The sequence below is a fragment of the Lygodium microphyllum genome, chromosome 15, assembly GCF_053477565.2.
Source record: "Lygodium microphyllum isolate KBCC chromosome 15, Lygodium_microphyllum_v1.1.10, whole genome shotgun sequence".
NCBI lineage: Eukaryota > Viridiplantae > Streptophyta > Polypodiopsida > Schizaeales > Lygodiaceae > Lygodium > Lygodium microphyllum.
This window is the reverse complement of record NC_141149.1, coordinates 3,967,576-4,103,699: the sequence shown is the minus strand read 5'-3', so window position 1 is coordinate 4,103,699 and position 136,124 is coordinate 3,967,576. Positions and strand designations below refer to the sequence as shown.

At 43.2% G+C, this 136,124-nt stretch overlaps 1 protein-coding gene and 1 pseudogene across 1 annotated transcript; one reads left to right on the top strand and one right to left on the bottom strand.

Moving 5' to 3' along the window:
• Positions 1–21,189: 21,189 nt before the first annotated feature.
• On the top strand, positions 21,190–98,338 carry LOC148024211 (PNAS-3-like protein). Its single transcript, XM_087693836.1, has 9 exons — positions 21,190–21,348; positions 21,437–21,511; positions 37,330–37,416; positions 60,721–60,777; positions 60,864–60,960; positions 62,060–62,128; positions 95,520–95,595; positions 97,521–97,611; positions 97,688–98,338. The coding sequence occupies exons 1-9, from the start codon at positions 21,256–21,258 to the stop codon at positions 97,805–97,807; spliced, it is 765 nt and encodes a 254-aa protein (XP_087549962.1). The 5' UTR covers positions 21,190–21,255; the 3' UTR covers positions 97,808–98,338.
• On the bottom strand, positions 30,010–30,838 carry LOC148024212 (uncharacterized; annotated as a pseudogene).
• Positions 98,339–136,124: the final 37,786 nt, after the last annotated feature.

The following is a 136,124-nucleotide window of genomic DNA, read 5'->3' as shown; positions in this document are numbered from 1 at the left end:
TTTATCATTGTCCCTCAACCCTTTCTTATAAACACAATGATGAACCCATACAGGTTGAGGATATCTAAGGTGTAGCATCTTCTTTATTTTCTTGTAGGTACTTTATTGAAGGATATCTATGAGTGACATGTATGCTTTGGGGGATCATATGGTTTGAGATGATTTAGTCCAACCACCCTCCTATCTATCCTTCTTGCTATAATCTTGGGGTTTCTAGTCCTCGATTGGTAATGATGGCATCTCTTGTGTAGGTGTAAGTCCTACCCTCTCTACATGCATCTAACAAGCTAGATGGGACAAACTAACCTCTATGATTGTGCTACATGGAGTGACTCCTTGATGATTGTGATCTTTGGGGTTTTTTTCTTGTCCCTATACCTTGACCTACCATGGATCCCCATGATGGTGTGGTTGTGGATTCAATAGGTGTATGGTAGCGGTTGAATGCCAGAGCCCACTCTTTTCTCTTTTTGAGTTGTACAGATTTTGTGCTCGTGCATGTTAGATGTATCTGCACTATCGTAGAGGTTTGGAAGAGATTGACATCTCTCTTTTGGATCCAAACATTTGGGCATTGTTTGAAGCTACAACTTTCTATCATAGATTCCCCTATGATGTGGGATCACATCCACAGGATGGAGGAAATTCGAGATGAGCTTGCATCCCTTGGTATGGACATTTCTTTGAAGGACCTAGCTATGAAACTTCTCTCACATCTTCAATCACCAACAATGATGTGTTCTATACAAGTATTCTCACTCCTCATAGTGGGGAGACTCTCACTTGGGAGAAGCTTGTCCCATTGCTACGTCTTGGGGTTGATTGTTACAACCTTGTACTTGCCATTGCGGTCACATTGTTTGTTCTCTCTCTTGCATTCTCTCTTTGCTTCTTCTCTCCATGTTCACTTTCTTCTTTATGTTGTGCACTCTCACAAGTCCATCCCATCTAGCTTCTTGGATGTTGGTAGAGAGGGTAGGACTAATACCTTCGCAAGAGATGCCATTAAGGCTAATTGGGGATTGAAAGCCCTAAAATAATATAGTAGGAAAAAGTGATAGGATGGTGGTCGGTTTGAATCGTCGCAAACCAAACAATCCCCTGAAGCATACATGTCTCCCATAGATATCCTTTAACCAAGTAATTGAAAGAAAACAAAGAAGATGCTACCATTGGAGTGAAAGCAACCAATAAGAGGTATCCTTGAAGTAATCAGGGTCTATTGGGCCACAATACAGAAGAAGATTGACTTAGGCAAGGTAGATGGGGAGCATCTGATGTTGAAAGGAACAACAATGCACTAGATAGAGAGATGGAGCAATAAATGTAGAGGAAAACAAGTCTTCAATCTATAAATGTTGCCAACTATAGGAGTTCTCAAAAATGGAGTCCCTATAATAAATGCTGATTTATCATATTTTTAGCTTGACAAAGAGGCCGCCAAATTGCTGAGGTGCTACTTAGGTCTGGAAAGACTAGTCCGATGTGAAACACAACAATAAATATAATCCATTTGCCCAAAAAAATAGACTGCCCACTTGCAAAGTGTGCTGCCTAGAGTGCTAAGGTGCGGACTAGTGAGAAGCCTACTATCCAAGTGCAAAAACACAACGCAAAACATACTAGCTGGAGTGTTGAACCTATTGCTTAGAAGGTAGGGCTATAGAAGAATAACCCTAGGTTTAAAACACAATATAAGAAGATGGATATCTTGCACAAACGTAGGTCTATCCATCTTGGTTTGAGGTCACTTAGGACAATGTAGGTGCCATCCAATGAGTATGAAGGGTCCATTGGATCAAACACTGTACTATAGAACAGTCAACACAAGGTCTTTAGCACCTGGAGATATCACCTAGCTGATTGTAACATGGATAGCATGCTCCTCTTTGTAGACTTTGACTCCCACACTGTCGGGTTGGGGTGGAGGGGGGGGGGGGGGGGGGTAAGTGTATTTAGCCACAAACCACAAGGGGTTCCTAGGAATGAGTAAGGTGGAAGACAAGATAGAAGCAAAATCAACTGATACCAAAATCCTACATTTGGAAACAAAAGCACTACACTAATTCTCTTTATGTATAACAATGAAATCCCAAGTACAATGTCCTATTCAATAAGCTCTCAACTCAAATACAAGAAAAGAAGCCTTTCTGAGGGCCCAAGGCACTTGTAAACTCCGTTTTGAAATTTGTTACTATTGTTATTCCAACAAGAATGATCCACTCAAGATTTGCCTAGCAGTTCAATATTCACTCTAGGGTCTATTTATAGTTGTAGCCATATCAATACAAGTTTGTTCATAAACTCCTTGAGAACTTCCTTTCACATCTTCCTCTTCTTCATATGTGTCAATCTGCTCATCTTTCACCTAGCTCTTCACTGTATTTGCCTCTTTTGTACCAATTTTCTTGCATATCTCGATTCTTGTCCCTATCCTTGGTACCCTCATGTTAGTCTCAAACATATCTGTCAAAGCATATGTCACATGCAATAATTTATACCCATAAGATTTAGTATTATCTTGTCTAGAAAATTGTCCTATAGGACCACCTTGTAGAAAATTGCTCATATCTTTTGAACAATAACTTAGATCACCAAGACATAAAAAGAAAAATTGTAGCCTCACTTATCATCTACAACTTTGTTGAAGACCCTAGGACCAAATTCTGAAGGTATTAGCCCCTAAAACTTTCTACACAGCCTGTAATTATTCATTATAGCATGCAGTCCTAGCCAGATATCGACATTCCTAACGTTGTATCTCTTGCATACGAACTTGGATGTCAACCAAACTTTGTAGGACCCTTTTCCAATATATCAAAGTCCAATCTGGATGTGTCAGTCATCATTAATCCTCTCCCAATGAAAACAATTTTAGACATCTTTAGTTCAGCCCTGCCTATCCACTATAGTCTCCTCCTAGGTCAAGCAACCACAACAAACTTAGCCAACCAATGATGCATACAACTTAGATATTGTCTCTTGGATCAAGCAATAGTCCATAAATCATGTCATGCCTTGCCGATATAGCTTAACCATACTGTTGTATACATACTTTCCCTTGAAAGAAAAGTGGTAGCATCATCCCAGTGTCTTCTTTTTATGCTTCTTTCGATCATTTTCATCCACCTCAATATCGGTTTAGACACGAGTGTCACATAATCCTTTTGCTAACATTTCATCTACATCCTCAAACTTTGTAGCATCCCTATCCACAAACTTTGTGTCTAACATTTCTAAGTCTAGGTCATGCCTAATATTTCTAGGCATTTAAGGCATTTTATTGTGGCCATCATGATGCTTATTTGGGCATTTTATACTGGCTGACCTATTTCCATTTATGGCATATTTTTGTCCTTTATATTCAAGACCCCCGCTCCTCAGTCGATCATTATCACCTATAGGTTCTATTGGAGAGAGGAAGCTAGTGCCATTGCCTATGCAGCCAGTGACTCATTGTTGTATGGGACTATCTCATATTTGGTATATGGATTCCATTTCTCAAACATTCTTTTGAGTTCTCTTCTTTGCAATGTTTTGTTTTTTTTTCTCTTTTGTCATTGTATTCAACAGTTTATTATATCTGTTTATGCTATCATTAATACATCCACTTTTGACATGGTATTAGATTTCAAGATTGTGGTTCATGCTACTATTTTCTACTATTTCACATATGCGTTTTGGCTTTTCTACTATTGATTAGATCCATTCTTGATTGCTGAACCGGTTTTTCAACTTGGGCGACCATCTTCTACTAAATTTTAGCTTGGTTTTTGCTCTTTTTCTTAGCGTTTTGTAGTTTGCCATCATCTGCATTTTGGGGACAATAGGTTAACGGGACCTATTTTTATGCAAGATAACTACATTTATTATAGTTATTGACTATATTTTGACTTTAGGCTTTATTTTTTCATTACTTGTGCTTGTGCAAGGCTGGCGCGAGTGTTTCAGGAATGATTTTTGCTGTGTTTGGTCCATATTTTCAACTTATCCATTGTGTATGAACTTTGTTATACAAGTTGTGCTCTTGGTTTGGCTGTACTCTTTTTCTCCTCCTCTTCTTTCCATTCTTTTCTATTATTGTTGTCTCTAGATGGCTCCTCTCTATTGTTCCACCAATGACATAGTGCGCAGATCAATCGCAGAATGCTCACGTAGTGAATCCCGGAAGGTCTCCAAGAACAATGAACTCTACTTTTTTGCACAAAAAACAATGTAAAAGCATGAACGACAAGAAGCAAGAGACCAATTGGGTTCAATCTCCCCCCATGCCTTGTGTGAGCGCTTCACAAAGCATGTATTTTATGTATATTTCCATCTTCATGCTCAATAATAGCCCAATTTACAAAAATATGACAAGCTTTTAGCTTTTGAGTTTGGTTTCTACAAAAATAGGAAATAAAGCTAATGGACGGTGCCCATAGAGTCTGGCACGCCCAATCTCAATGTCCAAATAGAAATAACATATCCGTGCGCATAGGCGCATACAAAATAATAATCAATAATCAATGTCTCAATAGACATAACAAAATATAGGCGTGGCGCCTATCAAAATATAATCCAAAGGTCGAATATTCGCTAGACTCCAATGCTTTCCTCCGCCACTGCTGCTATCTCTACACATCAACTGAAGCATTCACAATCGTTAGTAAAATAATACAATTAAACCGACAAAAGTGAATACCTAGCAGTCTTCAGCTACATAAATAAATCAACTGGTTAGAAATAAATCCTAACCTTAATTTATTACGAGTGCGCACTCTAAACTCATAAACGTTTATTAATTTAATATGCATTTTGCGGAATCACCCGCTATGGAATCACCCATGTACACACTAAATTAATGAAACGCCCGAAAAGGACAAGCGTCCCCATCAACTTCTCGCACAAAGAATCCTCTTTGTGTATGAGCCCCGGTCATCTAAGTTTACGGAATCCACCGTAAACCCTCACGGAATCCACTGTGGAATATGCCTCCTGGCATCATGACAAATTACATGGCCATGATTATCTCACATGGAGTGTTGTTATGAAAGCTTGGTTTGTGAAGAAGCGGTTATGATATGTTGTATCTGGAGCTTATGAGCATCCTACTCCTCTTCGAGTTGATTTTGACTAGGATAATTATAAGGAAGTTGTGCTTACATGGGATACTGATGATGCTCATGCATATTCTACCTTTCTTTGTTGCATTTCCAAATAAAATTTTTGAGCAATTAGCACATGTAGGACTTCTCTCGCAATTTGGGAAAATATTTAGATATTGTGTGAGACTCCCTTACCTATGCATGCTGTTACTCTTTATGGATAGCTCCAACAGAGAAGTTCGAGCTAAAGGATATGATTCAATCTTTCTTACTTTGTGTCGCATAGGTATAGGACTAGCTTCTACACATGCAGTCTGCCCTTCCAGAGGCTTATCTTGTGGGAAGTGTGCTCTACAAGCTCCCTCCAAAGTTTAATGGAGTGGCCCATGCTTTGCGGGCTTAGACAACATCGACAGTGGGTCAGTTTTCTACATACATCCTTGATACTATTTGAGCATCACATAAATCTTTGTGGTGATAGGGGAGGCTTTCCTCACAATTTGCTGGATCCAATGAGGCCTTTATGGCTTTAGAGAGGGGTGACAAGAAGAAGAAGAAGTCGAAGGCCCAGTGTTATGACTATCGTAAGAAGGGACATTTGCGCAAGGATTGCAAAGAGTTAGTGGCTTCAAGGAAGGTGGGGATGAAGATGAAGTAGGATCCTCACTCCTATGTTGATTCATCCTCTTCCTCAAACTTCGACTTGGATCCTTTGGCCAAGGCCAAGGCATGGACAGGGTCATCTTCTTTAGACCATGGGAAGGGCTTGGTGGCACTCCTACTTTTGAGGATCAGTGATGGAGTTATCCCTCATGGCTCTTTAGTGCCAAAGAGGAAGTGTGAATGGGTGTGGTGATATGCGTAGGTACGCCACATCTATATAGGTATATAGGTGCATAGGTTCCAGAGAGGGATGTCCTTAACACATTGATTGAAGTCTGGTAGGTTTTGAAATCTTGGAGCTGGGATTGACATCCAAGGGCTGTTATTTGACAAAGAGCACTATTGGCTTCTAGTTCGAGCTCATATGAGGAGACACTTGGGTGGTCTTGTCCAAAGGTAGGAAATCCATGGTCATGTATGTTTAGAGGCATTTTTGACAGGATGTTCTTGTATGTTATCGTGAGACATTATTGATAGACATTGAGATCTATTATGATTCTTCTCTACTTTTCAGGTTTTGGTACACTTGACATCAGCACTCAGGTTCTCTCCAAGGCACCTTGGTGGTGGCTTCATCACCCATTGCTTGGGTATCCATGATCCTATTCTGGTGGTCTTTGTTGTATGGACTATGATGAGTCATTATCATTGTATCATTCTATTGTATCAGATCACCCATGACTTGAGAGAGGGTGTTAGCAGTCTGGTCAATCGTGTGAGTCTAGTTCATGCCTAGCATTTCTATGCATTTTAAACATTTTATTGTAACCATTATGATGTTTATTTGGGCATTTTATGCTGAACAATTTGCTACCATTTATGGCAATTTTTTGTCCTTTATATTTAGGCTCCTTCTCCTTATTCAATCATTATCACCTATAGGCCCTGTTGGAGAGAGGGAAATGGTACCATTGCCTATGTAGCCAATGACTTATTGTTGTACATGATTGTCTTGTGTTTGGTGTATGGATTCCATTTTTTGAACATTTTTCTAAGTTCCCTTCCTTGTACTATTTTCTATGGTTTTTTCTAGTTTGTCCTTGTATTCAACAATTTATTACATTATCTATTATGCTTCCATTGCCATATCCACTTCTAATATAAGTTAGCTAGCACAACAATACAAGTTGGTATTTTGCTAGAACTTTATTGCATCTGCTAGATAACCCCTCTCTTGCTCTAAAAACATAGCCTTTGTATTGCATCATATGCTCCTCTTTAGATCTATCTATGCTTAATTAGCCTCAAACTTGCTCTAATACTACATCACAATGTAGTGATGCAAAAGTGTATGCATGTAATGATCGTAGATGTTGAATACAAAGAGAAGAGAGAGAAAAAGAGAAAAGAACATTAGAATGCTAAACATTGAATGTTGAATAAACAAGGTAGAATGAGGACAAGAGGTTGTGCACGTATGACAATCAACAAACCGCCTCGCACATTGTGTAAAGGACATGCTTTGGACATGTGGATCTTGGAGCTTTTTGCATATAGCTCTATGACATAGAGCTATTGTAAAGTGTTCATAATATTATCATGTTCCAAATATTCATCTTAAATCATAGTAAAAATTCCATGGATAAAGTATTGCATCATTATGTTTTAATTTGAACTATATAGAAGGGGCCATTAAAATGCACTCTTTGAACTTTAGATTTATAGAAGGGATATAACTATTAGCTTCAAAATTAACATTAGGGGTATATAAAATGGTACAAAAAATTTAAAAATGGATTTTAAACTATTCTTTGAACACACGTTATATAGAGGGCTTCTATAAGGCAACCCCCTTGAGGCAAGTTCCCATGAAGAAAAACCATTTTCACATCCATCTCGTACAAGTCCAAATCTAAATTCTACACAACCAATCCTAGAGTAGTTATCTTAACCACATGCAAGCATATCTTATCAAAGTCAAGACCCTTCTCCTACTTAAAATCACGAGCAACTAATCTAGACTTATATGCTTACTTGGGACGACCAAGGATACTCTTCAACTTGTATATCCACTGCCATGGTAATGTATGTTTTTAATGGGAAAAGGAATTAAATCCCATGTATGGTTTTTGCATAGTGAATCATACTTAAACTGCATTGCTCTCTCCCAAGAGTGAGTATCACCTCTAAGCATAGCCTACTTATAAGTGATGGCTCACAAGAATTTGTCACCATAATATAACGTATAGAGGGCTTAAAATGATGAAAAGAACATGAGGCTCAAGTAGAGAATCTTAAAACTAGCTATGGGTCCTGTATGGTTTGTCTTGTCTATCCAACATCATGGTCCTACACAACATGTTGATCAGGGCAGGAACAAAGGGCAGCCACTCTTCTTGAGCTCCATAGCTCATATCTTCCCTCCCCTTTGCATTGGGCCTTCATGGCTTGGTATGTGCCTACCTTGGGCCATCATTGAGCCCCCCCACACTCAACATTCAGCCACATGATTAAAGCAGCACTCCAAGCCTCAACACGCTGAATATGGCACCCATTTTCAGACTTTGACCTCCACGTTTTACAGCTGAATGCTTTGTTGCTCATGGAGCACTCATCATTAGCCTATTTGGAGGGCATTTGAGCCATTTTTGGATGTCATTTTGATGCTTTGGCTTGACATTGAGGTTGGGAGCTGATCATTCTCAGTTTTGAAACTATCATTCACTGCATAACAGTGTTGAAAACAGGGTAGCACCCCTGACACTAACATTTGTTGCTTATGCCTCATTCCATTGGAGCTATTTGATGCCCGTATGCGGTCTACTTCCTACCCGGATGTATTGGGGATGTATGCATTTGGTTTGACCATGATTTTGGCTTGAATTCGGGGCTGAAATCTACTGTTTAGAACAGTAAATACATGCTGGAATAACAGTGGGCTGAAGGTACTTTACATGCTTTGGCACTTACCTACCGATACCGGATGTATGCTTTGAGCTTTGGCATGATGTCTCTGACATTTGGGGACGACTTGGAGCGATTTTGGCTTGAATACGGGGCTGAAATCTACTGTTTAGAACAGTAAATACATGCTGGAATAACAGTGGGCTGAAGGTACCTTACATGCTTTGGCACTTACCTACCGATACCGGATGTATGCTTTGAGCTTTGGCATGATGTCTCTGACATTTGGGGACGACTTGGAGCATATGTATGAGATTATGGGATGCTTTTGAGCTTCGCATTAGCTCCGTCTTCACTGGCATTTGGACCGACTTGGCATGCTCGTGGACCGCCTATGCCTCATGTCTCTGCTTGACAGTTAGGCTTTTGCATTACATGCTTTGGTTCGTGACATATGCTATTTGGTTCGTGTATGCCATACCGACATTTGGAGCTTGGATTTGGATGTATTTGAGCATTCCCAGCTTACTTGATCACTGATCTTAGTTGCTATTTGGATGCCATTGAGTTGACCGAGAGCTTATTTGGGCTTATGTATTGCTTCATGGTTAATACGACCGGTGCTTCATGTATGTCATGCTCTCTTGGATGCGCTTGATGCATTGACAGGGTCACTTATCACTGGTGCTTTCTCTTGGGTTGTTTGAGCTTCTGAGCTCGCTTTGTACGCCTTTTGTGCCAGTGGGAGCATTTTACATGCTTGCTTGACCTTTGACAGTTGCATGCTATTGGAGCACTTACATGTATTTGGAGCAATTTATGTCTTGAGTAGCTACATACGCATTGAGACTTTGGGATCATACTCCGATCTTTATGGATATGCATTGATGTACTCTTGGTTCACAGGATGCTTATGAGCTGAGTCTCATATTTGGATCTTTCTCTTTGAGCAGACACCTATTTGTGTCAGGTTTTTGGCAGTTACAGGAACACCTTGCCTAGAGTGTCTGGGGGTGTGCCTTTCACTGGCAGATGTTATTTTGACATGCTTCGGTGTTGAGCTCATGTTCTTTTCACTGCCATTGGCCTTGCTTATGTCCGTTTCATACCGGCTTTGGACCTAGCATTGTTTGCTTGACATTGGATCCTATTTTGGGACAGTTTGCTCTCTAGACTGCATACCTGCAATTTATTACAGCAAGCAGTTATTTGTGGACTGAGGTGTACTTTTCATACTGAAATATCCTGATTTGGTGTACCGCACCTAGTACTAAGTGGGCAGCAACTTTTGGCACACTTTGCTTGCCCTTTGGACCCCGTTTTGGTCATTTTTGAGCAGTTTCTGCAGTAAAACAGCAAGCAGTTTTGGACTGTTTGGGCATTTCCAACCTGCATAATGGTGTCATCTTCGCATGATAGTGCCATCTTTAACATTACAAAGTTGGATGGTACCAACTACTCTTACTAGAAGAGTCAAATATGGCAAGTTTTGGTGCAAAAATCTCAGATTAAGCCACTTCGGTTGAGTGGGGAGCAGCCTGAAACTATGGACAATGACAACTGGCTTGAACTTGATGAGCTATGCAAGTCCACGATTGTATTGTCTCTCACTGAACAGGTACATTGTAATGTATTTGAGGAAGCACAGAGTGCATGGGATCTATGGAATAAGATCAAGAATCTTTATGATAAGAAAAGTCCGGCGAGTCAGATGTACTGGTTGAAGCAGCTTATGGATCTGCGCATGAAGGATAATGCGACTATGTCTGCTCACTTGAGCCAATTCCATGCTATACTGAAGAACCTGACTTCGCAGGATATCACCTTTGGAGAGGAAGTAACTCCTCTTTTCTTGCTTGGGACTCTGAATGAGTCATGGGATGTATTCCGCACTGCTCTTTGTGCCTCTAGTGCTACTCTAAAATTGGCAGATGTTGAGAGTACTCTTCTTCAGGAAGAGGTGAATCGCAAAAACTTGGATGCCTCTCGTGGTAGTCATGCTTTGACAGTTAGAGGCAGGAATGACAGGTATGACCGTGGTAATGGCCGAGGCCGTGACTCGCAGAAGGGTCGGTCTAAATCTCGTGGCAAGTCGCGTGGGCGCAATGCAAATGTCACTTGTCATCATTGTGGGAAAAAGGGCCATATTAGACCACAGTGTCATGAGTTGCGCAATGAGAAGCACAAGGATAAGGGGAAAGATAAAGTGCAGGAGAAGTCCTCTGATCGCAGCATAGTACCTGCGAAGTCCAGCGTCAAGATTGAGGAAACTAATGTCACGCAGACTGAGGAGTCCGATGGTGGTGATGAGTTTATACTTACAGCTAGTTCTTCTGATGCTTCACACTTGACTAAGACATCTAGTATGTATGCACAGTGCTGGTTATTGGATTCAGGTGCGTCCTTCCATGTGACGCCTTACCGTGAGTGGTTTCACTCTTACCGTACTGTATCTGGATCAGTTAGCCTTGGAGATGACAAGTCTCTTGATATTGTGGGCTGTGGAGATATTCAGTTGCAGTTTTCCACTGGCAGTTCCTTTTTGCTTAGGGATGTACGTCATGTACCTGCGCTTATGTGCAGTCTTATGTTTGCAGGACAGTTGGATGATGCAGGGTTTCATGTCTGTTTTGGGGATTCTGCCTGGAAAATTACCAAAGGCAGACTTGTGCTTGCTAGAGGCGCCAAGGCTGACAGCCTCTATCCTCTTGTTGTATCAGGGTCTTCTGTAGACCATGTTTTGGCAGTAAGCTCTATCCCACATGTATCACTTTGGCATGCCCGTTTGGGGCATATGTCTTTGAAGGGAATGAAAATGTTATCTGGTTTGCAGTAGCTTCCGCCTTTGGACTTTGCACGTTTTGACTCGTGTGATCATTGTCTTTATGGTAAGCAGAATAGGTCTACGCATAAGAAATCGGGTAGGCCACGTATGAGTGAGCCCTTGGCATAGGTGCATTCCGATGTTTGTGGGCCTATGCCTTGCATGTCTATGGGTGGCGCGAAGTACTTTGTTACCTTCATTGATGATTTTTCTAGGAAAGTGTGGGCTTATCCCATAAAGCAAAAGTCCGATGTCTTGGCAGTCTTTCAGCGTTGGCTTGCTCTTGTTGAGAACCAGACTGGGTATAGGCTGACAATGGGGGAGAATATGTCTCACGTGCTTTTGAGCAGTTTTGTGATGACAGGGGTATTAAGCGTCAGTTGACCGCCCCTTACACCCCACCCCAGAATGGTTTGGCTGAGCGCATGAACAGGACTATTCAGGAGCGTGTGCGCTCTATGCTTAGCCATGCAGGCCTACCCCAGAGTTTTTGGGCTGAGGCAGTTAGTACGGCAGTGCATGTCATAAACCGATCGTCTTCCAGTGGATTGGATTTCCAGGTTGCAGAGGAAGTTTGGGCTGGTAAGCCACCCTCTTATGCACATCTCCGTGTCTTTGGATGTGAGGCATTCTGCCATGTGCCCAAGGACAAGAGGAGTAAATTGGATCCAAAGAGCATTAAATGCATATTCCTTGGCTATGGTGAGTCAGGAGAGATGGGCTATCGCTTATGGGATCCGCAGGCGCGGAAAATAGTACGCAGCCATGATGTCGTCTTCCATGAAGACAAGATGCACAGGCAGCCTGAGAAGGTGGTTGAGATCCGTAGAGTGATCTTTCAGGAGGAGCCTAGAGCTCCAGCACAGCCAGTAGTACAGCAGACAGACGTCCACGTGACAGATTTCAGCCCTCTATGCATTATGTTTTGGTTACAGATGCAGGAGAGCCTTTCACTTATGATGAGGCTATGCGCAGGGGTGACAGTCACTCCTGGGAGAGGGCTATGCAGTCTGAGATAGACTCCCTGCATAAGAATGAGACTTGGGATTTGGTTGCCTTGCCTAAGGGCAAGAAGGCTTTGCCATGCAAGTGGGTGTACAAGCTGAAAAGTACCCCTGGACACCCCAAGCCAGCATACAAGGCTAGATTGGTAGCAAAGGGTTTTAAGCAGGAACATGGTGTGGACTTTGATGAGGTCTTCTCTCCTGTGGTTAAGATGACCACCCTGCGCTTAGTCTTGGCTTTGGTTGCACAGCTTGACTTAGATCTATATCAGATGGATGTCAAGACGGCTTTTCTACATGGGGACTTGCATGATGAGATCTATATGGATCAGCCTAAGGGCTTTGCAGAACCTAGCAAGGAGCACCTAGTGTGCAAGTTGAAGAAGAGCTTGTATGGCTTGAAGCAAGCACCTAGGGAATGGTATCATAAGTTTGATGCCTTTATGCAGTCACAGGGCTACAGCAGGAGTGCTATGGATCCGTGTCTTTACACGAAGAAAGCCCGTGATGGCAGTTTGCTTATCTTGGTACTCTATGTTGATGATATGCTGATAGTAGGGAAAGCTCATGATGAGCTAGATGCTCTTAAATCTCAGCTGAAGAAGAGCTTTGAGATGAAGGATTTTGGGGGTAAAGGCGCCTCCGCCGTGCCGCCCCGTGTATTACTACACTGACAGTACCCGCCACTGCACACTGCAGGTGGCGAGCGCCCGTCACGTCACTTTATTCTTTATTCTTTTAGTGACAGTTTGAATAAAGGAAGGCCCGGTCACACATTGTGACTGTTGGAGTTCCCATTTCTTGTCTCTCTCTTTCTTGCTCTTGCTCTCCCACCATAGCTCGCGTGCAAGCTTCGATCCTTCTCACCTTTCACCACCTTCTTGGCAATCCATCAAAAATCCTCCCCATATTAACCATAGGCTAATAGTCAAGGAAAAGCAACAAACAAGGCCTTGGTGAATGTGTTTACGAAGACTATCTCAGCTCGCACAGTGATTGGGATAACAAGCTAATCGCACCATTATGGGCATATCAAACGGCATACAAAATGGCTACCAAACAAATAACATTCAAGTTGCAATGGGACAAAAGCAATCTTGCCAATCGAATTCTTCACTCCAAGCCTAAGGATTGATGTACAAGAAAGATGGGAAGCAAAGGAAGCATGGACCAACTACTTGTAAGAGTTGGGACAACTCTTTGAAACGTGACTCGTAGCTACCCATGCATGAGGAAGATCTAGTTTGATAAACATGTCAAACAATGTGACTTTGAGAAAGGCAAACTATTGTTGATATATTCCATGAAAGGCCACAAGCAAAAAATGAAGTTCAGAGGACTTGAATGCTTTTGAGTTTGTCAAATCAATAGAACCAACAATGTGGAGCTTCAAGCCTTGAAGGATGAAGGAATAGGCTTCTATTGAGATGCTCATCATTGAAAAACTTGCCCAAACCTTAGAAGAACCACCAGCATCACCCCTTGCACTTGAAACAGATTGGGAATGGAAAGAACGTGAGCAACCACTATCTCCACAACTAGAAATTGCCATAGAAATGAAGAGGATACCCACCCTCCAAAAAATATTATAGAAGCCATGTAAAGAAGAAGAGAACGTGCAAAAGAGTAGAAGAAAACTCACTACGACTTCTCAACTAGTACTAGATATATCCTTCTTGCAAAGGGGGAAGTACCTATCGATTAGTTGGGATAGGAAATTCACCACATGGGAGCTATAGGAGGCTCAGGAATCACCTATGCAATTTACTTTCAACTTCTCTTGTGGGCTCAAAAATGTGCTGCCTTTAACAGTTATGCAAAAGGTAATTCACGTGTTGTTAAGACTAAGAAAGAAATGGATGAAGCAAAAAGTTTAAAACCTTGGATTATGGCAACGAGAAGCAATAGATTATTGGCATGACAAGGTATTTGAGATGCCAAAGATTGTGAAAGGTTACAAATTTGAGTAATCGGATTCACTACCCTTTGAACGAGGGAATCCCACTTACATGCCTTATCTTGAAGGCCTAGAGTTGACTATGACTCTACAAAGCATGGCATTTATGATTTCCTTTTGATATTCAAGGCCAACGTAGAAAAGCCAAAAGATAGCCTTAGGTTCTGAGAGAATGACTCGATTCCTTCTTTCAAATAGTTCATGGATTTCTCATCCTATCCAAACTTTTATTTCATTACAACATGTAATTATTTAAGGTTTCTTCTCCGACTGCTCAACCAAAAGAAGGCAATAGAAGAGGAGGGTCTCCACCCTTTGTTCTTTGATGTGAATGTGGAAATAGATAGGCATGCCGTGGTGAGATTGCTCTTTCGTACTACATTGCTACCAACATACTACTTTAAACTACTAGAAGATACGAATGTCAGTCAATTCACTAGTTGCAGCCACCCTTTCCTTCTATCAATACCCTAATATAGCAAGGTCCACACTAAAAACCTATATGATGAGTAAAGCATGCTTAGAAAGATCGTTGTGACCACTATCTTGACCACCATCAAGGAATCAAAAAGAGCCCTAATAAAGTCTTCATTATTTTTATTTACAAAAAAAACCAAGAAAAAGAAAAAGAAAAAGAATGAGAGTCCACACACAATCACAATACCTGGGGGGCCTTAACACCTAGCCCTTTCCCACTTCACAAACTTAGGGCACCTCAAGGGCGGACATCTAAGAACATTGGTAGACCGATCACCCTAAGCTTTACACCATACCTTTCATAACACCAATTGGGTCCTCTAGTGTGAGACAACACTCCAAGCTTGCTTAGGGTTCAACATATCTCCCAATTGTACTAGCACATGCTTAAAAGTTAGACATCCCCTTCCAAAATGCACACATTCTTCTATGGTGAGAACCCAACTTGAAGAGAAAAGCGATGAAATCGGTGACATCGATGGCCCACATCATCTTGATCTCTCTCTCTTCTACCTCAACATCGAGCCCACCCTCAAAAACTAAATTGGAGCCAATCCCATTCCCACCAACATTGGCCCAAAGCATAAGGATACTAATGGTTACCCTTTACACCTCCAACCTATACTGAGTGCACATAGATCCCATCAAACCATAGAGTGCCATGGGACTAGCACAACTCTAGGAGGGGGCAATGTTAACCCCTTCTACAAAGGTGTAGCCATGGAGCATGATGAAGAAGGCAAATGAAAAAATAAATACAATTACAAAAGTGCAAGAAAAGCATAAACTAAGCAATAACTTAGTGTATGAAAATTTTTAAACTAGAAAGTTACTTGGAATTATTTTTGTAAAAGAGCACTAGGCTTGCTCCCATGCAAATTGTAATAACTAATCTTGGCCAAGCTAGTTGAATAACAATTTAAAAAATCTAAACGGTGTGTGCAAGTAAGAGAAGGTTAGTCCATGATCCAGGCAAATGCAAAAGGAGTGTACCCAAAATTTGAGGCCATGTATAAAAATTGGAAGTGAATGGATAAGCTCCTTCTTGTGGGGCACAATATTGAGAGATCTCTTATTGCTTCTTGCTTGTGTGAGAGAGGGAGAGATTGAGAGAGAGTGTGTGTGTGGGTGTGAGTAAATGAGTGAGATAGAGTGAGGGACTAGTTGGAGAAGCTCTTTCTTCTTCTTCTTCTTCTTCTTCTTCTTCTTCTTCTTCTTCTTCTTCTTCTTCTTCACAAAGCTTGCATGACGATCAAGGCAAAGGAGGTGGCACTCACTTGAGGCACGTTGCAAGGATCATGGAGCCATCTATGAGCCTTTCATGAATAGAATACAATGAGAAGGTAAATTAGTGAGTCATTACATTTGTTTAGAGAGTTTGCAATGGTTGGATGAGAGGTAGCCATAGTTGCATTATTCAAATTGAAACAATAAGCAGTCCGAGTAAGCTTGGCAATCTAGCTCGCGAGAGCGATGGCACACTCATAGCCACATTAATATTCCATGGCACAAATTCACCACTCAAGGTAGTTTTCCATGTAAATTTCATAGAGCCTTATTTTCATAGGAAGGTGCAAATTCGTCACATAAGGCAGCACTAAGCCACCATTGTAGGTTTCTTTGTTTTATCAATTAGAGATGATTGATTTTTAACCCCATGAATTGTTACGAAATTATGATAATCATAGTATCTTATAAGAACTCATTGTAAAAATAAATTATTTTATTTTATTTATTATATATTTTATTTATTTACTACATGATCCATGGCTTATTGCATGAATGCACACATGTAATACTAGTCACATTATGCCTGGTAGGTAAACAAGAGGATACTAATGTGTTTTGTGTTGTGGTGAGCAGATCATTAGACGAAGTTAAGCAGAATAAATATTTTTGGATATGAATTTTAATGTGAGAAAATATTATTAAAATTTAGATGCTATATAGTGTGAAAATATTATATTTTTGTAGGCTGTCATAAGAGCTGAAGGACTTTGCATATACACGTGCACAATTGATTTATTTTGGATGTATTTGTTATAAAAACTAGCAATGTTAAAATATTATTTTTGGATGTAAATCTATTTAGAATAGATTATGTTAGATTTATTTTTCCCAAATGCAAGTTGTGCAAGAAAAGGAAAAGCAATAATATAAAAATATTCCTTTAATGTATATTGAGCATAAAAGCTTAATACAATCAATAAATACAAGCATGGGTGGAGATTGTACTCGATCTTGTGTTTTGCAATCTTTCTCTCTTGCAATTTGTTTAGCTTCTATTTTCTTTCAATTTTTGCTTATTGTATAATGAAGGCTAGCAACATTGATCTTGAAGAATGAAGGCCTATTGCTACTTCTATGGAGATAGGTTTGAAGTTGAGCCTTCATAATATTAGAGATTGCTTTGATATCTTTCTTGATCAACATGCTATTGGATGCTTGGTTTATGTATATATTAAGAGGCCTAACATTCAATTTGTAGTCTCACAAATGAGCAGGTCTATGCATAGCCCAAGAATTATGCAATTATAGGCAGTGAAGCATTCCTTTTTCTTGAGTGGTACTCGATACCTTGGGTTGTTTTATCCCAAGGGGGGATCACTACTACTAGATTTACATGCTTTATTATATTCAAGCTAGGCTAATTATTATGAGGCTCATGTATCCATAAGTGGTTTTTGCTTCATGTTTGATAGCTTGTGCATATTGTGGTTGAGCAAGACGTAGCCCATTATGGCTGCTTCTAGTTGTGAAGCTGAGTACATGGAAAATTTCACAGTTATGGTTTCTACAGTGACCACTTCTAGTTGTGAAGCTAAGGACATGGTAACTTTCACAACCACGGTTGAGTGTATTTGGCTTAGACACATTTTGGTTGATTTGGGTGTTGGATAGTCATTTACCACCACCATCTTCATTGGGAGTTGGAGTGCATTAGCAACTACATGAAATCTAGTGTTCCATGCATGCACTAAGCACATTGAGGTGCATTATTATTACATTTGGGAGAGACTCTATCAACTTGGATGATGTGCTGACACAGGATAACCTCGCAAATCTTTTCACAAAGGCTTTGCCTCGTGACGAATTTGAAGTTTTCCATAAAGCTTTGGGCTAACTTCCCGTTTTTTGGATTCATTGCAACCCATTTGGTTTGGCGCTTCCCTATACAGGAGTGCCAATTCTTGTCCACTGCATCATTGCTAGGGGAGATTTGTTACCATATTGTAGAAGTAATATGTGTGAACACACTCAGGACCGCCACCGCACTTTTTTCTTCCTTTGGCAGAGCATTGTATATATAACTATTCACTTTAGGGCATACTAAGTCTTGTAAATCTTCTCTATTCATATCTCTCAATACACTTTGAGTTGTGCTCTCTCGAGCTTCTTCTTCTACAAGTTCTTATGTATATGCAATCCTGCAACACTAAATCCCACAAGTAGAAGTCTGCATATAAAATATTTAGTTGAATAACTAGATTACTTTTTATATTGATACACTGTGCGTTATTTTAAAAACGAGTCAGGTTACTCATGTAAAAATTACAATATCTCATGGAGTTACATTTTGTGCATTTTAAAAGCCTAGTTACATAGATCAACAAAACATGTGGATTTGCTAATGAGTCTATCTATCTAAATTGAAAAGCCAAGGGCATGTAAAAGAGATAACTAGACTTGAGAGAGAGAGAGAGAGAGAGAGAGAGAGAGAGAGAGAGAGAGAGAGAGAGAGAGAGAGAGAGAGAGAGAGAGAGAGAGAGAGAGAGAGAGAGAGAGAGAGAGAGAGAGAGAGAGAGAGAGAGAGAGAGAGAGAGAGAGAGAGAGAGAGAGAGAGAGAGAGAGAGAGAGAGAGGGATCAAAATGGAGAAGTCTCTTTTCATCCTTTGTCATCATTCTTATTCTCACTAGCTTAGAGAGGAATGGAACTACGGTGGATTGAGTTGAGCATAAGAGAAGCTGCATACAATTGTGAGACTATCAAGCTCTCTTTCATTGGGAGAGTACAATGACAAATATGAGTTTTGATGAATCTTACTACAAACACTTGGATATCTATTGCATTCTTTCTATCTCAGGGTTAAGTATAGAGGGCGTTAAGAGTTTGAAGCTAGAGTATGAGCCAACTATGTGAGAGACATCCTCAAACTATAGTAGAAGGGAAGCTTTTGAATGCATAAGAGTACATTCAAAGTCCCATTCATTGTGTATAAGCTCGAAATTTTTGGTATCTATCAATTCCAAATAGAGAAGGCTGCAAAGGGATGAAAAGATTTCAAGCCAAAATAAAAAAGTCAAAGTGCTACTCAAAACAATCAAAGTATGACTAAAGGAGCTAATGGAAACTAGTCAAGGGTCTGGAAGAAGAAGCCAAAGCTATTTACAATATAAAATGGTATTGAAAATGGACACTGCATTTATTTTGACAAATATTATAAAAGCATAAGCACCAAAAGTTGACATGTGGTATGTTTTTAATTTAACAACTTGATCTGATTTTTCTCCATTTCAATGAAATATATTAAAAAATGAGAGCCGAGTTCAATTTCTTATGTATGCAAAACAGGTGGATCAGCATCCAAGTCGATCCTTTTGAGATGCCAAGGACATGTAAAAGGGATAACCAAACTTGAGGGAGAGAGGCCAAGGGTTCTAGGGCAGCTAGTTGGGAAACCCTATGTATGTAGTGTGATATTGTGTGCAAGATGAATAGAACATCTCATGCTTGTGTATGTAATTTTTGAGCTCAAGCTTCCATCTTTACCTTCTTGCTTTCACCATAACTATTTTGTGTGTGTGTGTGTGTGGGATTAACTAGAGAAGCTCTTATTGCTTCCATCATCATCATCATCATCATCATCATCATCATCATCATCATGTTCTTCTTCTTCTTCTTCTTCTTCTTCTTGAATACTACGTTGTACACATTTGCCTCTAGTGGTTGTTTGAGTTGAAAAAAATAGTGTGAGGGAGAGAGTGAGGGGCTAAAAGGGAGAAGTCTCTTCTCCTCCTTTGTTATTCTTTTTCTTGGTAGTGGGGGGAGGAGTGGATCAGTGGTGGCTGATTAGAAATTGGAGCTACAGGGAGCCACATATGGATTGCGAGGCCATCAAGCTCTCTTTGGCACTATACTACAATGAGAAAGGCAAGTTTTGGTGAGTCTACAACAAACTCTTGGACCTCTATTGCTTTCTTACTTTCATGGGGTTGAGTTGAGAGGGCATAGATGGTTTAGACCTAAGCACAAGCTAGCAATGTGAGAGATAGCATTAAACCACAAAAAAAGGAAAGCTCTTCAATGAGTAAGAGTTTGTCCAAAGTCCTATTCTTTATGTTGAGCCCAACAACAAACATCATGTTGCACGAGCTCCATGACGACTATGATATTCCAACAAATAAAATGATCACAAGTAGCCATATTACAGGGATTGCCATGTTGCATGTGTGCATACATACATACATACATACATACATACATACATACATACATACATACATATGTGTGTGTGGGGAGGGAGAGAGAGAGAGAGATTACCTCTTATTAGATGCACAAAATAGGATCAACATTTGCAAGTTCAAATATTTAGAGCTTCAAAAAATCAAAGTCATCTTCTCCAAAAAGCAAGCACCATAAAAAGCAATAATTAAACAAAAAAGCACAAAAGGCTCCTCCATGCACAATGCACACCAAACTCTAGCTAAATGGATCTTTAGTGGATGTAAAATTTGCAAGACACATGATTCCACCCCTTCCTAACAACTGCACCAATTACTACTCATGCTAACAAGATCACCTTCAGATTGCTTTGCACCAATTAAGCACTTATATGTGGCCCATATACTAGAATGTGACCACGTAGGTGTTAATGGCTTAAAACTCAAAAGTAAGTTTCAAGAAGAACAACTAAGGTCTCGTGCAATGATTTGTAAATTGATGCATTTAGGTTCCAATGCCTCCAACTCAAAATGCAAAATTCCTAAGAGAAGGGCGATTTAAAAATGGAAAATACATAATGAAAGTCAACCAAGCAAAATGCTATTGGACTTGTGGAAATTGGTGCTATGGATTGTGCCAAGGGTGAGCATATTCTTGTGGGCAACACGTGTCACCCTGTGAATCTATGTTTTCTAGCACACAACCAATTAGCGTTGCTTAGAAGGTCGGCGGTCCTCGTATCCCACTAAATTTGTGTGTTCACTTGGGCCCTGAAGTTGTGTTCTAAAGCACCCTAGTCGTTGGCCTAATTGGTCACCCTCACTAATCCCAAGTGCTTGTTGACATAATTGGTCCCCCTCACTCATCCCAAGTATTAGCTAGTAACTTGGGACACAAATGCTTATTAGATCTTAACCTTGTGGAAGGCAAAATGTAAAATATTCTTAGACAGAACTATGGAAGTGAAGCAGGAGGAGCAGGAGGAGGGGGCGGTGAAGTCGCGAGTGACGGCTTCCCTCGAGGCATCTCCTTTCCTCAATCAGATTGTGGTCAGTCTCTGTGTGCGTGCGTGTGTGTGTGTGTTCCTTCAGTCATTTAAGCTCGCGCATGCTCCTCTCATGTGCTTGTCTTACACAGGCACCCGGAGACGTAGTGCTGGACCTCTCCAAACTCAGCCTTGCCACACTTCGATTGGGAGGGGGCCTCCGTCAGGTACATGTTTTTATTAAATGTGGTACATGGCACACGCATCTTTTCTCATTCATGCAATATACATGCATTCATGAACACACATACATATACCTCCATGTTTTCTTCGTAACGAAACACATATGTACATATATACACCGACGGACATGGGCACATACATACATACTATGCGTATACACATACAGCCACACATTCTATTTTTCTGTCAAACCATTGTATTCAATTATACGACTAAGCAAAACAAACTTTGCTCAATGTGAAGATAACCGAACCATTCAAGTATAGACTCATACCTGCATACGTGCATACATACTTAAGCTAACCATAACTCAAGTATAGACTCATACCCAGATACATACATAACATTGTTCAATGTGAAGATATCCATACTTAAGTATAGACTCATACATACATACATACATACATACATAAAATACATACATACAGATGCACATATGTATGCATGTACATGTAGATATATGGATGCGTTATACACATCTTCGAGTAACCCTCAATGCATTTTGAAACCTTCAGAAAACAAAGGATGACATGTAGTGCTGTCTGTGGAAAAGTTCAGAATGTTGAAATATAAGCAGACATGTTTTCTATATTTTTCTGTTTTCATCTCCTGTTTGTGAGCCTCAGCCAGAGTCTGGCAAGGACATCTGGAGTTTTGGCACAATCTTTGTCTACTAGTCCTTTTCATGTGACACCAGCCTTTCATCATAGGATAGTCACATGGGATGCAACAGGACAGGGAATGGGGAGGAATTGCTGTTACTTGTGACTATGCATGATAGGCACATCTGGTGGAGATTAGGGTCTCCTAGCCATGCACAGATCAGTCCTTGGTCTTCTCAGTTCTGTCTCAGCATTTTTCAGGCAGCTCACATGGCTGTTCTACTGCAGACAACATGTTTCATTCATTACCTGGATGCTGGGTGGACATTTCAGACTGTTGGGCAGACATTTGCAGGTCATTTTGTGGGTAGGCAGGCAGGTGGCCACTTTAGTGGTCTTGCTGGTCAGTTTTGATTCTTTTTCAGCAATTAATTGAATTCCAGGAGCAGGTTGGCCAGTTGCTGCACTCTGGACTATATATAGCCTCATCCTTCTATTGCTCTTTGTTATTGCTTAAATCAGCCCTCTCTTTGTTGTTACAGATATTGCTCTAGCCACATGATCCCTTTTAGTAGTGTACATTTCGTACGTGTTAGGCTCTTTATTGGGCTTTGTATTGTTTTGGCCAGTCCATTTAGGGCATGCTTATTTGTCTAGTCTCTTGTTCTAAGGCCTATGTATAATCCACTCTTCCATTCTCTTTGTATTGAATCACATCCAATTGGGGAGAAGGAGATTGGAGGTCCTATTGGTTATCACATGTCACATGTACCATTCACCTGTGTGGTTTGTACATATATCTCATGTATTGGGTTGTGGATTCCTTTGCCCATCCATTGTTTCAGTTCTTGTGTTGTTTCGTTGTTCATTTTTCTTGGTGTTCAACAGTTGTGATTCTTATCTTTTGTTGCTCATTCTCACATGGTATAAGATGATTGGTGTTACTGGTTTCAGTGCTTTATTTTGCTATTCCTAGTGCGACAAGTGTTCTCCAAGTATTAGCAGTGTAGTCAGCTCATGAGTGAGTTTGGGCATGTGATTCAGAGAGTAGGACATCATGTGAGAGTGTGCAATGGAAGAAGAAACACGAGCACACACACACACACACACACACACACACACACACACACAAAAATGAAATTATATATTAATGTCTGCAAAAGGCCAAAATGACCTATGAGACGATGAATTACAATCATGTGTATGATGGTACAACTGTCTGGGCAAAATATGTAGCACAAAGCAAAATAAGAAAGGAAACTAACTATGGTTGTGTAAAACATAGAGCTCTATCTAGTAACAATGAGCTCCAAATGGTATAATCTCATGTGGGTATGGAGGGCCTAGCTCTAGCCCGAGCAATAATCCCCTGTATCTGCCTATGAAGGTGTCGTCAGTGTCTGTATCGAGGCCTAGGAGGTTTGGATCGGCTAAGTTGAACGGCTTGATCAATCAGTACTCCTTGTTTGTGCGTGGACTGTGGCGGTGAGAGAGACTCTCGTGTGGACTGTGGCTGTAATTGTATTGAAGTCTTTTAAGTCTCCTTTGTAAAGAAGTCTATGAGCTGTCTCTATGAAGGGCCTCGATGTCCTGGAGTAGCTGTACTCCTGAGGCGCCTGTCACGAAGCTGTCGTATCTCAAGAAGAAAGAGGTCAAGGGATAGCTGATCGGTAAAATCCATGACTCTGGATAGTGGTCCAAATCCGTCTCTAAAGAGACAATGGAAACGACCATGGACCTCATAATACGTTGGGCAACGGCAGATATAATGCTCCTCTGTCTCTGGCTCTAATTAGCATATTTGGCATATGCGCTCCTCTGGTGGGATGGATCTATATTTGCCAGTCTCAATCTCTAGTTGATGTGAGGAGGTGCGCAATTGGCCAATAGTATATTTGATCCCATGGGAAAGGTGTGTGTCCATGTATCTCGGGCAAACAATAAATCCATCATCTGTAGTATGAAGGAAATGCTCGCGGTAGAAAGCCATCTTTGTCCCTGGCTCCTACCCTGGCATCAACCATGCCCGCTTGATATCCAACTGGGTAAGATCTATCCTGATGATCTTGCGGATCTCTAACCTGCTCAGATCAAGAGATGGTGCATCAAGGGAGTACTGGAAGGGGGGTAACTTGTCCATGCTAAAGCCATGCAGCTCAAACCAAGCCGACATCTGTGCGTACCAACATGAAGTATCACCCTCTCTGGCAAGCTGCTTGGAGGACTCAATGGGCCAACCGTGCATATTTGTGTCTGGGTAAGTCCCATAGGCTATGTATGTATGCGACCAATCGGGTGAGGGCCTCTACCACAATCGGTGTAGCTTCTAGCTCGGTTCTGATGATGTCATGTGGCACTGAGGCCCTACATCTGATCATCTTGGATATCATGGACACTAGGGGTTTCTCCGTCGACCTCCATCCGTCATAATTGTGCCTTGATGTGCTACGTTGGTCAAGACTGGGCCCCTATATCTGTACTCCATAAAGTAGTGTGGATGTGACCAGTGTATCGAAGAGCCATAGTTTGGTGTGGGGTTCTTGGAATTGTACCTGTGAGCACATCCTCTCCAAACCACCTAGTGCTGTTTATTCACGAGTTAGTCTAGTGTCTGCTGCCTCTTATATAGAAAAGGTGGGCCTTGTGAATAAGACTCCCAGGTATGTATAAGAATCCACATACTCCAGCTCCTCAGATCCATATGTGAATTTAGGTGTTAATCTCCTAACCCACTGTGGTGTAGTATTAAATACCATCACCTTAGTTTTACCAAGGTTCACGGAAAGCCCACTGTTCAAAGTATAGGAGTGTAATGCATCCAAGTGTCTCTGTAGACCCTCTAGAGAGTTAGCTATCAATACAATGTCATCTGCATACAATAGGAGAGGTATCCAAGTGCCCGCTAGTGGAGCTCCTCTATCTCCTTGTGAAACATAATCAGCAATCCCATCAATGTACAAGCCATATAATGTTGGAGAGAGGGGGACATCCCTGCTTCACCCCAATGGTGGAGTAAATAGGTGCTGAAAGGCCCTCAGGTGTTCAGACTCTGCCCACAACTCTCTCATACAGTGCCAAAATACCCCAACTGAGCTCTTGCAGTACTCCCATGGCATGCAATCTATTTATTAGCATGTCTCTCGGTACTGTGTCAAAGGCTTTGCGGAAGTAAACAAAGTAGCAGTAAGTCCGTCGGTCATGGGCCCTTCCCTCCTCAACGATCGCTCGGAGCGTAAGGATGTGATCTGATGTGGCGAAGCCTCTCCTAAAGCCAGCCTGTCCTTGCGCTCTAAAACCCCACATCTCCACCCACCTGCTTAACTCATGCTCAAGGATGGAAGCATATAACTTAGCCAATATATGCCCAACCATGATAGTCCGATAGTTGTGAGGTAGAGTAGGGTCCCTTGACCTGAGGATAGGCGCAATAGTGTTCGTGCTCTAGCTTTCTGATAGGCCTTCACACATGCCTCTGTTAAACATGTAAGCTAGGAATCTTGCCACCAAATCTCTAGCATGGATCAAGTGCTTGGCTACTAATCCATCATGGTCTTGTGCCTTTCCTCTGCTAAGTCTGTCAATGGCCTCTCGGACCCTACTTTTTGTAAAGATAGTGATCTTTGGACAAGGCTCAAGTGGGTTAGGAAGAGGTGGCTGACCCTCCATAGTATAAATACTAGTTGCATACTCCTTCCATACAGCGGTGGACGTAATAGGTGTGGTCGGGCAATGCTCTCTGAAAAGCCTCCAAGCCTCTCTAGAGTCCTGGCTCAAGAATAACTAATATAGGTCTCGCTCCAGCTGGGCCAAGAATGTTCTCTTCTTCCACCGTGTGAGGCGTCTAAAGAGTATCTGTGCCTGTCTATGGGTAGTGGACCCCAGTGCTATCTCTCTCTGTAGCCGTGCTCTGCTCTCATGGCACTCATTATCATACCAGCTGTTCCAAGGTGTCACCCCAGTGGAGGCTCTCTGTGTGGGTCGTGAGTGTGGGAAGGCTACACCTGTAGCGATGTGTAGGGCCTCATTGAACTGCCGAGTTAGCTCTTGTAATGGAACGTTGGGGTTTGCATCATGTAACAATCTAAGGATCTGCACCTCATAGGTATCCTCTGTCTCTTTGGAAAAGAGGTATCTTGGGTGTCGGTGAACTGCATGATGGGTCTGCGTGTCAGTGAATTGGAGGTCGATGGTGAATTATAGGTAGGCATGGTCCATTGCAACTCCGAGAAGGCGTGGGGATACTGAGAGGTCCTGGATATGAGATATTAGCATCGGTGGGGCAAGAACATAGTCTACTGTGCTGGCACCGTGTCAGTGAGGATAACATGTGAAGGCGCCGGATAGGGGGTATCTAGCCTGGTCATTGAGAATGGCCAACTTGTGTGCTGTGCCCATCTCCACAAGGTATTTCCCATATTTGGTGACTTCCCCCGTATCCTGTGATGTCCTCTCCAGCTGTAGCTCTGACACATCTGTCAGAAGTGGAGCAGCGGTGGAAGCATAAACATGTGCTGAAATAAACTGCTGAAACACAAGACAAAAAAAGAAAGAAAGAACACGATACGGATGAGAACTCAGATGTATGCACGGGAAATGGAATCCATATATCTGAACACGAGACAGTCGCATACAACAGTGAGTCACTGACTGCGTGGGCACTGGCACTGGCTCCTCTCTCCACAGAGTCTGCAGATGGTGAAGATGATGATGATACTGATTGAGAAGGAGCACTGAGTATAAATAGGTTGAAAAAGTGGGGAGCAATAGTGCTGGTCAGACAACATTAATGCTGGCCGACTGGTGCATAAAAATGCCCCAATGGCATAAAATGCCACACCAGAAAAATACCTAAAATACCTAATAAAAATGCCCAGCCCAGATCAAGCTCAGACTCACACATGAGCTGACAAATACTCTGCTAACACCCTCTCTCAGATCATGGGTGATCTGATACAATACAATAGTACAATGAAAAGGGATTAGAAGCTATGGAACCACCAAGTAGAACCATGGATACCCAAGCAGTGGGTGATCAAGCCACCACCAAGGTGCCTCGGAGAGAACCTGATGTCGATGTCGATCGTACCAAACACCTGAAAATAGAGAAGATCATAGAATGTCTCGGTGTCCATCACCAATGTCTCGCAGTAGCATACAAGACCATCCTGTCAAAAATGCCCCTGAACATAGGTGACCATGGATTCCCCGCCTTTGGCCAGACCGCCAAAGTGTCCCCTCATGGGAGCTCCAGACGAAAGCCTCCCGCTCTCTGTCAGATAACCAGCTCATCATGAACCTGGATGTCAATCCCAGCTCCAGGATTTGATTCCGCCAGACTGAAGTCGATGCGTCAGGGACGTCCCTCTCTGGAACCTGTGCACCTGTATAAAAGTATAGATGAGGCGCGGCTGCCCCATCTGAACACCCGCTCACACTCCCTCTCTGGCACAAGAGAGTCGTGAGGGATGACCTCATCACCACCACTAGAAAGCAGCCGAGGAAGGGGCCACCAAGCCCTTCCCGCGATCCGAAGAAGAGGATCCCTTCCGTGCCTTGGACTTCACCTTGGTCGGAGGATCTGAGTCGGAGTCTGATGAAGGAGAGGACTCATCGGTAGAGTCAACATCCCGCGTCGTCTTCTGCTCCTTCTTCCTGGAAGCCGCTAACGTCTTGCAGTCCTTCCGCAAATGTCCCTTCTTGCCACAGTGGTAACACTGGGCCTTTGACTTCTTCTTCCCGTCACCCCTCTCTAAAGCTACATAAGCCTCGCCTCCATAATGTGCCGGAAGCCGCCCCTGTAATCTCAAGGATGTCTCATGCTCAAGAAGCATCTAGGTCATATGTGTAAAACTGACATGAGTCGATGATGTCTGCGCCCGCAAAGCATTGGCCACTCCATCAAACTCTGGGGGGAGCTTGTAGAGGACCGTCCCGACGAGATGCGCCTCGGGAAGAGCAGATTGCATGTGCCGAAGCTGGTCCTGTACCTGCGTAGCACGAAGAAGAAAAGACTGAATAGTATCTTTCGGCTCAAACTTCATTTGCTGGAGCTGGCCATAAAGTGTGACTGCCCGCATGGTGGAAGGTGCCTCGTACATCTGCTGCAACTTCTGCCATACTTCAGGAGATGTCCTACAGGAGGTAACCGCTAGTAAGACCGCTTTAGAAATACACCGAAGCAACGCCGAGTAAGCACGGGGATCGTCCGAGTCCCATGTGAGCATCGCTTCCTCATGGTTGTCCTCATCAAAGTCGTCAGGAAGAGGAAAAGGATGGAGAGGTCGAGGAATAGCTCCACAGACGATGTACCATAACCGCTTCTGCACAAACCAAGCTTTCATGACAGCACTCCATGTGAGATAATCAGGTCCATGTAACTTATCATCAGTGGAAGTGCACGGAGGAGCCATATGGAGAGGATAAGAAGAGAAGTAGAGAAGAGATGGAATGTAGAGAGGAAACACAGCCAAAACACAAGCACAGACTGCAGAAAATGAGAGTTCACATGCAATAGAACCCAAAATCTGATCAATAGAAGACAAAATCTGCTGTAGAAAGTCAAAAAATCAGTCAAAAACTGCCAAAAACAGCAAAAACGGCCTGAAGTAACAGTCACCCAGCCACGAGAGACACTAAATCAGCAAAACGCAGGCTGTAAACTGGAGAAAAACAGGTAGAAAACTGTCGCCAGCAGCTGCAGATGAAAAACGCAGGCAGCAGAGGGTGCGTAGGCAGCAGGCGATGGGAAGACTGCAAAAAACGCAGGCTGAAAACAGCCCCAAAACAGGTCGCCTGGCTGCGACAGCAGTCATCTGATCAGCAGGGGTACAAAACAGTCCTGAAATCAGCAAGAAAACATAGCAGAAACACAAATCCTGAAAACTGATACCATTTCAGAAGTGGAGCAGCGGTGGAAGCATAAACATGTGCTGAAATAAACTGCTGAAACACAAGACAAAAAAAGAAAGAAAGAACACGATACAGATGAGAACTCATATGTATGCACGGGAAATGGAATCCATATATCTGAACACGAGACAGTCGCATACAACAGTGAGTCACTGGCTGCGTGGGCACTGGCACTGGCTCCTCTCTCCATAGAGTCTGCAGATGGTGAAGATGATGATGATACTGACTGAGAAGGAGCACTGAGTATAAATAGGTTGAAAAAGTGGGGAGCAATAATGTTGGTCGGACAGCATTAATGCTGGCCGACTGGTGCATAAAAATGCCCCAATGGCATAAAATGCCACACCAAAAAAATGCCTAAAATACCTAATAAAAATGCCCAGCCTAGATCAAGCTAAGACTCACACATGAGCTGACAAATACTCTGCTAACATCTTGATCCTGTAGCATCTCCTCAGATGCATCAAAGAAAGACACCTAATGGGAAGCTGTCCTGGCATTAAAGTCTCCTAGTAAGATAACGTGTCCCTCCGAGAACTCCCAAATAACCTCATCCAAAGCCACATATGGTGATTGCCCCTTGGGTGGGGCGTATCGGGACGCCATAGGGGGAAATAGCATATGGCAACATACAAAGTGCGTTCCTCGCCACGCACTTTCACCCACATGTATCTGGCCTGCTCATCTCTGCGGACTACCTGGATCATCTGCTGTAGCTCCTCCTTGAATAACACTACCACTCCTCCCGACCCGTGATTACTATGGTCTGTGCGTGTCTCCTTCCTGCAAGCGGACTCCCACCTATAGCCTGTCACCCGTGGAAGTGTAGTATGTGGTCCTTCATGTGTCTCTGAGTAGAACACTATATCTCTCCCTTTGAATGTCTCCTCAAAAGCTCCCACATCCAATTGGAGGGCTCCATTACAGTTCCAAACTGCCACTGCAAGGCTGGTCCCATAGGTCTCACGCCGTCATTTGTGGCGCCTCTCCATGACTACCACTCTCCCTTCTCTGTAGAAGGCGAGTTTGTCCTCCTCCCTGGCTGCCTTAATTTTTGGCATGCACTCCCTCATATGGGCTAGTTGGGTTGGGGTGAGATCGTCACCCAAAAACACACCGGTTCCCTTCAATGTACGGCGTTGAGCTAGGAAGTTTCTCCTAGCCTCCATGGTGGGGAAGCGGAGAATGAGTGCACTCTCTTTTGAGCTCTCCCTTTCTGTGCTTTTCTTGCCCACTCTCCAAGCGGAGACATGCGTGTCTTTCTTAATATTCATTAACGTATATAGCACCTTGGTGTCCTCATCCACTTTTTCATGCATCTTCAGCCTCGTCACCCGAACATGGAGTGCTCTCATTTTCCTTTTTTGTTCCTCCTCCAATGTGTCATTGACTATGGTTGTTGTAGGTGTGTGTGCTAGGTGTTTCCCCTTCTTTGCAATTTGAATCCATTGCACCGCCTCCTCTACTTGCTGTTGGGTTTTCTTGAGCATCTCTACCCAAGAAATAGCCTCCTTCGTCGTCGTCTCCTTTTTTTTGGAGTTGTTGTACTTCCTCTTTGATGCGGGTGAGCTCCTCGATCATGCTAGGTTGAATTTCTCCTTCCTCTAGGTTGGTGCTGAGCTGAATGTCAGTCAGTAGCTGCCTAAGTGATTGAATCTCCCCATCTTGGGCTTCTATCTTCAATTCCAGCTTTTTAATCTTATCGTTCAGCTGCCTATTCACTATACTCAGTCCGTTGTCATACTCCTTGACTTTGTTGATGGCATTGGTAATCATTTGCTCTATCTGAACCTTCTCCATTTTGGGAGCGAACTCCGTCTTGTTGTGTTGGGCACAAGCTAGTTATGCAGCACCCATGGGCAATTTGGAGATGTGTACATGTAAGTATTCAGTGTTGATGGCACTGCGCGACACCGGCCTTGTTACAATGTTTTGATGCATTGCTAATATTTTGGAGATCGAATAGGAGCACCCTACTTGATTACGACATATTGCTCCACCGGTATGATCACAATTGAGGGCCTTCGAATATAATTCCAGAGCCCTTCCTAGAGTGAACTTTCTTGGCAATGACGGGGTAGTGACATGATCTCCCGGCAGTGATGTAATTGGACGTTCGGCCCTTCCTTGAGTGATGTGATCTCTGCCCTTTTCCTAGAGTGACGTGATCGATAGATGGGTAGTGGGGGCAGTGATGGGCGGCAATGACGGGGCAGTGATGGCGGTGAGACGGGCGACAGTGAGGGGGGGCTAGGTGACTTTCGGTCGTCGCGTCGCGTGCACTAGCACAGAAGTCTCTCCGTCTCGCAGAGGAAGGAATAGAGACCTCATCCTCTGAATCAACAAAGAATTGATGATAAGACATCTTTGTATATATCTGCAATCACCAAACAATCTGCAACCAACAGACAGTCAAGATGGAGTCGCCTATGCTAGAAAAGACTTAGAAGATGCTGTCGCTTGCAAGAGGAGAGAGAAAATGTTGCCGCCTAGAGAGAGAAACTGCCGCCTATCCTCCAAATGATGACGCCTCCTCTGCCGATGTGGACGACCTCCTGCAACCAACAGACAGTCAAGATGGAGTCGCCTATGTCAGAAAAGACTTAGAAGATGCTGCCGCTTGCAAGAGGAGAGAGAAAATGTTGCCGCCTAGAGAGAGAAACTGCCGCCTATCCTCCAAATGATGACGCCTCCTCTGCCGATGTGGACGACCTCCTGCTGACTGTGTTTGATGCAAACGTAGGCTGCAAACACCTAGAAAACTGTTGCCTACTCTTGATGTTACAAAACAGCAAAACGCAGGTATGGAAGACTGCGTTTCAGCCTGGACAGCACTGCAAGGGGTTGGAAAGGAGGGAAGAAGGGCTGCACTTGATGGTGTCCTCCTTTGCAATGGAAGCTCTCCGTGCTCTTAGGTAGGTTCTGATACCATGTGAGTGCGCGACAGAAGAAGGAACACGAACACACAGAGAGAGAGAGAGAGAGAGAGAGAGAGAGAGAGAGAGAGAGAGAGAGCACAAAATGAAGGAAGAAATACTGCACTGATTGAAATGAATGTTGAATACAAAGCTGTGGACTGATCAGTCCTTGCACGCAGTCCGGAGCGTCAGTGAGGGCACCAGATCAGGCTGATGATGATAGTAGCATCGAAGACGGAGAAAGATGGCAGAGTCGGAGTGTGCACCTGCCAAGAAAGGAGGGAAGATGATAGTACAACTGACTGCCAAGTGGGAAATGGCTATAAATAGCCAAAAAAACCCAAAATCTGGCTGACCTGAAATTTGAGGCAAAAAATATGTCCAACCAGCATTTAATGCTGGTAAAAATGTTAGGAATGCTAAGAAAAATCTTGGAAAGGGTGGGCAATGTCCGCCAGGTGAGGTAGGCTGAAGAATGCAGCAACTGCCCCGGGAAATGAACGTAAAATCTCGACTAGAGGAGAAAATGCACTGAAATGCGAATAACTGAGTGCTCTAGAATGAGCTACCTCCTTTGTCAAAACAAGTGATAGACAAGTTAGAGCTCCTAAAGTCCTCGTTTGACTCAGATTGAGGCTCACAGGCAGTAGATGACAAGGCATGACAACCATGATTGCTAACATATCATAGATGTTTTTAGGCGATTTTTGTTGGTCATAATTATGTGATTTATGGCATTTATTACTGGCTGACCAGCATTAAATGCTGGCGAACCTAATGCATACATTGCATCATTTTTTACCTATATATTTAGGCTCCCTCCTCCTCAACCTGTCATTCACAACTTGCAGATTCCAATGTAGGGTTCTATTGGAGAGAGGGAGTTGGCTGCCAGTGCAAGTGCCCACGTAGTCTATGACTCATTCCTATACGCAACTATCTTGTGTTTGGTATATGGATCCCTTTTCGTGAGCACATCTTTGAGTTCTCCTTTGTAGTGTTCTTGTGCTTTCTCTTTTCTCTCTCTTCTGTCTTGTGTTCATCAATTTGTTTCAACATCTTTCTATGCTTCCATTGCTGCATCCACTTCTGACATGGTATCAGATTTCAGGATCTATGCTCTTGTTGCAATTTTCTGTAGTTTTCTGCTAAATACTGATAATCTTTGTCTGCTGCAGTTGGGCAACCACTTTTTGGGCCTTTTCAGCCATCAGATATTCACGCTTTGCTGCTGCAATTCTCCTCCAGCCATCGTTGACTGCATTTCTTACTATGGCTGCCTGTGTTTACTGCATTTCTGCATGGTATTAGATTTTAGGATCTACGCTTCTGTTGCTATTTTCTGCTGATTACTGATCATCTTTGTTTGCTGTAGTTGGGCAGCTAGTTTTTGGGCCTTTTCAGCCATCGTATATCTGCGTTTTTGCTGCTGCAATTCTCCTCCAACCATCGTTGACTGCATTTCATACTGTTGCAACTTGTGTTTATTGCTTGTCTATATTACTTTAATGTTGGCAAGAGCATTTAATGCTTCTTTGTCCGCATTTACTTCTTGCAGCGTTTGCATTTGCAGCCTCTTGGGCTCCCGAAGGCTGGGCGATAGGGTTTCAGCTTTGTTTGTCTTTTGTTGGCTGATTCTTCCCATTTTTTGTAAATTTCGTGATTGATTTCCCCTTGACACTGCCTGTGAACTCCCTTTAGTGTATTCTATGTTGTGTTTTGGTTGTACTCTCTCTCTCCTCCTCCTCTTTTCTTTATTTTCTCTTCCTATTCCCTCTAGATGGTTCCTCCTTGATGTTCTACTAGTGACAAACTTCATAGCCTTGATTACCTTACATGGAGTGTTGTTATGAAAGCACGGTTTATGTAGAAGAGGTTATTGTACATTGTTTTTGGCGCTATTGAGTGTGCCGAGTATCCCACTCCTCTTTTAGTTGATTTTCACGAGGACAACTATGAAGCTGTGCTTACATGGGATTTTGGCGATGCACGTGCATATTCTTTTCTTCTTCACTATATCTCTAAAGTAGCTCTTTCGTTGGTCACCTCTTGTAGGACTGCTTCAACAATATGGGTGAAGCTTTGGATGTTGTATGAGGCTTCCTCAACCATGTGTGCAATTATTTTTAAGGACAATTCCAACAAATGAAGTTTGAGTTGAAGGATACTATTTAGTCATTCTTGCTTCGTGTTATAGAGGTACAAGATGAGCTTCAACACACGTAGTCTGCCCTTTGAGAGACTCATCCTGTGGGGAATTGTGCCCTATAATCTCCCTTTGGGGTTTGATGGAGTGGCCAATGCTTTGCGAGCCTAGACATCATTAATGCTAGTGAGCTCTATGCATATGTTCTTGATGCTATTTGAGTATGCGACATCTTTGCGGTTATAGGGGAAGCTTCCATCTTAGTATGGTGGCTTCAATGAGGCGTTTGCAACTTCAGAGAGGGATGGCAAGAAGTAGTCAAAGGTCTAGTATTATCATTGTGGTAAGAAGGTACATCTGCGCAAGGATTGCAAAGAGTTAGCAGCTTCAAGGAAGAAGAAGGAGAAGAAGAAGTAGCAAGATATGAACTCCTTCGATGATGAGTCATCTGTCATCTTCAACTCGGATCCTCTGGCCAAGGCCTAGGCCATGGTGTGGAAGGGGTCTTCTTCTTTGGATCATGGGAAGGGCTTGGCCGTCCCTCTTGCTATTACTTTCTAGTGCACATGATGCAGTTATCCCTCACGACTCTAGAGTGCCAGAGAGGGAGAGTGAGAGGGTAGCGAGGTAGGGCATGTGAATCTCATCTATAAAGGTACACCAATGTACAACTTCCAGAGAGGGATTGTCACCAGGTGGTGATACTTTTTACAGTTGCTTTTCTTATTTACTTATATAAATATTTTATTTTTCTTTTCGTTTGTTGCTGTTGCTTTTTACCCCCAGGGTTCTCTTGGAATAAGCGGGATCTTTGCATGGCTAGAAGAGATAGCCATTGGGACAAATTGGACTAATGGTTTGTTTGAGCCTTAGGACCAGTTCAATATTGAATGGGCACTGAAGAATAGAATGCCAGTGGTTTGGGACTGTGTGCTTATCCATTGGAGATGGTGCAGGACAATGAGCCTGGCCAAGATAGAAGATGCATATGTGAGAATGCTCACGGAATAAAAGTCACTGTAACTGAGCCACATTACACTTTTGATGTGGTCGCAATGATAAAAGTTGCACAGAACAACTTGAGGAATGCAGGGGTCACCATCCCTAAAATTTAGGGAGTTACTATTTTTGGACCCCAGAATCTGTTCGAGTCATTGTCTTCATTTTTACACGGTGATTAATTCTCTGGTTTGTGTCGAGGTCAAATTTTGCACCGATCATGGAGAATTTTAGATCGGAAGGTTTAGATGGGAAAATTGTTACATGTATGCCATGTGGCACAAATTCCCAAAAGAGAGAGGGAGAGAGCATTAAAAAAAAACCGTAATTACAACAGCAATGACAACCTTCTCTCTCTCTCTCTTTCCTAGCCTTGTAAATGTTTTCCCCACGTGTGGGCAAGTTTTGCCAAGAGGCAACCTTGCAAAACAATTTTCAGCATTATCCAGATTTATTAAATTAATTTTCAGAATATTACTTTTAAATAATTTAATAATTATTTATGGCTCAGAGAAAGAACGTGACTGGTCAACAATCAAATTGGCTAGGCCAATTTATCACCCAGGTGATCCTAAGCACTCATTAGCTTGGAATTGACATTAATTAATTAATTAATGCTAATTCCCTTGTGTCACCATTGGCACTAATGGCTAATTAAATGTTCTAGATCAAGTTCTGGCATGGACTACCACCTAGTACTTGTTAGACAACTTCTTATAGTTTTTGCCAATGTCACACATTGATCACTGGAGTCACTGAGGTCTCAATGTCACTTAACTTGCATTTCACATGTGTACCTCACATGTGCACAACTTAATAATGTGGCTAACCCTTAGAAATACATGTCCTTGTGACAATAGGCTTCAATATGAAGCCTATTAGATGGCCTACAAGCATCCGTATAGTTAGCGACTTTTTCCTAACATCACGTCTTTGAAGCATCGATTGCTATGCTTGGCGTAGACCCATGTTCACCTCAAATGGCAATTACTAGCTTAGTCAAAGCACATAGTCACACAAGCAAACTAGCTGTAATCCTTATAGTCAATGCCCATGATCCCTCGAGCCATCTCATCTCTTTGTCATATTGTCCCTCGATGTAGCCCATAAGCTCCTGTCTATAGACATCTCATAGGCATACCTCATGCTATCGTTGTGTGACCAAAATGTAGACCATCTTGAGAGTGTATCCATCTCCAATGCAACAAACCCAAACTGGCCACACATCCATAATCCTTAGCCTGTGATGCTATGGAACCCCATTCAGCGATGAGTTGTCTTCTTACGGTGTTGAGGTATTGAATCCCAAACCTCAGCACCAACCATAGCCTTGCATCAAATTGAAACCTTAGAATAGATACTTGTGGCTCCAGACAAAGACCGTGCTAGTTAGGGGAGAAAACCTTGAAACTCTTCCCTACATAAGCACAATAAACCTAGCTGCTAAAACCATCCGGATCTATCTTCCCAAAAGGCACAAAACTAGTCCTTTCCTTCGTTCTCCATGGCTTATCTATTCAATCGAGATTAGGCCCTTAGAAAAAAGCCTTATACCATGTAGGTGCACAATACTAATGGGTGGATGAGCAATGGGCTTGTGAGGTGTGACGTAGCAACAGCTAGTTGGGCTGGCAGATAGGGAGTCACATGGTGGATCACTGGATGTTCATGCTGTTATGAGCTTGGGTAGTAGTCACCTGTATGGGTAGTGGACTGTGGGTAGGAGCTGGTAAGGTAGTAGGATGGTCAATTGGATGGCTGGTTGGGTAGGTTGGACCAGCAGAGTGAAGTTGTGCCAGCCCACAAATTCGACTTGAAAAGACAACAATTCAGCTTGTTCATACGTTTCTATCAAAAGGTAATTTAGAAGAAATGTAATGTCTATGTATTTGCAAAATGTATTTTGTAGTTGCAAATTGACACCTTGCTAAGTTGATATGAACAAAAGTGCCATGTGAATTATTCTCTCTTTCTTTGGTATGCCTGTATTTTTATACTATATTGAAGAATACTTTGGTTATTTTTCGCGAGTAAGTTATATATGGCCATTGAGTCCAGATTGCAGAACATAGGCTGAAGGTTTGCATATAGTATAATGTTTTTTGCACCTTGCTAGTTTCTATGAATATTTAGTGCCTTTACACTGTATCATTCAAATTCTTAGTAGCTCAAAGTGCCTTTACTTTGTATTTTCATTCTTAATAGCTCAAGGTTTTGTGATATGTCAGGATAATGATCAGATTGTGGCTACCAAGGCTGGGAGACTCAAATTCATAAAACCGAACAAGCTTTGGGTGGAAGGCTCACAAAAGCGTGTTAGTAAATAGCTTTTATGCCCTAGCTTTTGATTTTTCTTGATCAATGCCATTTTGAAACCCTTATTGATTTGAAAAGACACAGTAAAATATGGTGTGTTTATAGTGGCCTTTCTGTGTTAAATGGTCCTTGGTGTTCAAGTCCTTTAAAGGGAAAGCCAAGTAGAAATAGAGTAAAAGGGTCCTCAATGGCTGGGTTGTTCGATTCTTCTATTGCTGCTGCAAACATATTTCGAGTTACATTCACTCCTTTGTCAAATGTAGTTTGGACAAAACTACATTTGACAATAAAGCACTCCATGGGATTTTATATAAAAGAAAGCCTTAGTGGGTACTTGACCTTTGCTGGATCGAAACAACAATGAAGCTGTAGTTGGTTTCCTCCACATATAAAGGGCATCCTTCACCACAGTGGTTGAGACTCGGGTCTATGATTTCTTGTAGATCTTCATGTAGATTGACAAAATATGTAAACCATATCTAACTTGGTCATAATAGTTATTCAATGTGTGAACTTGTCTTCTCATTTTTAAGTTTCAGTCCAAATGTGGCCAAATCACAAGCTTCGTAGCTTGAAGCTTTGTCAGCCCCAGCCTGTTGTACACAAAAAAGAAAAGCAAAAAGATAAAGACACATGCTGGAATGCCACAAGGGGGGGTGTCTCCCCTACAAATGTTATTCAAGAGAGCAGGCAAGGACATGCTGGCATCATTCCTCAATATTAAGGGCTTAAACAAGCTCTAGGCCCCCTTCATGAACCCTCTTCATTTGCATAAACTCGAGTAGGGTTATGCCTTGTTCCCAAATATCCAGAGATTGATATCGATGTCCTCCCAAATGGAAAAGAGGGTCCGAGGGTGTTAGAGCTGGACATTCCCTGGACAGGCAGGAGCATTGGGAGCAGCAGGTATAGCAGGCGACACGTGGCAGCTGATGTGGCAGGCGACATGTGGCAACTGATGTGGCAGGCAACACATGGCAGCTGATGTGGCAGGTTGGACAGCTGGTCTGCCAGTCTTGTTGACCAGTCGGCTGCATTTAATGCAGCCAACCTTTTATTTTTGGCATTTTCTTGCTGGCCTATTTATTGGCCTTAGTCTTCACAGTCTCAAGTAGTTGTGCTCCTAGTTTTCAGGTTACAGACCGTGGAGATTGCCCTTGGGGTTAGAGAGATTGAGATCTTCGAGGTGGAGACATACATAGACATTCTTTTTGCACCCGTGTATATTTCTGCATCCTTATATAGCATTCTTCAATGCAGATTTCTGCGTTTCATTGTCTCTCTCTCACTCTCAGTCTCACTCTCTTCTCTCTCTATTCACTCTGTCTTGGTCATTCGCTTCCGCACTGCTTCACTCTAACATGGTATTAGAGCATTGAAGGATTGACCTAGGGTGGACCTACTTGAAGAGGGTTGGGAATCAGAACAAGGTTGAGGTAAGCATGGGTGTGCAAGAAAGGAGAAGATTTGCTGAAGCTGCTACTGGTTTTTGCTATTAAAGAAGGAAGAAGGTTGCATTTTGGGTCTTCAACTGCAGATTTTACCTTTTCAGCACCTTGGGCAGGTAAAGGAGCAAGACAAGTGGTGAAGAACCCTGGTAGGTATAGTCAGAGGGGGTCGCTTTTTGTATTTTGTGCGAGCATTGTAGGTGAAGATGTCTTCTGAGGTTAAGACAGAGTTTCAGGTGATCATGGACCGGAAAGTGCTCATGTTGCAAACTCTTCCATTAGATCAAAAGCTCGACGACAATAATTACCGCATCTGCGTGTCCTGATACTTGCCATTTTAGAGTCCTATGATTTGACGGAGCTTGTTATGGAGGCTATTTATTGTCCTTCTTCGCGAGACAAGTCTAGACTCTCTTCCAGTGATAAAGTGGAGTTGACAAAGGCTTAGGCAGATTGGGATAAACTCAATACTTGCATTCGCTCTGGGATCCAAGGAAATCACGGGATGTTGAAGACCAAAGTTGCTTTGAGTTATGTTGCACATGTACTTGGTGATATTTGGTGCTAGTTGTTGGCCTAGGTCATTCATTTGGCCATAAGTGTCAGTTGTTGGTGACACTAGAGAAGTGGCGTTTAATGATATCTAACGTCAATTTGATGGTCAAAGATGGTGCAGAGACACTCGGGAATGGAAGTTACCTAGCCAATTTAATCATTGGCCAGTCAAATTGTTTTTTTGGGCACCGAAATAATTATTAGGTTAGTTTTTAATATTTAAAGACTGAAAATTAATATTTAATAGGCTGGATAATACTGAAAATGAGATTAGAAGGCTATCACTTGGCAATACTTGCCCATGCAAGTAGCAAAAACGTTTTTAGGGGCTTGTGGACTCCGTTCTAGCCATTGTGAGAGAGAAGAAGGTTGTTAGAGAGCAAGGAGAGGTTTTTGATGTGATTTGCAGCCACCAGGGATCAGTCCTACAACGTGTGACAGCAGTTTGGAGCCCTACAAGAGCACGTGACAACAGCCCAAGGCTCTTCTAGTGTGGATGACAGCCTACAAGAGGGAATAGCAGTCTGTCTGGTGGTCCTGAGCTGTGGGTGATAGCTTCCATGGTTGTTTGATAGGGTAGTAGTTGTAAATGATTGATTTTCATCAATTCTTCACGAACAAAGTTAGAAATTTCTCCCTCCTCAACATTCTCTCTCATCTCCCAGTCTTTTTACAGCCTTGCTTTGAAGATTACAACATTGAGATCACTAGAGGTTGAGAAATTTCAGTTTTCTCTGTTGTCAACCCTAATTTGCAGTAGAAATTAGAGTTTAGCAGTAGCCTTGGGAAGCATACAAAAAATTGGAAGCTCCAAGACTTAGATTCAACAAGGTTGAAGCTATTTTCAGTCAAATTTAGGTGGAGGGACTTGTAAATCAATGAATTTTGGGCATTTTTTATCATCAGAGTGGGTGAAGGCCAATTGGCTACCCAAATCAAGGGGTAAATCAAATCAAAGACTTGTTGGTCATTTTGGATAGCAAGGGGAGTTGAAATACCGAAATGGATTGGAAAAATCCCATTGTACATCAACTTCTTCTTCAATTAAGTTAAACAAATACCAAAAGGGACATTGGTTTTGGAGCCAATAAGGTGTCAATTGTCCAAGATTGTGAGTTAATTTGCATTTCTCAGTGTTTTAATAAATGTTTCTGTTGTAACTAAGTTGTAATTAGGTAATTACAACCCGTCCATGGAAGGAAGGTTGGTTTCAAGACCACTTGTATAAGCTGTAAACATAGTATTGTAGGCTGAAAATATGCATTTTGAAGATTTGGGTTGCTCCTCTGCGATGAAAATTTACTCTTTTGCAAGAAATATCCACACTATATCCTCACTTAGATGATGATACCATGTGAGAGTGCGCCAATGGAAGAGAAACACGGACATAGAGAGAAGCACACACACAGAGAGAGAGAGAGAGAGAGAGAGAGAGAGAGAGAGAGAGAGAGAGAGAGGAATTAGAAGATGAAGAAAGAATACTACACTGATTGAAGAATAATGTTGATACAATGGAGATGAGCTAATGTGTCCCTATATGCAGCCCAAAGCATTAGTGAGGGCACCGGATTAGGTTGATGATGATGGTAGCACCAAGCACGGAGTATCGGAGCGTGCATTTGCAAAGGGAATACTAGAGATTGAAGAGTGTGTTTGCTAAGTGGTGGATGGGGCTATAAATAGCCAAAACACCAAAAACTTGGTTGACTTGCTCTTGTAGGGGCCCTAAATGCTGGCCGACCAGCATTAAATGCTGGTCACTAAAGAGAAAAATGCAAGAAAAAATAGGGGAGACCTCGAAAAAATCCCAAATGACAATGACAACGTTTGGCAGATGTAGGCGGAGTGTGGAAAGTAGAAACTGGCTTAGGAATGCACATAGGAAGTCAACAAATAAAGTAAATGCACATGAATTGCCAGAGCTTCGATGTCTTTGCTAGACTCTGATAGTAGCTCACAATTAGAAATGACAGACTGACAAGACTAATACAGGTAGGCTAACAACAACATCTTGGGTAAAGACCACACGGGTACCTTAAAGCCTAAAGTTGGAACATAAAGGACTTTGGCCACTGAGGCTTGACGATCGGGCAACAAGGGAATGGTTTCTACTCCACGTATGGGCATGGAAGAATCATCACCAATGGTGGTCGACTCCCCTTTAGAATGAAAATCTTGAAGCCAATCTTAATGATACGTCATATGGGAAGTTGTCCCACTGTCAACGAGCGGAGGAAGCAAGGGCGGTATCCTCCACCTCAAATAGATGCACAGAAACAGACTCGGTGGTAGTAGGGGTAGTCTTCAAGTCCTTCGAACCATCCTTTGGTTTCAAATGGGAGTGCTTTTGCCAACACTCTACTCGGGATGAGCGCCCTTCCCATAGTGTGGGTATTTGGGCTTACTTTTTCTTTCTTCTTTTCATCTTGTTTCTTCTTGTTATTTGCCTTCTTGTTTCCCTTCTTGGTTTCCCCTCTTGTTCTTATAGTAAAAGCTTTAGTAGAGCTAGAGCCATTGGTTTCTCTCTCTTTAGGATGCTTGTCATACTCCAAGACAAGCATGGCTAATTCCTCCCAAAGAAGAGTCTTACATAAGAAGGACCAGGATCATATCCTCTGAAGATATTGTCCGTCTGAGGGAGGCAAGCTTATCCATCATATCCTCTATATTGTTGATATGGTCCTTCATGGAAGGAGAGTTTGTGAGAGAGGAAGGCAGGATCGAAACTCAGCACAGAAAACAATACTGTGTGAGAGTGAAGCATGACACCCAATGCAATAGGCTGAAAGAGTGTAAGCTGAAAGTACAAGGTACGATCCTTAAACCTTAGGGGTGTAGGGGGTGTTCACACCCAAACACGGTAAGTGCCAGTAAGTGTGTGTCATAAGCACATACGAAATAATACCATAAGTCTGGGGGAAAAAACTGTTAGCGATCAGATTCCCTGGCCGTATAGGCGCCTGGTCGGACTGACCAGTCAGACAACCACGTGGCAGTCCGACCTGTACTGATCAGTCGACTGCATTTAATGCGATCTGCCATTTCTGGGCGCATTCTTGCTGGCTATTTATAGCCGATGTTCTGCACAGTTTTCCACACTTCTGTTTGCAGATTACAGGTTGGAGATCGTGCAAACTGCAGCGTACTTCGAGGTGAACAGCAGGTTGCATCGTCGAGGTGGAGACACGCAGTCCCGTGCACTGCGCCCGTGTACATGTCTGCATATCTTTGTATACAGCACACTTAATACAACAGATCTTCATCTTCCACTGTGTCTCTCTCTCTCTCCTCTCTGTGTTCACTCTCTCTCTTAGTCTTGGTCCCATGCTTCTGCATCACTGCACTCTGACATGGTATCAGAGCAGTGAAGAATGGGCTGACTGAGTGAAGAACCTTCTTGGAGAGGAGATTCCATCGCGACACAAGGCTGTGTTTCCAGCGTTCGAGGGCGAGTGGGAGGGCTGCGCATCGGAACAAGGCTGAAGCGAGCGTGGGCGCGCCGTAAAGGAGTCCAGTTGGTGGATTTGCTGCTGTTTACTGCTGTTTGAAGAGGAGAAAGGCTGTGTTTTCAGCCTTCAAGTGCAGGTTTTCCTTTTTCATCGCCTTTGGCGGGTGAAAAAGGTTCGGGATGCGGAAGAAAGAGCCTTAGCAGGCTGCGTTTTCACAGTCAAAGGGGGCTGCTTTTGCGTTTTTGTAGGCATTACAGGTGAAGATGTCTATAGAGATTGACTTGGAGTTCAAGACGATTATGGATCGAAAGGTGCCTGTTTTACCGGCTCTTCCCGCAGATCAAAAGCTCGATGGCGACAATTACTGCATTTGGCGCATGATGATGTTGGCCATCCTTGAGTCTTACGATTTGGTGGAGCTTGTATAGGAGGAGATCGACCGGCCCTCGGTGAGAGATGAGTCCAAACTCTCTTCCGATGCTCGTGCGGAGTTGGCCAAGGCACAGTCTCATTGGGACAAACTGAATGCTCGGATTCGTTCTTTTCTTTTTCTGTCTTATACTACAGCCGTGATAGCCCACATTGAGCACTTGACGGTGGCTCGGGAGATATGGCTGGAGCTTGACCAGATGTATAACCGGATGACCCTTATGAAGCGGGTTTCTTTGGAGGTGCAGATGCGGACCTTGTCCGTGAACAAGTCTTCTTTGTTGCGGGAGCACATCAACAAGCTTAGACAGCTTCAGATGCAGGTTCAGAATGCGGGGAAGCCGATTTCCTTTGAAGACATGGTGATCACACTCTTGTTCCAGTTGCCGCCACGATTTGGTGCTTTTTACTCCGCCCTTATTGCTTTGGGGCATGAGTCTACTCTTCGGTGGGAAGAGTTGGTTCCTATGGTCTTGGACCAAGAGGAACAACTGAAGGGACAGCATTCTTCCAAGTCGGAAGTTTTGACAGGTCAAGCCTCTCAGAAGAAGGGGAAGGACCAAAAGAAGAAGAAGGAGGACAATAAGTCAAAGAAGGACAAGGAAAAAGAATCCACATGCCATATTTGTGGTAAGACCGGCCATTGGAAGAAGGATTGCCCCGACAAAGACAAGAAGGACACCAACAAGAAGGACTCGAAGGATTCTGGAGCGGTGGCTGCACCCGCATCAGCTGCGTTTCTTCATCTAGCAGTCATTGAGGACTCTACACCGAAGGCTTCTGATGCTGCGATGACAGCCCCCCAGGCTCGAGAGTGGATAGTTGACAGTGGTGCCTCCCGGTATATGACTCCTTCATCAGTTGGTGTTGCCCAGTTGCGACCTTCGCGTGGGCAGATTCTCATCGGAGATAGCTCTTCGGTGTCTATTGCAGGACGGGGTGAGATGCAGCTTATTCCAGATGGACTTGGTGGTACTCATACCTCAGAGGTCTTGCATGTGCCAGGTTTAGGGTATCATCTACTTTCGGTTCATAAGATTTGTTCACTTGGACTTTTGGTGGAGTTTGACAGTGATTCGGTGCGAGTCCTTGATCGTGGGTCAAGGAAGGTTCTCTCATCAGGATATGAGGAGAACGACATCTACAAATTGACGTCTTCTACCGTTCTCCCTACTCTTCTTCTTACCTCTCAGACACAGTCAGAGCTATGGCATGCTCGGTTTGGTCACCTCAACTATGATTATCTTCGGAGGGCGTCATGTGGACAGCTTGTTCGAGGGTTGCCGGACATAATGGTGAGCCATCATCCATGCGTCTCTTGCATTCGTGGGAAGCAGCATAGGGATGCGATTCCCAACAAAGCTTCGCGGCAGTCTACTTCACCGATGGAGCTTGTATCTACGGATCTTTGTGGCCCTATGAGGAACGAGTCCTTGAAAGGGAGCTCGTACTTCATGTTGATCGTAGATGACTACAGCAGGATGACTTTGGGCCTATTTTTTGGCGTTGAAGTCGGAAGCTTTCTCCCACTTCAAGGATTGGCTTCTCTTTGAGGAGAACCGATCGGGCCGGCGATTGAAGACCTTGTGCTCCGACAAGGGTGGTGAATTTGTTTCTAATGAGTTTGCTCGTTTTTGTGCAGATAAACGCATTCACCAGGAGTTTGCTAACACGAACACTCCTTAAGAAAATGACATTTTTGAACGGAAGAACCGAAGTGTGATTGAGATGGCGCGCACCATGATGGAGCACTGATAGACACCTCAGTTTCTGTGGGCCGAGGCTGTGGCTACTGCAGTCCACATCCTTAACCGATCCCCCACTTCGGCCGTTGATGGGATGACACCTTTTGAGGCTTACTTTGGGACTAAGCCTGATGTTTATTCTTTTAGGGTTTTTGGGTGTGATGTCTATGTTCACATTCCCAAGACTCATCGTGATAAATTTGAAGCGGCTTCCTGAAGACAGGTGTTTGTTGGCTACAACTCTCAGTCCCAAGGCTATCGTTTGTATGATCCCGTCAAGCGTGATGTGTACACTAGTCGAGATGTGCGGTTCGTGGAGGTTCCGGCCATAGTAGCGGGTGAGGAGCATCCTATTCTTGGAGATCCAGGGGAGAGTTGGGCTCCCGAGACAGTTCCTTTGGAGCCAACGCCTTTTGATTACGATTCTGTTTCCGATACAGAGTCTGCTGTTCCACCGGTCACCCCCGAGGAATTACCACCGGTGGATATCCCAGAGTCTTCAATTGATGGAGAGAGACAAGGAGAGGTCCGGCCTCCTCCTCGATGGGCCCGTGACACACTCCGAGATTCAGGGATCGAGGGGGTCCCTGAGGAGTGGGGACTGCAGGATGGTCTGCGTCGGTCACGGAGGCACCAGGCACATTCTACAGAGCTTGTTTGCTCTAACTATTGTTTAATGACCCGTGTTATGCAGGATCGAGTGCCCACCTTCGTGAAGGAGGCTTTACAGTCTGTACCATGGAAGAAAGCTACGGAAGCCGAGTTTGGAGGCTATTGAGAGGAATGGCACTTGGTATCTCGTGCCTCGCCCCTCGAATAAGAAGGTGATTGGCGTCAAATGGGTCTTCAAGACCAAGTACCTTAGCGATGGTTCTTTGGACAAGCACAAGGCTCGCCTTGTTGCTAAAGGTTTTGCACAACGCCCAGGGATTGATTGTCATGACACTTTTGCCCCCACTGCTCGTATGGCGACTATTTGAGCTGTTCTTGCCTTGGCTGGCCATAGGAGATGGCCTGTCTACCAGTTGGATGTGAAGTCAGCTTTCCTCAATGGTGATTTGAAGGAGGAGATCTATGTAGAGCAGCCTCCTGGCTTTGGATCTTCAGATGGGCAAGTCTACAGGTTAAAGAAGGCTTTGTATGGTCTCAAGCAGGCTCCGCGTGCATGGAACAAGAAGATTGACTCGTTCCTTCAGTCACAGTTGGGATATCGGGGTTCCAAGGCCGATCCGCAGCTTTATGTACACACTTCCGAGGCTGGTTGTGTGCTTTTTGTGTTGTATGTTGACGATTTGATTGTCACAGGTGATCATGCACAGAAGGTCAAAGAGACGAAGGCAGCTTTACATTAGGCGTTCGAGATGACGGACTTGGGTCTACTTCACTTCTTCTTGGGCCATGAGATTTATCAGTCTCAGAGGGGGATTTTCATCTCTCAGCAGAGATATGTACAGGAGCTCTTAGTTTCTTTTGCGATGGAGGATTGTCGGACCATTTCTACTCCTATGGATCCGAATTGGAAGGCCACTTCACATTCAGATTCTTCCTTGGCGGATACTTCCTGCTACCGTCAGTTGATTGGATCATTGATTTGGCTCCTCAACACTCGTGTTGATCTTTGTTTTGCTGTTGGTCTCTTGGCGGGGTTCATGAGTGAACCTCAGACGGTGAATTGGCAGGCTGCCCAGAGGATACTTCGGTATTTGAGGCCGTATTGGCGCCTGGTCGGACTGACTAGTCGGACAGCCACGTGGCAGTCCGACCTGTACTGATCAGTCGACTTCATTTAATGCAACCGACCTGCCATTTCTGGGCGCATTCTTGCTGGCTATTTATAGCCGATGTTCTGCACAGTTTTCCACACTTCTGTTTGCAGATTACAAGCTGGAGATCGTGCAGACTGCAGCGTACTTCGAGGTGAACAGCAGGTTGCATCGTCGAGGTGGAGATACGCAGTCCCGCGCTTTGCGCCTGTGTACATATCTGCATATCTTTGTATACAGCAGATCTTCATCTTCCACTGTCTCTTTCTCTCTCTCTCTCCTCTCTGTGTCACTCTCTCTCAGTCTTGGTCCCACACTTCCGCATCGTTGCACTCTGACAAAAACCCCTCCTACGGAGAGTAAAAGTGCCCGTGTCCTATTGATCACAGACACTCCTATGTGAGCGTAGGCGTAAGTGAGGCGTGAGTGAAATTCCCAACAAACCCCCCAGGAGTGAAGGGTAATCAAGAGTACAAGGATGATCCGCCACCAAAGGAAATCAGATTTAAAGCATTGCGAAATGCTTCAAATTTGTCACGAGGAAGAGCTTTGGTGAAGATATCTGCCACATTATTGGTGGTAGGACAATAGACAAGGCTGATATCACTTGCATGTAGTCTCTCTCTGGCAAAGTGATAATGTATCTCAATGTGTTTTTTGTGTGCACGAAACACTGGGTTCTGTGCCACTGCAATGGCACTCTGATTGTCAGTGAACAAAGGAGTAGGCTCCATAATAGATACATCCATATCAGGCAGCAAACGTCTAATCCATACGCATTCAATTGTGGTAGTGAAAGCTGCCTTGTATTCAGCTTCACATGACGATGTGGCAACAATGGATTGTTTCTTGCTAAGCCAAGATATGCAAGATGAGCCAAGAAAGAAACAATTGCCACTAGTGGAGTGACGTGAGTCATAATCACCAGCCCGATCAGAATCACTGTAAGCATGTAACCGCAGTGGTTCCCCCTTGGCGTAAATCAATTCAAGAGATCTAGTACCTTGCAAGTAAGAGAAGACACGCTTAACAGCTTGCTAATGTGACATGCGTGGCTGATGCATATATCTGCTCAGGGCTGAAACTGCAAACTGTATGTCCGGCCTAGTGTTGCATAAGTAAATAAGACATCCAACTGCTGGAGCATATGTGTGTATATCAAACAAATCACAGTCATCATGTAATGACAGTTTAAGTCCAGGTTCCATTGGTGTACACACTGGCTTGCAATCCTGTAAGCCAAACTTCTCAAGAAGTTTATCAATGTATCTTGACTATGATAACCCAATACCTCTAGCATCATGTATGAACTGAATGCCCAAGTAATAATGCAAAGACCCCAAGTTTGACAAGTCAAAAGTTTGCTGCAAATTTTGTTTAAATGCTGAAATCTAATCAGCATGTGTCCCTGTAAGTAAGAGATCATCAACATAAAGACAAATGATCAGCATGGATCCCCCCTCTTTACATACATAAAGGGTAGACTCAGATGAGCTGTTTATGAACCCTTGGCTAAGCAAGAAAGCATCTATCTTTGCATACCAAGCTATAGGAGCTTGTTTCAAATCATATAAAGCTTTTTTCAACTTGTAAACCATGTGTTCCAAGCCCTGAATTGCAAAACCAATGGGTTGCTGTACATATACTTTCTCATGAAGTTCCCCATGTAAAAATGTAGTTTTAATATCCAACTGATGCACAGTCCATCCATAATGAGAGCCAAAGCAACCATAGACCTGATGGTCATCATGCGAGAAGTAGGAGCAAATGTCTCCTCGTAGTCAATGCCTTTCTTCTGTGCATAGCCTTTAGCTACAAGCCTTGCCTTGTATTTGTCATTGGATCCATTTGCATTCCGTTTCAGCTTGTAGACCCATTTTGTTCCAATGGTTTTCTTCCCAAATGGCAAAGACTCCAAATCCCATGTTTGATTCTTAGTGATAGAATCCAATTCAGCTTTCATTACTGCCATCCAATGCACACTCTGTTGTGCATCCTCAAAACATTCAGCCTCCTCTTCATCAAGGGTGCTTGCTTCCATAACAAATTCCATGGTATGTGCAGTATCATGCATACGAGCTTGCCTTCTAGTACGATCAGCCATGGGCGCATCCAGATGACTATCTTTCATAGTTTGTAAATACCATCTAGGCATTTGTCTTGCCTCCTGACTGTGCATAAGCTTTTGCTGAATTTCAGTTTCAGTACTTTGCTGAATATTCAGATCAGCCAATGGCTGACTTTTTGCAGCTTCCAGAGGAGCAACTGGCTGAACATTGAGTTCACTTGCTGAAACTCCAGCTGAATCACCAAATGTAATGGGTAGCAGCCCTTCAAATACATCACGGGCAGCCTGATATATGTCTAGACCAGTCAGGGACTATTCTGATTTTTCATCAAATAGTACATCCCTACTGACAAACACCTTTTTAGAAATAGGATCATAGAGTCTGTAGCCTTTGCTTTCACTATGCATTTAATAGCCTTTTTATCCAACTTTTTTCTGAGTACCTGTGGAATATGTGCATATGCAAGGCACCCAAAGGTAGAAAGTGTCCAACAGAAGGTTTCTGGCTGTTCCAAGCCTCAAAAGGTGTAATTTTCTTCAAAGCTTTGGTGGGGCATTTGTTCAAAACATGGCAAGCACACATGATGGCTTCCATCCAAAAACTGTGTGGCAAGGTCTTTGCCTTCAGCATACATCTGGCCATCTCCATGAGTGACCGATTCTTCATCTCTGCAACCCCATTTTGCTGTGGAGTATAAGCAGTAGTGTAATGATGGACAATGCCCTTGTGCTTTAGAAAAGAATTCAGCATAGAGGACATGTATTCCCCCCCTCGGTCCGAACTAAGAGTTTTAACTTTACAACCAGATTGGTTTTCAACAAGTGCAACAAAAGCCAAAAATGCATCATACACTTCTGACTTTTTGACCAAAGAGTAGACCCAACAAAATCGAGCAAAGTCATCAATAAAAGTCACAAAATAGTAACATCCTCCCAATGACTTTGTCTGCATAGGCCCACATACATCTGAATGCATTAATTGCAACCTGGCTATTGCTCTAAAAGCAACATCACAAGGAAATGAAAAATGATGCATTTTTCCCAAAATACATCCTTCGCACAAGTGCTCAAGAGGTCTCTCTAGTAGAGGTAATCCATCTAGCATCTGTGTAAGTTGCAAGAGCATCAAGCTGCCAAAGTTCACATGCCCAATCCTAGCATGCCATAACTCTGCCTGTATCATAGCAGGAGTGAGAGTGGATGCCAAGTACGTTGACTGATCAATTAAAGGGGCATCCAACTCGTATAACCCATGACATAAAGTGCTTGTCAAGACCAAAGTCATGTGTTCTTTGTTTCTCACCATGCATTTATCATCATCAAATGTGACCTGCAATCCACAACGTGTCAAAGAAGAAATAGAGAGCAGATTCTTCTTTATGCCTGGCATGAGCAAAGTATCTTGTAGGCGGAGAATAGAGCCATCAATGGCTGTGAGCACAATCTCCCCAATACCTCTAACAGGGTATGATGCATTGTTGGCACACTGTACAGACTTGCCACTTGGAGCTGTACCAACAGAAGCAAATAAATCTTTGCGAGATATAATATGCCTCGAAGCACCACTGTCAAAAAACCAAGTGCCTGTATCCTCAGTAGAGCTAAATGCTCGATCAGCCCAAGAAGTGTCATAACTGCATGTGTAAAAGCAATAGTCACTGTTTGCAACAAAGGGCGCAGACTCAGTAGTAGTGGAAGGAGCATAAAAAATAGACATTCATGACGACTCCTCCTTGGCAATGCGCTTTCTGCACTCAGTAATGTAGTGGCTTAGCTTCTTGCAATAATGACATTTTCCCTTTTTGGCTTGCGTGCCCCCTTGTTTCTTACTTGCCTGTGATGTGTTAGAAGTCCCGGAACTCTGCAGAGCATTCTTCACTTGGCTGCTTTTGCCCTTCTGTCTAGCCATAAAAGCCTTCTCAGAGGCTATAGCATCCATACCACTATTTCTTCTTGTTTGCTCCTCCTCTAGAAGCAAACTGACTAACTAAAGAAAAGTAATTGGCTGCGCGGCAATCCTCATGGTGAGGTTTAAGGCCATATGAAAAGCCAAGTACGAAGGAGGTAATGAGTTCAAAGTGGTAGATATCATTTGTGCATCTGAATAGTACTCATCAACATTCATGGGTTGCTTTCGCAAGTCCTGAATTTTGTTCAAGTGATCCTGAATAGAATCACCTTCATTCATTTTCAATATCTATAGCTCTTTTTTTAAGAAAGAAATGCGAGTCTCATTCTTGCCTGCAAACATCTGCTTCAAAGTTAGCCAAGCTTGTCGTGAAGAAGCTACTAAACGAATGTGGGGGATGATTGACCGTTGAATTGCCAATGCAATCAATGACAAAGCTTGTGCATCTTGTGTATCCCATGCTTTTTGAGTTGCTGTTCTTTGGGGAAGTGGCTGAAGTGGAGCAGGCTGAGGTGCCCGTTTGCATGTCCTTTTGGAGAGGAGTAGCTGGAGCCACAACTCCAGGTCTAGCTTCTTCTCCATTGTCATAATACCAAAGATTTTTGACCACAAGTACATTCTTCATCATGAAGGACCAAAGTGAATAGTTATTTCCATCCAATTTCTCCTCCTTGGATACATAGGTGAAGACATCTTCTCCTTGATTTGCCATGATGATCAATTACCAAAAAAGGCAAAAGGGCAATATCGAAGCGGGACCAAACCAGAAATCTGAAAATTTTCAAAAATTGCAGTAAATAACTTTCTGCAATTAGTATGCAGAGGTGCACTCTGTCAAAACTGTCTTTAATGCACGCAATTCAATGTGCAATCAGTGTTCAGCAACACTGTATCAGCAAAATCCCCAAAATTTCTTGCCTCATATTTTTTCAAAAGAGTCTTTCAGTGATTGTAACTGCAGTGCGTATGCCAATGTCCTCAGAAAACATAAAAGCCCCAAAATTTTTGATGAATGTGCCAAAAGATTTGTATCCAATGTGTCCCAGACATGTTTCTTTAATTCTGTGCTTGCTGCGTAAGAACCCTTGCTTGAAGAAATTTATGCTGGAAGTAAAAAAAGTTAAAAAAGTTTACCATAGAAATGACGGGTTGACTGGTGTAGATTCGTCAGCTGGTGGGCGTAAAATTGTAGTGAATTGGCGCAAATTCGTCAGACAGGTGTAAGACGGGTATAGTCGATGCTGCAAACAAGCTGTTGCTGACACAAAAAACGTCTGGCGAGTGGCGCAAAGGACACGACTGACGGAGACACAAGTAGGAAACAGACGCAAGCAGCGCTGCTGGCGGGCATTGGTGAAGCGTACAGCAGCTAACGGCCGACGTGGCGATTGTAGGCTAACAACTGATGTGGCTTGAGCAGGCTACGAGCTGTAGAGGCGGCAGGAGCTAGAGGAGCTGACGAGCAGAATGCTGGCGATTGCTAGAGGTCGTGCTGAAACTGGGGCAAAGTTGAGCTAAGGAGGACCGCGGAGCTGAGCTAAACTGAGCTGAGTTGAGCAGAGCCATTGCTGTTCTGATACCAAATGTGAGAGAGGAAGGCAGGATCAAAGCTCATCACAGAAAACAATACTGTGTGAGAGTGAAGCACGACACCCAATGCAATAGACTGAAAGAGTGTAAGCTGAAAGTACAAGGTACAACCCTTAAACCTTAGGGTTGTAGGGCATGTTCACACTCGAACATGGTAAGTGCCTGTAAGTGTGTGTCATAAGCGCATACGAAATAATACCATAAGTATGGGGGGAAAAACCTCTCCTACCGAAAGTAAAAAGTGCCGCAGTGTCCTACTGATCACTGGCATTCCTATGTGAGCGTAGGCATAAGTGAGGCGTGAGTGAAATACCCAATGGAGTCATCAATCGAGAGCATGTGAAGTTTCTTCTTCAAGGTGATCCGGTGGGCAAATGTCTTTTGATGATACAATGAAGCAAGCTTTGTCCACACTTTTGCCGCCGTCTTTAACTTGCACACATGAACAAGGACAAAGTCCTAAAGACTCAAAGAGAAAACATCAGGCTCGAGAATTGAGCCTACCCCAAAGGGTTGCACAATCCATACATGAGACAATAGCGGGATCTGTGAGAGTGCGCAGCGAAAGAAGAACACGAACACAGAGGAGAGGAGAGAGGAAGCAGAGAATGAAGGAAGAAAATCTGCACTGACTGAGATGAATGCTGAATACACTGGAATGGACAGAACAGTCCCTGCACGCAGCCCGGAGCGTCAGTGAGGGAACCAGGACAGACTGGAAGCAGAGGCAGCACCAATGCCGGAGACGGAGACGGAGGGAGCAGTGCTGAACCTGCAGAGCATGAATACTGGACTGACTGGGGGGGCAGCTATAAATAGCCCCCAGCCAGAAAACTGGCCGACCAGCTAAACTGGCCGACCTGGCCAGATCTGGCCGACTATGGCCAGATCTGGTCCGACTGGCCAGTTCTGGTCCGACTGACCAGAACTGGTCCGACTGCCCAAAATAATGGGCAGTCACCCCAAAAACAGCCCAGATCTGGGCTGTAAAATGCCCAGGGCTGCATGCTGACTAAGGCAGCCTGAAAACACACTGACAGAGCTCCTCTGTCTCCTGTTAGACTCTGACAGGAGCTCACAACCAGGAGATGACAGATTGAGACTAAATAAGAGCAGGCTAACAGCCCCTCTCAACTCCTGGGAGAGTCTGAAGACCCAAGAACCGCATGTGATGAAGCAAAGAAGCCTGAGGCAAAGGCTTCGTAAAGAGATCAGCTGCATTGGCCGCCGTAGGACAATAGACCACCACCAGCTCCGAATCCACGATCCGCTCTCGAACATAGTGATACTGAACCTCAATGTGCTTCGTACGAGCATGAAACACCGGGTTCTTGGCCAGAGCAAGAGCACTCTGGTTATCCACGCACAGCTCCGTAGGTCCGGTCTGGGAAAAGCCAATCTCCGTGAGTAAGCGACGGAGCCAAACTGCTTCCATAGCGGTCGAACATAGGGCCCGATACTCAGCCTCTGTAGAAGAAAGTGCCACAGTAGGCTGCTTCTTGCTGCTCCAAGAGACAGCACCAGATCCAAGGGTGAAAGCATAACCTGTAGTGGATCGTCGCGAATCCACATCACCTGCCCAATCAGAATCACTCCATCCAGAAAGGGTAATCCCATCTCCATACATGATCCCAAAGGATCGAGTCCCCTGCAAATAGCGAAGAACCCGCAAGGCCGCCTGCCAGTGATCCTGGGTAGGAGTCTGCATAAAGGAAGACAATAAAGCCACCACAAAGGAGATATCCGGCCGAGTGTGAAGTAGCCAGATAAGAGAGCCGACAAGGCACCTGTAACGGGTGGGATCGGTAAGAGGAACTCCAGCTGTCAAAAGCTTGGACTCAGGGTCCATAGGGCATGAGATAGGTCGACACTCAGCCATATCAAACTCCGAAAGAAGCTCGGAGATGTACCTTTGCTGTGAGATAAAAATGCCCTGTGCCATCTGATAGATCTCCAGACCTAGAAAGAAGTGAAGGATCCCTAGATCCGTCATGTCAAACTCCTGCTGTAGAATGGACCGTGTATGCTCCACCTGCTGAGTGTCGCTCCCTGTAATAATAAGATCATCCACATACAAGATGAGGAACACCGAAAGAGAATCCACAACCCGGAAGTAGAGGTTGGGATCATAAGCGGAGCGCGCAAAGCCACTCTGTAGAAAGAAGCGGTCAATCCGCTGGTACCAAGCGCGAGGAGCCTGCTTTAGGCCATAAAGAGGCTTCCGCAGCCTGTAGACATGATCCTCCTTCCCCTGCACAAGAAAACCAGGAGGCTGTGAAACATAAATCTCCTCCTCAAGAACGCCATTCAGAAATGCAGACTTGACGTCCATCTGATAGACAGGCCAACGGTGGTGAGCAGCAAGAGCCAAAAGCACTCGGATGGTAGACATCCTAGCTGTAGGAGCAAAAGTCTCAAAGTAATCCAACCCTGCACGCTGGGCAAAACCCTTGGCAACAAGCCTAGCTTTATGCTTGTCCAGGGAGCCATCTGCAAGATATTTGGTCTTAAAGACCCATTTCACACCAATCACCTTCCGTTTCGCGGGACGCGGTACAAGCTCCCACGTATGGTTTCGCTCGATGGAGTCGAGCTCGGCCTGCATAGCCTGTCTCCAAATATCCTGTGCAAGAGCCTCCTCCACAGTGGAAGGCTCAGAATCCTGAAGAATCTGTGACATAAGAGCATAGTTCACACACAGTGAACTGTCCCGCTGGGCCTGTAAACGGGCTGATCGACGTGGACCTGTAGAAGAAGCAGGAAAGTGAGTAACACCTGAATCCTGCATGAGCCGGCGATACCATAAAGGAATCTTGAGAGACTCCTTCTGTGAGGGAGACCGGGGGGTCTCCGGAACCTGTAAAGCACCCAAATTGGAGAGGGACTCCCCCTCACCGAGTGAAGGTAAATCCTCCGCATCTGAAGAAGGCTGTATATCCCGTGAAGATCCCGAAGAGGCGGTAGAAGAGCTCGTAGAAGACGAAGGCACATCCACCAAAGGGGAAAGGGAAGCCGAAGGAGGAGGAGGAATAGGGGGGGTGCTAAGGGGGATCCTGGAAGGAAGTGAAGGGAGAGAAGGTGGGGGGGGGGGTCCGTCGATGATGAAGAAACATCGGAAATAGAACCATCAATCGGATCCTCAGAGGCCAAAGCCTCATCAAAGATCACATCCCTGCTCACCTCAACCTGCCGCGTCGTCGGGTCGTAGAGCCGATATCCCTTCGTGGTCGTACTATAACCAACGAAGATAAGCTTTTTCGACTTAGAGTCGAACTTCGTCTTCCTCTTCTTCTTGTCCACAAGGACAAAAGCATCGCACCCAAAGATGCGAAAATGGGACACGGAAGGCTTCTTTCCAAAGAAAGCCTCATATGGAGTCATGTCCTGTAACGCCGATGTCGGAGAGCGGTTGCGTATATGCACCGCTGTAGCCACCGCCTCACCCCAAAGGAAATGAGGAAGACTCCTATGCTCCAGCATAGATCGGGCCATCTCAATCATGGTCCGATTCGCACGCTCCACCACACCATTCTCTAATGGTGTGTTCGGATGGGAATACTCCACCCGAATACCATGATCCTTGCAAAACTGAGAGAAAAGGTGAGAAGTGAACTCTCCACCGTGATCAGCGCGAACACCACGGACTTTGGAAGTTGTTTGGGTCTCCACAAACACCTGCCACTCACAGAAACGGGAGTACGCCTCGCTCTTATACTCCAAGAAATAAGGCCACACATAACGACTAAAGTCGTCCACAATCAGCATCAAATACTTAGCCTTCCCAAGGGAGGCCGTGCCCATAGGTCCGCAAAGGTCGGTATGTACCAACTCAAGCGGTGAAGTAGCCCTTCTAGAAGCAACCTGCGGGTGAGGCTGCCTGTGCTGCTTGCCCCGCAAGCAGCTAGGGCACAAAGTGTGAAGAGGAGGGAAATCAGGAAGTCCCTCCACCATCTTCCTCCTAGAAGCCCGGCGAAGAGAATCGAGGTTCAAATGACCATACCGAGCATGCCAGAGCAGCCCAAGCTCATGGGAAGTCCGCGCAGCCAAGGCTGTGAGCGTATAAAGCCCACCCTCCTGTGTACCTGTCCAAAGAGCATCACCTGTAGAAGCATCCTCCACTGTGACTGCATCCTGAGTAAAAATGACTCGGGTACCTAACTGAGTAAGACCATGCACAGATAATAGGTTAAAACCCAAATCAGGCACATAGAGAACTTTGGCGGAGGAAGACCGCCTGTCAGAAAACATAGGTAAAGTCCCCACTCCATGAACAGAAACTGTAGAATTGTCACCAATGGTGACTGTACCCCCTCTGGAACGAAGATCCTGAAGCCAATCCTGACGGAAGGTCATATGTGAAGATGCTCCACTGTCGACGAGCCAAGGCGTCTCCTGTGTGGTAGAAGCTAGGGCAGTGTCTTCCTCAACAAAGAGATGCACAAACGCAGATTCTGTTGTGGCTGGGGCCGCCTTCGAGTCCTTCTCCTTAGGCTTCAAATGGGGATACTTCTGCCAACACTTCTCCTCGGGATGAGTGCCCTTCCCACAATGGGGACACTTGGGCTTCTTCTCCTTCGCATCCTTCTTATCTTCCTCCTTCTTGTCCTTGGACTTCTCCTTCTTTTGTTTCTTCTTCTTGCCACCACCTGTGGCAGCCGTTAATGCCTTGGTGGAGCCACTGGCTCCCACCTCTTTGAGTCGCTCGTCATGCTCCAAGACAAGCGGGGAAAGCTCCTCCCATAGGAGAGTCTCACGGGTTCTCGTAGTGATGAGGCTGGTGTAGAAGACATCATAACGGGGTGATGGCAGCTGAGTCAACAGAATCATCGCCATATCCTCAGACGATATCACACGACCAAGAGAGGCAAGCTCGCCTCGCATATCCTCCATCTTCGTGATGTGCTCCTTCATGGAAGAAGAACCATCAAGACTGAGCATCCGCAACTTCTTCTCCAGGGAAATCTTGTGGGCAAATGTCTTGTGCTGATACAAAGACGCAAGCTTTGTCCATACTTCCGCCGCGGTCTTTAACCTGTGAACATGTACAAGAACAGAATCATGGAGACTCATAAAAAGAAAGGAACGGGCTCGAGAGTTGAGCCTATCCCATAAGGCTGCACGGTCCATAGAGGTGCCATCGGACGAATCCACGGGGGGTCGGTCGATGGGCGAAGAAACAAGATCCCACAGATCAAAGGTATCAAGGATGCAAGCCACCTTGCATGACCATAGGGAATAGTTGGAACCATCCAACTTGTCTTCCTTCGGAAAGGAAGGGAGAATCGGCACCTGGATAGAGGGAATCAAGGAAGGCATCCGCACAGTTGATGCGATCTTCACTGAAGAAACCTTCGCAGTAGATGGAACCCTCTGAGATGCATGGACTGAAGAAGGACGAGTGCGAGGAGGGTCATCCCGATGTCGAACTTCACGATAGTCCCGCCTCCGCTCAGAGGAATGATGAGAAAGAAGCTCATCCTCTGAGTCTTCAAAGCCTGAAAACTGGTAAGACATCTTCCAATCTGCAAAATACCAAATAAAGTTGTGCCGCTGACGAAATAGGACCAACAATGTGGTCACCAACCACCAAGATGCAGGCAGAGAGTGCCTACAAACACCTGGATCTGCAAAACGCAAATAGATCTGATGTCGAACACCAGAATCGAGACCACCAGCACCGGGAACTTGCCCAGATAGAGGTCGCCTGCAGGAGAGAAGCAGCCGGGGTAGAAGCGACCTGCAAAACAGCAAAACGCAAGCTGGAGGAGGGTCGCCCTGCAGCAGAAGAGGTTGCCTGGCAGCAAACGCAGGGTTGCTGCGTCACTGGATGACGTGGCAGCCCCTGTGAACAGCAAACGCAGGCTGTACAGCCTTCTGATGCAGTCGCCTGGCTGGGATGGACCTGTTGGCAGCCGCCTGAAGGAATCGCCTGGCTGTTGTGGAACTGTGGGCAGCAGCAGTAAGGTATTTCTCTCGTCCTCCGTGCTCTCAATCAGGCGATGATACCATGTGAGAGTGCGCAGCGAAAGAAAAACACGAACACAGAGGAGAGGAGAGAGGAAGCAGAGAATGAAGGAAGAAAATCTGCACTGACTGAGATGAATGCTGAATACACTGGAATGGACAGAACAGTCCCTGCACGCAGCCCGGAGCGTCAGTGAGGGAACCAGGACAGACTGGAAGCAGAGGCAGCACCAATGCCGGAGACGGAGACGGAGGGAGCAGTGCTGAACCTGCAGAGCATGAATACTGGACTGACTGGGGGGGCAGCTATAAATAGCCCCCAGCCAGAAAACTGGCCGACCAGCTAAACTGGCCGACCTGGCCAGATCTGGCCGACTATGGCCAGATCTGGTCCGACTGGCCAGTTCTGGTCCGACTGACCAGAACTGGTCCGACTGCCCAAAATAATGGGCAGTCACCCCAAAAACAGCCCAGATCTGGGCTGTAAAATGCCCAGGGCTGCATGCTGACTAAGGCAGCCTGAAAACACACTGACAGAGCTCCTCTGTCTCCTGTCAGACTCTGACAGGAGCTCACAACCAGGAGATGACAGACTGAGACTAAATAAGAGCAGGCTAACAGGATCCCCCATGGAATGAGGAATAGGGGCAGCGACAAAAGCCCAAAGATTAAGGATATAAAGAGTGCACTCCACTTTGCAAGACCCAAGGGATTAGTTTGATCCACCCAACTGGTTTTCTTTTGGTAGAGAAGGAAGAACATGCACTTGAATAGAAGCTATCTTCATAGGCATATGAGGGCCAAAAGGACAGGCCCTATGGGAGACAGAGGGAGGAGGAGGTGGCTGCTCCGATCGACATGATGGGCCAAGAGAGGGTTCCTGTTCAGAATGGGGATTAGAGCTCTGATCTTTGCAATGATCATGCGATCTCTAAGAGGGAGTAGGAATAGACTCCTCAGCTCAGTCATCAAAGCCTCGGAACTGGTGATATTCCACATCTCCAAACCCAGAAACACACTAAATCTGTTGCATTTGGTTGAAGAAGAGCTTGAATGGAGAGAATAAGCAACTGTGCCTTCAAGGAAACATTGGAGATGTCCCATCTTTGTTGAAAGCACCTGTAAAATGCAAATAATCTGCATTTTCTGCAGCAAAAGGTAGGGTGAAAATTTGCGGAGCTCACAACAGGGAGACGACAGGCTGACAAAATAAAATGGCAGGCTAACAAAATTGGCCACCCATTGATAAAAGATGCTGCTCATGATGCCAGATGACTGAAATGTGCAATACACTCTACTGTGTGCAGTGTGAACAGGCTAAGAGAAGCAGTTGATGAGATGGTCAGGGCCTAGAAACCCTAATCTTCATTTGGTGTGCCTTTAATGAAGGCATTTGTTGACACAGAAGATTGTCTCGACAGACTATGATAGCAACACAGCTCCCAATGTCCTACTTTGACTTAGTTAAAGTCTCACAAATAGGAGATGTATATGACAATACATAGAATAATGTCTGCTAATAGTGGACTGCTGCTGTGTTTTGGGATCTGCTCAAGTACGATATTGTTGGAGCTGTTCTCCACATTTCCAATGCCACTCTTGCTCACCTCTGCCTAGTCCTTGAGAATCTGAGGTTTGAGGCCCTTTGTATCACTTTATAATATATATATCTCTTTACACCCTTCTTCATAGAGCATTCATGACATTGCATTTATTTCACATCATACTTTTGCTTTCCTGTATTTTTGCCCTAGCATCTCCTTACATGTGATTCCCAATGTGGTGTCACCATGAGTCAGAATGATGATATGAGGATAAATGAGGGGTGCATGAACCACACAAGCCTTTGTGATTTGAGATCCAGGGTTGTGGTTTGCATAGTATGTGTGTGGCATTCTTGGCTATAAAGCACCAACATAAGTGAGAGAAGTACTCTCCTTAGAATAGATGTGAGGTGACCTAATACCTAAATAGGACCTAAACCTGCCTAAGATAATGTAATTGGATTTTTATTAGGGATTCACCAAGTAATGTCACATTGCCATCTTGTGAGTAGCTGGCACAACACTAGAAATGGACATCTTCCTCTATTCCATTGTGCTGTTATATTGATTGATTTCCTAAGAGTGGGTAAATAGCACCCATTTATGTAGAAACCACAGGCTTTGAGAGTGTTAGTTGCAATATCAAGTAAGGTTAAAGGTTGGGACTATACAGTTGTTTCATGAGAATTATCTTCACTTAAAAAGGAAAAATGTCAACCGAATAGTTTTGATAGTATAACACATTTGCAATTTATGTCTACACAAAAGCTGTATTGGTTATAATTATGGTCTGAGCTACTTATGTGAACATTATTTTTCAATAATGTGTTCATGTGCAGTATATTCCAAGTGCAGATGATATTGTCATCGGGCTTGTTGTTGATCGACGTTCAGAGGTATAACATGGTTTCACACACTTTTAACATTTTGGCCTTTCAGATCACACATCTAGATTATCAGTACCATTACTGTTGGGATGCAGAGCTTTACCATTGATATTGGAGGTCCAAGCTATGGAACTCTTTCTATCTTTGCATTTGAGGGTGCCACTAGACGCAATGTACCCAGCCTTCAAGCAGGTACCAAAACAATTCTTTCATTTCTGGCACTCTTTTCAGTGATGATGCTACATTTATATGAAAATGCTTGAAGATTAGCTTTCTGTTCATTTTCATTTGCACAAATTTGTCTGATAGCTAACTTTGTCTTTTGTGCACATTCGGATTATCAAGAGCATCACTCTTCTTCAATTTCTTTTGATAGTCTCCAATTTCAATGCTATGTCAGAGACATGGTTATCAGATCTGATGGCATCTCATTAGTACCGTCTGATACTATTGGACTAGTAAATCTTGGACATGTGTCCAATGAAAAAAAATTGTACATATAATTTTAAGGCCTATACTTAATGTTGGGACTTAAAATACTACACTTCAAACATTTAGAGTCTTTATGCTAGGAGTTTACATATGAAGAGCTTGAGAATAGAGAGGATGGAGAGCTTGAGAGCAGAGGTAGGGTGGAGGTAGGGCGAAGGAGAGCTTCAGGGAGTAGGGGATAGAGAGCTAGAGGAGAGAGTTTGAGAGTAGAGAGCTTGAAAGTTGAGCTTGAAATTTCAATTTGACATTAGAGAGGGAAAGAGATGGAGAGAGGGGGGGGGGGTTTGTATATGTGTGTTTTGGGAGAGAGAGAGAGCCTAAACAACACCTATAACTATCCCAGAAGTAACGCCAAACGGTCACAAACAGGGACTTTAAAACAGGCGGATGGTTTGGATCAGACACCATCAGACGTGTCGTACTAGACAGGATGGATCGGACTTGTTGATTTGTCTGTCGGATGTGGACAACTAGGGTCAGAGAATACACTAGGATGTGGACAACTAGGGTCAGAGAATACACATGGATCATATCATGATAAAAATAACATGCAAGTCCCCACTTAAACTCTACTTGATACTTGATAGTGCAGAGAATATAAACATGGATGATATCGTGATCAAAATATTATGAGAGCTCCACTTAAATTTTACTTGATTGTAAGAAAGCTAAAACAAAAATAGGGGAAATGTTGCAAGAGATACTCTCATGAAAACTGATTTCACTGCTGTAGCAGTGCTACCTTAGATTGCAAGTTTTGACTGAATGCCTCAATTTTGTCTTTTATTTTGTTTGCCAGGTTCAGTGTTGTACATGCGAGTTGTGAAAGCTAACTATGACATGCCGCCTGAGCTTTCATGCATTGATGGTATTTATCCTTCCAACTTCATGTTCCGTTTGCAGCTTTGAAGCATGATTGTAGTTACATGTATGCTGTTAATTAAATGTTTTTGAATGGTTGGTAGAGTTCAAACTTATTCAACCATCTGGTATCTGGCATTGTCTTAGTCAGATATATTGTTTTATTATGCACCATAGAATATGGTAGGATAATAAGATATGTTGGTAGAATAACAAGATAATGTACTATTAATCTATGTTATACTTGAGTTCTTTTATCTTCAAACCAGCATTTGGAGTTGTTTTTCCTGATCTCTATTGTACCTGAACAGTCTGGTCGTGAAAAGGTCGTAATGACTTGAATGTGCAGTATCAAAACTGTACTCAATTCATTTGGGTTTGATTGTGAAGATTTAAGCACTAACAATTAAGAAAACTTTGATGACAAAAGACAAGGTGGAGCTTATCATCATCAAGGCAGGGAGAACTGTCAGGATTTGAAAATTTCTTTTGCAATATAAAGTGACTGATTATGTTTCTCAAAAGAAAACTTTTAATGTACATGGGCCAACAGCTTGGGTGGAGCAAAAGCAAACACAGAAGGCTTGATCATACTTTATGTTGGAGCAAGAGACGAAATGCAAGGCCTTCCAACGCGGGCGCCATATAAAGTTACTGAGTATGTTTCTCAAAAGAAAACTTTTAATTTACATGGGCTAACAGCTTGGGTGGAGCAAAAGGAAACATGGAAGGTTGGTCATGCTTTATGTTGGAGCAAGAGACGAAATGCAAGGCCTTCCAAGGTGGGCTTTTTTCCCCTTTGGGGATTGTGGTGTGTGTGTGTGTGTGTTTTTCTGTTTTGTTTGGGGGGGCGGCCAGGGGCAAGCCAAGTTGAGAGCTTTTGGGGGCTGCCATCATGCAGCGTGAAGAACAAATTGTGCCCCAACTATAAAGGAAGAGTGCTTGGGCTCCTAATGGCCAAGCTGGCAAAAAGCCCGGTAAATGACAACATCCAAGCTTGGCTCAGCTCAATAAACCCTCTGCCACAAAACTTGCACATTAAAAATATGTCATGAGATACTGTAGGCAGAGATCAATGTGGTGAGCCTAAGATGTTAAGGAATCACATTGTGATGATGTACGACAATGACCTTAATCCTCCCATGAAGCTAAGATGTGGATTATGTAGGATGGAGGTCAATGTGGTAAGGCAAAGACGTTGAGAATAACATTACGGTGATGTGCAATGACAACCTTGATCCTACCATGCAGGTGTGTAAATGAGCAAGGTATTGATGGTCAACTTTTAAGCCTTTATTATTCAAGACGACCCTGTTTATCCTTTTGTTTCCCAACCTGCACTTCCTCCTCATGTTGTTTGACCTTGTTGATACCTAACATCACCTTTATGGTATGGAGTGCCAAGAAGAGAGCCTTGCTGTCTCTTCCTCTTATTTATGTTGGCACCCATTGGTCTTTTTAATCCTTGTCACAAAGGTTTAAGATCATACTTTTGCTTTATCTATGCAAATTACATCTTACTGCCTTTCAGGCAAAGATACTACCCTCTATGAGTATTCCTCTTTAGGACTTTCAACTAAGCTTCTTTCCAAGCTTTCTTCATGTCCGTTATCAATAAAATGTCAATGCAGACAGTCAAGTCTTCTCGAACCCTAGATCTCTACTTCTGCATTCCAAGGGTACTTGGTTGTATCTAATTTTGAGATCAGTATTGTTCCGGCTTTGTGAAATGGACCCACAAACTTCATCATATGCCTTTTGTATGGAAAATTCTATCATGCAGGCTTCTGCATGTGCACATGCTACAAGCACATCCACTAACCCTTTTTGACCTTAGACTATTGTCAGAGTTTGGCCAAGAAAAGTGAAAGTATAAAAAGCTATTGATCTATGTTGGGCTAGACACTCCTAATGAGGTAATGCATTGGATAATTGGTGGATTGGCTTTCACACTGCAATTTATACTGGCGCAAACTGGTGAAGTAGGCTCAAGATAGAGAGCCTGGCATCCACTTTCCTCAGCTGGTGACATTCAACTCAGTATGGCAACCTGATTCTGCTGCTTCTCAGCTCTGCGTTTGAGTTCCAGGCAACTGTCCAGCATCCTTCTTCACTCCTGCTGCTGTTGGCACATTTGCAGCCTCCACATTTTGCAGTCTCTGAGGTTTCCAGCCAGCAAGCAGCACCAACAGCAGCTCCCAGATCTGGGCTTACTGTTGCTGCTGGTCTCAGACAGCTGTCCAGCTCATCAGCCCTCTTCTATAGCAACTGCCTTACATTCAACACCTTGCATTTCATAGATTGGAGGCTTGGACCTGCTACTATGTTTGCATTTTCACCTCTAGTTGGCTGCCCAACAGTTGTCTTGACAGCAGCCATCATTTTGGAGATTATGTCATCATCATCACCATCACCCACAACTCCTAAGGATTGTGTTTTGCTTCCTCCATTGCTATCTAGCATCACTTGGTGTCTTCTTTGACATGTTCTTGCTTGGAGGGCTGCATTTCACTCCCTCATAGATCATCCTTATCCACAAGTGCTGCCACTTGATTAGCCACGATAGTATGGCCGTCTTTGAGCTTTGAATTGGCGTCATCAACTTTACTTAGCTCACTCAACTAGTCCAAGAGACATAAAACCTTGAGGCTCCATTGCATTACCATTACATGATTCATTATTTCATTCACTTTTTGTGTTCTTGAGTTTTGTGTCACAATGTGTGCTATGCACCCTTGGTTTTCCTCTTTGCAAACCCTGCTATTTCTTTACAAATTCATCTTTTGTTTGATTGATGTACTTTCAAACTTTTATGTTTCCATTTTCCTTGAGCAAGGATGCAATTCTGGAGTCAAATGATAGATACTTGTAAAAGCATTAACACACACATTCCTGTGAAGAAATACCCTAATGCAGAAACATAAGTGAAAGTATAAGACAAAGCTTAAACTCAAAAGAACACAATTAGGGTTAGGACAACTCAGAGACAATGAACATAGTGGAATCTAAATGAATGATTGAATATTGAATATACAATGCTCATGCAACAAATAAACCATGCAAGAATGAAAATTATACCTCGAGCCACAAATTCTACTTGTGAACCTATTTAGGTTAATTTGTACATTCCGTACATTGAAAGGGAATTTATAAGAAACAATATCTTAAGAATACTGAATGAATAAGCATGCATGTAGGAACCGTTTTTTCTAGGTTTTTCCACAATCTCATAGTGATAGTCTTTGCATAATACCACATCTTTATAAGCACTGGGAATAATTTGAAAACAATATATATTTGGCCATCAACAAGGGATTCATACTCAGTTATTAAGTTAGAGTAATACCCTAAATTTGATTAACTTAAGGATTCTCAAAAATTGTAGATGTTTTCCTGGGAGGTTTGGTTCTAATTTTTCTCCTTAGTGTTGATGCTAGAAACAAGCAGTCTGTAGATGTCGGACAACAACAAATGCAACACTGTGTAATGTTGGATGTTGGACAAGTAGAGGAGAGAGAAAACTGCAAATGCAACAAGTTGATGATAATGTGGCAGGATGATAGCAATAAAAAACGTAGATATGTTGATGTGGTAGATTGACGGCAGTAGAAACATAGGTATGATGGCATGGTAGTCCGAACAAACAGTCGCAGATTACAAACGCAACAGTTTAGTAGGTCGCAAGCTGTAGGCAATGTGGTTGATCATTAAACGTAGTAGAAATCAATGTAGATTGCACGATGGAGGTTGAAAACATGTGCATGATAGATGGAGACAATGCCAGGTAGCCTCCGTTGAGATGTCCTTCGTGAATGGGTTGTAGATAGTAAAGCTAGAGGGCTTGAAATTTGCAAAAACGAGATTGGATTGAATGGAGGGCCGCATGCCTATTTATAGAAAGTTTTGAGACCTTGTACCGTGCATCGTTTTAAAACTCTCTCGAACTACATATTGTTTTAGGGTTTTCATTAATTAAGCATTTTTAGGGTTGTTTAAGTGGCTAATTCAGCATGGAATGCTTATGTTAGCTCAACATTCCCTCTCAAGGAGGCTCAAAACTGAGTTAGAAAGGAAGGCCAACCCAAAGGTTTGTGTGTTTTTGTTTTGATGGGCTTTTACCTAGGGCGTCCCATCCCAAAACAACAAGGGCATCGAACAAAGGATGCATCGTGGCTTTCCGATGGTCTAAGAATATAGAGGTGATGGTTATCTTGCCAAGGGAGTCCAAATAGTCACCCTGTTGAGATATCGAGCTCCACTCGTGATACGCCAGGGTGACCGTTGTGTATTTATGTCACCGACTTGTCAGTTGCAGATGCGGTTGGTACACCGCCCCTGAATAATAGCTACATGATAGCTATCCTTATCTACTCTAGTTCGTGGCTCAGTTAGTATGCCACCTTAGTTAGTTGAGTTTGGTTTGAGACCCATATCTAGGGTTTTTCTATTTCTTTGTACTTGAGTTCTTTTGGCTTCCACAACTAAGAAGAGGAAAACTGTTTTCAGCCTCCACCCTTGTGTGTATTCCCCCATTGTGCAAGCAAGAAAGCTACAAGTGAGACTCCTTCCTTCTCTCCCACAATCTTGACATGGTATCAGAGTCTTGTTCGTGGTAAGGAGCTCAAGAAAGCAAGCCAAGCTCACGGTGTTCTGGTAAGAGGAGCAGTGTTGCTTTCATTTTCTGTTTTGGGAGCAGATCTTTGCAGGTAGCACAGCCGGAAAGTGCAGGAGTGTATTGTCTCAGGTTGAGACGCCCTTTGCAGTGAAGCAAGAGGGCAGTATATGTTGCGGGTGAGGGCTTTAGCCCTCGGCGACCTTGTTTTTTTGATTTGAGGCCATTTTGGGGCCTGTTTTGGAGGCGGAAGTTTTCTGCACGCACTCAGGAAAAGGCCCAGTTTTATGCTGTGCGACCACTGTTCTACAGGTCGGTGAAAAGTTACCACAGAAATTGCATCGTATGCTTATGTGCAGAGACATTGGGAGTTACAGAATCATCCTTGGTTCCTGTTTATGCAAAATTGTCACTAGGAAGTGACTGTGTGGTCAAATACCACTTTCGCCAGTTTTGCAGATTTGCCCTTGTGAGGGTGAAGCTGTGTTTTTTGCAGTGACAGAATTTTTTGCAGTATTCTGTAATGGCGTCTGATTCTCTTTCACAGATTGTCACTGAAAAGCTTGACAAGAACAACTTCCAAGCATGGAAGTTTAGAATGACGAATTTCCTTATGGGAAAAGGATATTGGGAATTTGTTGCAGGAAATGAAGAAGAACCAGTTCTTCCTGATGTTCCCAATCAACAGCAAATGCAGGCATTTAAAGCATGGCATGAGAGAGCCAGGAAAGTTATGTATTGGCTGTCTATCAGCATTTCAGACTCTATGATTGTGCATATTCAGGATGCAAGTACGCCAAAGGAGGCATGGGATACTTTGTCAAAAATGTATAGCACAAATACGCAAGCCAAGAAAATGCAGCTCAAGCAAGAGTTGCACAATGTGCAAAGAGAAAATATGAGCATCAACGACTACCACATGAAGGTGAAGAAGATTGCAGATGCACTTGCTTCCATTGGGTCACTAGTGGAAGATGATGATTTAGTTTCCGTGACCTTGAATGGTCTAGGAAAGGATTATGCACAGTTTCGGACATCCATTTCAGTTCGTGAAAGATTTCCTGATTTTGAGGAGTTGATTGCTCTTCTAATTTCTGAGGAGCAGAGAAATGGTGGTGGATCTTCTTCAGGAGGAACTTCAAAAGAAGTTGTCTTCTACTCAAATGCTGGAAGAGGTAGAGGCAGAGGTAGAGGAGGCCGATTTGGAGGCCATGGTAGAAATCAGAATATGCAGCAAACTCAAGAAAACTAGTCCTATGGAGGAGGATGTGGTAACTCTAGAGGCAGGGGGAGCCAAAGAGGTCGTGGTGGATGGCAAAGAGGCCAAAATGCAAACAGCAATGTTGAATGCTACTACTGTGGTAAAATGGGTCATATGGCTAAAGACTGCTATAAAAAACAGAATGACATCATGAATGGGAAATTGCAACAAGGGAATTATGCATCTTCTAGTAGACAGGGTGATGACAGAAATGAGCATTTGTTCATGGTGCAGCACATGAACAATTCTGTGACAAGTGCAGAAGAAAGCAACGATGTGTGGTATGTTGACTCAGGTGCATCAAACCACATGACAGGTCATGCAGAATGGATGGAGGATGCAAGGAAAATGGAAAAACCAGGATTTGTGGAGACTGGTGATGATACTGCACATCCTATTGTGCAGATTGGAAAAATTCCTTTGTCTATGCAGGATGGGAAAAAGAAATACCTGTCCGATGTATTTCATGTCCCGAATATCACCAAGAATCTGGTTTCTGTCGGTCAAATGGTTGAGCAGGGCTTGCAGGTCAGATTTAATCCTCATGGATGCTTTGTTGAGGATATGAAAAATAAAGGTCGCTTGATAGCAAAAGGAAAGAAGAAGGGCAGAATGTTTACGTTGGATGCAGACATGTCTGAATTGAGTGCAGCAATGTTTGCACATGGGACCGGTGTAGTTGCAGATATTGATATCTGGCATAAACGCATTGGTCATGTTAATGTACAGCGACTTAAATCAATGCAGGCCCAAAATATTGTTGCTGGATTGCCAAAATTCAAGGTTGCAGAAATGCATAAGGTATGTGAAGCCTGTCAGTTTGGAAAACAGGCAAGGAAACCATTTCCTAGACATGTTCAAGAGAGTGAGAAGCCATTGGAATTAATCCACTCTGATGTGTGTACTAAAGCTGCATCTCTTGGAGGCTGTCATTATTTTGTCACTTTTATTGATGACTATAGCAGAAAAGTTTGGGTGTATTTTATGAAAAAGAAAAGTGAAGTTTTTGGGCATTTCAAAACCCTTAAAGCTATGGCTGAAAAAGAAACAGGTCTGCAAATAAAATGCCTAAGGTCAGATGGAGGGGGAGAGTACCTCTCAAATGAGTTTGCAAAGTTCTTGTAGGAGCATGGCATAAAGCAGCAATATTCATGCAGTCATACCCCACAACAAAATGGAATTACAGAAAGGAAAAACAGGCATATTGGAGAGGTATCTCGTGCCATGCTCAATGAAAAAGACTTGTCAGATTTTTATTGGGCTGAAGCAGTTGCTACAGCAGTCTATATAATGAACATGACTCCCACTGCAGCAATACATGGGATGACTCCAGAGGAGAGGTATACTGGTAGGAAACCAGATATTTCTCATTTGAAAATTTTTGGTTGCATTGTCTATGTACATGTGCCAGATGAGCTGAGATCCAAGTTGGATCCAAAAGCTGAGAAGTGCATCTTTATTAGTTACTCTTTGCAGCAAAAAGGGTATAGATGCTATAACTCTTCTACTCGTAAGTTTACAGTGAGCAGAGATGTTGTTTTTGATGAGATGAGTAGCTGGTATAAACCAATAAATGTGATTGATGATGTAGATGCACAAAATGGTAATGCTGCACAGAATTCACAGCAGCAGTCACAAAATATTAGTGGACCTGGAGCGTCCTCTAGCAGTGGTTCACATTCGTCGCCATGGACAGGCAGATTGAGATCAGGAGAATCTTCTCAAAGCAATGCAGATAGTGGTATGCAGGTATCACGAAAAGGAAAAGAGAAGGTTGATCAGCCCATGTTTGATGTGAATGCAGGTCACTCTTATGTGGATGGTGAATCCAGTGGCTCAGAACAGAGCATTGATGATGAGTTGGGTATTCCTTCTATTGTTACACCTGGAGTAAGGAAGACCAGGGATGTTTTGAGAGCATCTGGGAGTGAACCTACTTTGCGCAGGTCTACGAGAGCTAGGTATCCTGTGGATAGGCTGAAATATGATGGATTTACAGCCATTCACTATGCATATATGGTCAAAGTGATACAGGAACCAGAACCCACTTCTTTTGAGCAAGCCATGGGAAAAGAAAAATGGGAGAAAGCCATGGATGAAGAAATGGATGTCTTGGAAGCAAATGCTACATGGGAATTGGTACCTTTGCCTAAAGGTAAAAATGCAATTGGCTGTAAGTGGGTTTATAAGGTGAAGCACAATGCAGATGGTTCTGTGAATAGATACAAGGCAAGATTAGTAGTCAAGGGGTATGCACAAACATATGGCATTGACTATGAAGAAACATTCAGTCCGGTTGGAAGGATGGCAACCGTAAGAGCAGTCATTGTTATGGCTGCATCAAAGGGATGGTCTTTACATCAGATGGATGTAAAGAATGCCTTCTTGCATGGTGATTTGCAAGAAGAGGTCTATATGGAGCAGCCACCAGGTTATGTGCATGCTGTTCATCCTGAGTTTGTTTGCAGGTTGAAGAAAGCCTTGTATGGCTTAAAGCAAGCACCTAGAGCATGGTCTGACAAGATAGGACAGTATCTTGTCACTATTGGCTTTCAAATTTCCAAGGCAGATTTCTCACTTTATGTGAGAAAAACAGAGAAAGGTATTATGCTACTTGTCATTTATGTTGATGATTTGATTATGACAGGTGACAGTGATGAAGATATCCTTCATGTGAAAATGCTATTGAAGCAAAAGTTTGAGATGAAGGATTTGGGAGAGCTGCGTTATTTCTTGGGCATTGAGGTGATCAGATCACCAAGTGGGATACAGCTCTTGCAGAGGCAGTATGGATTGGACATGCCATCCAAATATGGGATGACAGGCTGTAAGCCTATTTCAGTTCCTTTGGAGCAGAATGTGAAGCTGAGCACAGATACAGGTGAGCTTCTAGAAGACCCTACTATGTACAGACGCATAGTAGGAAGTTTGATTTATATGACTATTACCAGGCCAGATTTGAGCTATGCTGTTGGATTGGTAAGTCAGTTTATGCAGGCTCCAAGGAAACCACATTTGGATGCGGCTAGACGCATACTCAGGTATGTGAAGTCCACATTGCAGTATGGACTATTTTATGAGACTGGGGTTCAGATACAGTTGCATGGATACACTGATGCTGATTGGGCTGATAGTATTTTTGATAGACGATCTACTAGTGGATATGTGTTCTCTTTTGGGAGTGCTGCAGTCACTTGGAGCAGCAAGAAACAGCCTACAGTTGCCTTGTCTAGCACAGAGGCTGAGTACAGGGGTGCAGCAATGGCTGCATGTGAGGTAGCTTGGTTGCATAAGCTACTTTATGATATACATCAGTCTACAGATGGGCCAGTTGTCATTTATTGTGACAACATGAGTAGTATACACTTGGCAAATAACCCAGTCTATCATGCTAGAACAAAGCACATTGAGGTGCATTATCACTATGTGCGAGAGAGGGTTTTACTAGGTCTTATTGATCTAGTTTATGTCAGCACAGAGGATCAGGTAGCTGACATATTTACGAAGGCATTGGGCGCAGAGAAGCTGCGCAAGTTCAGAGACCTGCTCGGTGTGCAGGAATTGGGATTGAGCTCGAGGGGGAGTGTTGAGATATTGAGCTCCACTCGTGATACGCCAGGGTGACCGTTGTGTATTTATGTCACCGACTTGTCAGTTGCAGATGCGGTTGGTACACCGCCCCTGAATAATAGCTACATGATAGCTATCCTTATCTACTCTAGTTCGTGGGTCAGTTAGTATGCCACCTTAGTTAGTTGAGTTTGGTTTGAGACCCATATCTAGGGTTCTTCTATTTCTTTGTACTTGAGTTCTTTTGGCTTCCACAACTAAGAAGAGGAAAACTGTTTTCAGCCTCCACCCTTGTGTGTATTCCCCCATTGTGCAAGCAAGAAAGCTACAAGTGAGACTCCTTCCTTCTCTCCCACAATCTTGACACACCCTAGAGAGGCTAGGGTATCGAACAAAGGGTACATGTCAAGTGCCTAGTGGCCTACCAAGTCCTGCAAAGGTAGATGGGACCATAATGAACTTTGGGTTTAAAGAAAAAGGGGTTTGATAATGATTGTTTTAAAAAGTAGAGGTGGCGGCCGATTTAGTAATGGACTGGAGACTATTAGTGAGACCCAAAGGCTTTCACGAAGTAAACAGGCTATCCCGACTACTATTGGGTATTGATGGCCAAGGAAGAGGTTAGTGGTATGTGAGGCAAATATGGTGGTTATGTGGAGAGGCAAAAAAGATATAGGGAAAGCAAGCTAGCAAGGCCAAGCAAGCAAGGGAGACTTCCATGTGCAATGCCGCAAATATGGTGGATCTAGAATTGATCACTTAGAAAGACTAAAAAGAGATAAATGCGCATGGATATATGTTTACAAGAACAAAGTGCCAATGCATTGGAGTTATGTAAGAGGCAATGTAGGTGTGAAGATACTCGTGCAAAATGTGATGCAATGGTGCCACTTGGACAATGTCCTTGCAAGGGAATGGCAATCGCCAAGAGAAGAAACTTGCCTCCTCTTAAAGTGGAAGGGAAAGTTGTAGGGAATCATCCTCTTTCCATCAATGTCAAGAAGTAGGGGAGGGTGTACCCAAGTTGATCATAGAGAGAAATATATTATAACATTGGCCTATTGACCACCGTGGTCAATATGTGTGCAAAGCCGTTGGATAAAGGTACAAACTCTAGGTGTATGGTGCCTAGCTCAACTTACTCTTTGGTGAAGTGGAAGTGGACCTCCACAACCATGTTTGTGGTGTAAGGATTGGATTGCCTGCAAGAGCAATGACACTCTAGTTGTTGTAGTAGACAATAGTGGGAGAGTCGCATGGAAAGTGAAGTGCCGTTAGTAAGCTTCTCAAATAGATAGTCTTTGTGGTACCATCTAAAAGAGCCTAATACTTGGCCTTAGCCGTCGAAGTTGCCACCCTCTCTTGCTTACGGTTAACTTAAGAGATGGTTACTGTACCCAAGGTAAAGAGATAGCAGCCATGGGAATGTTGGGTTAGGATCTCTTGCCTAGTTAGAGTCAATGTATCCCTACAAACATAAACTGGATCTATAAGTTAGGCCATAAGAATAGGTACATTGCAAATATCTCAGAATATGAAGACATGGAATCCAATGAGATATCCTAGGTGCAATGAAATACTAAGAAAACTAATTGAGTATGCTAAATTTGGTCTAGTGTGAATCAATCAAAGAAGCTTCTCTATCACAGACCTATAGGTGTGCTTTTGTCGAAGGGTTGACCTAGGGTATCCTTAGAAAGATGGATAGTGGGATCAAGAGGCGTGGCCATAGGCCATGTGTGATTTGTGTAATACTAGTCTACTACGTGAAGAGCGTACTTTTGTTGTGACACAAAAATACTATTCCCAAATCGAACTATCTCCGTTCCCAAAAAGTAAGATAACAAATCAAGGTTTGGCATCTCAAAAGTACAACAAAGCTGGGCCTCTAGAGTTTGAGCCAACGAAGTAAATTATCTACGCATAATAGGATATAAGTAACCCCCTTTGAAATAGTACAAATATATAAGTTTGGGTCGTAATGGGTAGAATGGTATATGTGAGTCCTAAAGAACTTATCCATCCTTTGGAATCAAGACCACGGTACTTGCTTCAATCCACAAAGAGCTTTTTGCAAGTGAAAGACTTTATCTTTCCGGTCAGTAGAAGAAAATCTGAGAGGCTGCTCCACATAGACTTCCTTCTTCAAATAATTGTTCAGAAAGGTAATTTTGATGTCCCTTTGATAGATCGGCCAACTATGGTAAGTGGCTAGTGCAACTAGTAGAGGAAATGCTCCATATAGACTTCCTTCTTCAAATAACCATTCAGAAATGTACTTTTGATGTCCCTTTGATAGATCGGCCAAGTGTGGTAAGCGGCTAGTGCAACCAATAGACGAAAGGATATTTAGCTACGTAATAGGAGTAAAGATCTCTTTTTAGTCAATACCTTGCTTGTGTTGAAACCTTGTTGGGAATAAAGGGCCATCATGCCTTTTATATGTGCACGGGTTTGAATACACCCTTAGCACATTTGTACTTTTATATATATTTATCTAAAACCTAAAGGGGTACACACAAAAAAATTATACCCAAGAACGTCGTGCATCTCTCTCTCTGACTCTGACTCTCTACTCTTGCTCACGTTTTGCTCCCTACCGGACATTTTCATCGCAGGACATTAATTGCCATTGCGCATCGCTCACTTCAAACTGGTATCAGAGCTGCGGCTAAGGTGTTCGCGCTTCTCGGAGTCCTTGCAGGTCAGCTCGTCATTGTTCTTTCACTGGACAGGCAGGCGACAGTTCCAAGTTGCATGCAGGTCAAAATCTTCATTTCCTGGTTAGACGCAGTCACGCGCAGGTCACACACTTTAGGTGCAGGTCAAAACATTGTTTTTCAGGTCACGAGCAGGTCACGCGAGTAGGCGACGGGTTGGTCACTGTAAACGGGGCAGATTCGTCACTTTTCTTTTGCAAAATTTTTACTTTTTCAAAGGTTCCCTGCAAGCAAGCCCTTTGCTCACTGATGGGCGTTCGTGCGTGTAAGCACAGTTCAGAATTTTGGGCAGATCTGTGCTAAAAATTTGGGGATCTGACCAGATTTGATGTGAGCAAGACACAACAGTGATATGTCTCGGAAATTGCAGGAATTTGTGACATTTTGCCTCTGACATTTGGGGCTTTTCATGTACATTGGGCTGAAATTTACCCAATTTCTCGACATTGATGCACATTGGACCCCGTGCAATTTGGGGCTTTTGCTGTTTGGGTGAAATTTGTGTGCCATTTGGTCATTTTATGTACATGCGGGTGTAATTCCATGCAATTTGGACACCTAGCACTTGGAAAAATGTGGTGGTTTTGCCGAAATTGCTCTATTTTGGCAAAATTGGCCTATTCTATGCATGTCAGAGATAGTGTAGATGTATGGTTGATGCTTTGAGCACAAAAATTTTAGGGCTTTTGACCGTGCGTGTCAAATTTTGTGCCCGAGGGTGCATGTACAACAGAAATTGCAGCTAAAATTTGGGGCTTCTCATGTAATGTGATGTATTTGTCCTTGGAACAATTGTAATCAGTTGTGGAGTGTTGTAGCACAAGGTTTAGTGCTTCTGAAAATTTATTTGCAGATTTGAAATTTCTGCTTTTACATGGTTATTTATTGCTGCTTGGTGCTTGTTTGTACCTTGGTGACTTGTGTGACAGTTTGGGCGTGCATTTGCTAAAATTTTTGGTCACATTTGGGCTGAAAGTCATGGCTGGCAGCAGTGACAGCAGTCATCTCATGCACATTAAGAAGATTGAAGGAGCACATAACTTTGCAGTCTGGCAAAAACATTGCTATAATATCTTGTTGCAGAAGAAGCAAGCAAGGCCGATTAAGACCAAAGGGGCAAAGCTTGCAGATATGGAACATGAAGATTGGGACGAGTTAAATGAGCTTGCACTCTCAACCATCGAGCTATCGATTTCTGATGCCTTGCTGTTTAACATTGAAGGTTTGGATTCTGCCTATGCTATTTGGACTCGACTGGAAGAATTGTATGCCCAAAAGAGTGCTGTAAGAAAAGTTTAGTGGCTGAAAAGCTTATGGATTTGCATATGAAAGAGGGTACAGCAATGTCGGCTCACTTGAGTGAGTTTAACTCCATTTTCAGCTGGTTGATTGCCTTGAAGTTCAAGATTGATGAAGAATTTAAGGCTGTGTTCTTGCTTTGCACTCTGCTAAAGAGTTGGGATACGTTCAGGATTGCTATGAGCAATTCTAATGTGATGCTTTTGTATGCTGATGTAGAGAGTGTTGCACTCATGGAAGAAATGAATCGGCAGAACAATGCATCCAGTAAGTCTTCTAGTGCTTTGTATATTAGGGTAGATCATAGCAGAAAGGCAAATCTGATAGCAAGGGACGCAGTAAATCACGTGGTAAGGATGTTGAATGCCATCATTGTGGCAAGAAGGGTCACTTTAAACGTGGCTGCAACAAATGGAAGAAAGAGAAAGGAAAGGGCAAGAAGATAGATGATAGCAAGGAAGAGAAAAAAGAGAAAAAAATTGAAGAGGTGAATGTAGTCACTCATGACAGTGACAATGGGAATGACGTACCCTTTGTCTCTTCACACTTTAGTACACATGCTTTACTTGCAGATACAGATAATGACATGCACGCTTGGATTTTAGATTCAAATGCTTCGTTTCATGTCACCCCTCATCGTGAGTGGTTTTCTAACTATACACGGGGTCGACATGGTGGTGTTTATCTTGGGACAACTATGTATGTGACATTGCAGGTATTGGCAGTGTGCAGTTGCAGTTTCAGTATGGTTTTGTCTTCACATTTCAGCATGTACGGCATGTACCTCAGCTCAAGAAGAGCTTGATTAGCACAGGGCAGCTAGATGACGATGGATTTCATACCACCTTTGGTGATGGAAAATGGAAGATCTATAAGGGATCTAGAGTAATTGCCAAAGGTTGTAAAAGTGATACCTTGTATCTTGTCCATGTATCTAGTGTGTGTGACCATGTTGTTGCTGTGACCGAGTAGCCAAGTGTTTCTTTGTGGCATGGCCGGTTAGGACACATGAGTCAAACTTGAATGAAAGTGCGTGCTTGTTTGGGTTACTTGCCTTGTTTTCGTTATGTTGATTTTGAGCATTGCGATCATTGTGTTTATGGTAAACATGCATAGACGTGTCATAAGGAGTCTCTTTCGTTGAAATCTTCTCCTCTATAGTTAGTACATTCCGATGTGTGTCAGATGCCAGGGTTATCTTTAGGGGGAAAGAAATACTTTGTTACCTTTGTCGATGATGCTACACGGAAGGTATAGGTTTACCCTATTCGTAGAAAGCACGAAGTGCTTGACAAGTTTCAAAGGGCAAGTTAAAGTTAATAGGAGAAGTTTGAATTTGGTGGAAACAATGGTGTAAAGACCAAGGAATCTCCGAGGCATTTGTTAGTTGGGACGTATTAAAGGATACAGTGCGAAGCCGATATCTCCCACCAGCATACCGCATGTAAAAGATGAAGGAATTCTTTGGTCTAAAGAAACTTGGAATGACACTGGGAGAGGAGGAAGAAGAGAAGAAGAAGAAGAAGAGGAAGAGAGAGAGGGAGGAGGAGGAAGAAGAAGAAGAAGAGAGAAGTATGGTTCATGACCGGAACGAGAGATGTTGCAACAAGACTGGGTCCATTGACTCCCCTTCACAGAAGAAGTGGCTTTGGCTAGATTATGGGATCCCAAGAAAAGGAAAATAATACGTAGTAATGATGTTATCTTCCGGAAAGATTGCATGCATAAATAGCTCGAAAAGACTGAGGAGGTCCGTAGGGTTGTATTCCGGGAAGAAATACCTTTTGGACAGCAAAATGTGCCCGCTGTATAGTAGCAAATACGTGCTGTAAATGAACTTGCAAGTGCAGAAAATAATGCTGGAAATGATCAGCTAACCATTGCTCATAATCATGAGCCATTGGATATGCAGGAAGAACCAGGACAACAAGCTTTTAATGCTGATTTGCAGGCTGAAATGCCAGGACATCAAGTTGAAAATGGAAATTTGCAGGCTCAACAGCTAGCAAACAATGATCATTGGGTTAGGAGATCATCCAGGGCTACTAGACAACTTGATAGATTCGTTCTTGATGCAAACAATGTGGCTGATTATGCCATGTTGACAGACTGTGATGAACCATCTTGCTTTAAGGAAGCAATGGATAAACAACACAGCAAGAAATGGTATAAAGTCATGTTGTTAGAGATGGAATCTCTTGAGAAAAATGGCATTTGGCACTTGGTGCAGTTACCTAAAAGGTAGAAAAACCTTCCGTGCAAATGGGTTTATACGATGAAGGTCACTTCTCGTTCCTCGTCAAAGTACAAAGCAAGATTGGTTGCGAAGGGGTACAAGCAAGAACATGGAGTTGCTTTTGATGAGACGTTCTCTCCTATAGTCAAGATGACTACATTGAGAACCATTTTGAGCTTGGTTACAACTTAAGATATGGAGCTCATACAGATGGATGTAAAGACTACATTCTTACACAGTGATCTGCATGAAGACATATATATGCAGCAACCTAAAGGGTTTGTGGCAAAAGGGAAAGAGAAGATGGTATGTAAACTCAAAAGGAGTTTGTATAGGTTGAAACAAGCACCAAGAGAATGGTATCAGAAGTTTGATACATTTATGCAGTCTCAAGGTTTTCATAGAAGTCAAGTGGATCACTGCTTGTACACCAAGAAGGTAGCAGATGGCAGTCTGATTATCTTGGTTTTGTATGTTGATGACATGCTGATTGTTGGCAGGGGTACTCATGCCTTGAACTCACTGAAGTAAAGTTTTCATAGCAGCTTTGACATGAAGGATCTTGGTGATGCAAATCACATTCTTGGCATGTGAGTACTTAGAGATAGGTCAAAAGGTTTAGTCTATCTATCTCAATAGGAGTATATCTCCAAAGTTTTACAGCGTTTCAATATGGAGGGAGGGGGAAAACAATTGGGGTTCCATTGCCTTCATATGTGAAACTCAGTGCAGAGGACAACCCTACATCTGATGATGAGAAGGCTGAAATGACCAAGATACCATATACTTCAGTTGTTGGCAGTTTGATGTATGCTATGGTTGCTACACGTCCAGACATTGTCTTTGCAGTGGGAGTGGTTAGCAGATACATGGCAAACCTTGGCAAAAAGCATTGGGAAGTAGTGAAAGGTATTATGAGATACCTCAAAGGCACAAAGGATTTGTGCATTTGCTTTGGAAAGCAGAAGACATCTGTCGTTGGCTTTACGGATGCAGACTATGTTGGTCATGTGGACTGCTGAAAGTCCACTTCTGGGTATGTGTTACCTTTACAGGAGGAGCAGTCTCTTGGATCTCCAGGCTACAAAAGTGTGTTGCATTGTCTACTACAGAGGCAGAGTATGTGGTTGCGACTGTGGCTTTATGGCTTTCACGTCTGGCGGGAGAGCTTGGCATTAGAGAGTTACCTATTCTCCATTGTGATAGTCAGAGTGCTATGATGCTAGCACGGAATCTCATCTTTCATGCAAAGACGAAGCACATACATGTGAAGTATCACTTTATTAGAGATGTACTTGACAGCAAGAGCATTGAGCTTTTCAAAGTGCATACAGATAATAATCCTGCAGATCTTCTCACAAAGGCCCTTCGAGCAGAGCGGTTTGCTCATTGCCAATAGATGATGGGAGTTGGATAGGTATATCTATTTCAGCTTTGTACATACCGAGACTTAGCTGATTCTTTTTTCCTCTTAAGGCACATTACCTTTAGGTGGGAGGTTGTTGGGAATAAAGGGCCATCGTGCCTTTTATATATGCACGGGTGTGAACACACCCTTAGCACATTTGTACTTTCATATATATCTATCAAAAACCTAAAGAGATATACACAAAAAAATTGTATCCAAGAACATTGTGCATCTCTCTCTGAGACACTCACTCTCTACTCTTGCTCACGTTTTGCTCTCTACCTGACATTTTCATCGCAGGACATGGCATGGCCACTGCCAAATCTATTCAAAAACAAAGAATGAGCCAATAGATCGATTGATTGGATTCCTTTTTTGTTTCCTTTGACAAAACAGTATCGCTCATTTCAAATCCTTGCACCACAACGCAAGCCTTATACTTGTCTAAAATCCCATCAACCTTTAGATTAGTTTTAAAAACCCACTTTGTTCCGATGACTTTCTTGTGGCTTGGACGATTCACTAAGGTCCAAGTCTCATTTCGGTCAATACTTTCTAGCTCATTTTCCATGGCCTCTCACTATTGGGACCGCTAAAGAGTCTCTTGTTGACTATTTAGGTCAAACTACGCTATGTACTTAGTTGTAAACAATGACACAAATAAAGCTTGAGGTGGAAATTGGGCAGATTTTCTAGGGCTTTCGGAGTGAAATTCAATGGAAGGATCCTCGAATCCCACATGGTTTGCTAGTATTATTGAGGCAATGTGTCTTACAGATGGGGCCTAGGAGTTCAAGAATTTGCGGGTGGATTAGGAGTGGATAGTAGGCTTGGCTTAGAAGGAATAATGTGAGAAAAGGGCTTAGATTCGAGTATATAAGATTGTATAATGTCCCTCTCATCAAACAGTACTTTCCTAATGATTAGCTTGTTTGTTCGAGGATTGAATAGAGGCTTTCGATTCAGAGGAGTATCTTACAAAAATCAAGAGATCAGCTTGGGGTGTAAGCTTGCTTATCCTATCATCGGGGGTGTGCGTGTAAGCACGACTTCTAAATACTCTACGGTGGGAAATGATAGGCTAAGAGCCAAAGAATGCCTCATACGAAGTCTTTGAAGGACTGCTGTAGTCAACGGGTATGGATTGAGGATTTACACCGAAGTGTTAACAACCCTGATCCAAAGGTGCTTAGGGAGCTTTGCTAGGAACAACATAGAGCGTGCCATGTTTATGATGGTCCAGTTTTTATGCTTTACAACTCCATTCTATGAAGGAGAGTGGATAGAGGTAACTTGGCATGAAATACCATGCTCGTGTTAAAACTTGGAAAACTCGTGGAGGTGAACTTGTCTCCATTGTCACTTCTTATATAGCCTACATGAAGGCCAGTGTGTTTATACACCAGCAACACCCAAGCAGAAAAATATGTGAAGGTATCTGACTTATACTTGAGAACACCCACATGTGATAAGAATGATCATCCACATAAAAAAAGTACAATGGGCCTTTCAAGGTGGCGGTGGATGTTAGATCACAAAGATCAACATAAATCAATCTAAAAGGTGCCTTAGCTCTGCGTATATATTGTTGAGAGAATAGGATATGGTACTGCTTCTCGAGTTGACAAGCTTAGGCCATTAATTGTCTTTCGATGTGACAACTCATAAAGAGAGTTGTATTCGAGATATTCTAAACAAAAATGCGAAAGACACTCAATACTTGTAGGCTCTTGTATAGCTAGCAAAGCTTGGAAGTAGTGGAACTCGGGGCGCTCGATTGTTGGCTCAAAAAGAAACTGTCATGTGGTGAGTGGAAAAATTGACTTGATCGCAAGCTTGAATTGTGATCGAGGAGTTGTTTCCAACTCGGACATACCCAGCTGTGAAACTTAGGAAATGAAGATGTCCTCGACAGGGGTTATATGGTGGGAGCTCCATTGTCCATAATCCAAGGAGTAGTTGAAGTGCTTTAATGCGATGAGTGGTCTCTGTAGTCATCTTGTTAGGAGGAAACTTATAGATGTGAATGAGACTCACATCCTCAAATGCCTCTATGAAGATGATATGGGTCTTTGCAGACTAGTCATACAAGCCCTTTGGCGTTAAGATTGTTGTCGACTGCGATGGCTAATTGGTGGCAACATGGGTTTGGTCTCGCCATTGCTCATATTGAGGATTGCCATCACCTTGCCTCCCCTGCTGGGAATTGCTTGATTGAGGGGTGAGGGTTTGAGTCTTAGCTTTTGGTGCTGTGCCGCTTGCCTTTGATCGACACTTGTCGTTAAAGTGGCCAGCCTTCTAACAATGTTGACAATACCGATTTTTCTTTGGTACATTTTGCCACTTGGGTTTTAGAGATGACCGAGAGTTTCCTTGGGTCTCACTAGTTTAATTTTGATTTGGATTTTGAGTTTGTTTTTTATTTTGATTGGAAATTTGATTTTGTTTATCCTTCCCTTGTTGCCCCTTTTGAGAAGAAGCAATGAGAGACCCCTATGTAATACACTCAAACACATAGAAAGTGGACATAATAGGCTATGAGATCATGTGCTCACAGAATGGAAGTATTTTTGTGGTAGCTTGTTTAGAAATAGTGTGACCTGATCGTCCATTAGGAACCGCTGTGGTAGAGAACTTGGCGAAAAGGTATAGATACTCAACCAACTTGACTTTCAAGGCATCCTAGTCAGTGATTTTAAAGTTTTGGAGCTGATGATCCAAATTGATGCGATAGGTGTTATCTCGAGCTACATAGCAGTAAGTCAAGTGTGCCCAACACTTGGGTGCTAAGTCAAAATGCTGAAGATATTAATGAAATCTAGATAATAGACCTTGCATTAGCTTGACAATAGCGGAGGCATTCCTAGCCTTCCATGAGTGGACCACCTCAAATGGAACAAGTATGGGATTAGGTTGGGGTTTTAACCCTCGCACAAGATCCCACAGGTTTTGTGAGTCAAGGACATGTCTCACCAAATTTGGCCAAGTAGTGAAATTCGACCCATTAAAACAAGTCTTATGATGAAAGGCATGCTTGACTGATGAGGAGGAATAGCCATGAGATGTTGGATAAGTGGAATAAGAAAGTAGTGGTAGAGGGAGATAAGTAGGAGCGGGAGTTGGGTAGGCAGAAATAGGTTGATAATATCCAATGGGTGTTGATTGATACGGAGGCATTGTGGAGCATGAATGTTTCCATGAAGTGTTGGTGGAGGTGGAGGCACCGAGACACGTAATCCTTGTCCTGTGGTCAACTAGGGCATAATAAAATGATCAAAATACCCTCTAGGTAATGCCATGGAGGCAAACTGTGGTACCAATTGATCCACACTCGAGGAGGGTTGGGTGGCATTTCCAAGCCGCGGAAAATTAGAAAGGGTGGGGATGGGAGGATGAATCTCTATCATGGAGACACCACTTGGTTGAGGAAAAGATGAGGTCCTAAAAGGCGTTTTTAAGGGTGAAGGATCCCTCGGTATGATGTGTGAAAATATGTAAGGTGCACTTAATGGAGGCTGAAAGGATAGTGCAACGGAACGTGTAGGTGGAATGGGCGGGAGATTCAATGGATTTGTTATTTGTGTAGATGTGGGTAATGTGTTAGGTTCCTTTTGCCCATTAAATGCAAATGATGAAAAAAATGAATCACCAAAATCAAATTGACCATGTAGATGTAAAAGTTGAAGGAAAAAATGGAGTATTTACAATAGATTCTTGCAATTTTTATTTACCTTTTCTTGAGTGCAATTGGAAAAGTTTGAAGAGCTCCTTCATCTTAGGCATCACCGATATCTTACTAAAAAAGAGGAAGTAAAATGAAGTGGTAAGATGCGTACCTGACATATGAGTGAATGAAGGTGGAGAAGTGTGTAAAAGATGAAAGAGGGAAGGATGGAGATGGTGGTGGTAGAGAGGAAAATGGTTTGTACTCGATGCTAGTTTCCATGTTAGGATGGTTGGTCCATTGTGGAGCTTGTGTCCTTTCTGCAAAATGGAGCATTTACAATAGATTCTTGCAATTTTTATTTACCTTTTCTTGAGTGCAATTGGAAAAGTTTGAAGAGTTCCTTCATCTTAGGCATCACCGATATCTTACTAAAAAAGAGGAAGTAAAATGAAGTAGTAAGATGCATACCTGACATATGAGTGAATGAAGGTGGAGAAGTGTGTGTAAAAGATGAAAGAGGGAAGGATGGAGATGGTGGTGGTAGAGAGGAAAATGGCTTGTACTCGATGCTAGTTTCCATGTTAGGATGGTTGGTCCATTGTGGAGCTTGTGTCCTTTCTGCAAAATGGAGTATTTACAATAGATTCTTGCAATTTTTATTTACCTTTTCTTGAGTGCAATTGGAAAAGTTTGAAGAGTTCCTTCATCTTAGGCATCGCCGATATCCTACTAAAAAAAAGGAAGTAAAATGAAGTAGTAAGATGCATATCTGACATATGAGTGAATGAAGGTGGAGAAGTGTGTGTAAAAGACAAAAGAGGGAAGGATGGAGATGGTTGTGGCAGAGAGGAAAATGGTTTGTACTCGATGCTAGTTTCCATGTTAGGATGGTTGGTCCATTGTGGAGCTTGTGTCCTTTCTGCAAAATCATTAGATTAGTGTAGTGAATCTAAAGGGAAAAACTCAAATTTAGCTTTAATCTATTGTTGAGCTCAATACATGAGGATGAGATTTTATTCAACTTGGGAGATTTCGTAAGGTTTGTGGACTCCATGATAGTTTGAAGACTCTGTGGACATGTTGGATGGAGGAGCAAGGTGTGAAGTCCATTGCCTTGCGTGTCTTGATGTGCTAGGATCGGGAGCATCATGATGATGTGGTGAAGATGTGTTTGAAGTCATCTTGCTCTCTTGTTGTTCTTGCTTCTTGCGAAGGGCTATCAAATCAAAGGTCAAGGTTTCATGGAAGAGAACCTTGCTCTGATATCTTGTGAAGAAACACCCTGACGCAGAAACATAAATGAAAGTGTACGACAAAAGTGTAAACTCAAAAGAACATAGTTAGGGTTTGGGTAGCTCAGAGACAATGAATACAATGGAATTTGAATAATGATTGAATACTGACTATACAATGGTTCATACAAACAAATGTGCAAGAATGAAAACGGTACCTTGAACTCTCGTGCCTTGAGGATCGAGTCAAAGGTGTTGAGTAAGAGAGTGTGTCATATTCTTGACAGATCCCAAAACGCAGCAAGGCAGCCTCTAGATGTTAAACAACAGCAAATGTAGTAGTGTGTGGTGTTGGATTAGTTTCTAACAAGAGAAGAGAGAGAGAACTGCAAATGTAGCAAGTTGATGATGATGTGGCAGGCTAACGGCAACAAAAACGTAGGTATAATGATGTGACAGGTTGATGGCAGTAAAAATGTAGGTATGATGATGTGGCAGTTTGAACAACAGTTGCAGATCACAAACACAGCAGTTCAGCAGGTTGCTGACTGTAGACAACGTGGTTGATCAGCAAACCCAACAGAAATTGATGTAGATTGCATGATGGAGGTTGGAAACAGGTGCCTAATGGATGGAGATAATGTTGGGCATCCTTGGTTGAGATGTCCTCTACGAATGTGGTGTGGTCAGTGAAGCTAGAGGGTTTGAAGCTCGCAAAAACGAGATTGGAATGAATAGAGGGCAGCATGCCTATTTATAGAAAATTTCAGAACCTCACACAGTTGTAAAACTCTCTCAAACCGTGCACCATTTAGGGTTTTCATTAGTTAAGCATTTTTGGGGCTGTTTAAGTACTAATTCAGCATGTAATACTTATGTTAGCTCAACAATTCCAACTTGGCTTTCTTCTTAATTAGTAACGTCGCATGTTTTTTTCTTTTTGGTTGCACATACACAACCCCAAATGCCCACAACTGGAGGCACCTCCCACCTAAATATTAGCCATGGACCAATGTGGCCTTCTACTATGGATAATAAAGAAAATCCATGAGCCAAACAAATGATGGGGCTGTTTAAGTGGCTAATTCAGCATGTAAAGCTTATGTTAGCTCAACAATTCCAACTTGGCTTTCTTCTTAATTAGTGATGTCCCATGTTCTTTTTTTTGGTTAGACACACACACACCCAAATGCACACAAGTGGAGGCACCTGCCGTCTAAATATTAGCCATGGACCAATGTGGGCTTCTTCTATGGATAATAAAGAAAATCCATGAGCCAAGCAAATGATGGAGCTTGATTGCAATTGGGATCCTCCTTGTCCTACCCACCAAGGAGGACTGTTCACCCAAGTGTTCAAGGGACAAGGGCCCTGACCACAGGGACACACCATGTGAACATATGTGGCTGTACTCATGATTCTCTTTTGGAGCTTGAACCCACAATCTGTAGGTCATGAAGCACAAGCCTTACTAGTAGGCCATCACATTGGGGACATGTTGCAGGAAATATTAAATTTCAGACCTATTACATTTTTATTTTTATTTGATTGGAATTGCCTAAAAATTTCAACTTGTGAGTTCAGATTTTAAAAGTAATGTGTGGTAGTAGCTGTTGCGAGCATTCAACGTCTGATGGTTCTGTGGTGCATGACAGAAAGAACAAAGAAGAAGAATAAGGAGGGACGCGATTTTAAGAAGCATGATGGGGGTCCATAGCTGCAGGTCAAAATAAACATAACTTCATCTTGGGCGCACTTTGACATCAACTTTTGGGGTTCAGAAGGGGCAGACGATGGGCTGTGTGGGGGCAGCACGGGTGTCGATATGTGTGGGTCAAGTTTGGAGAGATTCCTTTTGTATGCCATGCTGGTCAATGCCTCAGCAAGGTTGCATGGCTTCAAAAGGAAGAGCCCAAATCATGTCAAGTTGAAAAGTACCTTGTCCTAGAGATGTGGTGCAAACACGCCATAGAAGAGTTGGTAGAATCATTTGAATTGATTTGATATTGAACTGTGAGGCTTGAGTGCTCCTTTGCCCACGCTTTCAGGAGGGGGATGTCTGCTGCTCTGTGATGATACCATCCTTTGGTGTGGAACTAGTGAGATAACTTACCTTTTGGCCTATTATCCATCTCAGCTGATGGACAAATGTAAGAAGCTGGGAATAGCAAATAAGTGTTAAAAATGTTGATATTATACCAATGTCAGTGTGACATGGCATAATATCAACATTTTTAACACTTATTTGCTATTCCCAGTGCTGGGAATAGCAAATAAGTGTTAAAAATGTTGATATTATGCCATGTCACACTGACATTGGTATAAAAGGAGAGAAGACGTAATTTCTCGTATCTTTTTGACACATTAATACAATTACAGACTTTCTCTCCCTTCTTGCTCACAGCTTCTATGGCTTTCTCATCTTTCTTGTCTTTCTCTCTCTAAATCTAGTCTTTCTCTCTCCTCGTCACTCTTATTCTCTCTCTTCCTGCAGTCTTTCTCTCTCCTCTGCAGTCTTCTCACTTCTCTTTCTCTCTCCCTGGTTCTCTCTCTGACAAGTGGTATCAGAGCTTGAGTCTTTGATCCATTATTTTCTTCCATTTTCAGTCCCATTTTCCTATTTCAAAACCAATTTCAGACAAAAATGGTACAAGACAGTGACTAGTGGAGTGCTGCAGGACACCTACAGTTAGCAAGAGACAACATCTGGAGATATCCAAGTTCAGATATGGCGGGTAAAGGCTTAAATGGCTGGACGTCATCAAATTTCATGCAAAAATGGAGGTAACTAGGGTAAAGGATGGTTAACCGGGTTTAGTTAGAGACTAAACTACAATTACTTTTCAAAAGAGAGTTTCTCTGCTCTCTCCTTCAAGCTTTTGGCTGAAGCTTTCATGGTGGTTGTCAAGAAAGTCTCAAATATCTCTCTCTACTGAACATCTCTCTCTGTCAAAGCATGGGGCAAAGAATCTATGTTGCATGAGCTTCAAGAGGAGTACCACAGTTGAGGTGTGTTGCAGATTTCAGCCAGACTACAGCCCGAAAATTGCGCTGGATTTCCTGCTCTCTCTTCCCTGCTCAGCTTGCTCCACATCCTCAGCCATTGACCACAACTCTTGAAGGCTTCATCAAGCACTGATTGGCAACAATCTTCAGCCTCTGAAGCATCCTGATCAGTCATTCTCTTGCTCAAACCCTAATACACAGCAGGGCAGCCATAGCCACAGACATGGAAGCTCAAATTTCTCAAAATTTTGGACCTTCCCGACCTCCAAAGCTTCTCTAAAGCTAAGTACAAGCTGGATAGACTCCAAGATTGAAGACATTGAAGAGATTTCAGCCCGTGCATGACATTGGAGCTCAAATGGAAGGATTATTTTGGGGCTTTTCATCAAGGAGCTTGAATCTTTGAGGTTCAAGTGTTCAAGCAAGGCTGGAGCATTGATTCTTCAAGGATTTCATCATATTGAAGCTTGTATGGACTGATTTCATGGAGATCTCAAGCTTTATGATGGATTTATGATGGATTATGAAGAACTTTTGCATCAACAGGGTTGAAGCTGACATCCATCATATTTTTCAAGCTTAATGGAGGTATTTTCCTTTTACTAATCTCTGAAATCTCTCAACAATCCTATTGCTAATGGCCTTTCCACTTGTTGATGAGAGGTTATTGATCAATTAATTCACTGGATTGATCAATAGATCAGAGATTAGTGTTAATTTTCCTCAATTTCAGCCTATTTCATTGAATTTCATTTTGATCCAAACCATTACTCATCATAAGTATCATTTGATCAGCTTGATGCATAACCTTGATTTGTTTTGTTGAATTTCTCTCACCCAAGCTGAAATATTGTAAAAGGGTAAGTACTAGCAATCAGTGAGTCACTGAATTGCATAGGTAAGATCCTTCTCCCATCTCAATTTTTCTTATCTCAATCAATTGCATCTCATGAAAGGCTGAATGAATATTTCTAAATTGCATATCATGCTGATTGCTTAGCACACTAGCCTCTGCCATGTTGATATTCCCACCGAGGAAAAAGGTGGATGCCGGGGGAGATAGTGGGACAAAAGAGAGGTGACCCTCCCTCACTATCGAAGATCCCGAAGGGGTGCAACCAATGGACTCGGGGGGAACTTTGCCCACCTCCTGGTGATTCGGAGCCCATGTAGGGAGCCTGTCATGCCGTTTTATCCCTCACACAGGTACAACGAGTGGAGGATTGAAGATTGAAGACTTTCCAAAGACTCAAGTACCTACAGGACCAAAACAGGGTAAAACAGGGAATTTACAGGTCACTTACAGGGTATTTACAGGTGGATATAGGTACACCCTTCATTGCTGAAGCACAGATGCAGGTACTACAGGGTACCCACAGGTCCTATATACCCCTTTGCAGGGTTTGGTAGCCATTTGGGGTTACTATCTTGCATTACAGGGTCAAAACAGGGCACTTACAGGTCTAGACAGGGTGCAGGACTGGACAGTTCAGACTCTGAAATCCAGCTACAGAATTTTCTGTCCTAAACGTGTTATAGCGTGCTATAGCTCATTTCGAAGAGGGCATTGTTAGCTTCGATTCGCACAAAAAAGTTCTGAAATCGGAGCTTCCTAGCCAAAGTTATAGCCGTTTTACTGACAGGGGGTACTGCATCATTTCGAAGAGGGCATTGTTAGCTTCGATTCGCACAAAAAAGTTCTGAAATCGGAGCTTCCTAGCCAAAGTTATAGCCGTTTTACTGACAGGGGGTACTGCAGGATTGCACTAATATGGCAGGACATAAAGGCAAAAATAAGGTCTAGGAGGATTATGCTCAGCTAATCAGGGATTCCATGATGGATAGCACACTTCAAGAGAACCCCGAAGAGCTTCAACAACAAGGAGAAGTCAGTTTGCTCAACAATACTTTGTGTGCCCATGAACAAAGACATAGGGAACGACATGAGGCCATCTTGTCAAGAATGGAGCAGATGGTTCAATCTACTGATCAGACCAAGGCTTCTATTGATAAGTTGGTAGAATCCAACGAACAACTCATGGCACAAATTGCTAAATTTATGCATTTGCAAATGGCATCAAAGGAAGTTAATGAGAAGGCTTGTTCAAATAGTGGCCCTTCAGTCCCACTTCAGCCATCTAACCAGAATGGTCATGGAAATGGGATTATTGGAAGAAGAGGCATTCCAAATAGTCAGTATGAAGTAGGAGAAGCTTCACAAAGACATGATGACTATTTGGGCAGTTTGAATGGGGCCAATACTCAAGCTTTTGGACTGCATACTCAAAAATTCTAGGGGTACTTTACCAACAGGAAGATTACATGGTAATTCTCAGCCACCTGTTGGAAGATTTCAGTCTCAATTTGGAGGTTCTGTACTTGGAAATCCTGATCAGCCAATTTTGGGACAGCAACCCTTTCATGAAAGAGAATTCAAGGACAAAATTGTTTTAGCCCAAATTCAATGGCCAGTCATCTTCACCATCAGAATTAGAGGAATGGACCTCTAAGATGGAGTCCTACTTTGATATATATCCTAAAACTGATGATATGCAGATTCACTTTGCTTCCTTGCACCTAGAAGGATTTGACCATACTTGGTGGAGGTATATCAAGAAAGAGAATGTACCTATTGAGAATTGGGAAGCTTTCAAGGCACTTATGGCTGAAGTCTTTGTTTCGCCTCTTGAAAAAGAGAAGCTAGCACGAAGATGGTATGGTTTGGAACAAAGGGGCCTAAGTGTAAGAGAATATACAAACCAATTCCTCAACTTGACCATGTATGTGGAAAGCATCAGTGATGAGGCCAAGCTACACAAGTTTATGTATGGTTTAGAACCATCTTTGTCAGCTGATGTTATGGCGCAAAATCCTACTTCACTTTTCAAGGCTATTGAGCTTGCGGAGCGCTATGGAAGAAAGTATAGGAAAGAGTCTTCATTTCAGCCAAGTTATGGACAGCCAAGGACTGTTTTAAAGCAAGGACAAGTTGGTAACATTTATGGCAGCAATCATATGCCTAGTGGGAGCTTACGGATACTAACTTATCCTCCATTCAATGCTTCTAGGTCTCAAAGTAATTTCAGGACAGCAAACAGTCCAAAGGTTGAATTTAAGTAGGGTGACAACAAGCCTAAGTCCACTTCAGCTAATACAAATCCCAAATCTATTCCCATGGATCTTTACAAGGAAAGGAAGGATAAGGGCTTATGCTTCAAGTGTGGAGAAAAGTATACTCCTGACCATGCTTCAAAGTGTGTATACAAAAATGTCAAGCCAAAGCTTCAGAGTATGCTAGTTTTTGAGGACTTTGAAGATGACATAGATGAAGCTAATGCAGTGACAATCAATGCTGAAAATGAAGATTTTGAGGATGACGGTGGACAGGAGTACTTTTATGATCCAGCCGACTCTTTTCCTTTTGATCCAGGCGGAGATGTTCCATTTGATCCTGGTGGATCTTGTGATGAGTCGCTTGCTGCCACTAATTGTTCTATCTCTATGGATGCTTGGACGGGATCTAAGAGCCCTAATACACTTCGTATGAAGGGAAGCATATGTGGAAAGCCAGTGTTCATTCTGATAGATAGTGGCAGTACTCACAGTTTTGTTAATAAGTCCATTATGGACAAGTTGAATTGTGTTCCCACAGACTTACAGCAGCCCATTAGAGTACAAGTGGCTAATGGTGAAGAGGAAATCAGCACACAGATTTGCCCACAGGTTTCTTTGCAGTTGGCTGAAAATTTTGAAGTCAAAGTAAACCTGATCACTTTGGAAATGGGGCCCATAGATATTGTACTTGGTTGTGATTGGTTGATGACATTAGGCAGGATTACTATGGATTTCTCACAGTTATATATGGAGTTTTTCTCCAATTACAGGGAATTCCTAGTAGATCTGATTTTCAGCTTATCACCATTCAACAACTCAAGAGAGAGTACAAGAAGCGCTCACAGATATTTGTTTTGCATTTGAACAAAGAAACACAGGATCAGCCCAATAATTCAGCAAACCATCCAACCTTGACAGCTCTTCTTGAGGAGTATAGAGATTTGTTTGAAGTATCTACTTCATTGCCTCCTAAGAGAGCGGTGGATCACCCCATTGATTTGGAGCCCAACTCAAAGACAATCAATAAGCCACCTTACAGACTATCAAAATGTGAACGAGAGGAAGTAGCCAAGTAAATCAAAGAGCTTCTTGAAATGGGATTTATTGAACCAAGTTCTTCACCTTGTGCATCTCCAGTCCTGTTAGTCAAAAAGAAAGATGGATCTTTCAGAATGTGCATTGACTACAGGGATCTCAATAAGATAACAGTGAAGAACATGTATCCTATACCCAGGATTGATGATTTGCTTGATGAGCTTAAGGGGGCTCAATTCTTCACGAAGATTGATTTGAGATCAGGGTATCATCAGATTCGCATGAGAGAGGGTGATGAAGTCAAGACTGCTTTTAGGACTGATCGTGGGCTCTATCATTTCTTGGTGATGCCATTTGGGCTTACAAACGCTCCAGCTACCTTTCAAAGCCTGATGAATAAGATCTTGCAACCTTTCCTCTTTCAGTTTGTCTTGGTGTTCTTTGATGACATTTTGATCTATAGCAAGACTTTACAAGATCATTTGTCACATATGAGGAGAGAGGCTTTCTTTTGGGATGCTCTTGCAGATAGCAGCTTCAACCAGTTAAAGGAATTACTTACTTTTGCTCCTATCCTAGTATGCCCGGATTTCTCCAAAGAGTTTACTATACAGTGTGATGCTAGTGGCCGTGGCATTGGGGCTGTTTTGCTTCAGGAGCATGGAGTAATTGCATTTGAGAGCCGTAAGCTTACAGATAAGGAGATGGCCATGAATGTTTATGACCAAGAAATGTTGGCTATCCTGCATGCAATCAAGAAATGGCACAGTTACTTATATGGCAGCCGATTCAGAGTACATAGTGATCATCGGGTACTCAAGTATTTCCTTACTCAGTCAAATCTCACTCCAAAGCAACGACGATGGGTAGCTACATTACAGAATTATGACTTTGACATTACTCATACAAGGGGCAAAGATAACATAGTGGCTGATACTCTTTCTCGTATGTGGGCCTGCAAAGTGTCAGCCATGACAGAACTACATAATGATTGGATTAAAGAACTACAGGAGGCCTATCTTTTAGATGAGGAATTCAGCCAAATCTTTCAGAAATTACAGCAAGGTCTTATGGAAGAAAACTCGCATTACCAGCTTAAAAATGGTCTTATTTGGTGGAAGGGCAAGATTGTTATTCCCTCTACTTTTTCTTTCAAGCGGAAAATTATGGAGGAGTTACATTCTTCGCCTTTAGTTGGACACTTGGGAGTTTTCAAGACTTATGACAGGATCAACAAGAGCTTTTATTGGAAAGGACTGTGGAAAGATGTCAAGGACTTCGTTATGAAGTGTATGCCTTGTCAGCAAAATAAGGATAGCACCCATAAGCCAGGAGGTTTGTTACAGCCATTGCCTATTCCTACGGGTAAATGGACTCATATTACTATGGACTTTATCACTTGCTTACCTACTACCAAGAAGGGGTGGAATAGTATTTATGTGGTGGTTGACAGACTCACCAAAGCAGCTCATTTTATCCCAACAAAAATTCAGTTTACTGCTTCTCAAGTGGCCAATCAGTTTATGAAGCATATTTTTAGACTACATGGATTACCGCAGGTGATTGTCCATGATAGGAACTCAAAGTTTATGAGTAACTTCTGGCAAGCGGTATTTACATCTATGGGCACTAAGTTAGCTCCATCTACGGCTTATCATCCCCAAACTGATGGACAGACAGAGAGAGTTAATAAATGGCTGGAGACTTATCTTCGCCATTTTTGCTATGATGTCCAAACCTCATGGGATTCTTGGTTACACCTGGCTGAGTTTGCTTATAACAATTCCACTCATGCGAGTATAGGAGTTTCACCCTTTGAGGCTTTGTATGGTTACAAGGTGCCCTTACCCACAGTCATCTTTAATGAAAAGATCAATCCTCATGGGAAGGAAGAATTGGAAAGAATGCAGACCCTTCTTCAGCAATGCAAGGTGAATTTAAGGAAGGCTCAAGATCAAATGAAGATGTATGCTGATGAGAAGAGGAGGCCTTTAGAGTTTCAAGAAGGAGAGCTGGTTTTGTTGAATATGCCCAAATCCAAGTACTCTACGTTGAAAGATGGATCCAGTAATAAGCTTGCCCACAGGTTTTATGGTCCTTACAGGATCCTTAAACGGATTGGAGATTTGGCATATAAACTAGAGCTTCCCTCTTCTACAAAGATTCATAACGTCTTCCATGTTAGTCAGCTCAAGCCCTATTATGGTGATCCAGTGGATATAGTTGATGAGCTGCCACCTATTGATGAAGATGGTCTTGTTCAGTATATCCTAGAGGCTGTTATAGGTCAGTGCGAAAAGAAGCTTCGATCACGTTCTATTGTGGAATATTTGATCAAATGGAGAGGTTTACCCTCTGAATAGGCTTCTTGGAGACCTGATTCTATATTGTGTTAGATATGATCAATGCCCCACCCTCATTAGGTGCTACCAATGATCCATGGTGCTCAAAGTTGTAAGGCCCCCATTATGAGGAGAAGCCAAATGTGAGCCCGGACATTGGTGGAGTCCTGACTTGTATATCAGATGAGGTCTATGTGACCGGATGGCAAAAAAGGTGACCATTGTGGGTCTAATCTTTGGGTTAGACGGAGAGGTTAAGCTGGTAGTAACGACCTTCGCGGGCTATAAAAGCTAAACCCCTTCGCAGCCATCATACACTCATCTTTCACCCAGTCAGAGTTGTTGTTCCAGCTAGCCTTAAGCTCTTCACCTATCTTCTGTCTAGATCGCTATCTAAGCTTCACACAGTGGAAGCGCACGGGTGGACAAAGCCATCTTTGTATCAAGTGTTTGGAGTTAAAGAATTTACTGATTCTCCTCTTATCTATTGTGTATTCTCTATCTCTTTCTCAGATTCTGTTCGCTGCGCCGTGTATTATTTTACATATTGGATGAGTATCCATACTTGAGGGAGACATTGGTGGCTGAAGCCTATTGCTTATGGAGCTAGTATTGATGCAGACTGGTTCAGGACAGCACGTTGTTTTAGAACAGTTTTTATCGTACCTAATTTTCAGAATTAAGCTATCTACATGGGCTTAAAGTACTCTTTAAGAGCTTTGTTTTGATATATGGTACATCTCATTTGGACACTTCTATCAAAAGTTATGGCAGATTTGGTCCAGCAGGGACTGTTTATTCAGCAAGCTGTCTACTTTGTTCTGGGACTATTTGTTGAAGATTTTATGGCTCCATTTGCTTCTGAAGTACTTCAAATCATGTATATAGTTGGGCCTTACTTCCGTTCTTTAAATTCAGCTCTTGTAATGGTCATTCTTCATTCATTTCCCATTTGTAAAGCTGTAAAACAGAGTAGTACTCTGTTCTATCCATCTCTTCTCTAGTTGTTTCTAGGTTTGTTTTTGAGGACAAAAACTTTTGGGAAGGGATGGATTGTAAGAAGCTGGGAATAGCAAATAAGTGTTAAAAATGTTGATATTATGCCATGTCACACTGACATTGGTATAAAAGGAGAGAAGATGTAATTTCTCATATCTTTTTGACACATTAATACAATTACAGACTTTCTCTCCCTTCTTGCTCACAGCTTCTATGGCTTCCTCATCTTTCTTGTCTTTCTCTCTCTAAATCTAGTCTTTCTCTCTCCTTGTCACTCTTATTCTCTCTCTTCCTGCAGTCTTTCTCTCTCCTCTGCAGTCTTCTCACTCCTCTTTCTCTCTCCCTGGTTCTCTCTCTGACAACAAACTCTTGCAGGTTTTTTGCTTTGCTCTCAACTGAGAATTTATCATCCAGTCATAATCCGTTTCCCACTGAACTGTGTGTAATGGAGCTGGTTCATAGCAAGGTCTTGGATGTTTACATATGTACTAATCGTCGCTTGACCAGCTGCAACAAGAAAAGCTGGGATCTTATGGGATTGGAATGGTGAATAAGGCAAGGTGCCAGCAAGCATAGATAAAAAGAATCAGGGATGGAAGTGGCAATAAAACTTTTTCATTTTCTGTTTTGGGTGGTGGGGCCCGAGGTATGTGTAGAGCAATTTATGTATCATTGAAAGGGATATGTTCTATTTTGTAGTTCGCCTTTGTAAGGGACTTGAACCTTGTTGTAATAAGAAAAAAATTAAGCATGTTTTTGTCACTGACTATTTTGTGGCTTTAAGCTTTTTCTCAGTTTGCGTAAATCTCACTTCAATGATCTTGTTTTTGGTATTTTTGAAGGGAAGGGTGTTAACAATGCCAGGGTGATAACAATCTACGAATGCTTTTATTGCAGCCACTGGTAAATCAGCAGGCTTTGGACAGTTGAAGAATGGTTTTGTTTTTAATTGTTCAACAGGACTTGCACGAGTGTAAGTTTTCTGGTCTATGGTATTCTTTTTGCTGCTGTGTTCCTTGTTTTCTGATTTTCTTGCTCCAATCGTAGGCAATCTGATTAACCTTTTGTGAAATTTAGACATATATTCACCTTAGGAAGCATTGCACAAGCAGGAACGCTGTGTCTAAAGGTTTTTCTTTTTTTGTGCCCTCCTGAAGGAATCCTTTGTAAAGTTGCTTCTGTCTTCATTTTTTTCCCAAGGATATTCCCTTCCTTTTTGAATTTTTCCTTTTCATGTTAACTGCTGTTTTTCCCCAGAAACATGGCAAGAGCATTCATTCACTGCACTCATGTTGTTTCAAGACTCGAAGTACTATGCATTAAATGGATGCATTTAAGATAACTTTGTCTTATGCATTTTAAAGTTCAATAACTGAAGTGGAAGAAGTAAAATCAGTGGGATGTCCAAATGACTTTTGACTAATGGATATGAGAAAGATTACTACAACAATCTTGATGACAAGAACTGGGAAATCAGTGGAATCTCATTTCACATTGAGATATAGAGAGAATGACCTCTTCATGGTCAATCTCACTCAATATAGATTTCCATTAACTTAGTCCTTTTCTCTGAATCACGTTTGCTGGCCCATGTGTGTCTGGTTACCTTCTCCTTTGAGAAAGGTGCAACTGGTTCAGTTCTTGGAGGTTGTCCCATGTTCAGAGTATGCTTAACAGCTGCCAAGATGCCTCAATGAGTTGAGTTGTTTGTGACATTTGCACATTGTGCTCTCTATACCTGGCTGGTTGACAATTGTAACAGTTTATCTGATCTCTCATGAAAAATCACCCATAGGTTTGTGAAACAGCATTAGTATCCGCTTTCAACTGACACTTGCACATTTTCGCTTGTGTTGTACTGAGTTCCACCTTTTGTGCAGCCGTTAAAATCTGTTCACCATATTCACTCTGCTTGCAGCCATTCTGTATATGCTGCTTTGCACGAGTTTGTGTGTGGGGTCGGTAGAGGTCCAAGGGTGATAAGGGGCATCTCATCAGCCACCCTGCATGCTGTGTAGAACCATCACGTATTGTATGTAGCAGACCTGCATCATCTGCTTCCTCACTTTAGACACCCTCACAGATCAGGGTGCAAACCACATCCAAAAATATTATATGAAGTATTCCCCCAGACATCATGGAGGACACACCCTATGCTTCCGATAGATGACAACTCATTAGGGAGTGAAACAATGCAATGTAAACCTCATACAGATCACACAGACTGACCTTTCACCTGATGAGCATTTCGAGAGACAGGTGACAAGATGTCTGATGGTTTGGCTGCCAAAACCTTATTCATCCCTTTTTTTGAGATTTGATAGCCATGCTAGAAGAGAGAGAACTTAGATTTCATAGAGCGACATTTTGAAAAGGATATGTGAGCATGGAGTTGCCATGCTAGATTAGAGAGAACTTTGTGTATTGGATTTCAGAATTCTTTCATTTTCTAAGGAGATAACATTGAGCATAAAGGAAGTAGATCTATGTGATAGGCAGTCCTTGATATCTGAGCAAGTCTCCTGGTTTTTGCCGATAGTTTGCTTTCACAGAAAGAAGGTTTCTTTCAACACTTGTTCTTTAGTATTATGCTGGTTGAGATTTTTAATGTTCTTACATGGTATATGTGGCCGTAAGTCTTCTTTCATGGGGTTTATGGTTCATGCAAATGAATATCTTATTCCACACGAAGCTATAGTCTGGTCCTTTCACATGTTACATAAACAATTTAAGCAATTTGGTCTCCCTCTCTTAGTCTGGTGCAACTTTTCCAGCCACAGGAACATCATTGAACATTTGTCAGCGAGCATTTTGTCTGTGTTCCAATGATGGATTTGTAGGAGTCAAACACCACTTGGGTTTGAAAAACTGATGTGAGACCTCAATGAGCTGATGCAGGCTGCTGAGCAGGCCCACCTGTCCTGTACTCGATGCACTCGGCAAAAGCTTGTCTTTTGAAATTGCTGTGGGATTAAATGGACGAGTCTGGGTAAGAATCTTGATTGCAGGCAATGAGTCTCAAAGTATTTTTCTTAGTTGACTTAGTCTTCATTCTATTTTTACAGGTCAATAGTCCTTCGGTATCTACAGTAATCCTTGTTTCTAATGCCATTATAAATGCTGAGTTCTTGAGTGCTGCTCAACAGCAAGTGATGGTGCAGAAATTGCTACAAAGGGTACAATGATTTTGAACTATTGAAATGCTCGTGTTGCTGGAGATCCACCAGTTTCCTCGTGATCAAAGGTAATTCATCTTCTAGATCTGGGTATGATTTGCATCCTCACCAGTGTTTAGAAGTTAAATTACAGAGGCCCTCATAGAGAATTCTAAGATTTCAGCTTCCAGATTCAGAACCTTCCCTGGTACAGTTATTTGCAAATTATTGTAATTTGCCCAAGGGCAAAGTAGAGTAGTAAGGATTAAAATGTTGTCTGTGATGGTGTTGCTCCACTTGTCCTCGGCCATAAGATGAGCATCACTCCCGCAATACACAAGTAAATATAACAGAATATGTGTGAGGAATGTTTACATACTGTAAAATGCAATAGGTCAAACAGTTTTGTAATCCTTACCCACATTGACGATTCATGTTCAGTTGTATCCCCTTCAATCAATGGACATGAAGGAAACCCTCTATTCATGCTATGTTGCTCATCCTTATAACAAGGAGTTACTCTTTCAAGTTTTTAATGTGTACTCAACATTCAAATTCAGGCTTCATTAATTCCATTGAATGTAGCATCCTTTGCATCTGGGAACAGCTGGAAATCTGCCTTGTAGCGCTGTGCCACATCTTTTTGGACATTAGTAGTTTCTATGGGTGCTCTTGGCACACCATGCCCAATTGTGTTGTTATCACTAGTGTGGACAAGCCTGCAGAGCAATTTTTGTTCAGTGGTTTGACGAATCAAAGTATGTTGGGAACCTACTCTTCAAGAAGTGCATTCATGGGGAGGGGGAACTGAACCAAAACAAGACGGTGCTAAAAGGTAAGTGCAATAGCAAGAGTAGAGATATGCATGTGCTTCATCATAGGATAGAATGCGAGAAGCCTTCACCAAGAGATGAACTGATGTGCAGGTTCTAGTCAGGCATTTGATTTAGTGCCCACCTCTAGCCATTGCTGACATGGGAGAAGCCACAAGGGCATGACAATGGCATATGCGATCCCCAAATATCCAACAGTCTGTTATTTTTGACAGGAGTAAGGTCAAATTGAATGGATATCCATTATGTTATGAAAGATCAGGAATTTGAGACATCGTCTTGCCTAGCTTTTAGGCATCATACACCACTGTTAGAGAGTACCTGGGAATTAAAAGCAGGATTCACCAGAAAACGAAGGAAAATACATGCCAAACAAGAAATGCAAAGATGCCATGTAATCCCAAAAAGAGTATTGATGCTATTTGTCATGAGAGAGCTCATAGATGAAAATGTTCATGAAAAAGGTTGAATTGTTGGACACCAGAGGATCTATACAGTTTGCATTTGAGGCGTTTGGTTAGGACTAACACACCCTAGTAGGTTCAGTTCAAAGATGCTTATATTGGCTTGCATTGGATTGTTCGGTGCTTGAAGAAGGCTCATCAACATTGGTGATTATGGTGAGGCCAATATGACATTATTATTGCTTCACAAAAAAAAGAAAGAATGGTAGAGGATGGGGAGGGTCTCAGTGCAGGGCAAAATTCGCAAAGAAAATTGTCATTGAGATAAGTTGGTTTTACAACAAATCATAGTTAGCAATTGGGAGTTGGTTTTAATGCTTGCATTGCACAGTACATGTGCCTATTTATGGAAGCAAGCAAGCTTAATGAAAGCATTTGACACATTTCCTCGAGGTGAGTGGGATGATGTACCATTGGCATTTCTTTAATAGGATCAAATGCAAGCTTAAAATTGAAGCAACTTTGGTAGGTGAGTCCTTGCAATGCTTGGGGGTGAAACACATGTTCTTGTCTAGCACCTCCATTTCTCGCCCTAGAGCAATGGCGCCATGGGCCATACATTGGCAAGATTACTATATCACTCTTTCGGGACAACATAGAAAGAATGTGCTCGGTGTTGTGCTCTTTGCAGGAACTAAAGTAGCTACCCAAAGTGGTGCACATGTTGCAAGGGTTTTAAGAATCATTGTTATGTTGTACGGAGGAAACGAGCTTTGATCGCCCAATGTATCATAGAGGGATGACAATTTGTTTGCCCAATACGACTACTAAAACACACCATTAGGGGCCACTATGTGCCAAAGCACTTTGTACATTGATCAAGCTAGGTAGTATTGGCTTGAAAATTGAAGTGCCAGAGAAGCATTGAAAAGGTATGAGGCTCTCGGAAACACTTGGGAGAACCAATCCTCAAAAAGATCGCACAAACACAAAAATATGCAAGCATATTTGTATGCTAACTCTTAATAACGATGTCTTGGAAGTCTTTTAAGGACTTTCCACCCAATTCAGTGGAGGGGTCAGAAGGGGTAGGTTTATTAGTATAGTTATGGTCTTCTTACAAGGCCTAAATTTGATCGGATGCCCGATTCAAACTGGCAAGACGGGCCTGTTGACAGAAAGACCGCCATGTTTGAAAGCTCGATGTAGGATTAGGATTGCCGCACGGTTCTCCGCTCGACACCACCATGCACGAGTTGACATGCATCGCATTATTATGCCCCTTGCATGCCATGTTTAATCTATTGGGACATGCTTGATTGAGCTGTTAAAGGTTTGAGCTTCATCTTGAAAGTAGTGCCATCCTGATGTGCAAGATCTCTCTCACATAATGGAAATCTCTTTATTAGCAAGGTAGCCACTCTTGCATACCTTCTTGTTCTCTATTCTGCTAGAACACTCCCCACAAACAAAGGACTTGTTCCCTTGCCATAGCCTCATCACAAGTATAATATTGACATAATGCTAAGAATAGCACCTAGCTTGTCTACACCACCACCATATTACTTTTTAGAAGAGACACGACTGATCTAAAAGCTAGTAGTACATGGAGCTTTTATACTGCTATTCCTAAAAACATTATGCTACCACTATTCAAGGGAATCTGAATTTCATGAAGGAGTGATGGTTGGGTAATGGCAAACAAGATGTAAGCTTATTAGTGTAACATACCGTGCCATGGATTTAACAAATGTTTATCTTGAAGGAAGTCATTTGAACCTTTAATGGATTAGTTGCAATAAAAGCATGAGGACTTGCTTCACTATTGTGGTAATTTATCAAGTTATTTGACAAAGGGCCAGACTCTCAAACAACTAGAATTGATGGGGTAACATACTAAGGTTATGATGGGGTAACCTACTAAGTAACCTTATGTCTACACTTACATTTACAACAATTGGCTACCTTTGAGTGGATAATCTATGGTATTATATTAAATCCTTATGTTGAGATGGCTACGAGGCTTCAATGCCAAGTTTTTGTGGTGCAAGCATTAGGTAAAGATATACACAACACATTTTACGACATATGATATTAATACATCAACAGACAAATGCAATGTGTACACATGTGCATGCGCATGCATATGCACACATGCTCCCGCATGCATGTATGCATGCACACACATGCATATACAATAATTTGCCTAGCTTGCTATAGAGACACAATCATACACAAACTTATAGTTATTACTTAAGTCTTGATATCCAAACTTTTACATGCCTCACCCAAATTCTTTAATTGTGTGCTTTGTTCTTTAAAACTCTCTTCTATGCTTCTCACACATTCATAGTTGTATACACTTTGTGGTGTCTTATAAGCACACCAAATCTTGATTGATCGTACTTGAAAATATACATATATAGGTGGCATGAGGATACAAGAATATAACAACAAATTCAAGCCTTCTCACTTCATCTTAACAAAATTCGCACCTCATCTTGTTCTAGTTACGTAGCATTATGTTAGAGCACCTTCCCACAACCCCTTTTCCCGATGATCTGATGCACCTTGTCTCCACATTCCCATTTAAAAAATGATGCCAAATTTGAAATGAGCATGAATAGTTGGGTAACTTTTTCTTATATGCAAAAGTTACAAAACATACAACAATAGCTATTGTTGCTTTTGGTGCATTTCAAAAAGGGGCAGGGGCAATGTGGGAAAGTCCCCTTAGCTCCTATTTTGTTCAACGTTGCAAACTCCTATATGGATGGCATGGGAATACAATAATTTAGCAACAAATTCAGCCCTTCTCACCTCATCTTAACAAACTTCGCACCTCATCTTGTTCTAGTTACGTAGCATTATGTTAGAGCACCTTCCCACAACCCCTTTTTCCAATGGTGTCTCCTAGCGCTAAGAGTGGCAAGACTACGTGCATTTTTGTGCCCTCCCAGAAGGCATTAACATGTAAGGATTTGGGCCTTGAGTGTAGCATCAAGCTAAGTATCTAAGTCACTACACTATGGTAATGTAGGTCAGTTGCTTCTTGCTCAGTTGGTCCTTCCACCCACTTCTTCAACTCCTGCCACAACATTAGGAGCTGCCGAAGCATGTCTCCTAAGTGCAAAGTCACGGGGGTTGTCACTAGTGTCCTAAGAAGGTTGTCAACTACTTGCTGCCCTCCTAATTCCATGTTTCTTGGCCAATGGCTATGGCTTGTGGCACTTAAGCTTTGTCTATGCGGTCCTACTTGAGGTGCAGATGCATCTCTTCACTTCAGTTGCATAGGTAAAACTGGCATGCTCACACTAGAGAGCTCATCGATTTCATCTTCTAGAATGGGGTCCGTATCCTCCAAGTTCTCTTGGGCTTCTCTCACCCACTCCTTAACCTTATTTATGGCTTCAAGCTAGCGTTTTGGGTTGGGGTACTCCCCAACCTTGGCACTCCCCTTTTCCACAGTCTTCAAAGCAAATGTTTCCACTTCTACATCTGTGACCTTTTTCCTGGTGGTCAAGGTTGGCTACAACGTCTGCCAGAGCGACCTTCAGTGGTGTGCTATCCTTGTTTCCTAGTACAATAGTACAAAATTGAAGGAACCATGACAAACATAATGGCCATGTTCTGTAGTAGCTCACAGACCTCTCATTTATCAGGAGGATTCACCAATAGCTTTTCATTTATTAGAAAAAAAAAGTTCCAATCACTACCTGAGTTGGACTTGGTACTGTTAATGGATCCGCAGTTGCTGCTCCTATTACATGACCATCTGGCCCTGCCAGTTGTTATGCAAGTGTCTCCTTTATTAGTCAAAAGGAAACATCTAGAAAGACCTATACTAACCTAGAAATCCAACAAAAAATATGGTATATATATGAATCTAATGTCAACTAAGTAAATCCAATGTCATCAAATTAACAACATACTAATGCAACAAAAAATATGGTATATATATGAATCTAAAACCATTTAAAATTTCATCACAAAAGTGAAGAATAGACTTAGAGAGAAAAGAGTGCTTACATTATAAGCTTACTTTTGCTTTGTCATATTGAATATGTCATTCGAACAATGCAATACATCATCCCTTGCATCCCAACCTCCAAATAGGTTATAAAACAATCATGCAAGCCCCTTTTCTAAGCCAAAAAAAGGATAATTTCAGATTGTAAATCACTTGCTCTCCCAATGCAAATACAATGCTTCTAGCTTCATTGTGTCTGCTCAGTGTATCCACCAATTACTAGATAACCAAAGACTAAATCTTCTTGAGTTCTGCATTCAGATCCGCTAGTTAAAAAACATGGCTGTTCAAAGAAAATGCTTTACTCAACCATGCCTACATTCAAACCAAGTCTAGTTTCAAATGTGAGAGCAACCATGCTGAAACAATAAAAGCAAACTGTACAACAGGTGCACAAGAACATGAGAATTACTAAGCATGACTTTTGTATGAAGTGGACATCTCAATTAAACCAACATTAATAGGTTGGAGAGCGTGGTGCGAAATTTGGACTCTGAAGCATTTGTAAAATGACAATTGGACTCTGAAGCATTTGTAAAATGACAAATGTAGACCTCAGCACACTCATCTCGCACACAGAAGACTCTAAGTTTTCTAAAATCAGAACCTGTAGTCACCATGCTAGTTGTGACTTGTAAGTGAAGGTCTCCATGCTGTGCGACATCAACTTCAAGGATTTCACCCACATTTTTCAACCGGTCTGCTAGAGTCTATAGTTGGTGTAAATTTGCTAGCCACAAGCTTTTTCAAAATGAAAGCAGAGACAATCAAGTTGCATGAGAATATAATTTAGCATATCAATAAAGTGAATGAGCATGTATCATCCCTTCCATTTCAAGGGTCTATTGATGCAGAGTGCCATTGCTAGACATCATCGCTCTCATTTTGTGATGGTATGCAAGCCCCATTTTTAGCATGTGAATGACACCTGGTCATACATGCTCCATCTAGTCTTAAGGTAGGAGATACCATGGAATGAAATGTAATCAAAATGGAAAACACTGCTCTCAAGAACATGTGCCTATGATGATACAAGCTCAATATACCTTGGTAATGGTAGGAGCGGTATGAAGCAGCCTCCATTTCTTGAGTAGACACAACATCACAACACGAACGTGCATACATTAGCCCTTTGCAGCTAAGTGGCGTGTTGTTTCGCTAGGTGTGCCTGCACATGGTTAAGAGTGTTGCAGTTTTAATAAAATTCTTAAAAACTGTAAAGTTCACAGATTGTTGTGCTCTGTAAAGCAAAGATATGGTAGTGTTGAGGTATGGTGAGCGAGCAAGAGAAAGAGATGACAGCCACATTCCTGACCATATAACTCGATTAATAATTTCCAAGCTCAATATGTAGATGTGACCAATCTCGAATTATGTGAACCTTTATGATACCTCAACTAGGAAAAATGACAATGAGATTGTAAACAATGCATGACAGTAAAAAAAAAATCCCTTGACCAGGCAGTGACACCAAACCTTGCAATAATGATCGATCCCTAAATCTGTTGTGAGTCACAAAACAAATACTGCTGAGCAAGCTATGTACTAAAGGAAAAATGCAGTCTTTCTATAAAGATTCAAGGTTTAACTCACCTACCTAGACAGTGGCTCGATCACAGATTAGCGTCTCTAGCAAAGGACATATAAAGGCCCAGGGGTATGTAGCAGGAGGCATGCAAATGGAGCTCGAATATTTGCACGACACACAGAGATCGACACTCGCGTACGCTGACACTAGCAAATCTTCCAGATGATGATGCCTTCTTTCTTGGAACAACACATGCTATTGAATATGTCTTTGTCATCCTTGCATCCTCCACTTTCACGGACTATGTAGTAGATGTTGTCGATGATGCTCTAGATTTCCTTCACAGAGGCCTTGATCTAGTGCAAGGAGCACACGAAAAGGAAATCTCATATGGAGAAGCAATCACCGCGCGCCGGCTTGTCCTGAACCAATACTCGTAGTCTTGCTTCTGCCCTCTTCAAAATAAAAAGATGCTTCTTTGTGTTTTTTTTTCTATTGTCCTTGCTAATTTTAGCACTATGCTTCTACCAATGCATGATATGGCACAAATCCTTCAAGCTGTGAATATGGACTACAAGCCCTCTACAATACATATTACTTTCCCTATTGTGTATTATGGAGATGTCATATGCGTTGGGTGAAACGATGATGACGAGCTACTTACCTGAGTGCCAAATAATTTATTTGTGCAATAGAAGCCATAACATCTCAAGGAAGTGCAATTCTTCCATTAGTAGTGTCCAAACTAGTAATATAAGGTAGCCTATTTTGGTTCAAATTTTCTTTCCAATCAAAAGTACCCTCAATCCAGGATTCCTCTTGAATAGTGGTTTTCTCTTTTGTTAGCTTGCCATGTGACTTTAGATGCATTGGTACCAATCTATTTTCCCCAGAACAACCCTCTTCTACTTGCGGATTAATCATTCAGATCGGTCCTAGTTTCGATGGCTACAACCCTACTTGTTTTTTGCATGAAATTACTACCGCAACACTTTATAAACCAAATGGAATCAATTTCTATCTTCAAACCTTATGGAGGTGGTTGAGATCAATCATGCTGGTGTAGGTTCAAGCTCTTGGATGAGCGAGTCTTTGCCTAGATGCTCTCTAGAACTCTATTATAGGGTTCTTACAAGGATTTGAGGTCCAACAAGTCAAGGGGGACTAATTGCAATCTTGAGGGACAAACATAATGATATATTTTATCTTTCATGCGATGATCAATGAAGGGACATATTTAGTGAATGTGATGCAAGTTTGAATCATGTCACATCTCACATCTAGAGAGCCATCAACTCGAGGGGAATCAGTACGATGAAATTAAAATCATGCATGATATGAACATCCTATAAAGAGGTTTTTCTCTCATGTTGTTGTTTGTCGATTTTTGTTGGGATTATTTTGCAACTTTCACCAAACATCTTCCAATTGGCACACCACAACTCAAGTGTGAGTAATTGTTGGGAAATTTCTAAGGCAATTATCTTGATTCCATTGTAACTCAAGAGACTCCTCAACATTCAGATTCCATTGTATTTTCATTTCTTTCCCAATTGTTGGGCCATTTCTAAGGCAATAATCTTGACTATAATACCTTTAGCTATTAGGATATCCCAAGATGTTGGGCCTATCCACCACAAACCTACTAAAGTATGGTAGGTCTCCACCCAATTCTTTATAATGATAGCCCATAGTTGTTGTGCATCCAACCTCTTAAGTAGTTGAAACACTAAGGAATATGTTCCCTCTTTTTGTTTCATTAATCCAAGTCCTTTTGACCTCTCAACTATTAAAAACTCCCATGCTACAACATGCCATCGATATTTGTTTCCTTCATGTTCGACTTAGTCTCCATATTAAAATCCATCCTAGCAGACCTACATATTGGAATTTTAAGTTGTCCATACTTGCATTGTCACCCCTCATGCCAATCTCAAGAGCTAGGTGCCTCATTTCTTAAAGAAGTTTTGAACCTCCACATTATGTGCCTCAAAGGAGCATCCCTCTTCTTATATTCCCACATTACAAATGCATAGTTGTTTTGCATCCAACCTCTTAAGTAGTTGAAACACCAAGGAAATAATGATAGCCCATAGTTGTTGTGCATCCAACCTCTGAAGAAGTTGAAACACCAAAAAATATGTTCCCTCTTTTGGTTTCATTAATCCAAGTCCTTCTTTTGACCTCTCAACACTTAAAAACTCCCATGCTACAACCTTCCATCGATATTTGTTTCCTTCATGTTTGAGTTAGTCTCCATTTTCAAAGCCATCCTGGCAGACCTTTATTTGAATTTTAAGGTGTCCATACAAATGGCAAGAGGTTGACAAATTGCTGAAGGTTCAAATAAGAAATATACGCCTCAGCTATCTATATCACTAAAAACATGCAAAAAATTGATTGTTGAATATATTCTATGCAAATCAAGAGCAACCATACTGACAAAATTGCCCACTTCTCATGTCCTTTCTTCCTAAAAAATTAAATTGGATCCAAGAGCACATAATCTACCTTCAATAACCACCAATACCTTTCATGGCTTCATTAGCACATGAAACCCGATGGGATCCATTTTCATCTCCTAACGCTATAATATTGAAGCAATTGAGGCACGCTTCAGAAACCACATAGGCACAAGTCATCCAAAAGCTCACATACCATAACCAGAATCAAACTCTGTTCCTATTTCACACGCATCCATTTTCTCTCTCTGTGATGTATTTTGATTGGTGTAATTCAATTCTCTCTGTGGTATCTTTGATAACTATATTGCATGAGATGTATTCTCATCACCATATTGGGATTGTACTTTTGATAATTGTAAGTTGGATTTAAAGATTTTAGCCCCCACAAGCCAACAAGTGTGATTTATGAATAGACATGGAATGGTGCTTTGTCTAATCTTGGATAGATGTACTAGGTTATGAATAGACTTGGAATGGCACTCTGTTGGTTAAACATACTAGGTTATGGATGTAAAGAGCCAAAGTTGACTTGTGGACCTCATCACCTTGAGGAACATTGTTGGCTTAGGAAGGTTTCATAAACGCCCAAATGAACAAACACCTTAGAATGCATAAACCAAAAGAAATGAAAGGTGGATCAAACATGATTTGGGTGCTCCTGATTTCAAATTTGTCTGGATGCTTGCATGCATTTGATTGGTGGCAATGGCTAGCCACTCCTTTTTGTGTACTATAGAAAACTATCCAGTCACCTCTTGCTTGTCAAATTTAGCATCACTATGATAGTTCTATCCCCCATTGAATAATTGAAACCTCAATTAACAGCTTTGTTGCACACATTTGTCCCCGAATGAATATGAAATGACCCTTAGTTATTCTAGAGTATTGATCCAAATGGCAAAAAATTTTGTCTTAATTTGTATGGTTAGGTCCCTTACGAATTACATGGACGTAGCTCAAAATGGATGTTTTCTAACATAGTCACTCTAGAATGAGTTGTGATAAAGAAGTAAAGTGGAGTTCTTGTCTATGGCTAGGGCGCCATCCAAGCTTATAATGCCACCCTTAAATTCATTTGGAGAATTGTTCTATAAGAATTACTACCAGCCAAGGCATCACAATGGGTTGTTGAACTATGTTGCTTTGTATTTTTTATTTTTCTTTTTTATGGTTTTAATAGTCATAGAGTGTAACTCCTCCTCTCTAGGGACCTCTAAAAGTTAGTCCATAAGGGGCCTTACTAGGAGATCCCAGGGTCTTTGAATTATCTAGAGTATACAACATATGTGTCCTGCTATTTTAAGAACTACTAAAGGAAGATTACGACTCTTGGACACTTGTTATCACTATGGCACTCAAAGGCAAGCGCCATCTTGCTCATTTAAAGAAGTTATACAAATACCAACATTTTCTCCTAACAAGAGTAATAGGATATCTAAAAAAAATTGGATCATTTCAACCATCTAGTCATTAGTTGAAACACTATAGTTATTCAAAATCTTGATGGTTTCTCATCTAAGGCTCATAGGGTGCTAAACCAAGATTATGTTTACATTGGCATGTCCAAGCTTGCAAGGGTGAGTATTTTACTATTGTTCTTAAATTAACCATGATTTGTAGACCAATTCATGTAAGGAGTGCATGAAAACCTATAAGGTTTTTAATCCAAACATTGCCATGCGTGCCATTATACAATATCCTATGTCTGCATGAAGTATTAAAACATGTGCATTAAATGGTTACATCATCCAAAAAAGTTAGAGAAAAGTGAGTAATATTGCACAAAATAGGTATGTAACTACTTGGTTTGAGGCCTCCTTTTTCTGCAACACAGTGGTCATTTTCAACATTTAGTGCTAGGATAAACAAGCCCATGACTATATTTAGATATGGCCTTTTGACTAAAAGTGAAGAGGCTTGCATGTGTGTGTATCTATGTGCATGTGTATGCATGTGCACACATGTTTATGTATGTATGTGTGCATGCATACATGCAGACACATGTGCATACAACATGTTCATATGTGTGTGTAGGGGGGTTAGGAAATCTAGGTTCACCTCCATATGGTTACTTTCAATTTCATTAATTTTTGTGTTGTGTTTACGAGCTAGATTAAAGCTTGACTTTCTTATAATTTCCTATACATAGAATTTTGAGAGAAGGTAGAAAATTCTCTATGTACTTAAAGCTCCCTACTATTACAATTAGGAAGTGGCATTTTTATATAATTCTTTTATATAGGGAATTTTGCGAGAACATAGGAAATCTTCGTAGTGACCTATGTTTCCCTACAAAAATTGCAACATTTCCTACATTTCACAAGATTTCCTATATAGCGATTGATTAAAAGTCCCTTGTGGCTTGGTATAGGCCATTTTACCACACAAAATACATATGAGAGGCTATCCACTAATTGATATCATATATATATATATATATATATATATACATAGATACATACATACATACATACATACATACATACATACCCCACATGGTATAGGCCATTTTACCACACAAAATGCATATGAGAGGCTATCCACTAATTCATTTTTGACATGTTTATCTGTACACGTAACAAAGGAATTCATTGTATTATGATATGCATATTTTTTTGTTTAAGTTTTGATATTTTCTATATTGATGTGAATTTTGGTTTGAGTTAACATTTTTGTTCTATAACATTAGCATTTAATCTTAATTTCCTAGACACTTTCAATCAACCACGAAACATTTTGACAAGCTTTGACTTATTGAAATGGAGTTGGGAAGTTTAATCATGCAAAACTAGCATGGTTTGGTTAGAGTTACATTTTCATTAATAGATTTTCAAAAATTTGAAGGCACCAAATGTTTATTCTTTCATGTTTTTACTCCCCCCAACCCAAACTAACATATACGTTGTGAACATTCTCTATGATGTTTGATGATGGAGAATTTGAAGATATTAAATATTAATGAGTTTTTCTACTAGGTGCGGTAATTTCAAGGGTTCTTCAAGTAAACTAGAGCTCTTAAAACTTACAACCATGGGTGTAAAATCTTATGTTTTTTAGTGTTAGTAAGGTATATATTAACTATGGACACAAAATCAGAATATTTAAAAGCATGTGCATTGTACTATTAGTTCCATTGAGATACTTTAATTGATTTCAGTAGTTGGGGTAAATACACAATTAACAGTTGTATCACTAGTATCATTCAATCTCCCACACTATAAAGATAGATATACAAGGCATTCCAATCTATGCTGCAAATTCAGGAGGGTGTTACCTATCTTCAATGTGGTCTTAATTTGGATGCTTCATATAGCATACATATTTCGTACATCACAATTTGCAACAAGTTGCATTTCAGTAGTGACATTTCATTTGCATTATATCTAGCTATGTACATCTGATGTTTTGAAATTTGGATGCATAAGTGGAGACATTGAAGAGTATTTGTATTTAGCTAGATAGGTAAAATAGCAATGTAGTTCTATCAAAAAACATGTTGGATTGCCATACTCATGTAGATGAAATGGTTGGATAGTAATTATGTTAAAGAACAAATTGGACTCTTCTAATGACAAGGCATATTTGGCTCCATTTAATCTAGCAAGGTACCTCTCTTTACACATGGACTAGATTGTCAGGTTCATATCTAATGCAATTTCCTTATTTTATGAGCAAAGGGAAGTAGCTTCTCTTCCTTTTACTCACAAATAAAGTAAAGAAAGTGGGATACTCTGATACCATGAAAAACTTACACGACATAGTGGATAAAACCTAAGCAAGAACTAGAGAATACATAACAAATATGTGAAGAATATAAACTTCTTTAATGCCAAACAAACTCATACAAAGATGGCACTATCCACTTGTGCACTTTCCATGTGAAGCTTAGATAATGATCTAGATAGATGATAGACAAAGAGATTAAGGCTAGTTCGAAAATCTTTCATAGACCTTGTAAATAACAAACCAAACATAAACCTCGTAAATATGCCATTTAAACATGTTGGCAAATGAGTAAGTAAACCCTTGGAAATTACATAGATCCATAACATAAATATTGTACCCTTCACAACAATCCATTGTGTGCACTTTGGGAAACTCTTGTTATTTACATCTTTTAGCATATAAACAATCGTTTCTTAAACCATGTATCAATTGTGCAACAAGAATATATTTATTGAGTCCTATTATTTAACTGATTACTAATTCTTTATGTTAATGGTGCAATGGCCCCTTACATACTCCATGTATATATAGAAGGAGGGGAGGTTCATTGGTTAAGATCAAAGATTGAGTACGAAAAACATTGCCCACATAAAAACAATTAATGAGCTCAACTAGAACTTAGAGGCTTGAACTTCCAATAGTTATAGCAACACTTCACCTAGCCTAAGCGTGATTGCATGTCATTTTATATAAGGAAAATGTTGTTATAGGACATATAGTTTTTATTATGTCACTAGATGAATGTGCCGTAGTTTGGAAGGGGACCAAATAAGTCTAAAAAATATTTTTTCTTTTGTAATGACTCCACACTCAAGGGGACACTTCAAGGTCTAGATCCATTGAGTTGAAAATTTGATGAGATTCTTACTACTTTTCTTTTACTATGAAAGTAAATATCCACCTTATCAAGAAAACGATATCATATAGCAATTAATCATTGACCTATACATGTGCTCCTCTTATTACTTTCATCTGTATGGAAAGAAAACGTATTCGAAATGTGTATGAACTGTGCCTTAGAGCACATGCACATGGCTATCTAGCTGATGCTTAAGCCTATTTGTTGTAATGTGTATTACCAATAGACTGAATGATATAAGCATGACAAGTTAGATGCTATGTATGAACTCCATTTGATTTACTATACATAGTTATTTAACTAGTTGCAACTAGATTTTTGTATAAGAAAACATGGCTATGTGAGATGTTATATATAAATTCACCTTGCTTTGCTATGGAGACACTTAACTTGTTATAGCTTTGCTCACTATAAGGAAACGAAGACATAACGATGATCACTTTTGACGCCAATTGCCACATAGCAACACATCTATAGAGAGGTGTATACTGATTGTTTTAACGATGAGATGATATTTTTTTAGAGGAATGATTTTGTCACTTCAAGCGTTAATATATAACCCATATCTTGTAGTAGCTTTTATGTAGTGAAATTTCACTTTAAAAATCCCTAATTGCTAAGCAGAAGAATTTGCGCATTTACTAGGTATGGGTCTTAGATTCTAGCCTGGTGTCTTAAGTCCTTGTCTAAAGTCTCCTCCAGAAGTGTTTAATTGGTAGCGCTTAGTAACTCAAAGCGAATTCGTCATAAGCGGCCAAATATGGCTAGAGGTTTTAATTTTGAGCGGGGCCATTAAATCAACGCAGAAGTCGGTACGTGATTATCGTAGCAGCTCAAGCAAGTTCCTCTACTATGCAATTCTTGACAATTACCCTCTACATGACCAACTATACTAGTTGCACCTTAATTTCCACTAGAATATGGAGTACCACGAGACCAGGATAAGTCTAGGGGGTGATAATATTAATCTATTCTAGGAAGGGGTTACAAGAAAGTATGCAAAAGGATGACATAAATTTAAAAACGTAAAGGACAAGAGAAGCGAAAAATAGAGTGATTGTCCAATGCATATAATTTTTAGACAAGAAAAATACTTTAAATTTATATTTGTTAGAGTGATGGGCTCACTCATATAAATTGTAAAATCCGAGTGAGACATGAGATCAATGGATTTCAACCTAAGGAGTCAAAAAACAATTGTAAAATATAAAATAGCATGTGCAAAACGAGAGAATGATCTAAGCTAATACAATATGAGGTTGTTCAAGAAAACTAAGGCCATGCATAAAAACTAGAAAGTGAATGGATAAGCTTGTTCTTGTGGTATGAAATCTTGTGAGCTCTCTTCTTATTTCTTACTTGAGAGAGAGAGAGAGAGAGAGAGAGAGAGAGAGAGAGAGAGAGAGAGAGAGAGAGAGAGAGAGAGAGAGAGAGAGAGAGAGAGAGAGAGAGAGAGAGAGAGAGAGAGAGAGAGAGAGAGAGAGAGAGAGAGAGAGAGAGAGAGAGAGAGAGAGAGAGAGTTATATTAATGTCTTCTAAAGACCAAAACTGGCCTATGAGACAAACTGTGATACAATTGATGAGGTCCAGCTATCCAAAATAAAAGTGCTGAATGAAAAGCTAAAAACTGGAAACTGGAAATACGGTGCTGTGAGTGTGATAAGTGTCGTGTATGTGTATGTGCGTATGTAGCTCTGGTACTCCAGATAATGGCTACAAAAGGGGAACAAATGCCAGCTGTGATAGGGGAACAACTGTCGGCTGTGATAAAGTGGTGCGATGTGTATATGTAACAGATGCAGGGAGATATACTATCCTGGGATGTAGTAGCAGTCGTCGAAGTCGCTAATAGCAGGTGATCCCTCCTGGATACAGGATGTGGTACATCGGCGGTGGAGAAAGAGCAAACTGGAGATCTGAGATCCAATGTGTCGAGTGTCATCGGATCTCAATCTGATGTTGATGTAGATCAAGAATCCTCCGGATCTCCTGTTGGTGTGGCTGTGGGGTCCGAAACCCACGGATCCTCGTGCGGCGTCGGGTACGCTGGTCCTCAGCTTGCTGTAGTGTGAGCCCGAAGGTCTGGTTGGAGGCTGGTACAGTAGCTCTTACTCTGTCTGTCTGAAAGAACTATGTAATAGTCGTCTGGGTGGGCCCCTCTCTGACTGGGACCCGCTGTGTGCTCTGCTCTCTGATGTGCCATGCCTTTCCCAGAAAAGCGCAGGATAAAAGCAGAAGAAGGCGCCTTGACCGGCAACCAATCCCTGAAAAATTCAAATGTTCGGGCACGACCCTCAGAAAGCTTCGGTGTCAGGCCAAGGCAACGAAAGAGAAAAAAGGCGCACCATTAAAATGCGAAAGCGCCCCCGAATCTGTGTAAAAGAGCACCAGGCTCACTCCTGTGCAAAGTGTATGCATTAGTTGGGAATAGGATAAATTAGAATGGTGGGAAATGGGAAAAGGGCCCAGGCCACGGCCGGACATGTAAAAGATAAAAAAGGGGATGACCACCCAAAAAGGATTTAGGGTTTTGTATATAAAGTTGAAAAGTGAATGGAAAGCTCATTCTTTGGTGTGTGGCAAAAGGAGTCTTCTTCTTCCTCTCTTCTTCTCTCCTTCTTGCTTGTGTGATGCTCTTGAGAGAGGGAGTGTGAGAGTGTGAGGGATTGAGTGTGTGCGAGAGTGAGGGATCAAGAGGGTGAAGCTCTTCACCATCTTCTCTCCTCTTCTTCTCTTCTCTCCCCTTCTCTTCTCTTGTGCGCGCGGCTATGGAGGATGGAGCTTGGAGATGGAGGAGGCTTGAGGATGCTTGAGCTAGCATCTAGGATTGTGGAGCTACCGGAGTGCAAGAGAGAGGAGGGTACTCGATCGAGCATCAAGGTAAGCTCACTACACTCGTAGGATCGATGGCGCGTTGGCTAGGTGAGATATAGCCATTAGAGCTCGCTTGAAACGCTTGAAAGAATAAGCAGTCCAAGGGTCTTGGTAGTTGAGCGAAAGCACCCACATTTTGGTTCCGTTGCCGGGACAAACGGATTCAAGCTTGAGCACTTGCGTGCCTCACATCGAGCATCGAAGTAGGGTATTCATCCCCGAAACGGAGCTTGAGATAGGTAGGAAGTTGGGTGCTTTTAATCTTCGGAACAAGTAAGTATTTTGGGATATTTTGGTTGTTTGATGATTGGAAAGCATGGAGGATCTATTCCAGTTTTTTGCCTTCGATTTTTGTTGCATTTAGCGTAGGTTAGAGTTAGGAGATCAAACCGGAAAAGGGTAGGGTTCCCTGTTTCAAAACAGGGTAAAAACAAGGAGAAAATCATGCAAAATGCGCAAAATACTCGCTAATGAGGACTAAGATCGACAAGAGAGTGATCAGGGGCATCAACACCACAGCTGGGAAGGCATATAAGAACCAGGAGGCCAAAAGAGAACTCATTTGTGCCATTTCAGTGTGAGAGAAAGAGAGAGAGAGAGCTAGGAAGCCCCAGGCCGTGTGATTCGATCGCATCACCGACGCACTCACCGACCCATTCAGGTATATGAATCCCTCCCTCAAACCCCCTAGATAGGATCTGGAGGTTTGTGCTTGGAATGGTTGAGTAAATCATAAGAATCGGGTAAGATCAGCATCACACTGTTTCCGTCACGCCGCTTTCGGCCCATCCGAGCGATTGCTTCTGGGCCGAGTCCCAGAATCGGCCTTCGGCCCCTTGCCATTCGGCCACTCGGTTGGAACCCTAGTCGGCACTTAGACCGTCCGAGTCAACCCGTCCGAGTGACCCTACTGGAATCGTCCGAGCCAGAACTTTTTGACCACGTGGCACATTCGGCCTTGTGCCATTCGGCCCGTCCGAGCGACCCGTCCGAGTTCCAAAATCGGAACTCGACCACACCGGGATTCGACCCTCGGCCAACTGCGGTTCGACCCATCCGAATTATCCTTCCGAACCTGCCATTCGGCCCGTCCGAGTAAAAATCGTCCGAGCCAGATTTGGAGATTTGGCCCTTGACCCTGTGCCATTCGGCCCGTTCGAGTGACCCACTCGAACCACTTGGTCCGAATGCAACTTTCTGTCAAAGCTGTCAGAAATTTGACCCGACCCGGCAAATGTGCATTAGCGCAACTTGTCGAAACCCTTCGGGTGTTTAGAACTTGATTCTGGCACACGGGATAAGAGAAATTGTAGTACACAGCCGCTTAGCGGTGGTGGGTAGCAGACAGTTGAGGGATCCAAGGACTAGGACGTGAGCCGCTAAGCCACGAAGACCTGATTGATCAGAAGCAAACAAGGAAACATACAAGGAGTCCTAAACCCTGACTAAACGGCTGGAAAATGGACCTACAAGCCTATCAGGCCAGAAACGAGCGAGAGTGAGTGAGGCACCGAGGAATTACTTGCTACACTCACATTGAATTTTGCACTTGAAGTACACTTAAGGAAACTGAAAGCCTGATTGGGCACAAGTGCACGAGGAACAACACACTCACCGAGTGGCTGTAAATTAAGAATTGTATTCAGTAATTAAGGGAACTCACTCAGATAAATTGCTCAAGGAACCCACCAATAGGAGAGGACCCAAGACGTAGACAAACACGGGAAGCGTAGGAGAGAACCAAGCGAGGAGCGCCAACGACAAGGACCTATCACGACTGGTCAACCTGATCGACAGTACAGCGAGGCGCAAGAATTCGACCATGACGGAGGAAGGCTCAGACCATCGGTTTACCGAGGAGCTTGATGTGAGCGCATTCCCAGACGCTATACATCAGATGGTGAGCAGTTACGATGCGCATGCCCGGTACGAGCACCGTGGCAGGACGACAGATGCAATCATTGCAGACCTAGAGGAGGAGAGAAGGCTAGCCTGCCAGGCATAGCCGAGTATAGTAGGGATTAACAAGCCAGGAGCCTAAGGCAAAGCATGGAGCTGCATGAGGTGCAGCGAGTGCTAAACTTGGCTGGCCGGAACCGAAGAGACCAGGAAAGAGCACTAGAGGGAGGCCTGACGCTGAGCGAGCTCCTCATGAAGCGGCTGCTTGATAACACCGCAGTAGAGCAGAGTGCCACTGCACTAGCGACGTCGCCGCTTGCAGGATTAGGGGCAAACTAGGGCTCAAAGAGCCAGGCCAAAATACCGATTGTTGCCAAGCAACTCGACAAGTACCAACCGCATGACGATCCGTACAACTTCGTTGAGCAGTTTGAGCAAGTCTGCGAAGCCAATGGCCTCAATGACCAGACTCAACGTTCGCAAGCATTTGGACTTTGCTTAAGCAATAAGGGTAGGACGTGGTATACAAGCATGGATGCCGTGGAATGAGCCAACTTCAATAACCTCAAGGATCTCTTCGTCAAGAGGTTCGCCGAGCCCGGATACTCCGACAACCTGCTAGTACGCTTGATGAATGTCAAACAGAAGGAGAAGGAGGGCATCCGCGACTATGTGACCCACGTGAGAAGTCTCTTTAAGAGAATCCCCTTAGGCGAGCGACCGACTAACAGAGCAGTGTCAAATGTATTCATCAGCGGAATTAGAGATAAGGAGTTATATAAGGCATTGGCAGGCAATTCAAGCTTGCAGCGAGATAAGGTGGCTAGAGTTTTTGAGGAAGCCATTAGAGTCGATGACCAGCTGAAAGAGCGGAGCTCTAGGAGCTCAAATCTAGAAGAGACCAACCCACGCAGTTTAAAGAGAACGCCAGCTTCTAGTGAGCGGTCGAACCCATCATCCCAAGATAAGGGGAAAGCCACCGAGACAGACCAAGGCTTGGCGGAGGTCAAGATGGAATTAGCCAAGATACAGGACATGCTGAGATGACCAACGCGCCCACACATCCAGTGCGTGTACTGTGGCGGAAACCACTTGCCGGCCGAGTGTTAAGACCCTAGGTCAAGACCTTGTGCTAACTGCAGGAGGTTCGGCCACGATACCGCACAATGCAAACTACCAAGAAGGTTTCCATACTCGCAACCCTACGGCTAGCCTTATCTAGCTAACAGGCCGTAGCCATTCTTCGAAAGGGGAGCCCCATTGGCTCTACCCGCGCCTAACGATATGAAACCAGCCGTCCCTAGAATGGATATAAATCCCACCGGCATTCCTAGACCGCCTGGTCCTTATGTGACCCACCCACCGAGCGATGCTCCAGTTCATTACGTGGAGGAGCCAAATGATGAAGAGACCTACATATACCCTTACGTCTTGCATGACGACGAGGGTAACACGGTCCTCATGGATTATTGACCCGTGGCGGTGATGCAGGATCCAGTCACTTGTTGGACTTGCGGACACCCCGGTCATGTCTCATCACACTGCCCTGAAAGAGAGCAGCAAAACAGGGACAAGGCTGACCAAAGGTGTGCAGAGTGCGGAATCACCCATCTTTTCATTGATTGCCCAAAGCGGAAGCCGTCCTCTAGCGCAACTAATTTTCCATCCGTCCCATTAGGGCTGTTTGGTGTCGAAAACCCCGATGGGGAGGCCACATCTATTCCCTTACGAGTTATGACCCGAGCCCAAACCAAGCAGGCCGGCATCTCTCTGCCAGGACCTAGCAATCTGGACGCAGCCTCAATAGGATAGAAAAGCTGCAGGCGGAAAAAGAAGAGATCGGACGCTAAGGTCGCATTGAAGACCGAGAGTGCTACGACTTTACCTGCTGGGAAGAAAGTCTCAGACGCGAAGGCAGAGACTTCAGCCCCTAAGACAACCAAAAAGGGAAGCGCTAAGATAGGGGAATACCCGCACCCCAAGCGACAATTGGAGGCCATAGAAAAGGTAAAGGAATGGGTGAGGGAGGCTCAACAGCACCTCAAAGATGCTGAACCCATCACGGAGGACGAGATCGATGATCTCTCCAGCATAAGCATGCCAATTTCACCGCCTCAGCCTAAGTCATCCGAGGCTACTATGCCACAAGCAGTGCCACTGAGACCAAGCCTAGACGTAACAGAGCCGCAGATCAGCCGCGGCCATTGGCCCGGACAGTCTAGGCTAAAGGAAGGACGAGTATTTAACAATCTCCTGACCACACTAGTGACCACCCCTATAACATTTGGCCTGGGAGATCTGCTTAAGTAGCACCCTGCCCTATGGCAAGACCTTAGGCAGTGGGTTGAGGGCTCACAAGAGCAGGTCATGGTAGATCCTCAAGACCAGGATGCAGAAACACAATTGCCCAGTCTAACGCTGCACTCCGTGCCTAAATCTTTGCACGTCAATGCCTTTTGGGAAGGCTCTGAGATGCACGCAGTCCTGCCGGTCCTAGCCCTGGGTGACGCAACAAGGATGGGAATCGTAGACATGGGAGCCGGGGTTAGTGTGCTTAGCAACGCGGTGTTGCAGACTTGGGGAAACCCGCCTGTTGAAGCTGCTAGGTTGAACATCACGCTAGCAAATGGTATGAGAGTGAAACCATTCGGGGTCCAGAAAAATTGGCCAGTGAAGATCGCAGGTGTCCAGTTCTCCGTTGACTTTATAGTCATGAAGGGAGTGGACTACGATGTTCTATTAGGCTGACCCTGGATGCGCAACGCTAGAGTCATCGAAGATTGGGGTAACGGCTTGATCTTCCTTGGCAATAGAACTAATGCCGTAAGAATAGAGATGGACACTTGGAAGACCTCACCAGTCGACCTGGATGCCATCTCTGCTATGCTCAAAGGGAACACTCAGGTCAGGAAGCCCTATGAGTCCTTGACTAAGTATATCCCATACCCAGAGGATGAGCGGGATTGGATGCACGTCCTCGCTACAATTGAACTGCCATTCTCTGACCAGGAGGTGTACGAGCAGGCCATCAAAACGGTCGGCAAGACAAACGGAACACTTCCTACGCCACTCTACATGATGGCAGCAAGCCTCCATGGAGGGCCTAAGCCTGTTACCTTCCAAGTACCTTCCAACAAAAGGGAACTCCAGGGAATACTGGAATACTTAACGGACCAGCTAGCGGGCAACTCAGCCGCCAACCTCAAGCCGCTCCAGGACCTCTTGGAGGATTCCGAGTGGCAGTGGACCAGGGTTCACGAGCTGAACCTCATGTATAACTGGGTCTTGGTTCCCGACCAATGAGACGAGGCAGAGCAAGCCTTGGGAGACGATGAGCAATCAAGTGACAAAGATTCTTGTGATGAATACGAAGACTGCCAATCCTTCGGTGATGAAAGCGAGGGTGAAGTGGATACCATAGAGTACGACACTGAAGGATGAGAAATTGAGCAGATACGGGCAAACGCCAAGCCACAGAAAAAACAGGCCCTTAGAATGGACCAAGGAGTCATGTGCATGAAATGTGATCGTGCTTGGTTGGAATGCATAGGAGCCGTAGACCTTGAGCAAGCCGGCCTAGCCCAACCAAGAACGACATCAATACTTAGAATCGAATCGCCATCTGAACTGCGGCCACTAGGGGAGACCACCTCTTCTAGTGAAAATGGAGGGTTTGACTCTGAATCGGAAGTTACTTTAGATAGCGACCCAGAGATCCCCAGGCCGCCCATGACCAGATGCACCAAGGGGGATTTACCCGTCCACCTGAGGCGCATACGATTAAGGTAGGATAAGGCAAAGCATCCCAAGGATGCACGATCACAGGAACAACGAAAACCGCAAGACCTCCCTAAATGCTTCACTAAATTCAAAAAAGGGGATAGGGTAGTGGTTCTGCTAGGTGCCAAGCGCCAAGGGCAGACAAGCAAACCAATCGAAGGGCCAGCCAAGGTCAAGGAGGTAAACCTAGCCCTGGAAGGGGAAGTACCCCGACCAGTGTTCATTGCCGATGACTTGACTAGTGAAGAAGAGTTGAGTCTTGTCGCTCTCTTGTGGGAGTCCATAGACGTATTTGCTTGGTCCTTAGAAGAGCTATGGGGGGTAGATCCGAGTGTTATGAATCACAGCATACCCATGACGTCGGATGCAACGCCGGTCAAGCAGCGATCGTACCCCATGAATCCAAAGCATGCTCATGCTGTCAAAGAGGAAATCAACAAGCTGATGAGAGCTGCATTCATTTACGAAATTGAGTACGTAGACTGGGTGTCGCCCATAGTCATTGTGATGAAGAAGAACGGAAAAATTCGAGTGTGCGTCAATTACAAGAAGGTGAACGCTGCTACGAAGAGAGACAAATACCCCTTGCCGTACACCGAGCACATGCTTGAGAGGTGGCAGGCAAGAAAGCCTACAGTTTTCTGGATGGCTTCTCAGGGTAAAACCAGGTGCAAGTGCATCCTGTAGACAGGCACAAGACCGCCTTTGCCAGTGAGTGGGGCGTCTTTGCGTACGTAGTCATGCCCTTCGGGTTAACGAATGCCCCCGCTACCTTTCAACGCCTCATCTGCACCATATTCAAGGACATGCTTCGCAAGGAGTTAGAGGTCTTTGTCGATGACCTGTGTGTCCATTAGACCTGGATTGAACACCTAGACAAACTCCGCACGGTCTTTAAACGGTGTCGCTTATATCGTCTCTCCCTAAACCCCTTGAAATGTCAGTTTTGGGTGAAGCACGGATGCATCCTAGGACACGTGGTGTCGAAGAACGGCATTGCCATGGACTTCTCGAAGGTCAGTGTTATCGTTGACCTTCCACCCCCAAGTAATTACAAGGGAGTTCAATGCTTCTTAGGTCACATAGGATACTATCGGCGGTTTGTACTGAACTATGCGCTGATCGCTAGGCCATTGTACAAGCTGCTAATCGTCTTCGAGTGGACCGAAGCCTGCCAACCGGCGTATGAAGAATTGAAAAAGGCTCTAACAACGGCACCGATCCTACGAGCCCCGGACTGGACCATTACCTTCCACGTACACATTGACGCCTCTAAGTTTGCCGTGGGAGCAGTGTTGTGCCAACCTGGTGAGCATAACTTAGACTACCCAGTAAGCTTTGCTAGCAGACAACTCACTGAGACAGAGATGAATTATTCAACAACAGAAAGGGAGGGACTAGCCATGGTGTTTGCCGTGAAGAAATTCTGGCACTATCTATTGGCCACACCTTTCATTTTCTTCGTGGACCATCAAGCCCTGCTCTACTTAGTGAACAAACCTTGTGCTACAGGATGCATAGCTCGATGGCTCCTCCTGCTCCTGGAGTTCGATTTCTCCGTGGTGGTACGAAAGGGAAAATAGCATTACATGGCTGATCACATGTCCCGTATGCCCACAGGAGAAGCAGCTGGACAAGGCATCATTGAGAGTTACCTGACGCCCACTTATTCCACCTGTCCAGAGAGAGAGATCTATTTAAGGCTGATCTGACGCCATACTGGGCAGATGACATAGTCCAAGTGCTCGAGCACGGACTACCTGAGCGACCAATAGAAAAGGCACGACTTAGGCGCTTGATCTTGAAGCTCCAACCCTACCAGCTGATTGCAGGCCAACTCCATAGGTTGGGGCAAGACGGATTGCTGCGTAGGTATGTGTGTGAACATGAGATGCATGATGTGCTCTCAGAAGCGCACAGTGGCATTGCAGGTGGACACTTTAGCGGAGACACAACAGCACGGAAGGTGTTGCAGTCCCAACTATGGTGGCCCACACTTTTCCGCGACGCCAAGCGATTTGTCAAGCATTGTGACGAGTGCCAGCGGGCAAAAGTTTCGATTCGTAAGGATCAAATGGAGTTAACCCCAATTGTTGCTCGCCAACCCTTCGAAAAATGGGGAATTGACTTCATAGGACCAATCAGCCCCACAACACAGTACTCACAAGCCAAGTACATCATGGTGGCCACGGATTACCTCATGAAATGGGCAGAGGCAAGAGCAACATGAAAAAAGGACGCTAGAACGACTGTCAAGTTCTTATGGAAGCAAGTGATCTCGCGCTTCGGTTGCCCCCATCGAACTGGTTAGCGACTAAGGCACACACTTCATCAACGAAGTGATAGCACATCTCCTATCCACCTTTCTTATCATCCATCACAAATCCTTGCCATACTACCCTCAGGCTAATGGCTAGGCCGAATCAACTAACAAAATTCTTATTAACATCCTGACAAAAGTAGTCTCAGCCTCAAGAAGCGACTGGGACAACAAGTTGATGGCATCCTTGTGGGCCTACCGCACAGCTTATAAAACGGTCGTCGGTCAAACCCCCTTTAGGCAGACCTATGGGACTGAGGCAATTCTACCAGTAGAATTTTTCATCCCTAGCCTGAGAATAGCACTCCAAGAATGATGGGAAGGGAATGAAGCATGGATGCAACGCCTATCAGAGACTCGTCTTCTAGCCACCCACGCGCTCATCTGCGAGAAGGCTCGACGAAAGATGTGGTTTGACAAGCATGTTAAGCAGCGAGACTTCGAACAAGGGGATCTTGTTCTGCTATACTCGGTAAAAGGACACAAACAGAAGATGAAGTTCTGAGGACTAGGGCCTTTTAGAGTATGCATGATTGGTAGAACCGGGAATGTTGAGTTGGAGACACTTGACGGTGAAGGAGTGGGCTTATTAACGGCAGCCACGTAAAGAAGTACTATCCTCCTTCCCATCCATTACATGAGCCACCCATGCTAGAAGCCCCACTGAACGTCTGCATGGCAGCTGTAACCGACCTTACAGATCAGGACGAGGAAGCAGTGGCACCGGCGTATCTATGAATCACAGTCACAGCAGGCGCGGTGTATTCTTTCGACGCCTTGATTGATGAAGGGGCCGACTACAACATCTTGATGCATGACCATTGGACATGCATTGGTCAACTGACACTACAACCCACTAATGCCAACCTCACCCCGTTTGGGGGTACTGCCTATTCACTCCTGGGGAAGTGCAAGGTACTCGTTTCCATCGAGACTAAAAGTTTACCAGCCTTCTTGCATGTGTTGCCTAACACTAAAGCAGCCGGTAATGTGTCACTATTGGGTCGTACCTTCAAGAAGCTAACGCACTGTAATGTGGATTACAACCTAAACCGCATTCATCTTGCCATCAGCAACACCCGTATAGTGACGATCTTCAGCAAGGGCTGTCATGATTCCTCCACCATCACGACACCACCGGTAGAAACCCCTAGAACCACACTCCAGCCCCAGTCTAAACTGGAGAAACATGTGGCTTTGTGCCACGCTCTCGACCCCAGGCCCAAATCCACCAAGAATGCTCACAAGGCCAAGGAGTCCAGACTTATGTGGGTGCCAAAATGGCAGAAACCACATTCGGGTACACCACCCAAACTGGATCCTAACCACCAGAAACATTGAAAAATTCTCACAAGAGCTGGATCACTTTAAATGCGTAGAATTCCTCAGAACATACAATTTGGACCAAGAAGGGGGCATTGTAACAATAGGCCGAGGAGAGGGCGCAAAGAAGGTACAGGTTCGGTTGGGCCCAGCCTTGGTGGAAAAAGCTCTGGGATTGGTACCTAGACAAAAAGGCGACAAAAAACGGATGTTTATGCCTTGCTAAACATGAAGAAGGAAGAGGTACTCACGAACGACGGCATAAGCATCGAGGACATCCCTGACATTGACGCCAGGCTGCAGGCCAAGTTAGTGCTGGAACAGAAACTGAAGGCTAGGGATGAGAGGGAGGAACATTGGAGGCAGCTACTCGAAAATGAGACGCAAGAGTTAGTAAACATGCAAAGAGGGCACAAGCTCCTAATAGTGCAGTACCGGGAGCTTGCTGCGAAAGTTGCTAAGGTGGATACACTCAAGGTGGAGCTGAATGCTAGGGATGAAGAAAGCCCACGAGGCATGGAGGAGCAGGAGGAGGAGCTCAAGAGCCTAACAGATTAGCCGACCTCTGAACGACAAGAACAAGAGAGGCTAGTCAGGGAACTAGAGGATTATGGATAGAAAATCATGATACTGACCTTAAGATAAGGGGAGGGCCTGGAAGTGATGAACAAAAGGGCAGAGGAGTGGGCCGCGCACAACGAGAGGAGGGTGAAGATACTGGCACGCCGCCTTGCTTTAACAGAAAAAGAGAAAATCATCGCGGAGAGCAAGGCGGAGGCAGCCAAAGTGGCCTTCAGCGCTCAATAGAAGACCTTCCTAGATACCAACTTGGACACCACCCACACAGCACAAGGAGAGCCGCTGGAAGCAGTGCAGAGAAAGCTCGGCATGGCAAGAAGAGCCCTACACGCTGGACCACTTGGTCCGAATGCAACTTTCTGTCAAAGCTGTCAGAAATTTGACCCGACCCGGAAAACGTGCATTAGCGCAACTTGTCGAAACCCTTCGGGTGTTCAGAACTTGATTCTGGCACACGGGATAAGAGAAATTGTAGTACACAGCCGCTTAGCGGTGGTGGGTAGCAGACAGTTGAGGGATCCAAGGACTAGGACGTGAGCCGCTAAGCCACGAAGACCTGATTGATTAGAAGCAAATAAGGAAACATACAAGGAGTCTTAAACCCTGACTAAACGGCTAGAAAATGGACCTACAAGCCTATCAGGCCAGAAACGAGCGAGAGTGAGTGAGGCGCCGAGGAATTACTTGCTACACTCACATTGAATTTTGCACTTGAAGTACACTTAAGGAAACTGAAAGCCTGATTGGGCACAAGTGCACGAGGAACAACACACTCACCGAGTGGCAGTAAATTAAGAATTGTATTCAGTAATTAAGGAAACTCACTCAGATAAATTGCTTCAGGAACCCACCAATAGGAGAGGACCCAAGACGTAGACAAACACGGGAAGCGTAGGAGAGAACCAAGCGAGGAGCGCCAACGACAAGGACCTATCACGACTGGTCAACCTGATCGACAGTACAGCGAGGCGCAAGAATTCGACCATGACGGAGGAAGGCTCAGACCATCGGTTTACCGAGGAGCTTGATGTGAGCGCATTCCCAGACGCTATACATCAGATGGTGAGCAGTTACGATGCGCATGCCCGGTACGAGCACCGTGGCAGGACGACAGATGAAATCATTGCAGACCTAGAGGAGGAGAGAAGGCTAGCCCGCAAGGCATAGCCGAGTATAGTAGAGATCAACAAGCCAGGAGCCTAAGGCAAAGCATGGAGCTGCATGAGGTGTAGCGAGTGCTAAACTTGGTTGGCCGGAACCGAACAGACCAGGAAAGAGCACTAGAGAGAGGCCTGATGCTGAGCGAGCTCCTCATGAAACGGCTTCTTGATAACACCGCAGTAGAGCAGAGTGCCACTGCACTAGCGACGTCGCCGCTTGCAGGATTAGGGGCAAACTAGGGCTCAAAGAGCCATGCCAAAATACCGATTGTTGCCAAGCAACTTGACAAGTACCAACCGCATGACGATCCGTACAACTTCGTTGAGTAGTTTGAGCAAGTCTGCGAAGCCAATGGCCTCAATGACCAGACTCAATGTTCGCAAGCATTTGGACTTTGCTTAAGCAATAAGGGTAGGACGTGGTATACAAGCATGGATGCCGTGGAATGAGCTAGACTTATGTGGGTGCCAAAATGGCAGAAACCACATTCGGGTACACCACCCAAACTGGATCCTAACTGCCAAAAACATCAGTCGTTCCGGCCTAGGAGGCAGTATAGACGCTATTGCCATAGACAAACAACCACGCTGCGATGGATTCCTAAGGATCTCTTGTGGACGCAAGGATATTACGAGGGCAACCCCTAGATTTGGATGCCTAAAAATGGTCGGCTAAACAGCTCATCTACAAGTGATCTCACCCTAGAGTGGAAGGCTTGCACATGTGGTGCCCAGTACATAATCAGCACGCCATTGCCAGCTGTGGCTAGGAAGCCTCAGCTCATCTATCGACCAAAGCAAATGCCACAAGCCTTAAACTTGCTTAATCCAGAGGGCTTAAAAAACCCTATGACTGCTCATCCAGAACCCAGCACAACCCCCAGGCCCCCAGAGCTTTCTGCAGCACCTCAATGTGCTTCGGAGTGCAAAGCCCAACCTATGACACCGATGAGGGAGTCACCACTATCCAGTCCAACAGCACCATCCCCACCAGCAGGCCTTAAACCTTCATACGTGATACGACCTTTCCTCTCCTTGGCTAAGGACCTTGCCGCAACCTCTGGGGATGACTTAATAACTTGCATCAGGATGTTGGACGATACTTTCACCACATTCGCTAGAAGCTATGAGAGGCTAGACCTAGGTCTTCTTGACAGAACCCTTGCTTTGGAGGTTCGTGCATTACCATGCACTTGGGAGGAATACGAACTTATGACTACTAAATCCTGCAAAATCGTTGCCGAACTAATAGCAAATGATGAAATCTCAAAGGAGCAAGCAACCCTCAGACGCCTAGTCACTTCATATCGAAAGCCTCCCCGTTCTATTCCTGAACACGAGATGCACGAGCTCATGTAGATGGCAAGCTCGCCCTCCACATTCTTACAGCAGTGGTTTGCTCTGAGAATCCAATGGGAGAAAAAAGGTTGCCGAATAATGACCAATGCTGAGCAACACAGGGCAGTTAAAACCATTGAATATGACCCCACTTATGTGGCCATCTCGTTTAGGGTTTTGGCCATCACCCGCAATCAGCAATTGGACGACATGTGCTCGCCCAACCCTATATTGACCAATTTCTCACCAAAGAGGAATTACATGTCGCCATCCGCCTTAATACTCGGGATCTCTTTCATGATGTCTTGACCTACATCTCTCAGGTCTCTATCCAACCGGCTGCTCTTGATTGTCATGCTCAACTGGAATACAACCCAAGATTCTACACGTGGCTTCTTCACACGTAAAGTCCTACCCCAACAGGACCAACGCCACCCTTTAACTCCCAATTCTAGGAAGGATTCTTCTCTCAGCCGGAAGAGGGGTGGGTATGTATGTGGGGTATGTGGTGAAAGGAATGAGATAGGAAATGAATAAAAAGGGGGTATGGTAAAGTAAAAGTAGTGAAAGGCATAAGCATTAGTATGAGAAAAATGGCTTTCAAAAATTCAGTCAAGAGTTTAAAAACAGCAAAGTTCTATGGGGAAAATACTAACGAAGGTTACGAAATATGGTCGGAGCAAGACCACGCTCATCGACTCCCATTCACTGACAAGGAAAGGGAGCTATATTGCATCCAATGGGAGAACCGCGCCTTCGGGCAGCTCAAGTTCCGAACCATCCACAACATCGGAGTCGTGGTGGCGAAGGAGGAGGCAGCCAGGAGGGTAGTGGAAGAATGCAATCTTACAAAGTACATTGAAAAATTCTCACAGGAGCCGGATCACTTTAAATGCGTAGAATTCCTCAGAACATACAATTCGGACCAAGAAGGGGGCATTGTAACAGTAGGCCGAGGAGAGGGCGCAAAGAAGGTACAGGTCCGGTTGGGCCCAGCCTTGGTGGAAAAAGCTTTGGGATTGGTACCTAGACAAAAAGGCGACAAAAAACGGATGTTTATGCCTTGCTGAAAATGAAGAAGGAAGAGGTACTCACGAACGACGGCATAAGCATCCAGGACATCCCTGACACTGACGCCAGGCTGCAGGCCAAGTTGGTGCACGTGCTCTTCTCCAGCCAATGTTACAATTCCTTAATGCATTGGATTAGTATGCCAATGCTGGAGAATGTAGCAGCCCACACCCTAGACGAGGTGGATTGGAATGGCTACGTGCAGAAAACTATTGATCAAGCGGCCAAAGCACTAGCCCTGGGAAGTGCACCAATAGGAGGAGAATCTCCGGCTTCTAAGGTGATGGAAAGGAAGAAAGCCTCCTCCAAGGCCTCTTTCATCGGCTACGGAGGAGTCTTGACTGCACTAATTCAGGAGGCAGTAAAGGCATCACAGGAGTCGGAGGAGGGAGAAGGAGAAACGTCGGAGAAGTCGCCCCCTCGACAGGACAAAGACAAGTCCACCGATAGAACAGAAACAGAAGAAGAAGGGGAGGGACAAACTAGTAAGAAGACAATCAGGACAACAAAGAAGAAGGCGGCGCAGGGGAAGAAAAAGGGTGATGAAGGCAGGAAGAAAGAAAGGGAAGACTTGGAAAGGGCGAAGAAGGAATCCCTGAAAGAAGCAAAAGAGAGAGAGAGAATGAAAAAGCAGGAGGAGCAGAGGGAAAGAGAGGAGTTATAGAAAGCCAAGGAGGCGTCAAAACAAGAAGCTGAAGCGGAGAAAAGAAGGGAAAAAGAACAGAAAGGGAAAAAACAGGAGGAGCAGAAGAAAAGGTAGGAGGAAAGGAAGAGAAAAGCGGAGGAAGAAGAGGAGGAGCTGTGAAGGAAGGAGGGGGAGGACCTTGCGGAGGGCACACGATGGTCCATCGAACAGGAGTGCCGAGCAGACGAACTAAGGAACCTGAGCCGATGCAGAGAAGAGGGGCCCGGATCCAGCACACAAGCGCCAAATTTCGTGCCACCTCCAGTCTCCGAAGGTAAAGGAAAGGCCTCGCTCCATCCGATCCCTACCCTCCTGGTACCTCCCGCGAAACTCATCACTGTCACCGCCAGCATCCCCACTAGCACAGATGTGTCAAATTTCATAGCATGGATGCAGTATTTTATCAACAAAGAAATGGGCCAGGGGCAGAGCACGGAGACTACGGCCACAGGACAGAAAAGGCCAGCCACGGATGCAGAGTCCAGGCAAGAGACCAAAAAGCAAAAAGTCGAAGCCTCCACCTCGCCTATTCACGCAACGATGATGCCACCGGCTAATTACGAAGAATACGTCACCGAGCTGCTCTCCCATTTGGAGAGAGCGAAGGAGGAACGCAAAACAACCGTGGCTGAGTTGGCATCCGAGAAGGAAACCATGGCCGCCTTCCAGTTGGACAAGACAAGAATGATAGCCTTGCAGCAGCGCAAAATTGCAGAGCTGAAACAGAAATTGAAGGCTAGGGATGAGAGGGAGGAACATTGGAGGCAGCTACTCGAAAATGAGACGCAAGAGTTAGTAAACATGCAAAGAGGGCACAAGCTCCTAATAGTGCAGTACCGAAAGCTTGTTGCGAAAGTTGCTAAGGTGGATACACTCAAGGTGGAGATGAATGCTAGGGATGAAGAAAGCCAACGAGGCATGGAGGAGCAGGAGGAGGAGCTCAAGAGCCTAACAGATTAGCCGACCTCTGAACGACAAGAACAAGAGAGGCTAGTCAGGGAACTAGAGGATTATGGATAGAAAATCATGATACTGACCTTAAGACAAGGGGAGGGCCTGGAAGTGATGAACAAAAGGGCAGAGGAGTGGGCCGCGCACAACGAGAGGAGGGTGAAGATACTGGCGCGCCGCCTTGCTTTAACAGAAAAAGAGAAAATCATCGCGGAGAGCAAGGCGGAGGCAGCCAAAGTGGCCTTCAACGCTCAACAGAAGACCTTCCTAGATACCAACTTGGACACCACCCACACAGCACAAGGAGAGCCGCTGGAAGTAGTGCAGAGAAAGCTCGGCATGGCAAGAAGAGCCCTACACGCTGGACTACAGATGCCACCACTACCGGCGGAGGTTAGGCTGGGTCTGGAGGAACAGCGGAAATACTTGATGCGGGCCGATCTAACCCCCCAGGAAATAGATGCCCTCGGGTTCGAGGAAGAAGCAATACACGTAGAACGACAGGGGGAAGAAGCAGAGCTGGATCGATGTGAATCGCTTCAGGGAAGATGTGGTCCCGCAACCCCCCTCGCCACAGGCCCAAGACCCGCTATAAGCAGATCCAGCTGCAGAAAGAAAAGCCATCTCTAAAGAAAGGCGAAAAAAGCTGGTGGAGGAGGCTAGACAGAAGCTGAGAGCCAAACCAACCGTGCTACCATCCGCGCCTCTCCCTCCATGCCCAGATGATCTCCCAGCGGGATTCCACGCAGAACTAGTGGTGTGGGAGGTGCAGAAACTAGGAAAGGAACCATTCTCCTTCAATTTCCTCCTACCCAACAGTCTGCAGAGGGTCTGCCTCTCAAAGTGATGGACGAGCTGATCGCGGTCGATGGCTGGCTGGGGAAAAAATGGCTGGAAGAGCGGGAAACGACCCCAACCTCTTGGGGCACCGAAGCGGCCAACTATTGGCAAGATAAAATTTTTGAAATCCCCCACACTGTACAAAACTATAGGGACCAACCCCTGTGGAGGAGACGAGTATGCGACATAAGCATGCTCGCCTGGATGGCTTTTTGTAATACCCTGCTGTTCGAGCGGAACGACCCTACTTATATGGCGTACCCTCGAAGGGTAGGCGTAGATTTTGATGCCACCCTCCACGGGCGATATGACTTTCCCGTGATTTATAACTCCATTGTAGCATCCTTTGACAAGGCCCTTCTTTTTACCGCAGAAAGCCTAGACGAGTCTATGATGCGCTTCCTTGCAGACTTTTCCTCATGTCCTGACCCCGCTTTTATAACCACCTGTAACTATCTTAGGCTACTTAGGCTACTTCTTAAGCAGGACTCGACTACACAAGAGCGTGGCCTGCCTGCCCTATTCTTCGACCCTAATGCTATAGATAATTGTGCCATGGCTCGTCTCATGATGAGGGCTACTCTCCTTCCCTCTTTTTGCCTAGCCCTCCTAGAGGACATGAACGACAGTCAGTTCACTAGATGCAACCACCCCTTTCTCTCCACTACCTCCCTACATGTCCGCATGAATCTAAAGAATTACATGCAGAGTCGCCAATTTTTGAGCAAGTCTCTCCATCCCCCTTCTCCCCCTCATTCCGACTAAGATACCTAGGCCTATGTCTCATCTCCAGAAAAAAAAAAAGCCTAGGGATCTCCCTAGCCCCCTCCCCCACTTCACGCTTAGGGCACATCAAGGGCAGGACTTCTAGACCTGTCACCCTAAGAGTGCACCGCACCTTCAACGAAGCACGAACTGGGTCCTCAAGTGTGGGACATTACCAAGGGCCTTGCCCAAGGTTAGACCCATCTCCCAGTTCCACTGCCACAACCACCACACATTACACGGCAAGTAGGCACGCCCCTTAGGGAGTGCACAACTTTTCTTGCAGGCTATGTTCGACTCTCAAGAGATGACTATCCGCGGAAGACGATCACCACGGCACCCTTTAATGCCCCACACGTGCCGGCATCCAGCCATCCGCCTGCTGATGGCCACCATGATGGAGCCAGGTCAAGGTAGAATTGCCATTGGCATAGATCTTGGAACTGCATCATCCAACTATCCAGGCCCAATGCTTCAAAGCTCCACGGATCACCCATCGATTCCACAAGCCTGAAGACCTTCAACTCAAAACTTAAGAGCTTCAACTCAACGACAAGGATCTTCAATAGAAACCACGGGTTTTCAAGGGAAAACAACGTTCGAGGGGTTTTCTCCATAATAAATCCCTCCAATACCATCATCCTAAGGGATTTCTTATTGCTTCAAGCGTTTCTCATCCTTAAAGACAAGCGACTACGTAACCAGCGCCACAACTGTGTGGCAGAGGCCGAGTGTCTTCATGGAGCCTAAAGCACGCCGATCCCTCTCCGGGTCATCACCCCTAACCACCCACCTACCCGTTCCACCTAACAGCCGACTTGAATTGCCACCATGTCCCACCGTAGTGCCATGGGACTGGCACTTGGCTAGGAGGGGGGTAATGTTATCGTGTTTTCGTAGCACAAAGGAGCGAAAAATGGAAAAAAGGGAAATAGCAAATAAGGCGCAAGATAAAAGCAGAAGAAGGCGCCTTGACCGGCAACCAATCCTTGAAAAATTCAAATGTTTGGGCACGACCCTCAGAAAGCTTCGGTGTCGGGCCAAGGCAACGAAAGAGAAAAAAGGCGCACCATTAAAATGCGAAAGCGTCCCCGAATCTGTGTAAAAGAGCGCCAGGCTCACTCCTGTGCAAAGTGTATGCATTAGTTGGGAATAGGATAAATTAGAATGGTGGGAAATGGGAAAAAGGGCCCAGGCCACGACCGACCATGTAAAAGAGAAAAAAGGGGATGACCGCCCAAAAAGGATTTAGGGCTTTGTATATAAAGTTGAAAAGTGAATGGAAAGCTCATTCTTTGGTGTGTGGCAAAAGGAGTCTTCTTCTTCCTCTCTTCTTCTCTCCTTCTTGCTTGTGTGTGCTCTTGAGAGAGGGAGTGTGAGAGTGTGAGGGAGTGAGTGTGTGCGAGAGTGAGGGATCGAGAGGGTGAAGCTCTTCACCATCTCCTCTCCTCTTCTTCTCTTCTCTCCCCTTCTCTTCTCTTGCGCGCGTGGCTATGGAGGATGGAGCTTGGAGATGGAGGAGGCTTGAGGATGCTTGAGCTAGCATCTAGGATCGTGGAGCTACCGGAGTGCAAGAGAGAGGAGGGTACTCGATCGAGCATCAAGGTAAGCTCACTACACTCGTAGGATCGACGGCGCGTCGGCTAGGTGAGAGATAGCCATTAGAGCTCGCTTGAAACGCTTGAAAGAATAAGCGGTCCGAGGGTCTTGGCGGTTGAGCGAAAGCACCCACAATTATCTTGATTCCATTGTAACTCAAGAGACTCCTCAACATTCAGATTCCATTGTATTTTCATTTCTTTCCCAATTGTTGGGTCATTTCTAAGGCAATAATCTTGACTATAATACGTTTAGCTATTACGATATCCCAAGATGTTGGGCTTATCCACCACAAACGTACTAAAGTATGGTAGGTTTCCACCCAATTCTTTATAATGATAGCCCATAGTTGTTGTGCATCCAACCTCTTAAGTAGTTGAAACACCAAGGAATATGTTCCCTCTTTTGGTTTCATTTATCCAAGTCCTTTTGACCTCTCAACTATTAAAAACTCCCATGCTACAACATGCCATTGATATTTGTTTCCTTCATGTTTGAGTTAGTCTCCATATTAAAAGCCATCCTAGCAGACCTACCTATTGCCATACTTGCATTGTCACCCCTCATGCCAATCTCAAGAGCTAGGTGCCTCATTTCTTAAAGAAGTTTTGAACATCCACATTATGTGCCTCAAACGAGCATCCCTCTTCTTATATTCCCACATTACAAATGCATAGTTGTTGTGCATCCAACCTCTTAAGTAGTTGAAACACCAAGGAAATAATGATAGCCCATAGTTGTTGTGCATCCAACCTCTGAAGAAGTTGAAACACCAAGGAATATGTTCCCTCTTTTAATTTCATTAATCCAAGTTCTTCTTTTGACCTCTTAACACTTAAAAACTCCCATGCTACAACATTCCATCGATATTTGTTTCCTTCATGTTTGAGTTAGTCTCCATTTTCAAAGCCATCCTGGCAGACCTTTATTTGAATTTTAAGGTGTCCATACAAATGGCAAGAGGTTGACAAATTGCTGAAGGTTCAAATAAGAAATATACGCCTAAGCTATCTATATCACTAAAAATATGCAAAAAATTGATTGTTGAATATATTCTATGCAAATCAAGAGCAACCATACTGACAAAATTGCCCACTTCTCATGTCCTTTCTTCCTAGAAAATTAAATTGGATCCAAGAGCACATAATCTACCTTCAATAACCACCAATACCTTTCATGGCTTCATTAGCACATGAAACCCGATGGGATCCATTTTCATCTCCTAATGCTATAATATTGAAGCAATTGAGGCACGCTTCAGAAACCACATAGGCACAAGTCATCCAAAAGCTCACATACCATAACCAGAATCAAACTCTGTTCCTATTTCACACGCATCCATTTTCTCTCTCTGTGATGTATTTTGATTGGTGTAATTCAATTCTCTCTATGGTATCTTTGATAACTATATTGCATGAGATGTATTCTTATCACCATATTGGGATTGTACTTTTGATAATTGTAAGTTGGATTTAAAGATTTTAGCCCCCACAAGCCAACAAGTGTGATTTATGAATAGACTTGGAATGGTGCTTTGTCTAATCTTGGATAGATGTACTAGGTTATGAATAGACTTGGAATGGCACTCTGTTGGTTAGACATACTAGGTTATGGATGTAAAGAGCCAAAGTTGACTTGTGGACCTCATCACCTTGAGGAACATTGTTGGCTTAGGAAGGTTTCATAAACACCCAAATGAACAAACACCTTAGAATTCATAAACCAAAATAAATGAAAGGTGGATCAAACATGATTTGGGTGCTCCTGATTTCAAATTTGTCTGGATGCTTGCATGCATTTGATTGGTGGCAATGGCTAGCCACTCCTTTTTGTGTACTATAGAAAACTATCCACTCACCTCCTGCTTGTCAAATTTAGCATCACTATGATAGTTCTATCCCCATTGAATAATTGAAACCTCAATTAACAGCTTTGTTACACACATTTGTCCCCGAATGAATATGAAATGACCCTTAGTTATTCTAGAGTATTGATCTAAATGGCAAAAACTTTTTTCTTAATTTGTATGGTTAGGTCCCTTACGAATTACATGGACGTAGCTCAAAATGGATGTTTTCTAACATCGTCACTCTAGAATGAGTTGTGATAAAGAAGTAAAAGTGGAGTTCTTGTCTATGGCTAGGGCGCCATCCAAGCTTATAATGCCACCCTTAAATTCATTTGGAGAACTGTTCTATAAGAATTAGTACCGGCCAAGGCATCACAATGGGTTGTTGAACTATGTTGCTTTGTATTTTGTATTTTTCTTTTTTATGGTTTTAATAGTGATAGAGTGTAACTCCTCCTCTCTAGGGACCTCTAAAAGTTAGTCCATAAGGGGCCTTACTAGGAGATCCCAGGGTCTTTGAATTATCTAGAGTATACAACATATGTGTCCTGCTATTATTATAATAACTACTAAAGGAAGATTACGACTCTTGGACACTTGTTATCACTATGGCACTCAAAGGCAAGCGCCATGTTGCTCATTTAAAGAAGTTATACAAATACCAACATTTTCTCCTAACAAGAATAATAGGATATCTCAAAAAAATTGGATCATTTCAACCATCTAGTCATTAGTTGAAACACTATAACTATTCAAAATCTTGATGGTTTCTCATCCAAGACTCATAGGGTGCTAAACCAAGATTATGTTTACATTGGCATGTCCAAGCTTGCAAGGGTGAGTATTTTACTATTGTTCTTAAATTAACCAGGATTTGTAGACCAATTCATGTAAGGAGTGCATGAAAACCTATAATGTTTTTAATCCAAACATTGCCATGTGTGCCATTATACAATATCCTATGTCTGCATGAAATATTAAAACATGTGCATTAAATGGTTACATCATCCAAAAAAGTTAGAGAAAAGTAAGTAATATTGCACAAAATAGGTATGTAACTACTTGGTTTGAGGCCTCCTTTTTCCACAACACGGTGGTCATTTCCAACATTTAGTGCTCGGATAAACAAGCCCACGACTATATTTAGATATGGCCTTTTGACTAAAAGTGAAGAGGCTTGCATGTGTGTGTATCTATGTGCATGTGTATGCATGTGCACACATGTTTATGTGTGTATGTGTGCACGCATACATGCAGACACATGTGCATGCAACATGTTCATATGTGTGTGTGGGGGGGTTAGAAAATCTAGGTTCACCTCCATATGGTTACTTTCAATTTCATTAATTTTTGTATTGTGTTTACGAGCTAGATTAAAGCTTGAATTTCTTATAATTTCCTATACATAGAATTTTGAGAGAAGGTAGAAAATTCTCTATGTACTTAAAGTTCCCTACTATTACAATTAG

Bases quoted from the DNA above. Each gene is read 5' to 3' on its own strand.
- LOC148024211 (XM_087693836.1), top strand. From the start codon at position 21,256: ATGGAAGTGAAGCAGGAGGAGCAGGAGGAGGGGGCGGTGAAGTCGCGA. The intron at 21,349-21,436 runs GTCAGTCTCTGT...TGTCTTACACAG, and splicing joins CTTTCCTCAATCAGATTGTG to GCACCCGGAGACGTAGTGCT. The intron at 60,961-62,059 runs GTACCAAAACAA...TTTGTTTGCCAG, and splicing joins TGTACCCAGCCTTCAAGCAG to GTTCAGTGTTGTACATGCGA.